The sequence below is a fragment of the Drosophila takahashii genome, chromosome 4 (genome assembly GCF_030179915.1).
Source record: "Drosophila takahashii strain IR98-3 E-12201 chromosome 4, DtakHiC1v2, whole genome shotgun sequence".
In the NCBI taxonomy this organism is placed as follows: domain Eukaryota; kingdom Metazoa; phylum Arthropoda; class Insecta; order Diptera; family Drosophilidae; genus Drosophila; species Drosophila takahashii.
The window spans coordinates 2475200-2619378 of record NC_091682.1 but is presented as its reverse complement, the minus strand read 5'-3'; the positions used below and the strand labels follow the sequence as shown (position 1 = coordinate 2619378).

Below are 144179 nucleotides of genomic sequence, written 5' to 3'. Positions count from 1 at the left end.
CTGTGACTTTGAAATTTTGAATGCGCCCACCTTATCTTGTGGTTCAGTTAGATTTAATTTTCCAAAACGACCGTATAAAAGAGACTTGTAACTATTTATTTCCGAAAATATTACCAAAATTGGTTGACCACTCTTGAAGATATATCCCAAAAGACGAAGAAAATTTGTGATTTTCTTAAATTAAAGATACCAAAAATACCAGAGCTGATGGAATATAGGCGTAGTGGCAACTTATGCTTAGAAAAACCGAATTTATCGAAATAAAATGGTTGCAGGCCTGGACATCGACCCATGTCACATTTTGTCGGCCTGTGTTATATGCATACTATGCAACGACTTTAATAAATTGTTGTTGCTTATCAATGAAAACAAAAGCAGGCTGCTTAGACTTTTGCTTTTGCTTCGACTGCGACTGCAACTTTTTCAGAAGCAGCAGCAAAAGCAAAAGCAGGCTAAATAAAAATTCAGACAGTTTTTTAAACACTGCTTAAAAGCAATCTTTTAAATAAATCTGTATTTGCAGTCGAATTATTAAATATCGATAGTTTTTGATAAGGCGGCTCCTTTAGAAAGCTTTCCAATCAAAAACACAAAAAAAAAAGCAACAAGAGAAACAGCAAAAATAAGCTACAACAACAACAAACACAGAAAAAAAGTGCTTCCTCCTAGATAGATCTGCTAAAATAAATGAGGTTAGGTTGCATTTTTTAATGGCACAAGTGCATCTGCACCTTTGGGCAGCTGGACAAAACATTTTTATAATCTTGAAATACTAATAAATAACAGGATATAAACATCATTGGGGGAAACGCGGGGAAAAACACTTAAAACTTTGCCTTAACATTGTAATGCACAACATTTACGAATAAATAAGACGCACGTTTTACCACTTCTTTACACAAACTATATACCGTTTGAACAATATCTATTATATTCGAATTGGGTTAAACCGTGCTTTATATTTTATTAGAATTTTTTTTAATTCACTGCATTGCACTGCACTGTTGACTAATAGCAAGTAAGTAAGCACGTCATCGCTCTTTTCATTCCATTATTGGAAAATCCCGTTAGAAATTCCAAAAAAAAACAAGAGAGAACGGTTTGTGTCCCGACTATCTAATACTCGTCACTCAGCTAAAGGGAGTGCGAGCTCGGGTTGGTATCCCGACTAATAATCGTAACTCAGCTAAAGGGAGTGCGAGGGAGATAGATATATATTAACAATTTTGAATGCGTATAACTTTTTAATGAATGGTCCGATTTGAAAAATGTCTTCTACATTTCGATAGGTATAAATATACACATTGCATTTATACTTCTCGGAAAGCTATAAAGACGTGGGCGCAGGACCCATTTTAAAATCGTTAGTGGGTGATTTTGGGCGTTAGATGGGGCGTGGCACTCGGCTGAAATAAACTTGCGCTGCGTAGGAAGCCAAAGAATATGTGTGGGAAATCTCAACCTTCTAGGTTTTGTAGTTTCTGAGATCTCAGCGTTCATACAGACAGACAGACGGACAGACGGCTAGTGACCCTGATCAAGAATATATATACTTTATGGGGTCGGAAACGCTTCCTTCTAGCTGTTACATACTTTTGCACGAATACAATATACCCTTGTACTCTACGAGTAACGGGTATAACTATTGTGTAGTAAAGTTTGGACCATCAGCTGATCGTAAAACTGGTTTTCGCTGGAATATCTCAAAATCAATTTTTTGATTTTTGGCTTATGGCATCGACTACTGTGCAATCGAAAGGTATCGCAAAAACTTAAAGGATTGCATACCAAGACTTTAAGAAAATCAATTGGCTTGGGAGAGAGAGCGGTCAAAGTAAAAAAGTGAAAATTTTGAGCTGTTGGGGCCGGTGGGGATTAATGCCCCCTCGCAATTTTTTAGTTGTGTTCCTATTGAAAATACCTGTCGAATGAGGGGTCATATGATAAAATCCGATGTTTCGTTCAAAACTTATAGGAAAAAAAAGATTCCCAAAATGAAAATTTATTTCTGTTTGTCAGTTAGTGCGCTTGTCAGTCTGTCCCAAAACGTTGGTTTAAACTTTAAAGTCCTGGAAATTTTATATGGTGTTAAACCGCTCGATATAAGTAACATTAGTTCTCCCACTTTTGGAAAGACTCGCTAGTTTAGCGGGAAAACAGCTATAAATGGCTAAATTTTCTTAAGCCCATAACTTGCGAAATACTTAAGCAGCTAAGCACGCTGCAATAGAAAATGCCTATAAAGGTAAAAAGGCTGGAATAGTATGCTAGAGAGGGCCGAATGAGAAAATTTTAGAAAGTGTTTTTAATGACAGGTGGAATAATTTTTCGTCACAAATGTTGATATCAGAAGTCCGATCTAAACACCGATCGAATGGTATTATTATTCTCTTCAGATTTTGATACTAATACTTTTAAGAAGTTAATTGGCTATGGAAAAATTGAGGTGTAAAGGTGTAAGTAAAAAAAAGAAAATTTTGAAAACTGAAATTTTATTGAAACGATCTGCAAGTGTATGTAAACTTCGGACTGAAGTGGCTTAAATAATCTCTATTTAACTATATCAAGAATATTAGAAAAACATTTTAAAATAACTGGACCAACTTTAAAACAAAATTTAACGCTTAAACCCAAAAAAAGCGCGTGTCCGTAAAATCAATATGTCCATGTAAATTTCAGGTTATTTATACACTTATAGTTTTTACATGAAATATTTATGAAATTGATATTAAATAATATCATTTTGCCGAATTCTCTAACTTCGAAAAAGAGAGCAAGATGCAATATGGCGAGCAAGATTATGTAAGTGAAAGCAAGCATGTTGTCTCTCTTGCACATAGTAGGTAGTAAAGCGTATTCATAAATAAACATACATACATATGCAAGTTCTTTTAAGTGCCGTACATCAATGAAAAGCACGTGCAACTGTGCATATGTACATACATATGTATATTTACATGCCCGCGAAACTATGTGTGAAATGCAACTATTACTATTACTATGTTTATACACAAAAAAAAAACTTGGTAAAATCAACAGTAAGAATTGTCAAACAGGCCCCAACCAGCAAAATTGTCAATTCTACTAAGTAAATAGTTATTCCACAACAACAAAATACACACAATTAGCAAAGACACACACCCAAAGCAAAAACAAAATACACGTAACTTTTTTAATAGTTACGTAACTATCTTTGTTGGTCAATTTTACCAAGCAAATTTTTTAGTGTGTACGATGGGAATCACGATTTCTTAAAAGCGCGATATATACTGTATACGATGCCAAATTCACGCTAGCATTTCACGCTTTCGGCCGATTCGTGTCTGTATAAACGCCATTTCGTGAATTCGGCAACATACGAAAGTTGACTATGATTTCAGCCTAGAAGAGTGATTTGGTGAGATTTCGGCCTTAAATCGTGATTTGGTGATAAGCAGATCTTTTAACTCTGTATAAATTATCGACGTTGCCAGATCGCTAGAAATTGAAGGCCCTTATAGGCTATTTCTCTACTCAGCGGTAATAAAAATTAGAAATGATCACCTATTTTTACCGGTCCGGCATCCCTATCAGCTGAGAGTGAATAAAAGCATGAATTCTCGGCTGTCGTATAAACAGGGGTTATTTCTATTTCGCGCTTTCAAGAAATCGTGATTGCTATCGTATAAACAGAGTATCATTTCTGACTTTTAATAGCGCTGAGTAAAGAAATAGACTATAAAGGACCTTCAATTTCGAGCAATCTGGCAACGTCGATAATTTATACAGAGCACACTGGGCCAGAAAGTTAATTTTTTGGCCAAAAATCTGTAATTTCTTTCCAGGACAGTTAGAAGGATGCAGTTTTTTGCGTTTTTTTCTTAAAAGATTGAACTTTCCAACGAACTAAAAGTAAAATTTCTTGGAATTTTATATGATATAGATAATCCAGACCAAAGTCGGAAAATTTTACGTACTTTTCGGTTTTTTATTTTTAAAAAAATAACTAGAAGACGCACTTCTTCCATTTTCGAAAACAATAAAGTATGAGATAAAACAAACTAAAAAAATTAACATCACTAAAAAATATTATGTCATTTAAGATTTATGAACCGTTAAAAAGTGCAACTTTCGGAGGCTCCCACATCAACGTTTATCAAACAATCGGTTTAAAAAAAATTTCTATTTTTTTGTTCTTGTTACCTTTTAAGTTTTATATAATCAAATTATGTAAAAAAAATTGTTTAAAAATATTGTTTATTGATTTGTTTAATGTTAATTTGACATATTCTGAAGTCATCACAAAAGAATGCTACATTTTTATTTGCATAGTCCTGATTAAATAGATAGATATAGGTTTGGAAAATACCATAATCGATTAGTGTACGTAAAAAGTAGATTTTAGATGTTAGTCACACTAAAATCAAATTTTTGAGCGCAAAATGTTCACCAAAACCTGAAGAAATAAAGTATGGCATACTCTTGGGCTCTCTTAGCTAAGCTCTTCAAAATAGCTCGACTTCGAGTTAAGCCTTCAATTAAAACTTAAATTACCGAAAACTAAGGCAAAACCGCATCGAGTCGGTGGGCTACGCTTTTAGTAAATTGATCAACGAATTTTTTTTTGAAGGAATGAACTAATTTGGGGATGGCACTCGAAGGCACTCGAAAAGCAAAGTACTCATTTGCTGAAAAAAAGCGTAAAAATTAACAATTACATTTATTTTAGCAAACAAGTAAGACATACGAGCTATATTATATTTTTTACTTGTTGAAAATAATCCCTTCTGCAAGTTTCGGAAAGAAGTCGAACAGCAACATCAGCATCTTTGACTTCTAAATTTTTTTTCATTTCCATCAATATTTTATGAATATTTCACTTTGAAAATATGGTAAAAGAAAACTACTTGCCCAAATTCTTTGAAACTTTGGCATAAATTAGTTTAATGTATTATAAAAAGGATCCCAAACTCAATTTGGTCATTTTCTTAAAAAAGAAAAACGTATTTTTGGCCAAAAATCTGATCGGCTGGCCCAGTGTGCAGAGTTAAAAGATCTGCTTATCACCAAATCACGATTTAAGCCCGAAATCATAGTCAACTTTCGTATGTTGCCGAATTCACGATAGAGGTGGAGAAACATCGATGTTTGCGAACATCGATGTTAAGTAACAAAATTTTTTTTTTGTTAACGACATTTTTAATTTATTTAAATGTTGGTTTTTGTTTAAAAACAACAGTTTGTCAACGAGGGAAGATGAAACATATCTCATTTTTTTGGTCGTTTTATCTACTATAAAAAAAAATAAAAAAATAAAGAATTTAAAATTTAATTTTTTTTTTTTAATTAAAACCGCGTGTAACTTTGTTTTTTGACAAGTATTTACCTCATTTTTTACGGTCTAAGTACTCATTTTTTCCAAATCTATTTTATTTATTAAGAGTAGTAATTTTAAAGAAAATTTATGAAATCACCAGCCATACTTAAGTGTTAAATTTCCTTTTAAGCTGCAAATCAGATTTTAACATGGATGATGACTTTGAAGCAGCGGTCGGCACACACATACAATAACATTTTGTTTAATATTTGTATTAGTAAATTTCACTTGGCAGATCATCAAAGTGTGTGTGCAGACCGCTGTTCTACAGTATACGTGAGCGAGCAGCGGCTGGGCAGAACAAAACCCCATGCTCACTTAGTAGGGCGCTACCGACCGCTGCTTTGAAGTAACCAAATCCATGATCTAACATGATCCTAACTTTAGATAAAATACTAACCGTAGCCCCATTCTAGATTTAATATTTAAAAAAAAAATTATAAGTAACACAAGTGTACTTATTATTTTGACCACACCAAAACCGACCTTTCGCACAAATGTATGGCTAACATGGAATAGACAGGTTTTACTGTATACATTGTTTATTAAAATATTGCAGAACAGAATAACCTTTTAAAATTAAAAGGTTTGGGAGGTCTGGCCTCAATAACTATAAATATATCTCTTAGCAAGTGAGGATGTAACGTGTGTACTTATTATTTTGACCAGTAGTGTATTTCAGTTAAAACAAAAGAGAACGTTATAGTCGGGTGACCCGACCATCAAATACCCATTAAATACCCGTTACTCAGCTAAAGAGAGTGCGAGGGAGATATAAAACTTTCACCGTGCGTAGCGAATGGTCCGATTTTAAAATTGGATAGGTTTTTGGGTACACACAAAAAAAAAAACTTGGTAAAATCAACTGTAATAATTGTCAAACAGGCCCCAACCAGCAAAATTGTCAATTCTACTAAGTAAATTGTCATTTCACAACAACAAACTACACACCATTAGCAAAGACACAAACCCAAAGCAAAAACAAAATACACGTAACTATTTTAATAGTTACGTAACTAACTTTGTTGGTCAGTTTTACCAAGCAAATTTTTTTGTGTGTAGGTATTTATAAACACCATAAATCTGCTTTTTTACTTTTCCGAATTCTTTAAAGTTGTGGGCGCCAGACACCTTTTAAAATCGTTTAAGGCGTTCATACAGACGGACTGACAGACGGACATGGGTAGATCGACTGGGCTAGTGACCGTGATCAAGAATATATATACTTTATAGGGTCGGAAATGCTTCCTTCTAGCTGTTACATACTTTTGAACGAATAAAATATACCATTTTACTCTTCGAGTAACGGGTATAATTATGTTATAGTCAGAAAAAATTCGTCGAAATGTACAATTTTTTGTATACTATTTGATTTTGTGAAATTGATTATTAGGTATACGAATTTAAATCTTTAAACACCAGCGTTGAATCGGACATACGCACAGAGGAGCCGTTTGCCTTTTTTTTTTTTTAAATGTATTTTTTTTTTAACCAATTGAATAATTGAAAAAAAAAATTGACTTAGATCAAAAACATTTTGAACAATTTGTTGACTCTTTTCTCTACTTTCAGACATCAAAATTACTTGGCTTCTACGTATTTGACACCAATCAGTGAAAACAATAAGAAGGACGATCTCACATTTTTGGCCAAAGGCGCCACTAGAATATTTTGACAACTCTTCAACGGAGTATCGGGTTTTTAAACTTAATCGGGTGTCAAAGAAATTTTGTTTAAGTTTTTAACTATAAAATTTTTTCGAATCTTAGCCGAAAAGTAAGATTAGTAAATTGTTAGCTTTTGTGCGAGATCTTTAAGATATAAGAAACTTTATGCCAATAAGTAAAATATTTCGATAAAAACATTCACATAAGTGAGGGCCATTCGATAAAAGTAAATAGTCCATTCTGGCAGTTCCATTACAAATCAGTTGTACCTTGTTGAAGGACTTTGCCTTGTTACAATCACACGTTCTGACATGTCGAGTAAAATTCAATTATCATAACTCAGTTAGGTTGGTAAAGTTAATTTAATTAAAAGCAACATTCAACAGTTCAAATATTTTAAATTGCACCACATACTCGTACCATCACAGGGTGAATTTGACAAACTTTTATCACCAAAAGAGCGCAAGCGCTGTCTTTCAGAAACGCCCCTTGGAACTTGGAAAGTTTAATCTTATTGGTTTATTTTCACTTCAATATATACATATATTCTGCTCTTTCTGTGGTGCTCCTTTGTTTTCGGTCTCTTATTGGCTGAAATACGCCCAAGCGTATTTTGTTTTCACGAATTCACAGGTCTGCATCGGTTTCTGTTCCTCACTCCTGCTTTCTCTTTAACCATGTCAATATCAACGAAAACGGTGTTTCATATTCAGTTTTCGTACCTTTTTCGTGATGCAATATTCTAGTGCAGAGAGAAGAATACGCATATTTTCTAAAAGTTTTAATGCAAATTGAGTGGATATTTCCCAATACCAGATCAATACGATGTAAATTGAATATTTGGAAGGATAGGTGGAATGGATAAGTGGTCTACAAAAAATTGAGACAAGCCTTACAGAAAGAAACAATTGTTTTACCTTTGCGTGCTGGTGAAGTTAATTGTATCGAATCGCATCGTAAATTTATACCTATAAATCTTCAGAAATTATAAAATTATACATATATATTATAATTATATATAATTATTATAAGAAAATAATTAAAATTGGTTCAAATCCGTTCAAAAAAAATAACAACTTTTTCAAAAAAAGTTTATTGTTTAACGTCTTAAGTTGACATATAAGTATAAAAAGGTTAAAAGTGGACCTCAAGAAAGCGAAAACTACTAAATATTAAAATGAAATTGGTAAGTAAGTATTGGAAATATTTTTTTTTCACAGCGGTGCTCATTGCATCTCTGAAAAACTTAGTTAATTCAAACTTTAATGAAATGAGCTTTTCTACATTTTGACCTTTTCTATTGAATAATGTTCATAAATCAATCGATAGCACTATCGATGGTTGTACAGAATAGCAAACATCAATGGTTTTGGCGCAATATAGATAGTATCATGGTTCAATCTAAATTATATTTAGTGCCCATTATTACTATTATAGAAATATAAAAAATTATACTTACGTATATTACATTGATCTTAGTTGATCTTTATTGCTGTGGATTTCTTAAATGTTGAACAAAATCAGTAGCGTCTTTGGCATCGAAAAATTAACTAAATTTTCGACTTTTTCTATAAACACTGATTAAATGGACTTATCGCAGCCAAAAATAGTCGGATTTTGCTTAAGAAATATAAAAACCCGCCAATGGAAAGCTCGATTTTTAATTTTCAATTTTGAAGTCAAAAATACGATTTTCAGCTAAAAATTTGACTTTTTGCTTAAATACAAAAGTTTTAAATTCAAAAATAAAATAAGTTTATCTTATAGCCTCTTCCCATAGAGTCCATCCGTTTGAAACGGTTGGGATTTTTGACGAATATGAAACTTGTGTTCCCACAGAACTCCATCCACCATCTACCATCCAATAACAGCTGACTGAAGAGCATTTGCTCAGCTCAACATTAACGAAGGGGGATTTAAATTCGGGAAAACTGTCGTAAAATTGCGTTCTCCTAGTTTTATTGTAGAATAATACAATAAATAGATTAACAAAATGGTTTAAAAACATATCTGAACGTTTATAACATATCCTACAACGAGTATGCATACATATTGCTGACTGGGGGTGAGCCTAACCTCCCGTATCCCACACTCCGCTCTTACTACGCCTCTGCCTAGCCAATATTAACATGAAAAATTTGTAAACAAAACCAAATTTATGCTGTTTTTGGTAAATTATAGCAACTTTGGAACTTTATAGGAGTACAAAGTAAACTTTTAATTAATATTAGTTATATTTACGAAGTGCAGAACATATTTTGACACTTTGCTGCAAACATTGATTTTTTCGTACGCACAACAGCTTACATTTTGGCCCACACATAGCAACCTGCTTGCAAACGCTTTTCTGCTCATAACAAACTACAAATAATTTAAAAAAAAACACAAAAAACAATGAGCTGAAGCAATATTTAATTTTTTCCCGCCATCGATTTGATTTGTTCTCGCAGTCATCGTTCCAATTTTCACAGTCAAGAGGAAGAATTCAGAGTTGCACCGAGAAACCATCGCCTAACTATCGCATAAAGGAGCCCGTCAAAGTCCGTCAAAATTGGATGGCGGAACGGCAAAATCTTACGAACCATCCGTTCAACGGATGGTAGATGGTGGAAGGAGCTTTGTGGGAAGAACCTATTAGCTTTTTCTAGCGTTTTTATCAAAATGTGGTAGAACAAAAGTTTTTCAGCGCAAGCTTCTTTATGCTACACAAAACTTCGACTAGTAGATACCCGTTACTCAGCTAAAGGGAGTGCGAGTGGATGGATATATACACTCGTCAAAGCTACTAGCGCACAGTGGGCGAATCGGCTGATTTGGAGGCGATTTATTAATATCTTCTGCAATAATGATGATACTTTCCTACGGATAATTGTTACACCCTTGCAGAGGGTATTATGATTTCAGTCAGAAGTTTGCAACGCAGTGAAGGAGACGTTTCCGACCCCATAAAGTATATATATTCTTGATCAGCATCACTAGACGAGTCGATCTTGCCATGTCCGTCTTTCTGTCCGTTTCTACGCAAACTAGTCTCTCAGTTTTGAAGATATCGGCTTGAAAATTTCCCAAAAGTCTTCTTTCTGTTGCAGGTAGTTTATAAGTCGACCGGATCGGACAACTATATCTTATAGTTTAAAAAATTCTAGCTTCGGTGTTTTTTAAAATATTACCTTCTACCCTTGGGAATATTATTTTTTTAAATATTTCTGAATTTCGAATTAAATATTAAAAAAATTGGACGACTATATCATATAGCTCCCATAGGAACGATCGGAATATCAATGGGAAAATAATAGAAAATAAATTTTAGCTTCTTTGGTTTTTATTATATTCTCTTCTACTCTAGGATATGACTCTTTTTAAATATTTTCGAATTTCAATTTTAATTTTATCAAAATCGGACGACTATATCATAAAGCTGTCATAGGGAAAGATAGAAAAAATAATGTCAAAATAATACGAAATTAAAAGTTATTGCGATTTGTAAGTTAATAGGAATGATCTGCAAGGGTATATAAGCTTCGGCTATAGCCGAAGCAAGCTTCCTTTCTTGTTAATTATACCCGTTACTCGTAGAATAAAAGGGTATATTAGATTCGTTCAAAAGTATGTAACAGCTAGAAGGAAGCGTTTCCGACCCCATAAAGTATATATATTCTTGATCAGGGGCACTAGCCGAGTCGATCTAGCCATGTCCGTCTGTTCGTCTGTCCGTCTCTCCGTCTGTGCGTCTGTCCGTCTGTATGAACGCTGAGATCTCAGAAACTACAAAAGCTAGAAGGTTGAGATTTCCCACACATATTCTTTGGCTTCCTACGCAGCGCAAGTTTATTTTAGCCGAGCGCCACGCCCCCTCTAACGCCCACAATCGCCCACTAATGATTTTAAAATGGGTCCTGCGCCCACATCTTTAAAGATTTCCGAGAAGTATAAATGCAATTTTGTTGTGTATATTTATACCTATCGAAATGTAGAAGACATTTTTCAAATCGGACCATTCATTAAAAAGTTATACGCAATCAAAATTTATATATCTATCTCCCTCGCACTCCCTTTAGCTGAGTGACGGGTATTAGATAGTCGGGACACCAAACCGACTATAGCGTTCTCTCTTGTTTTTTTATTATATCCGTTACCCGAGCCGCACAAGGAGAGTGTGCGATGGCGACTACTATTATATAGCCGAAGAATTGAAAATCCGCTGTGATGGTGGATTGCTACCAAGACTTAATAAATTGAAATTGAAAATTTCGAAATTTTGAGCTGTTGTGGCCGGTGCACAGTTTAAGATTTTGCCAATCTAGGGGGACTTAAATCAGTAGGAGTCGTATTTTTAAAGATATCGGCTTCAAATTTGGAGTGAATATTCTAGTAAGCCCAAAGATTATGTTGAACATAAAAAATGGCGGTGGCACTTTTAAGGGCGTTAAAAATTTAAAAAAAAACTGTTTTTTTAAAGATAAAAACCCCAACAAAAATTACAAAAACAATTTTTGAAACTTTTAACTATTTTCGTTTATTTTAGCCGAGCGCCACGCCCCCTCTAACGCCCACAATCGCCCACTAACGATTTTAAAATGGGTCTGCGCCCACACCTTTAAAGATTTCCGAGAAGTATAAATGCAATTTTGTTGTGTATATTTATACCTATCGAAATGTAGAAGACATTTTTCAAATCGGACCATTCATTAAAAAGTTATACGCTTTATAAATTGTCAACATATATCTATCTCCCTCGCACACCCTTTAGCTGAGTTACGATTATTAGTCGGGACACCAACCCGACACAGCGTTCGCACTCCCTTTAGCTGAGTGACGGGTATTAGATAGTCGGGACACCAACCCGACTATAGCGTTCTCTCTTGTTTGTTATAATTTTCGCCAACTTAAAAAATTTTGTTTTTAATTTTTGGAGGCCATTTTTTTTTTTTTTTTGAAAATGTTGAATTTTGGTTATATGCTCATGTTTTTAGCTGTAACTTCGAAGTTATAAGCTAAACAGCTGCAAATAAGGTTTTGTATTAAAGATAATTAATAAAAAAAAACAAAAAAAAACATCAAACTTTTAAAAACACAAGGCGGCAACACTACTACTATTTTGACCGCAGTTGTATGTTTTTAAGTTAAATTTTAAGTATGGGGTTTGAAAGATAAAGGGTGTATCTTTTAAAAAACTTTAACATTGAATCAAACCATGCATCCATTTGCCTCTGAGAGCTCCGCAAAGTTGGCCAATTTCAGCATTTTTCGAACTTTGAGGTCCTTTTGCTAAGAATCCTTGCGTCGGGGAACTTTTTGGAAAACGCAGTTTAACTTGGGAATTCGTAACGAATCCAAAAATATAGAATCAATCGAGGTAAATTTAAAAAACAATAAAAATGCTGCACAGTGTAATTTACTTTCTATCATAAGGGCAAGAGCTTGATCTGCTGGAAGGTGTTTTGCAGTGCTATTAGAAGATAATTTAGCTTTTTTAATTATAGTCCCCGTGCACGGGGGAGCATTTGGTAATTCATTATTTAATTTAGCTGAATCCCGTTTTCCTTCTGCCCGTCTGTTCTGCAGCTGATAGCAATTGATCCTCATCTATCGTAGGCAACAATTCTTGGCTTTTCTTTTTTTGTGTTTTAGGAGAACACTCAGAAAAGACTTTTTGTGACCTCCCTCTTGTACTTGAGGTGGAAGCAATGACATCAATGCGACAGTCTTCGCCATTTAATGTGACCTGAAGGCCACTTGCATTATGAGCAAAAAACCTGGCTTTATCTCTCCTAGATTTCTTAAATCGGTTTTTAAACTCAAAAGACAGTGTAATTTCAATTCGGAGTGATCAATGTCATTGCCAAACACCATCACTGCGTGCTTTACAAGAGCGTCCCGCGGAGTGGTTTTTATGTTTTTCGACCAAACCTCGAAAAATGCAGCTCGGCTTATTTCACTCATTTCTAAATAGAAGGTCTTTGGGCTAAATATGGGCAAGATTTTATTTTAGATTCTGAATCAGAATGAATGCATGCGAAGGATGTATGTTCTGGTTGGATAGAATACAATAGAATAATATAAGTTTTTTTCCACCAAAAAACAGAAACATGAAAAAATACTTACTTTTTAGCACTTTTTTCAAAAAATTGAAAAAAAAAATTTTTTGTCCCAAAAAAATGTTTTTGTTTTTGAAAGTGGAATAAAAATTGTCTAAAGTTTCTAGGAAAAATAACTTTTGGCTGCTCCCACTGATCACGCGATGCAATTGATAAGACTAAACTTTGTCAACTGTAGCTCGCTTCCCAGTGCAATTTTGCATGCATTTCTAAAGTCCAACTTTAAAAACCGTTATCTTCCAAAAAAAAAATTGTTTGTTTTGTTTTGTGCCTGTTTTCTTAATAGTTGAACATTTCTAAAACTGCTGCTTAAAGCTCATCGACCTCAAAAATAGTTCAACTTTTGCTAAAAGTCCCGCTAGATTGGCCAAATCTTACACTGTGCGGTGGCACACGCCACCGGCACGTTGCAGTTGAAATTGCCTGTGAAGAGTGAAGAAGAAAAAGTCTGGAATAGTTTGCTAGGGCGGGCCGAATGAAACATTTTGAAAAGTGTATTTAATGACGAGTGTAATAATTCTTTGTTACATATGTTGATATCAGAACTTTTGTATGTTGAAGGTGCGATGGTCCCTAAAAGACTTTACATCGTTAAGAGGTGTTTTTAGGGGGACACAAAAATGAATGTCAAAATAAAACGAAATAAAAAAAATGTTGTAATGTGTAATTGAATAGGAATGATCTGCAAGGGTATATAAGCTTCGGCTGGCCGAAGTTAGATTCCTTTCTTGGCTTTGGCTGAGTAGAGGGTATCTGGGCTAGATTATAGCATTCTCCCTTGCTCAAAGCCGTATGGTCACTTTTTTAATGGAAATAAGGGATTCAATTTTTAGGTTAACGCGATTGTGGGCGTTAGAGGGGGCGTGGCACTCGGCTGAAATAAACTTGCGCTGCGTAGGAAGTCCAAGAATATTTGTGGGAAATCTCAACCTTCTAGCTTTTGTAGTTTCCGACATCTCAGCGTTCATACAGACAGACAGACGGACATGGCTAGATCGACTCGACTGGTGATCCTGATCAAGAATATATATACTTTATGGGGTCGGAAACGCTGCCTTCTACCTGTTACATACTTTTTTGCACGAATCCAACATACCCTTTTACTCTACGAGTAACGGGTATAAAAATCGACGTCACCCTAATTAAAGACAACCTTGGTTTTCAGTTAAAGTATATCCTCATCATTAAGAAATGAGAACATAACATTTTTTTTTGGTGTGACTTTTTTAAAGTGTAAAAAACGTTTTTTATTTTCATTTTTTATTTTTACTTTAAGCAAACTAACTAGACCATCCACATAATTAACAATCAAAAGTCTGGTTTTATATCGATTTTTTAAGTTCGGAAAAACGGGAATTACAGCCCTGTTAAAGCCCTGCTGTCTCAGTTAACAGCGTCAATGGCCAAAAAATCACCTTCTAATGATCATTAGCTTGCTTTTTTTGTCAAAGTACCGCCTACCAGAATAAGTTATGAAACTAATTTCGGTTTTTAGGCGTGTATTTTTAACGAAGCCATTTATGCCAAAACTTTTGAATTGTCAAAAACGTTTTTTACACTTAACACCATACAACAAATTTTAAATGTCCATTTTTTAATCAGGGATATGTTCTTGACCAGAAAATTAAGGTTGTCTTTAATTAGGGTGACGTCGATTTTTATACCCGTTACTCGTAGAGTAATTTTCTCATTCGGCCCGCCCTAGCAAACTATTCCAGTCTTTTTCCCTTCACAGGCATTTTCTATTGCAGCGTGCCGAATGAGAAAATATTGGAAAGTCTATTTAATGACGAGTGTAATAATTTTTCGTCACAAATGTTGATATCAAAACTTTTGTATGTTGAAGGTGCGATCGTCACTAGTTTTTTACCTCGTTAAGAGGTGTTTTTATTTGATATCAGAAGTTTTTGTTTGTTTACATTTGCTCTCATAGGAGCTAATATATACATTTAAATTTAAATTGGTCAATCATAATTTGTAAGCCATTGTATTTAAACAAATTAAGTTAAAAAGGTGTTTAAGTATTTCAAAATACCTTTTAAACGAGGTATAGCACATGTCTGTACCTGTAGTAGTGTAGAACTTACAAACTAACGAAATTTAGCTATTTTTAGCTTTTTTCCCGCTAAAGTAGAGGGTTTTTCCAAAAGTCGTAGAACAAAAGATTCGTATATGGATCTGTTTAATGCAAATTAACTGATTTCATGACCCTAATATACAGTTTGGATACCCACGCACAAAATTCAACACTCAGGAAGCGTTAGTTGTTCTGAGCTGGCAAAAGTGGCTATTGTCGTTTCTTAATAACTTTTAAAAGTGATTTTTTACAGTAACATGATATATACCAAAATTTAAGGAATCTGAAGGGCTATACAGGTTAAAGTTGTAAGGAAAATCGTTAGAGCCGTTTTTGAGAAAATTTAAAAAAAGCTAAAAAAAAAGTTTAAACAAATTTTCTTTTGTTTATATCTTTTTAACTATTACATTTACACAAATTGCATATAGAAGGCGTTTATAGCATTTAAAAATACCTTTCAAACGAGATGCAACACAAGCTGTAGCTTCAGTAGTATAGAAGTTACGGCATTCCGAATTTTAGCTGTTTATAGCTGTTTTCCCGCTAAACTAGCTAGTTTTTCCAAAAGTGGTAGAACAAAAGTTTTTTATATCGATGTGATGAACGTCATATAAAATTTTCAGAACTTAAAAAACATATTTTGGACAAGTGGACAAACTGACAAACAGAATTAAATTTTCATTTTGGGAAGAAGAAGAAAATCTTATTTTGGCTATAACTTTTGAACGGAGCGTCGGATTTTATCATATAACCCCTCATTCGACGGGTACTTTCAATAGAAACACAACTAAAACGAGGGGGCATTTATCCCCACCGGCCCCAACAGCTCCAAATTTCGAAATTTGCACTTTTTCACTTTCACCGCTCTCTCTCTCAATCCAATTGGTTTTCTTAAAGTCTTGGTATGCAATCCTTAAGTTTTTGCAATACCTTTCGATTGGTGTATTACTCATTACGATCGGACTATCACAGCAGATTTTCAATTTTGCGGCTATATAATAGTAGTCGCCTTCGCACACTCTCCTGGTGCGCTTCGTCACTACATGGACTGCCGTCCATAGTGATTTTTCTAGATTTAGTAACTAGTTAAGAGTTAGTTAAGTAGCCAGTAAAGGACATGAAGTCTGTTGGCGAAATAAATAAATACTGTCTTACATACTAGGTCATGTCCAAATTTGCATTTTAGTTATAGGAGGAATCAAGTTAAAATTGAGATAACTTGTGATTCAGTAAGGATTCAGTACCGTTATTGTATCCATGGATTCGAGCTTTAAGCCTCAAAAGCTAAAATAATTAGACAAGGTAAACTCAATTATCCGCACATTTCATTTCCAAATGTTAATCGTCAAGCAATTTAACCCAATTAAATATGCATGATGTTATACGTGTAAACAAAAGGCCATCACTGGGACCGGCACCAGCAGCGACAAGCTATGTAATAAAGTTTACCCGCCCCCAAATAGAACACCTATTATTTGCCTGTTGACAGTAACCACTCAAGCGAATTATTGCCAACTCATCAGTGGGTATTTTAGTCCATTTTTTATCTACCCCAGTATCAGCATTTGTATCTGTATCCGCGCTCGTCAAAAGGCATATGCTTCTGAATTCAACCCCCGGGACATCCAAAACGTAATCGTTTTCGATTTTAATAGGCCTCCGCACATGTACAATTGGATGACTGTATGACGAGTGTACTCTTCCCATTTTCCCATTTGAAATATGAAACCTGGACAAGCAAAAGAAGTGAAAGTTTGAGGCACTCCCTGTGCAAACAAACCACTCAAATTAATTAGGGATAATTGAATTCACGTTTGCAAATGCGCTTTGCTACTTTAATTGTGAAGTCTTCCAGATTTAATTATCTTCCATTTCTACTTTCTACTTTATTTTAGTGTTTATTAAATAATGAAATTTCCTGGGAAAAAGTTTCTAGGTACAAATATTATTGGGTTTCCCCTTAATAAATTTCCTTTTGCCAAAATACATTTTGTATGCAAAAAGTTTGCAACAAAAAAATTGTTACAATCAAATTTTGGATTTGGCCAATCTACCTTTTTCATACCCATAGATTAGATTGATTTTCATACTCGTAGATTAAAAGGGTATATTGCATTTGTATATGTAACAGGTGGAGGGAAGCGTTTCTGACTCCATAGTGCATATATATTCTTGATCACTATCACTAGCCCTCAAAGTTTGAAAAATGCTTAAACATTCTTTTACAAACGTAGGGAACACTACTACTATTTTGATGTATGTTTTTACGTTTTATGGCTATGTTTTCTATTATTTTTTGCCCCTTAAAAATATATTTTAAGTATGGAGTTTGATCACTATGGACGGCAGTCCATGTAGTGACGAAGCGCACCAGGAGAGTGTGCGAAGGCGACTACTATATATACACGAAGAAATGAAAATCTACTGTGATGGTCCGATCATAATGAATGATACACCTATCGAAAGGTATTGCGAAAACTAACAGGATTGCATACCAAGACTCTAAGAAAATCAATTGGCTTGGGAGAGAGAGCGGTGAAAGTGAAAAAGTGAAAATTTCGAAATTTGGAGCTGTTGGGGCCGGTGGGGATAATTGCCCCCTCGCAATATTTTAGTTGTATTCCTTTTGAAAATACCCGTCGAATGAGGGGTCGTTTGTCAAAATCCGACGCTCCGTTCAAAAGTTATAGCCAAAATAAGATTTTCTTCGTCTTCCCAAAATAAAAATTTAATTCTGTTTGTCAGTTTGTCAGTTTGTCCAAAACATGTTTTTTAAGTTTTGAAAATTTTATATGACGTTCATCACATCGATATAAAAAACTTTTGTTCTACCACTTTTGGAAAAACTCGCTAGTTTAGCGGGAAAACAGCTATAAATAGCTAAAAATCGGAAAGCCGTAACTTCTATACTACTAAAGCTACAGACTTGTGCTGCATCTCGTTTAAAAGGTATTCTTAAATGCTATAAACGCCTTCTATATGCAATTTGCGTAAATGTAATAGTTAAAAAAATATGAACAAAAGACAAGTTTTTAAAACTTTTTTTTTAGCTTTTTTTTATTTTTCTCAAAAACGGCTCTAACGATTTTGTTTAAAACCTTAAACTGTATAGCCCTTGAGATTCCTTAAGTTTTGGTATATAACACATTACTGTAAAAAGTCACGTTTAAAAGTTATTTTTATTCGAAAATAGCCACTTTTGCCAGCTCGAACAATTAACGCTCCCTGAGTATTGAATTTTGTGTGAGGGTATACGAACTGTATTTTAGGGTCATGGAATCAGTAAATTTGCACTTAAGAGTTATTGCTAAAACTTAAAGGATTGCATACCAAGACCTCAAGAAAATCAATTGCTTTGGGAGAGAGAGCGGTAAAAGTGTAAAAGTGAAAATTTTTAAATTTGGATCTGTTGGGGCCGGTGGGGATAATTGGCCCCTCGCACTCCGTTAGTTGTATTCCTACTGAAGATGCGCTTAATATGAGAGGTCATATCAAATCAGACGCTCCGTTTAAAAGTTATAACGAAAACAAGTTTTCGGGGGCCTAGACAAAATGAAAATTTAATTCTGTTTGTCTGTGTATCCCAAAACATGGTTTTAAAGTCCTTTAAATTTGATATGATGTTTAACAGCTCGATATAAGAAACTTTAGTTCTACCACTTTCGGGAAAACCCGCTAGTTTGGCGGGAAAACAGCTATTTTTCTCAAAAACGGCTCTAACGATTTTCTTTAAAACTTCAACTTTAAAACTTCAAACAAACTCATTCGGCACGCTGCAATAAAAAAGCCTGTGAGGAGTGAAGAAGAAAAAGGCTGAAGTAGTTTGCGGGCCGAATCAGAGAATTTTAAAAAAGTGTATGTAATGACGAATGTAATAATTTTTCGTCACAAATGTTGATATCAGAACTTTTGTATGTTGAAGGTGCGATCGTCACTAGTTTTTTACCTCGTTAAGAGGTGTTTTTATAAAATTCGGAAATATTTTAAAAGAATCAAAAATGTATTTCCTATTACTTTTCCATTAATTTTCCGATTTTTTAAATATTTAATTCGAAATTCAGAAATATTTAAAAAATAACATCCCCAAGAGTAGAAGGTAATATTTCAAAAAACACCGAAGCTAGAATTTTTTTAACGATTTTTTCCGGTCTTTCCTATGGGAGCTATAAGATATAGTTGTCCGATCCGGTCAGCTCCGACATATATACTACCTGCAATAGAAAGAAGACTTTTGGGAAAGTTTCATCCCGATGGCTCAAAAACTGAGAGACTAGTTTGCGTAGAAACAGACAGACGGACGGACATGGCTAGATCGACTCGTCTAGTGATGCTGATCAAGAACATATATACTTTATGGGGTCGGAAACGTCTCCTTCACTGCGTTGCAAACTTCTGACTGAAATCATAATACCCTCTGCAAGGGTATAACAAACAAGAAAGGAAGCTAGCTTCGGCCAGCCGAAACTTATATACCCTTGCAGATAATTCCTATTAATTTACAAATCGCAAAAATGTTAATTTTCCAATTATTTCTCATTAATTTTGCGTTCGTTTCAATGGCAGCTATATGATATAGTAGTTCGATTTTGATAAAATTAAAATCGAAATTCGAAAATATTTGAATAGAGTTATATCCTAGAGTAGAAGAGAATACAATAAAAACCAACGAAGCAATAATTTATTTCCTATTATATTCCCATAATTTTCCGATCGTTCCTATGGCAGCTATATGATACAGTCGTCCGATTTTGAAAAAATTTTATTCGAAATTCAGAATTAGATAAAAAAAATTACATTTCCAAAAGTAGGATGTTATAGGTTCAAAAACACCCAAGATATAATTTTTTTACATTTTTTTTCCCGATTGTTCCTATGAGAGCTATATGATATAGCTGTCCGATCCGGCTCGTTCCGACTTATATACTACCTGCAATAGAAAGAAGACTTTTGGGAAAGTTTTAGCCCGATAGCTTAAAAACTGAGAGACTAGTTTGCGTAGAAACGGACGGACAGACGGACGGACAGACGGACATGGCTAGATCGACTCGTCTAGTGATGCTGATCAAGAATATATATACTTTATGGGGTCGGAAACGTCTCCTTCACTGCGTTGCAAACTTCTGACTGAAATCATAATACCCTCTGCAAGGGTATAACAAGAGAGAACGCTATAGTTCTATATGTTCGCTATATGTTCTTATATGTTATTATACCCTTGCAGAGGGTATTATGATTTCAGTCAGAAGTTTGCAACGCAGTGAAGGAGACGTTTCCGACCCCATAAAGTATATATATTCTTGATCAGCATCACAAGACGAGTCGATCTAGCCATGTCCGTCTGTCCGTCTGTCCGTCTGTCCGTCTGTCCGTCCGTCTGTCCGTCTGTCCGTCTGTCTGTTTCTACGCAAACTAGTCTCTCAGTTTTTGAGCTATCGGGACGAAACTTTCTCAAAAGTCTTCTTTCTATTGCAGGTAGTATATATGTCGGAGCCGACCGGATCGGACAACTATATCTTATAGCTCCCATAGGAAGGATCGGAAGAAAAAAACTTTAAAAAATTCTAGCTTCGGTGTTTTTTGAAATATTACCTTCTACTTTTGGGGATGTTATTTTTTAAATATTTCTGAATTTCGAATTAATTATTTAAAAAATCGGACTACTATATCATATAGCTGCCATAGGAACGATCGGAAAATTAATGGAAAAGTAATAGGAAATAAATTCTAGCTTCTTTGGTTTTTATTGTATTATCTTCTACTCTAGGATATAACTCTTTTTAAATATTTCCGAATTTCAATTTTAATTTGATCAAAATCGGACGACTATATCATATAGCTGCCATAGGAACGATCGGAAAATTAATGAGAAATATTAGAAAATTGAACATTTTTGCGATTTGTTAATTAATAGGAATGATCTGCAAGGGTATATAAGCTTCGGCTGGCCGAAGCTAGCTTCCTTTCTTGTTCTTATATGTTTTTCGCCGCTCGATTTTTACCCAGGGATCTCTTTCTAGAAGAGGCTTTCTAGAACTTTCAATTCTGCCTAGCACATCTTCCGTCTCTCTCTAGCGCAGGTGAATGCACTTGTAAACAAGAAAGGAAGCTACCTTCGGCCAGCCGAAGCTTATATACCCTTGCAGATAAAGTAATACTCACTCGGTGCAGTTCCAGGGATTCCAGATTCAGTGTTCCTATTTTTGAATTTTGTTTTTAAGTAGTCAAGAATTAAAGCGCCTACTTCCTACAAATTAACAAGAATTTTCTTATATATGTTTGAATATTCCTATAGGAGCCTTAAGATATAGTGGTCCGATCCGGCTCGCTCCGACATATGTACTACCTGCAATAGAAAGAAGACTTTCGGGAAAGTTTCATCGCGATAGCTTTAAAACTGAGAGACTAGTTCGCATAGAAACGGACAGACGGACAGACGGACATGGCTAGATAGACTCGGCTATTGGTGCTGATCAAGAATATATATACTTTATGTGGTCGGAAACGTCTCCTTCACTGCGTTGCAAACATCTGACTGAAATTATAATACCCTCTACAAGGGTATAAAAACGTATACGAGCAAAAAGAGACAAAATGCGCGCCACATTTCAAATAATTTAAAATTTCCATTAACATAATGTGAATTAGAGTGGCCACAGAAAAAAAGGCAGATTTTTTCCAATGCCATTTCCTAGATGGCGCTAGTGTATATTGTATTGCGCCACCTACCGCCAGATATTGGTACTACTGGTCATGAAAGGCGGAAATGTAGGCGCTGGTTTATTGGGTTTGTGGGCGTCATAGTGGGCGTGGCAATTTTTTACTTGGCCAATCGATAGGTATTGACGAAGCGAATACATATCAGTTACTATTTTCATAATAGCTTCAAAACTGTGGGCGTTAGAGGGGGCTTGTGGGCGTTAGAGAGGGCGTGGCACCTTTTTGAAACAAACTTGCGCTGCGTAGGAGCTCCTAGAATATTCATGCAAAATGCCAATCTTCTAGCTTTTATAGTTTCCGAGATCTCAGCGTTCATACGGACAGACAGACAGAATATATATACTTTATGGAATCGGAAACGCTTCCTTCTAGCTGTTACATACTTTTGCACGAATACAATATACCCTTTTACTCTACGAGTAACGGGTATAATTAATGGGAAATTGGAAACAAATTATAGCTCCGTTGATTATACCCGTTACTCGTACAGTAGAAGGGTATATTGTATTCGTGCAAAAGTATGTAACACCTAGAAGGAAGCGTTTCCGACCCCATAATGTAAAAAAAAAAAGTTGTGTTGTGGTGTTTTGTGCACAAAATAATATCAGGACCTAGCACCTTGGCCTCTGAGCCATGCCCACATTTTTTTTTTCGTGGCAGAATGCTTTTCTGAGAAAAATACCTTATTAATATGTTCGAAAATACCAATGTGGTATGTTCGAAAATATAATTTTGGCCTCATATAGGCCGAAATTGATATGAAAAAATACCCGAATGATGACCAGTTTTGGTATTTTTTTTTCTATGTGTAGGAATGATCTGCAAGGGTATATAAGCTTTGGCTGGCCGAAGCTAGCTTTTTTTCTTGTTTCAAATATTACCTTCTACTCTTGGGAATGTTATTTTTTATATATTTCTGAATTTCGAATTAAATATTTAAAAAATCGGATCACTCATCATATAGCTGCCATAGAAACGGTCGAAAAATAAAATGTAAATTAATAGGAACAAAATTATATCTTTGTTGATTTTTATTACATTCTCTTCTACTCTGGTATATGACTATTTTTAGATATTTCCGAATTTCGATTTTAATTTTAAAAAGATCGAACTACTATTTTATAGCTGCCATAGAAACGATTGAAATTAATAGAATGATCTGCAAGGGCTTGCCAAAGCTAGCTTTCTTTCTTGTCTTTGTGTGCACTTATCCGATCCTTATGGAATTCGTTTTCTCATGGTTTACCATGCCTTTAACCATTTTTAATGACAAAAAGTTAAGTTTTAAGTCTTTTAAAAATTTCTGAATTACAAAAGGTAAAAAGTAAAGTTTTAATCTATTAAAAAATTAAATAATAAAAAATTATTTAACCCTCCATTTAATAATAAATAAAATGTGAAAAAAATATCCAAATCGGTTCGGTTTGTAAAAGAACCGCCATACATGTAATGGTCTTTACATGGTACACGAATATACCTTCAAAACAGAGTTTCAAGCTTACATTCAAAAACAACCCTGCACATAATTCGTTAACCTTGGGCAGCCCAGCTTACTCGTTTCAACCGAATGTCGGAGTACATCTGCCAGATTGTTAACAATCTGGCGTTTTTCTAAATACTAACATAATTTTGTCATTATTTACCTCACTGGTTTGTAATTCGTTCAACCCTCAGCTCCCCCCTTAAGTTGAGGAATACCGTAATCATTTGTTTCGCTTTCTGTTTGCAATTTAAGCGTGGGCATGTAGTAACAAAGGCATTAAGCTTAACAATCTGTACTTTATAACTTTTTTGCTAACCTTATTATCTCTAACGAAATGGTCTCTAGGGGCAGGCTCCTTTTCAATTATGCTATTCACACGCATTCTATAATTGAATAAGGGAGTTTTCACGTTAGGAATGAGCGACGGTCTGATTCCAATTTATATGGAATAAATTTGTAGTTAATGTTAATACTAATACATTTGTGCAACACCACTTTTTATAGTTGCTACTTATAATGTCAGCGCGTGTTGGCAATGATGCGACTTGATAGAATTGTTTTAAAATCAATAATTTACATTAAATAACACGTAATAATAACACTATGCAACATCTAAAATTTACCTCGATGGATTATCTATTTTTGATTTTTGAATTATCGATAAAATCATTATCGTATCGATAATATCGATGTTTTCAAGGAAAGCAAAGACAAATTAAAAACAATTTTATAATTCTGTTAATACCACGTATTATTATTATATACATGCATAATACACTTGCATTATTATTAATATTATTATTAGAAAAAATCGCGGTTAATTTATTTAATTTTAATTTCCGGTTTTCATTATTAAAATGCAATTTCAGACTAAAGGATCCTCCTTTTTAGAACTCGTGGTTTATTTATTTCTGATCATTGAGTTGAGTTGCGTCACATGTCTAGAAAGGCACCAATTCTTAGTCAAAGACATTCACGGCTTCTTAAGAATTTTTTTTTTAAATATATTATGAGGAAATACTTATGTAAAAATACTGAAGAAGAACAAATTCCTCCTCTTCTGAAGAATTCCCGGTTGCCTTTTTTTTTTGATCCTTTGCCAAAATTGCTCAAACGGTCTTCGTTTTGTTTGTTGTTGGTATTAAAAGAACGAGAGTTCCTCCTTTCCCCAAGAAATCGCGGTTCTTTCATTTTCGATATTATGCCACAACCTATGGTTATTTTCCCGTACTTTAAATGATACTATACCATAAAGAAGTAAAAATTCCTCCTCTTCAAATCGCTCAAAGGCTATGAATTCGCGGTTTCTTGAGATTTTTTAATAGCGGACAGAAGGTCGGTAGCTGCAACCAAGACTTTGTTTTTGGTACTAAAAAACCCAAAGTTCCTCCTCTTCCCAAGAACTCGCGGTTCTTTTATTTTCCATTTTTTGCCATAACCTATGCCATTTTCGCCTACTTTTAAGTATTTCATAATATCTATGGGACCAAAGAAGAATAAAATACCAAAAACTCGCGGTTCTTGTATTAGATAAACATTGATGTTTGAAAATTATCAGAAGTATCGATAATATCGATACTGACATCGATAATTTTTAAGCTCTAGTCTCAGAGCAAACGGATTCATGGTTTGTTTTGATGTTAAAGTTTTTTAAAGTATACGCTCTTTATCTTTCAAATTTAAATTAATTGTAGTATTTTTTTTAAGGGAGAAATAAATTATATAAAACAGAGTCAAAAAACATAAAAGCATATAGCTGCGGTCGAAATAGTAGTAGCGTTGCCGTCCTGTGATTTAAAAAGTTTGTTGTTTTTTTGGAAAACGAAGTTTAACTTGGGAATTCGTAACGAATTCAAAAATATAGCATCCATCGAAGTAAATTTAAAAAGCGTTCATTTTGTTGCATAGTGTAATAATAAACAATTCAGAGGGTAAGTGGACACGAATTATTAATTAAATAAGACTAGCCGAGTCGATATAAACATGTCCGTCTGTCTGTCTCGGAAACTTCAAAAGGTAGAAAGTTCGGATTACCCACACATATTCTTAGGCTTCCTACGCAGCGCAAGTTTATTTCAGCCGGGCGCCACGCCCTCTCTAACGCCCACAATTACCTTAAACGATTTTAAAAGGTGTCTGGCACCACCTCCTTTAAAGACTTCCGAGAAGTAAAAATGCAATTTTATAGTGTTTATTAATACATCAAACTATTTATTAAAAAGTTATGCGCAATGAAAATTGTATATCTACATCTCTCTCGCACTGCTACACACAAAAAAAAACTTGGTAAAATCAACTGTAATAATTGTCAAACAGGCCCCAACCAGCAAAATTGTCAATTCTACTAAGTAAATAGTTATTCCACAACAACAAAATACACACAATTAGCAAAGACACAAACCCAAAGCAAAAACAAAATACACGTAACTATATTAATAGTTACGTAACTAACTTTTTTGGTAAATTTTACCAAGCAAATTTTTTTGTGTGTACCTGAGTGACGGGTTTCAGATAGTCGGAACACCCGACTATAGCGTTCTCTCTTGTTTAAATTGGTTTCAATTGTTATTTAGTCTAAGTTCATTAAAAATGGCAGGACCCAAGTTAAAACGAACTAAACTTGATTAAAATAACATAAATAAATAGTTTCTAAAAGTTTGGACCTTTTTTTTTGAATTATGCAAATCGAGCTTTCTGCTCGCAAGATAAAATAGATTTCGTGTTTTTTTTCTAACGCCAAAATACGGCAAAAAAATGATGATAGTGCCAAAATAGGTATGAGAATAAATATTGGAAGCAATGTGCTTTGCAATTAAGTTGGTACTGTGCACTTCAAAAACTTAAAAAAAACTGGGGTGCCCGGGTTGTAGAAAACGTCCCACAAAACTACTTGAAATCTAGTTTTTTGACACTGTTGCACCACCTATAAAATTATGATTTTTTTGTATTAATTCAATGGTTAAAAAACACAGGAACTGTAAAAAATTGGTAAGGTTGTTAAAACTTGAAAGTGGTCAAAATTTTTTTCGAAAATTTTAATCGCGGTTTTCTGCACTTTTAAAAAGTCTTAAAAATTCCAAGCTTTTTTAGCGAGGATCTATTTCTTAACCCTTTGATTTCTCATCACAAATTTTCAGCTAAGCGTTTCCGATGGTCAGATATAAGCTTAAATACGTTTTTGTATTGCAGACGATTACTCCTCAGCCAAATGTCCAATGGCTTTGAAAATTGGTTTCCATATTCTTCTTCTTATTATTTACCATCGCTGATTCAAAATTTTTAAAAATCGCTGGGGGCCTTTTTTAATAGGTAAGTCTGCTATGCCCTTTGTAAAGTCTGTCTTTGTCTGAGCAAAGACACTTAGGGTGTTCAATTGCGTTGCAAACTTTGTAAAGTGTAAAAGTGTATATCAATTCCAACAACAATTTCTATACAAAATAGTTTTAAAGGCCTACTTTTGAACATTTTTTTGTATAGAAATTGTTGTTGGAACTGCCTTACACTTTTACACTTTACAACGTTTGCAACGCAATTGAACACCCTAACTTTGTTTTGTTTTACTCGTGTCAGGTGTCCCCACCTAACTAGATGGGGAACATATGAAATTGTCTCAAAATAACATTTGGAGACAGTTGATACCAAAACGCATTTTCAGAAAAGGTCCTCTTCTTTTAAAGAATTGGCGGTTGATTTGTTTCTAAACATTCAGTCGAATTGGCTCGAATTAGTTTTTAGAAAACTAACAAATCTTAATCAAGTGCCGCCACGGCCTCGTGGAATTTTTTATCCGCGGGGGTGAGCGTAACTCTCTTTGGGCAAAAATCATATGGAACTTGTGTTGATGCTCACGCAGATTCCAACCGAATTCCGCCCGAAGAGATTTCTGTGTCATCCCTATGCTGGAAAATCACATTTAATATGGAAAGGCACTTTCGTTAGATTCTGAAAGGCAAAGTGTCTCAGGAAAACAGGTTCCGAAACAGAGCAAACCGAAATGCTCAGTGTCTGAGCTAGACACTTTGAAACAAAAAACACTTTGAGAGTGTCTCTCTATAACTTTTTCCATAGTGTCCTAAGGTAACAGATTGGGGACACTTTTGGGGAGTTCTGCTAAAAGCTTAAGTTATAAGGCAAATAAGGCCATCTAAAACGGAAGGGACAAAAGCTGGCATATAAAATTTAATGAAGAGATTGAATAAAGTTATTAGCAGCATGTCATTTGGTGGGTTCGAAGTTCGAACTTGGGTTTGCGCTCTTCTGAGCTATCATTTAAATTCAAAGTCGCAACGCCTCTACCCGCTAGGCTACGCTGTAGTCCGAAATTGATTTAAAATATAAGGACGACCAGTGCTGCGCCATTACCATTTAAGAAAAACATATCAGTTACCTACAAAAAATAAAAACAAAATTTTTTAAATATATTTTCAGCAGTTTTTTTAAATGGCTTTAGCTGAAAGTCTTCAAATGACTCCCGTGTCGGTGGCTCCCTTTAATGGAATGGAAAACAGTCCAACTTCTCAAAGGTCAAATCATGTACGTATTTCATTATTTTTAATTCACAAGAATAATTAGCCATGGTACAATTTCCCTTAAACACACACTTTTAAACGCCTTTGAATAATGATGATAATGGAAATTAGAGCCAGCTGTATGTATCGCTAAGATTTTCAAAAGAAAGTGGGTAACAGGCATGCCATTAAAGTGAACATAGAGCAAACTAATATTCAAACAAAATACAAAGGTAGCTTTGGCGAGCCAAAATTTATATACAATGCCCCTGCAAACTGTGGTCAAAAAAGTACAAATACAAAATAAGATCGGTTAGAATCGGCTGCCAGGGTACAAAATTAATGTTTAAAATTTTTCCTGCAAGAACTGTAGGACATATTTATACAATGTTCATATTTTTTTGCGTGCATACCTACTTCAAGACGTGTGTGAAGGTTTTAATTCGGTAACTTAATAGCCTTTATGTCAAATCTCTAAATTAAAACGCGAAAAACGGACATTTGCTAAGTTTTGAACAATTTACTCTACTTTTTTAATTAACAACCTTATAAAAACAATGATATCTGATAAGCATTTTCCCATACAAATACGTTTGGAAAGAAAGTGGCTGGCAGGTTTGACAAATTGTTAGCGTGCAAAAGAAATTGAAGCAAAACAAATCTATCCCTTGAGGAATCATTGGATACGTGCTTTGATTTTTGTTTGTTTATTTTACAAGAAATGGGTAACAGTTTAAAAGGATTTACGGTTAAAGGTTGAACAATGTCTATAATGTGTTCCGTTATAAAAAGTTGTTACATTTTGTAATGGAAAAAATGTTATATAAAGATTAGACATAATTGTTCAATAATTTAAAAACAAAATTACTTTTTGTGCAGATTTTACAACATTTTTTATTTCTTCGCGAACTAGTATCTCAGTTTTGAATCTACCTGGATACAACTTTCCCAAAAGTCTTTATTCTATAGCTCCCATAGGAATAATCTGAAAAATAATGGTTACACACAAAAAAATTTGATTGGTAAAATTGACCAACAAAGATAGTTACGTAACTATTAAAATTGTTACGTGCATTTTGTTTTTGCTTTGGGTTTGAGTCTTTGCTAATTGTGTGTATTTTGTTGTTGTGAAATGACTATTTACTTAGTAGAATTGACAATTTTGCTGGTTGGGGCCTGTTTGACAATTATTACAGTTGATTTTACCAAGTTTTTTTTTTGTGTGTACAAATTACATCTTCTACTTGTCTTGCTTTTACTTATCGTCTTCTACTTTTGGGAATATACCTCTCTAATATTCCTGAATTTCGAATTTATTATTAATCGGACCACTACATCCTAAAGCTGTCATAGTACTTGGAAAAAAATAGCTTAGACACGTTATCATATTTCTATTTTTATTGTTGAATGCGGTTAGCACCAAGTCGAGAATTAATTGTAGCTTTTGAACTATTAAAACACATTTAATATTATAGCTTAATTATCTTGAGCTTCTGTGCAAAAAAAATGCATTGGTTGTGTCAAGCCGTCTTGAAGGACTAAAACAAAAAAATTATATACTTTTACGACTTACGGATTCCTAAATATTGCAGTGGACATAATTGCCCCAGTGACGAAATTGCCCCACTCTCCCCTACTGCCTTTTTATACCCTTTACTCGTAGAGTAAAAGCTGCAAAAGTATGTAACAGGTAGAAGGAAGCGTGTCCGACCCCATATATATATTCTTGATCAGGGTCACTAGCCGAGCCGATCTAGCCATGTCCGTCTTCATGTTGGTCTTCCTACGCAGCGTAAGTTTGTTTTATCGAGGTGCCACGCGCCCCCATAACGCCCACAATCACCTTTATCGATTTTAAAATGTGTCTTGCGGTCACTTCTTTTAAGATTTAGAAACTGTATAAATGTGTGTTTATTAATACCTATCGAAATGTAGAAGACATTTTTTAAATCGAACCATTAATTAAAAAGTTATGCGCAATTTTATATCTCCATCTCCCCCGCACTGCTACCTGAGTGACGGGTTTCAGATAGTCGGGACACCCGACTATAGCGTTCTCCCTTTTTTTATTGTTTCGCAGAATACATTTAATGCTTATTGGAACGATCTGCAAAGGTATATCAACAAGAGCAGTACTTTTTCTTTAAATAAAATCTAAAATTTAGTAAAAAGTTCGTGGCAATCGCCTATAATGTTTTCTCTTGTCTTATTTTGGTTTGTTTAATTTTTCAGGTGAGCTCCGTGCTGCTTTACGGAGTGCCGATTGTGTCATTATACATCGAGGGCCAGGAGCGCCTCTGCTTGGCGCAGATCTCCAATACTTTGCTGAAGCAATTCAGTTACAACGAGATACACAACAGAAGAGTTGCGCTTGGCATTACCTGTGTACAATGTACACCCGTCCAATTGGAAATACTGAGGAGAGCTGGCGCCATGCCAGTGAGTTCCCGACGTTGTGGAATGATAACCCGAAGGGAGGCGGAGCGACTGTGCAAGAGTTTCCTGGGCGACAATACACCTCCGCGGCTACCCGACGACTTCGCCTTTAACGTCCAGCACAAATGTGCTTGGGGCTGCCGTGGATCCTTCCTACCCTCTCGCTACAACTCATCCAGGGCCAAGTGCATCAAGTGCTCGTATTGCGGAATGTTCTTTTCGCCCAATAAATTTATTTTCCACTCACATCGCATAACAAGCAATGACAGGTATGTCCAGCCCGATGCGGCGAACTTTAATTCCTGGCGTCGGCATATGACACTGAGTGGAAATGCGTACGATGAGAAGATAATACACGCGTGGGAAGATGTCAAAGCCATGTTCAATGGCGGCACACGAAAGCGGCTCGTGAGCAGCAGCATTAATAGTCGAAGCCTGGGCTCGCCAACGCCATCGGCGGCCGTCAGTTCCTGTAGCTCCCCAACGAATCCTGAGCGAGACGTCAAGGAAGGCGACGGCGAATCGGAGTCGCCGGAGTTTCCACAACGTCAGATGGACAGTCAGTACAACTATAGTACCGTGGCTGCAGCCGCCGCTGTAGTTGGAGTAACTGCAGTAGCAGCCGCAACTGTCGGCGTTCCGTTCAACTTGCACGGCTCCACAGTCCTGTCACCTTTGCACTCGCTTCGGAATGAACGGGACCTTTCCCTTATGCCAATTTCCAGAAACTTTGTAGTGGACTACATGTGGCAGCACAAGGATCAGCACTATCAACAGCAGTATTCAAAAAAACTTGGTAGCGGCGACCCCAGCGAACAAAGTCTGGACCTTGAATCCTGCCCCCGATCATGGGTTAGACCCGACACGAATGTTCCAGTAACGACTGGAAATTCCGTTCGACTTTCGGATAATACTTCTTTCAACATAAAAAACGAGTCGCACTCGTCTATTTGTGGTATTATTAAAAACCGCAAGCTATCTGGAGTTGCGAACAGCGGGCTAAACCTTTCCGATTATAACATCCCCTCGATTCTTAACTGCTCTGCGTTCAAGCCAGTCGTCGCTTCAACAGCGATTGTGTCAACTTCCTTATATACGAGATCTAGTGATTCAAAACGAATCGATTATATCCACCCAACACAGTCTACAAGAACTACAACGGTTCTAACCCATAACAGTATTTCAGGTTCCTCGCACCAGATAGTAGGCCATGAGACCTTTTCGCCAATTTTAGAGAAAATGGTACCTAATACGGAAAGTAAGTGGAATATTTAACCTTGAGTCCTGCGATACACACCATTTCCAATACACACCATTTCCAATCTAATTTTGTAATAATAATAATAAATCAAATATTTAATCAAATTTTCAGGAAAGTCAACAGCTTCTGTTTTAGCCAACGGTGTCACCAGGAATATAGAAGATAATGACGAGGATGACGAAGTAGTGGATATCGAGACAACGGAGGATGAGGGTAAATTCATAGTTCAACATATTGACGCCTCTCGCACGTCACCCGATATTGTAACTGAAAGCGAAAGTACCAGCCTTTCTCCGTCTACAAGTACAAATATAGATGTAGAAGCGGACGTCGAAGTAGATGTCATTACAACAGACGCTGAAGATCAACTAGAGTTAAATGCCAGCAGATGCTCAATTGAAAATACAAGTCATACATTATCCATATTTCAAACTGAGAAAATAAAGATGTCTGGTTCATCTCCAAATTCAAAAACCATGTTAGGCGGCAATGAAGTAACAATATCGGAGGTATGACTACTACTTGATTCTCGTTTTGTTTTAATACTATGTTATGAGTGAAAGATTTTGTTGTTGACTTGCGTTTATATTAACAAAAAAATGTGTAAAGAACTAATTGATTTCCTGCAAAAAAAAGAAAACGTCTTAGAATAAATGGAGTAGGTCTGATTTTTCTAATTGTGTTCCTCTGATGTTTCAATCACTGGAGACGGCAGTACACGCAATGACGAATCAAGCCGGAAGTGTGCGTAACGTGACGTAACTAAATTATATATATAGCCATAGCCGCGGCATTAAAAATCTGCAACGATCAATCTTTAATTTGGTCTCCTATTAATTTAAAATTGTCTAAAGAGAAATTGCGGATAAACTAATAACAAATTCGAATTTCTTCCTATATCCCGGCACATCTCAATTGGACCAGTTTTCGTTTAATTTTTAAGTCAATAGGTCAGAGCTTAACTTTGCCATACAGACCAATATGATCGGATAAGTAATAACAGCGCAGCAGCTCGAAAAAGATGAAAAATTTGTTTTTTGGTCCACTGTAAGTCGGCAGTATGCATCGTAAAAAACTCGAAATTAATCCTTTGAAAAATCATAATGGGTACAAACCTAATACAAACCTTCGCGCGGCGAAGGAAGACCAAGCCCAAATCCCAACCTTCTAGCTTTTGTAGTTTCCGAGATCTCAGCCTTCACACGGACAGACAGACAGACAGACACGGCTAGATCGACTCGACTAGTGATCCTGATCAAGAATATATGTACTTTATGGGGTCGGAAACGCTTCCTTCTACCTGTTACATACTTTTGAACGAATACAATATACCCTTTTCTCTACGAGTACCGGGTATAATGAGTGGTATTTTCGTGATCTAGGGCTTCAACACTAACAGACTTTGCAATCAATTGCTGTAGAGCATTTTGGCTGTGTGACGAACAATTCTTATACATTTTAAACAAAAGAACGCTATCGTGCCCCGACTGTCGAGGGAGATGGAGATATGAAACTTTGATCGGGCATAATTTTTTAACGAACGGTCCGATTTTAAATATACATTAGGTATAAACAAACCCAAAAAAATTGCATTTATACTTCTCCGAAATCTTTAAAAATGTGGGCGCCAGGTACATTTAAAAATCGTTTGTGGGCGTTAGAGGGGGCGTGGCGCTCGGCTGAAATAAACTTGCGCTGCGTAGGAAGCCCAAGAATATGTTTTGGTCCCAACTTTCTAGCTTTTGTAGTTTCCGAGATCTCAGCGTTAATACGGACGGACAGACAAACGGACAGAAAAACATGGCTATATCGACTTGGCTAGTGACCCTGATCAAGAGTTGATGTACTTTATGGGTTCGGAAACGCTTCCTTCTCCCTGTTACAAACTTTGGCACGAATGCAATATACCCGTTTACTCTACGAGTAACGGGTATAAACATATTTTCATTCGGCACACTACGAGAAAAAATATTTGTAAAACTTTGTTGGAATCAGTTTAAAGAAAATCTTTGAAAACGGTTTGGAAAATGTTTTTTTTATGACTCGTTTCGATCGGACTATCCTAGCAGATTAGTCCTTCGGCTATATATATTTCTTTCCTAGGGCACTCTCCTGGTGTGATTCGTAACTTCGTGGAATGATGTCCACAGTGATATAAATATAAGTCCTTTAAAAGTTTTAATTAGGACATTTACAGCTGTTTAACCTTAAAAAACTATGGAAACTCTGACCTTGAAGCGACCTTAGCATTTCAAACTCATAAAAAAAAGTTACCAAATATAATACAATAAAAAATACTTACTTTTAAAAATATCTTTCGTTTCAGGACTCGAAAGGATTTAATGCGCATTTAAAAATTATAACTCGTCGAAAAAACGATAAAATGCTTACAGATCGAAGTTTTTCCAAAAAATCAGTTTCAAAACTTGTTGATAAATCGATTTCCAAGAGTTTAGCTGCTAAAGAAGTATCATCTAGCTTGCAAATACAGCAGCGTGTTGCCTTTCCAGTATTTTTAAAATCACACTTGCACTCTTTTCGACCACAACAATCTCGGCAAGCGACCTTCAGCCCTAACTCTCTGGCGGAGTCCAATAAGTGGAGTTATCCAATCGGCAGTATTGGCCCTGTATGTTGTTATGAAACTTCCGCAAACGAAAATTGTGTAGATTTTAAGTAACTCTATATAAAATCACTAATAAGTATGACAATTTATAGCAACTTTCTAAATGCATTGTTTAAACTTTCACGTAAATGCTCATTAAAAGAATCGGAACAAGAATGTATAATATTCTAGAGTACTGCGAAGATAATATGATTTTTGAATTATTTTTATCGGTGCCTGAAAAAATAATTTAAATAATTTAAAAATATTAAAAAAATAATAATAAATGAATTGCTTCATATTGAACGGTATCATCTATTTAATTTTGTGGTCGGTAGCTTCCTATGATGTGGGCAGATATGTACATACATATGTATCTCTGCACATTCTGTGCCACCACAAGCACAGTATGCAACAGCATGCTGTGCACACAAAAAAAAAACTTGGTAAAATCAACTGTAATAATTGTCAAACAGGCCCCAACCAGCAAAACTGTCAATTCTACTAAGTAAATAGTCATTTCACAACAACAAAATTCACACAATTAGCGAAGACACAAACCCAAAGCAAAAACAAAATACACGTAACTATCACTATGGACGGCAGTCCATGTAGTGACGAAGCGCACCAGGAGAGTGTGCGAAGGCGACTACTATATATACACGAAGAAATGAAAATCTACTGTGATGGTCCGATCATAATGAATAATACACCTATCGAAAGGTATTGCGAAAACTAACAGGATTGCATACCAAGACTTTAAGAAAATCAATTGGCTTGGGAGAGAGAGCGGTGAAAGTGAAAAAGTGAAAATTTCGAAATTTGGAGCTGTTGGGGCCGGTGGGGATAAATGCCCCCTCGCAATGTTTTAGTTGTATTCCTTTTGAAAATACCCGTCGAATGAGGGGTCATTTGTCAAAATCCGACTCTCCGTTCAAAAGTTATAGCCAAAATAAGATTTTCTTCTTCTTCCCAAAATGAAAATTTAATTCTGTTTGTCCACTTGTCCACTTGTCCACTTGTCCACTTGTCCAAAATATGTTTTTTAAGTTCTGAAAATTTGATATGACGTTCATCACATCGATATAAAAAACTTTTGTTCTACCACTTTTGGAAAAACCCGCTAGTTTAGCGGGAAAACAGCTATAAGTAGCTAAAATTCGGAAAGCCGTAACTTCTATACTACTAAAGCTACAGGCTTGTGCTGCATCTCGTTTGAAAGGTATTTTTAAATGCTATAAACGCCTTCTATATGCAATTTGTGTAAATGTAATACTTAAAAAAATATGAACAAAAGACAATTTTTTAAAACTTTTTTTTTAGCTTTTTTTTATTTTTTTCAAAAACGGCTCTAACGATTTTCTTTAAAACCTTAAACTGTATAGCCCTTGAGATTCCTTAAATTTTGGTATATAACACATTACTGTAAAAAGTCACGTTTAAAAGTTATTTTTATTCGAAAATAGCCACTTTTGCCAGCTCGAACAATTAACGCTCCCTGAGTATTGAATTTTGTGGGAGGGTATCCGAACTGTACTTTAGGGTCATGGAATCAGTAAATTTGCACTTAAGAGTTCCATATAGGAATCTTTTGTTCTACGACTTTTGGAAAAAGCCGCTACTTTAGCGGGAAAAAGCTAAAAATAGCTAAATTTCGTTAGTTTGTAAGTTCTACACTACTAAAGGTACAGACATGTACTATACCTCGTTTAAAAGGTATTTTGAAATACTTCAACGCCTTTTTAACTTAATTTGTTAAAATACAATAGTTTAAAAATTATGATTGACCAATTTAAATTTAAATGTATATATTAGCTCCTATGAGAGCAAATGTAAACAAACAAAAACTTCTGATATCAAATAAAAACACCTCTTAACGAGGTAAAAAACTAGTGACGACCGCACCTTCAACATACAAAAGTTCTGATATCAACATTTGTGACGAAAAATTATTACACTCGTCATTAAATAGACTTTCTAATCTTTTCTCATTCGTCACGCTGCAATAGAAAATGCCTGTAAGGGGAAAAAGGCTGGAATAGTTTGCTAGGGCGGGCCGAATGAGAAAATATTAGAAAGTCTATTTAATGACGAGTGTAATAATTTTTCGTCACAAATGTTGATATCAGAACTTTTGTATGTTGAAGGTGCGGTCGTCACTAGTTTTTTACCTCGTTAAGAGGTGTTTTTATTTGATTTTAATAGTTACGTAACTATCTTTGTTGGTCAATTTTACCAAGCACATTTTTTTGTGTGTGGGTTAAATGACCACATTGTCTGACACTCAGACATTTTTTAACTGTATTTAAATTAGAAAACAAGTATTGTAGACTTATTAACAAAACACAAATACTGTTATGCCTTAAACTTAAAAAGTTAATAATTAACAGTGTTAGTTAAGATAACAGCTGCAAACTCACCTGTTGCACACGAAGGCAAGTACGCTGGATTTGCACATTTTTGGCCGTGATCCGTGCCGTGGTCGGCATAATTATTTTGACAGATTTTAAAGTTAAATCTTCTCATATTTTGAACTTATAATAGAAACATTTTGGCACCTATTGAAAGAGCACTTCAATTCCGTTTAAATTACACAACAATGTTCTGAACCCATTAAGCACCCTTTAAAAAGTTAGAAAATTAGAAAATGTATTGTGAAGGTCAAATTTTCAACTTTTTTCCTGGGGCTTAAAACAAAAATGTTTTGATGCATAGTTTTTCCCCAATCAAAATTAATAATAACTGCAAAAAAAAATGCAAAATATTTTTCATTGTGTTTTTTATGATTTTTTGAAAATAGCTAAAAACAAGAAAAGAAAAGATTATATACCCATGCAGATCATTCTATCAATATACAAATCGCAAAAATGTTAAATTCCCTATCGTTCCCGATGGTTTCTATGGCAGCTATATGATAAAGTAGTTCGATCTTTTTATACCCTTGTAGAGGGTATTATAATTTCAGTCAGATGTTTGCAACGCAGTGAAGGAGACGTTTCCGACCACATAAAGTATATATATTCTTGATCAGCACCAATAGCCGAGTCTATCTAGCCATGTCCGTCTGTCCGTCTGTCCGTTTCTATGCGAACTAGTCTCTCAGTTTTAAAGCTATCGCGATGAAACTTTCCCGAAAGTCTTCTTTCTATTGCAGGTAGTACATATGTCGGAGCGTGCCGGATCGGACCACTATATCTTAAGGCTCCCATAGGAATATTCAAACATATATAAGAAAATTCTTGTTAATTTGTAGGAAGTAAGCGTTTTAATTCTTGACTACTTAAAAAAAAATTCAAAAATAGGAACACTGAATCTGGAATCCCTGGAACTGCACCGAGTGAGTATTACTTTATCTGCAAGGGTATATAAGCTTCGGCTGGCCGAAGGTAGCTTCCTTTCTTGTTAAATTTAAAATCGAAATTTGGAAATATTTAGAAATAGTCATAACCCAGAGTGGAAGAGAATGTAATAAAAATCCACAAAGATATAATTTATTTCCTAATAATTTCCATGGTATGGTATAGTGATCAGATTTTTTAAATATTTAATTCGAAATTCAGAAATATATACAAGAGAGAACCCTATAGTCGGGTTGGTGTCCCGACTATCTAATACCCGTCACTCAGCTAAAGGGAGTGCGAACGCTGTACTCGGGTTGATGTCTCGTCTATAATCGTAACTCAGCTAAAGGGAGTGCGAGGGAGATAGATATATGTAGATATTTTGATTGCGTATAACTTTTTAATGAATGGTACAATTTGAAAAATGTCTTCTACATTTTGATAGGTATAAATATATACCACAAAATTGCATTTATACTTCTTGGAAATCTTTAAAGGTGTGGGCGCCAGACAGATTTTAAAATCGTTAGTGGGCGATTGTGGGCGTTAGAGTGGGCGTGGCGCCCGGCTGAAATAAACTTGCGCTGCGTAGGAAGCCCAAGAATATGTGTGGGAAATCTCAACATTCTAGCTTTTGTAGTTTCCCAGATCTCAGCGTTCATACAGCTTGACGAGTGTATATATCCATCCACTCGCACTCCCTTTAGCTGAGTAACGGGTATCTACTAGTCGAAGTTTTGTGTAGCATAAAGAAGCTTGCGCTGAAAAACTTTTGTTCTACCACATTTTGATAAAAACGCTAGAAAAAGCTAATAGGTTCTTCCCACAAAGCTCCTTCCACCATCTACCATCCGTTGAACGGATGGTTCGTAAGATTTTGCCGTTCCGCCATCCAATTTTGACGGACTTTGACGGGCTCCTTTATGCGATAGTTAGGCGATGGTTTCTCGGTGCAACTCTGAATTCTTCCTCTTGACTGTGAAAATTGGAACGATGACTGCGAGAACAAATCAAATCGATGGCGGGAAAAAATTAAATAATGCTTCAGCTCATTGTTTTTTGTGTTTTTTTTTAAATTATTTGTAGTTTGTTATGAGCAGAAAAGCGTTTGCAAGCAGGTTGCTATGTGTGGGCCAAAATGTAAGCTGTTGTGCGTACGAAAAAATCAATGTTTGCAGCAAAGTGTCAAAATATGTTCTGCACTTCGTAAATATAACTAATATTAATTAAAAGTTTACTTTGTACTCCTATAAAGTTCCAAAGTTGCTATAATTTACCAAAAACAGCATAAATTTGGTTTTGTTTACAAATTTTGCATGTTAATATTGGCTAGGCAGAGGCGTAGTAAGAGCGGAGTGTGGGATACGGGAGGTTAGGCTCACCCCCAGTCAGCAATATGTATGCATACTCGTTGTAGGATATGTTATAAACGTTCAGATATGTTTTTAAACCATTTTGTTAATCTATTTATTGTATTATTCCAGGGAACGAAAATAACTGTTATTTTTGTTTTTTTAAACAAAAAAATCAACGACAAGGAAGACTCATAAAAAAAAAAAAACTATACCACTGTCATTATAAAACATTGTATTTTACATATTCGCAATGATTTTTATTTTTGCAATTTTTATTTAAAACTCAAAAAATAATCGTTATTCTCTGAGTTTTATATAAAAATTGACAAATAACACTTATTCTCTGAGTTTTATTTTCCGCTTGGAAAATAACAGTTATTCCTTGAGTTTTATATAAAAATCAAAAAATAAAACTTATTCTCTGAGTTTTATTTTTTCGATCAAAAATAAAACTCAAAATCGTTTAGTGGCGGCTGTGTAGGCGATAAAAATGTTTTAAAAAATAAGGTATGGTATTTGATCTATTGGGTTTATTTAAAGATTTTTACCAACTGAAAATAACCACCATAAGTATGATTAATTAATTAATTTACGTCGCGCAAAGGAGAAATCCAAGTTTTAATTCATTATGCGCGGATCCACGGAATGTGATATGGGTAATACATTTGGTCAAGAAAATCCATTGTATATACTGGCTCAGTGGGTAAGTGTAAGCTCCACATATATATATATAATATATGTATAATAACAGTAGTTCAACTCCTTTTACAATTTTTTATAATTTATTCATAAAAGAAAATTCGTCTTGTATGTCTCCGCTTAGACGTCAAAATTTTTATAATGTGTTTGTTTATATTCATAGAGTCTAGTATAAGCATCTGCTCCCAAAAAAATAATTTTGAATATTAATATGGGACGTAAAGCCTATAACTTACCGCGAAACTATTTCGATTTTGATGCAATAAAAAATCAATCAATTTGTAAAATATGCAAAAAGAGTTTTGCAGGTTCCTACTTATCGAATTTAAAGCGTCATCTTTCGGACCACCACAAAAACGTTTTCGATAAAGACGTGCACGATAGAAAAACCATTATAGAAAAAGACTCGAAAATCAAGTTTTCTGTCAGCATGACTAAAAGTGAAGTCACGGAGGCTTGTATAGACTTGGTAACATCCGAAAAAATGCCGTTTTCGGTGTTGGATTCAGAAGCTTTTACCACTTTAACCGGGCAAATCTTCGATGGTCTCAATATGAGCCCTGTTTCATCAAGAAACATAATGACGTTAATTGCCAGGAAGTATAATGAGTTAAAAGACTCTATTAAGTTGTTATTTAAAAACCAAATTATATGTATTAAAATGGATACAGCAACAAGATGTAACCGTGGAATTTTAGGAATCAACGCCCAGATGTATCATAATAACCGGATTTGCGTAAAAACTCTCGGACTTGTCGAACTGCACCAAAGACATTCAGGTAGCAATCTATGCTCGGAAATCGAAGATATTTTAAATGAGTTTAATATTTCAAAGAATCAGATATACAGCATAACCACCGATAATGGCAGGAATATGATTAAAGCTGTGTCTCTTTTAAACGAGGACCCTGCATTAAACATGGATGGTAATGAATTTAATGACGATGACGACGATCTAATTAAAAACATAGAATTATTTTCTATCACATCTGTTAAATGCGCTGCCCATACCCTGCAGTTAAGTGTAAAGGATTTTCTAAACAACCCGGAGTGTATCAAAATCATAGAAAAAGCGCGTGCAGTAGTCAAAATGTTACGGACTCCGTCATGCAGGTTTGTATTAATAATATTATATTACTAGATGGCATATCCTTAAGTTTTATAAATGTTTAAGGTATAAGTCTTGCGCCCAGGGATTACCTCTACCCGTCATGGATGTCCCAACTCGTTGGGGCTCAACATACTTGATGTTTCAAAGACTGTTGGATTATGAAGCGTTTTGTAAAAATGAATATGATGATCTATCAAAGTTGACGGCTACTGATTGGAGTATGATCAGAACTATGTGCAATACATTAGAGCCATTATTCGTCGCTACCAAAAAATTTCAATCGGAGCAAATGTTTTTGGGAGACTTTTATAAGATATGGCTCGAATTAAAGCTAGCTGTAAAAGCGATGGGTACCAGTAATAAGGTATTGGTGGATTGCCTTCAAAAAAGAGAAGATACCCTTTTGGAAAATCATATCGTTATTTGTGCAGTCTATTTGGATCCTCGTATTCGTCGAGTTTTGAATAAAAACCCTCAAGACATAATCAGAGCAAGAAGTCAGCTGAAGCAATTGTATTTACAGATACATGCTGTTTATAACAAAGTAAGTAAAAAGCTTCGGCTTATACATTAATTAATAATTTGGTATGACTTAATATATGTTTTAATTTGATTTGTTTAGAGCGATTCTCGTCAAAATATACCTGAAGATGAACCAACATCATGTTCTAATCAATCGAATTCTCTCCTCAAAGAGTTTCTTAACTCTTTTGAAGATATTCAGAGTGTAGAGAACTCCGACGCTTATGATGAGGACATTAAAAAAGCCTACAGCGAAATCGACAATTTTTGCCCCAAGCCTATCGATGTAAATACGGATGTTATGAGTTATTGGGAGGAGAAAAAATTCGTATATCCATACCTCTACCAAATGGCAAAAGTGGTCCATGCCGTGCCAGCTACCCAAGTGAGCGTTGAGAGGTCCTTTTCTGCTCTCAAGTTAATTCTAACGGACCTTAGATCCAAGCTATCATCAGAATCCATAAAACAACTTTTATTTGTGAAGCTAAATAAAAAGTTTAAATAAATTCCAGCTTAAACCTTACACCACTGGCATTTTTAAACATTGTATATATATGCGTTTTTTAGGATAAAACTCATAATAGTTACGATTACTGTTTGCAGTCTTATGTTATAATTTTTCGTGACAAATGCTGCAAAATATAGACAAAGCTTTATAATCTGAAAAAAGGTTTTACCCTTAGCTGGAAGTTAACCTCTGTTGTTGTGGAGCTGATACTTATCACTGAGCCAGTATATACAATGGATTTTCTTACCAAATGTACTCACTTATGTACAGTGGTTCGGATATGTAGTGCAGTGGCGGATCTAGGATTTTGTTGTAGGGTGTGATACCAAAACAATTTTCCTTTTATTTTTCACTCGAGTGGGGGGTGTTCTATAACCCATATCACATTCCGTGGATCCGCGCATAATGAATTAAAACTTGGATTTCTCCTTTGCGCGACGTAAATTAATTAATTAATCATACTTATGGTGGTTATTTTCAGTTGGTAAAAATCTTTAAATAAACCCAATAGATCAAATACCATACCTTATTTTTTAAAACATTTTTATCGCCTACACAGCCGCCACTAAACGATTTTGAGTTTTATTTTTGATCGAAAAAATAAAACTCAGAGAATAAGTTTTATTTTTTGATTTTTATATAAAACTCAAGGAATAACTGTTATTTTCCAAGCGGAAAATAAAACTCAGAGAATAAGTTTTATTTGTCAAGTTTTATATAAAACTCACAGAGTAACAATTATTCTTTGAGTTTTACTTAAAACTCATGACATAATGATTAAAAAGCGATTTTTAAAATAAAACTCATAACAGTTACGATCCCTGTATTATTCTACAATAAAACTAGGAGAACGCAATTTTACGACAGTTTTGCCGAGTTAAAATCCCCCTTCGTTTATGTTGAGTTGAGCCACTGCTCTTCCAGTTAGCTGTTATTGGATGTGGATGTGGATGGAAACTCTATGGGAGTTAAAATCCGAGTTGAAATCCAGTCAGCTGTTTTTGGATGGGATGGTGGATGGAGCTCTGTGGGAACACGAATTTCAAGTTATTCAGGCTATAATAGCCTCTTCCCATAGAGTCTATCCGTGTGAACCGGTTGGGATTTTTGACAAATGTGAAATTCGTGTTCCCACAGAGCATATCCACCATTTAATTACAACTGACTTGAAAAGCAGTTGCTCACCTCAACATTAACGAAGGGGGATTTCAACTCGGCAAAACTGTCGTAAAATTGCGTCCTTCTAATCTTTTTGTAGAATAATACAATAAATAGCATAAGATAATATTTAAAAAACATATCTGAACTTTTAAAACATATCCGAATACGAGTATGCATACATTTTGCTGACTGGGGGAGAGCCTAACCTCCTAACCTAACCTCTGTCTAGTAGGGATGTCGAAAATATAACAATGTATCTATATATCGATGATTTTTCCTAAACTGTTGAATTGCTGAATTGTTGAAAATTCAACAGAAATTTTCAGCAATTAAGGGAACGACCCAATATGGTTCCTGTTGAATTTTCAAACAGCTGTTATTTGTTGAAAAGTTTCACGAAACTAAAAACATGTAAAATTTGATTTATTATTGCTAGTTACTGTCTGAAATTCGTACTAAGGTAAAAAGAACAACCAATATGCTTTCTATGTTGATTTTAAAATAAATAATGCGTACCGGTGATACTAAAATGTTGCAGAGTTGCCATGACTTTTAATAAAAAAGGTGACAACTCTGGTTTTCAACGATTCAACAAAATTTTCAACAGCCTCGAGGCTGTTGAATTGCTGGAGTTTCTGAAAGTTGACTTTGTATGGAACAGCTGGTTAACAGCTGACCAAAATATAACAATTCAGCAATTCAACAGTTTAGGGAATACACAGATTGGCGACCGTTTTCCTTTCAGTAAGCAAATTCCTTTCCGCTTACAATAAAAATTAACTAACAATAAACTTAAAAATTTTCAATTTTTTTCCGCCATCGGTTTGATTACGTTCTCATAAACATCAAACAACATCACCTTACGATCGCATAAAAATCGTCAAAGTACGTCAAATTTGGATGGCGGACAAAGTTGAACATTTTCTGAATGTCAAATCCTTATAGGAAAGAGCTACTATCCGTTTAAATAATTTTTTTCTGCCAGATATTTTTAAGAATTTACAAAAACTTAATAGGGTCGTCCCAGAGAGCTCCATCCACCATCTGCCATCCGTTGAACGGATGGTCCGTAAGGTTTTGCCGTTCCGAAAATTTCCCAGTTAGTCCGCCATCCAATTTGGACGGACTTTGACGGGCTCTTTTATGCGATAGTTAGGCGATGTTTTCTCGGTGCAACTCTGAATTCTTCCTCTTGACTGTGAAAATTGGAACGATGACTGCGTGAACAAATCAAATCGATGGCGGGAAAAAATTAAATAATGCTTCAGCCCATTGTTTTTTGGGTTTTTTTAAATTATTTGTAGTTTGTTATGAGCAGAAAAGCGTTCGCAAGCAGGTTGCTATGTGTGGGCCAAAATGTAAGCTGTTGTGCGTACGAAAACATCAATGTTTGCAGCAAAGTACCAAAATATGATCTGCACTTCGTAAATATAACTAATATTAATTAAAAGTGTACTTTGTACTCCTATAAAGTTCCAAAGTTGCTATAATTTACTAAAAACAGCATAAATTTAGTTTTGTATACAATTTTATACCCTTGCAGAGGGTATTATAATGTTGGTCAGAAGTTTGTAACGCAGTGAAGGAGACGTTTCCGACCCCATAAAGTATATATATTCTTGATCAGGATCAATAGGGGAGTCGATATAGCCATGTCCGTCTGTCCGTCTGTCCGTCTGTATGTCTGTTTCAATACCGTTTGCGAGCTCAGTTTAAAAGCTAGCGCCTTGAAACTTTCACAGTCGTCCTAAAACATGTGTACGCAGATCAAGTTTGAAAGCCGACCCGATCGGACGTCTATATCCTATAGCTCCCATAGGAACAATCGGATATAGCTTTTACAAAAATGAAGATATTTCGCTCAGTGTAAGAGCTATTGGCATGAATCTTTCCAAATCGTATTTTTTTGTGCGTACCTTGATCAGGGTAAAAGCGCGTGCCGATCGGACGTCTATATCTTATAGCTCCCATAGGAACAATAGGGTGAAATCGGTCAAAATTTGACGTTTTTCAGGATATTTCGCGCAAAATATTAGCTATTCCCATGAAACTTTCCAAATCGTATTTTTTTGTGCGTACCTTCATTAGGGTAAACGCGCGTGCCGATCGGGCGTCTATATCCTATAGCTCTCATAGGAACAATAGGGTGAAAAATTTTAAAATTTTATTTTTTCAATTATAAAATATTTTGTTGTTTATTAATGCATGTTGCTAGTCTAGTCAAGTTTTAATTCGTAAAATCTGCAAGGGTATTAAAACTTCGGCTTGCCGAAGTTAGCTTCCGTCCTCGTTTTATATTAATATTGGTTAGGCAGAGGCGTGTGGGGTACGGGAGGTTAGGCTCCCCCCCAGTCAGCAATATGTAAGCATACTCTTTGTAGGATATGTTATAAACGTTCAGATATGTTTTTAAACCATTTTCTTAATCTATTTATTGTATTATTCTACAATAAAATTAGGAGAACGCAATTTTACGACAGTTTTCCCGAATTTAAATCCCCCTTCGTTAATGTTGAGCTGAGCAACTGCTCTTCAGTCAGCTGTTATTGGATGGTAGATGGTGGATGGAGTTCTGTGGAAACACGAATTTCACATTCGTCAAAAATCCCAACCGTTTCAAACGGATGGACTCTTTGGGAAGAGGCTATTAAACACTTTAAACGGAATTCTCTCAAAACAGTGTTTTCCCAAAAATGATTTTCCACCGCAAGCCACTAGAATTCAACGGTGGTCCGGCAGTTTTTCTACAAACTCTGTATTTTGTTAATCTTCTAAAATTGTTTAAAATTTATATATAAATTTATATATTGTATTTTGAAGCACCGAAATAAGAATTTTAGTACAATGTTTCCTTCACATAAAAAATCCCAAATATCTAGCTATATTTCGTAGTATAAATGTGCTCGAAATGCCGAATTATTAAATAGAAACTTTTTGTTCCTCTTTCAGAGTTCCAGGTCCAATGTTATTACACTTCATGGTTTCGATGAGAACCGATTATTGTCACTGTCATTAATATCCCACTCCTAATTTGACGTGATTTTCACAAAATATAAAATTAACAGAATATTGCAACAGTACATTTGTTTACAAACAATTATTCGTTTAAATACAAATCAGTGATTCTTAAAATACTTAGGCTATTCATATTTATACATAAACATACGTATATGTTCGCTTGTACGTGTGTGTGTGTTTGCATAAGTGGTGCATAAAATTTGTATATTCATCACAAGCAAGTTTTCTCTCCTTCAGAGGAGCGAGTGGATTTTTTGTAATTGTTTTGGGGCATTTATCCTGATAGATTTTAACTTTGGAAAATTGTCCAAAAAGTTAGGTTGGCCGAAGCGAAGTTAACTAAAGTCTTTTGAAATGGATACAACAAAACCAAACACCAGGTATGTGTCTTTAGACGTACAATACGTTGGTACATAAATTTATTTTTTCTGGCAACATTTTATTGTTTTTAGGTAAAAGTTTTACAGTTAGTTAACAATAACAGTTTTCCAATAAGCCTCGCTATTTACTAAGTAATGCAATGTATGCATTTACACATTTCTAAAATCATTTTTTCGCCTTAGGTACACGAGAGCAGATCTTATAGCTCTACGATATGAAGGCAAAAGTCGACAGCGCCCGCAATGTACAAATCGAACTGAGTTACAGACGTTGGGTTTTTGGAAAGTAAACCTTAACGCCGTTTCTCTCAGTGTGGTAAACAACTATTCAAATCAAAGTAAGAACCGGCTATCTCCAGAGACGGATAACTCTAGTCTAAATTGTTCCAATAGCGGGTCAATAAGCTCGCGGCGCGCAATGCGGAATCGAGAGCGGGCGAATAACTATTACCAGCGTTTTGTACCTACAGATTCCCTCCAAATGTGCGGGGAGGATAAAGATAAAGATAAGGATGCGTCTGCGCATGGGCAGTCCTTCAAGCCGCCCATCATCGATCACCGCAGCATATCATCGTCGCACCTAATGCCGGCATTTGCAAAGAGGCGCTTTGCCGCAGCGAGCGGTGGCACCAGCTCTGAGAACAACGAGGCGCCATTAAACACCTGTGATGATGGAACAAGTGTATCCCAAAGGGAAGGCAAGGGTAAAGCACCTAGTTCTCCTAACCGAAAAGGCAGCGATCTAGATAGTGGAGAAACACGTTTAAACTACGTCCAACCGGATAACGACCAATGCTTGTCATCGTCGCCAACATTTTCGACAACCCGCCAGGAAAGGCGGATTGGCAGCGGTCGCCTGTTGCCCAGAAGTGATAATTGGGATTACAAAACCCAAAAGACTAAGGAGTCCAACATAGAGACTGAGAAGGATGCGTCTCCAAATGGAAGTGGAGGTGCAAGCGTTGCTAATCAACACAATCAAATCCAACATCGCCAGCGCACATTCAGTGGAAGGTTGGTCGATCGTGTTGCCGAACACACAGATCGTCGTTTCCAATATGACACTAAAAGGTCAGTGGACAGACAGGGCGTTAGCAATCGGCGCATATCGAATAAGGAGTCTTGCAGTGGTCGTGGCAAACGCGCAAACTCCTATCACATACATGAAGAACCAGAATGGTTCAGTGCAGGACCAACATCACAGCTTGAAACTATTGACCTACACGGCTTTGACGATGTAGAAAACAATGAGGAGCGTTCCGAAATGGAGGATCGTAATGATCAATTTCCACAACTTGATAAAAATGTAGCGGCGCAACCAACGATCGATGGAGCTTCGAGGAGAAGTAGCAATGTCAGTTTACATTTAAGCGAAGCAAATCCAAGTGACGATGTAAAAGACAAGGGCGAAAATGTATCGACTTTTATTCAAAATTCATCAGAACTTAGCAAACAGAACAAAAACCAACCAAGTCAGTTTCAGTGCAGCCAAAGTTCTGAAAGTGAATTCAATTTTGATGCCTTTCTTAACATGCATCCTTTGGATAATTCCCTTATGGTAAGTGTGCCAGACTAAATGACTACTTTCGAAGTATTAATCTTACCAAAAAGTCAATATCTTGTCCTCTCCATTTGTGTTATGTTTGAATAATTTTTCTTAATTAGGGCCGATATCTTATTGGAATGTTCAATTTAAATTCGGCTTTAATAGAGCTTAAAAAAGGGTTCAAAGAATGATTTCCCATACGATTTCAAGGTTTTAACCCTACACCCAGAAAAAAATATGGACTTAAAACCCAAAAAATTTACTTAAACTGAGGTAGTATGGACAAATTTTAGACCTAAGGAATCTTAGACTTGTTTTAAGTCCATTGTTGGACACACTGACTTGTTTTAAGGCCATGATGGTCTTAAAAAAATGTCCATATTACCCAAAAATTTTAGCATTTAGATATCCCAACTAAACTTACAAAAGCAGTTAGCCACTCAAAAATGTAATAAGGGCGTAGCCCAGAGGAAGCTATGCCAGCTCTCGGTTTTTTTGAACCGGGCTCGAGTCCAGTACATGTTTTATTATTTTTTTACATTTATTTTTTAATTTAATTATTGTTTCAATTTTTTTATTATTATTAGTAAATTATATTATTATTATAAATTATTATTATTATTATAAATTATTATTATTATTAGTGAAAACAAGAAAAGAAGCTAGCTTCGGCTGCCCGAAATTATATACACACAAAAAAAAAACTTGGTAAAATCAACTGTAATAATTGTCAAACAGGCCCCAACCAGCAAAATTGTCAATTCTACTAAGTAAATTGTTATTTCACAACAACAAAATACACACAATTAGCAAAGACACACACCCAAAGCAAAAACAAAATACACGTAACTATTTTAATAGTTACGTAACTATCTTTGTTGGTCAATTTTACTAAGCAATTTATTTTGTGTATACCCTTGCAGATAATTCCAATTAATCACTAATTTTCCGATCGTTCCTATGGCAGCTATATGATATAGTAGTTCGATATTGATAAAATTCAAATCTAAATTCGAAAACATTTAAAAAAAAGTCATATTCCAGAATAGAAAAGAAGAAGAAAAGAAGAGTAGAACCAACGAAGCAATAATTTATTTCCTATTATATTCCCAATAATTTTTCGATCTTTTTTCATAGTCGTCCGATTTTGAAAAAAATGTATTCGAAATTCAAAATTAGATAAAAAATGGCATTGCCAAAAGTAGGAGGTTATAGGTTCAAAACAGCCAAGATATAATTTTTTTAAAATTTTGTTCCCCGATTATTCCAATGGGAGCTATATGATATAGTTGTCCGATCCGGCTCGTTCCGACTTATATACTACCTGCAATAGATATAAGACTTTTGGGAAAGTTTTAGCCCGATAGCTTTAAAAGTGAGAGACTAGTTTGCGTAGAAACAGACGGACAGACGGACATGGCTAAATCGACTCGTCTAGTCATGCTGATCAAGAATATATATACCCTGCAGGAAACGGAATCAGTTTTGGACTATTAAAATACTAGTTGGGTCAAGAAGGTTAACTAGTTCAAGTTATGTCCATTTCCTTGTAACGAAGTGGTCCATTTTTCATATGCTTGTCGTCGGAAACAACTAGTCCATTTGCTACTAGTTTTGCACTAGTTACTGTTAACCAATTTACGGTTACAGCTGTTAAACTACACTGAAAAAAATATTTTCACGAAAAAACTAAAAATTAATCTCGAAACCAACAAGTGATTGAATTTCACTAGTACTTGACGATGCCAAACTTGATGCTCTCCTAATTTATTATCCAATCAATAGTCGCGGTCCTTAGAGAATTTCTGATAATTATTATGTAATCAAATACAGTAAATGATAGTTAAATGGAATTAAAACAAACTTACTTTTTTTGAGGCAAGTCGCCCTCTCTAGGACTTGAACCCGGGACCTTTGGATTTGTAGACACACTAACTGATTGAGCCATACACGCATCACATTTTGTATTGCCCTAACAAGGTCAAAAACAGCGATTTTATAGGGGAGTGTAGGGTAAGGTGACGAACGATTCGTTTTTTGAATGTAACTTTTGTAAAAATCAATATTTTTCAAAAGTGTAAACGCAGAAAGTTGCTTACATCTACTGAGCATATCCCTGTAAAATTCGAAATTCGAAGTTCCAATGCAGCTAAATCCCACAGCGTTTCGCGTGAACACTTCTTTTTTTGCACTTTCAAAAGTTGTAGGGTAATGTGACGAACGATTTGTTCTTTAATGTAACTTCTCCAAAAATCAATATTTTTTAAAAGTGTAAAAGCAGAAAGTTGCTTACATTTACTGAGCATATTTCTAAAAAAATTTGGATTCGAAATTTCAACGTAGCCAAATCCCACAGCGTTTGGTGTAAACCATCCTTTTTACAAACAAAAAAATACATTTTTTTATATATTATTTACGGAAAGGTTATTTTCGATACGGAAAAGAAAAAAGTAATAAGATAATACCCAAACTTGCAAAAAAAAATGGTCAAAGTGCAAATTTTTTTTTAAATTAAATTAAACTGACGTCACTATTAAAAACAACAATAAAACTACAGCAGTAAATGTTATCTGGTATTATTATATTTTTTTTACAAATAATCAACGATAACAGTTAAAGTTCTTGAATAAAAAAAGTTCGTCACAATACCCTACAAAAAGTTCGTCACGATACCCTACAAGGTAGACTTGGAGCAAAAACGGTGTCACTCTCAAACGGCGCAAAAGAAAAAAACGCGAGGTACCAAAAACTGTTGATAAAGATCTCATGTATACGTGCATATATTTGCCTGATTTTATTTTCCACTCATCTTTGCTCTGGCACTGCTGAAACACAAGTAAATTGAATGGGTTTGCTAGTTTGCGCACCACATTTTTAGCGAAAATTACCTCACGAACAAATTACGGGACTTCTTATAAATATTACTGTAAATACATTGTCGACACGATAAGGGGAGACGACTACATTTATTTGGAATTTTTATCGTGACGTCATATATGAGATTCGACGAGTTCGTCACATTACCCTACTCGTCAAATTACCCTACACTCCCCTACATATATATTGCCTCGGACAGATTAAACAAAGTTTTAAATAAAACTAAAGCATCACCTAGCAAACAAAAAACAAAAAAAAATGTACAGAGACTGGGGATTGAACCGAGGACCTCGAGTGTTTGATTTGTTTAGTGTTAAATTTCCCAAGACATTTACACTCTAGGCTATATTTTTTGATCATGTGTGTTTCATTTGCAACTAGTTAAATTCCAGTTGCCTTTTAACTAGACCCTAACATGTATTTGTTCTACCAGTTAAATATTTTTAAGGTTTTTTTTGTCAGAAAGGTACTAGTCCGAGACAAGTTTATTTTTTACTAGTTTTGTATTAATCATTTTTTCGACTAGCACAAATTTTCTAGACCCTGTGTAGTCCAAATGCATTCAGACAAATTCCGGTTGCTTTATTTTAGTTGTATTACTAGTTGTTTTTCAGACTAGTTCGCATTTTTCCTGCAGGGTACTTTATAGGGTCGGAAACGGCTCCTTCACTGCGTTGCAAACTTCTGACTGAAATCATTATACCCTCTGCAAGGGTATAAAAACTTCAAACTCATTTGCATCAGTGTGACTCGAACCGGGGACCTCTCGCTTCAAAGAAATGTCAAAAAATATTTCAACATAGTTCGATTTATATTAACCAAATTTTTAGTGATATGGTTCTTTGTTTGTGAATGTGTTTTTTGTAAAATGGTGCAATTTAGATTGCAGCTTATTTTCCTTTTGGGGACATTTTTTCTAAAAATACATTGAAGCCTTCAAAGACAACGCTTTTAGTTCATCAAATTTGGGGCTGTCCATATATTATGGGGGGGTTGGGTCTTTGGCATCAAAAAATCAAGTAACTTTGCGATTTTTTCTATAAAAACTGGTTAGATGGATTTAATTCAAACCAATTGTATATTATAAAGCGTCATTTAAATATCATCCACTAATTTTTATAGCCGGCATACTATCGGCTAATATATCGGTGGCAAAACGATTGCTGGAACACTATAAAAAAAAATCCGTCTTTGGGCTTAAAAAAAATACCTAAAGTTAAGAAAAAAAAGCGCTTCCCAGGGGGCGGGTTTTTTTTAATGCAGAAAAATATGCGACAAATTTGAAAACGATCGGTTGAGCAGTTTAGAAATGCCGATGACCACGGACTTTCAAAGACTTCCGAGAAAAACGCACTTAAAGATGCACTTAAGTACGTGGAGTCTAAGAGGTTAGGGTACTAGTTTTAGCATAACTTCTAAAGTTTTTTCCGATTGACTAAAACTTTTTTTGTATAATTTTAAGATGTTAATCTACAAGAAAAAAATTTTTAAAAAAATCGAAATTTTTTTTTGCAAGATGTATAATTTATATGTTTTATTAATCAGAACGTGTGTATATATTTTTTAACTTATACAGAGTAATGATGGCATTGAAAAAGGGGAAGCGAAGGGTACATCACGCTTTAGCCGTTGGTTTTTACATAAAGAAACTGGAATTAATAATGAGCTTCCCGGTTTGCGAGAATCGCATGCTCAAGAAAAACTTGGTAAGTCAACTTCGTGTTTACACCTTTAACAAAACTATTTATCAACACAACCAAATTTTTAAAGGTATTCCGAGTGTAAAGGATTTGGAAGCACAAATGACTAAAGTGGACATGCGGAACGATTTTGTGAATCCAATAGGAGGACCATTCTCTCAAATAGTGCAAGCGGAAAAACCTATTGCCAGAGACACTGAGGCATTCAAAAAACTTCTGCAACAGTTGGGCTCTCAATCCAGACAGCCTCATCCTAGCAATGAAGTTTTCCATGTAATAAACCATTCAAATATAACAAATCATGAGCAACTTGAGTCAAATCCACAGCATAAGTTAAATGACAGCCATCCGCAGCAGTCAGCACAAAGTGTCCACGTGCCAAATATTCCGACTAATAGTCACGTATTTACGCAAAAACGTATGGAAATCCATCATCTAATACAAAGTAAGATTTTTTATAATAATTATTAAAATAACTTAAAATGACATTGAGATGGGGTTTTCAACAGAGCGTATGAAAAAACTTATTTTCGTTTATCTCGCGTACCCTAAAGAGTTTGCCTTGGAATCATCATAATCAATTTGTTGGTGTCTATTTAACGGCGCTTTGCATTTATTTAGTTAGGAACTTTAAAAAATCTGTAAAAAGTTAAATTAGTATAACTCGGGTACGGCTTAGCGGAACGTACAACATACCATGCTTATAACAGTTACTCGTAGATTAAGGGCGGGCTTCTCGAGTCCCTGTTAAAGTCCCTGATAGCTATCTGTCCGAAAAACATAAAGTCCTGATAAACTGTTCGTAAAAGCAAATCGGAATTCTCGACTCTTTAATTTATCTGAACGAGAAACAATTACAGAGTGCTGTTAGCGCACAGAATTTTCTGTAAAGCGCAAAAAATGGCGTGCTTTGATTACTCTATCAGCTGTTTGGGTATAATTCAAAGGCAGGTCAGCTGTGATTTAATTTCTTCTTCTTAGTTGGCTTTGTGAAATCAGCTGTCGTTTTATAGAGTCGAAAACGCTTAACAGGGACTCGGAGTCCCTGTCAAAGTTAGCTTTAACATTAATGCTCAAGAAAGCCAAAATGCCTTAGCATTTTTATACCCGTTACTCGTAGAGTAAAAGGGTATACTAGATTCGTGCTAAAGTATGTAACAGGTAGAAGGAAGCGTTTCCGACCCTATAAACTATATATATTCTTGATCAGGATCACTAGCCGAGTCTATCTAGCCATGTCCGTCTGTCCGTCTGTCTGTCTGAACGCTGAGATCTCGGAAACTATAAAAGCTAGAAGATTAACATTTTGCATGCAGATTCTAGGAGTTCCTACGCAGCGCAAGTTTGTTTCAAAAGGCTGTCACGCCCCCTCTAACGCCCACAATCGCTTATATATGATTTTAAAAATTTCAATATTTCGGAAAAGTAAAAATGCAGTTTTATGGTGTTTATCAATATCTATCGAAATGTAGAAAAATCGGACCATTCGTTAAAAAGTTACGGCGGATCAAAGTTTTTATCTCCATTTCCTTCGCACTTCCTTTAGCTGAGTAACGGGTATCTGATATTCGGGGCACCCGACTATAGCGTTCTCTCTTGTTTTATCTTTTTCTTTTCGAGAAATATTAGCCGGCACTCGAGAAACCGGCCTTAAATGGGTATTTTGTATTCGTGAGAAAGTATTGAACAGCTAGTAGGAAGCTTTTCAGTCCCTTTAAAGTATATATGATATATATGAAACATATAGATATGTTTCATAAAGATCGGTCAATGCATAATATACATAAATACAAATTGCCCGTCCATACAAGTTTGTATGAAATTCGTTTTTAACGATAGAGCAGTTTTGTTATCGTGCACTTCGTCAATAGCCATTTAATAAGTTGTTAACCAATCTTTATGAAACATATCTCATTTTTTAGTCGTTTTATCTACTATCAAATAAAAAATATAAAAATTAAGAATTTAAATTTTAACTATTTTTTTTTTAATTAAAACCGCATGTAACTTTGGTTTCTGACAAGAATTTACCTCATTTTTTACGGTGTAAGTACTAATTTTTTCCAAACCGATTTTATTTATTAGGAGTAGTATTTTTAAAGAAAATTTTGGAAATCACAAGCCATACTTAAGTGTTAAAGTTCCTTTTAAGCTGCAAATCAGAAATCATTATCATGGATAATGACTTTGAAGTAACCAAATCCAGGCTTGGAAACTTTTTGAATCGTCCAATTGGCCCAGACTTCTTATAAACATGATCCTAACTTAAGATAAAATACTAACCGTAGCCCCATTCTAGATTTAATATTTTAAAAAATTATAAGTAACACAAGTGTACTTATTTTTTTTGACCACACCAAAACCGACCTTTCGCACAAATGTATGGCTAACATGGAATAGACAGGTTTTACTGTATCCATTGTTTATTAAAATATTTGCAGGACAGAATAACCTTTCAAAATAAAAAGGTTTGGGATTTCTGGCCTCAATAACTATAGAGATATCTCTTAGCAAGTGAGGATGTAACGTGTGTACTTATTATTTTGTCCAGTAGTGTATATATTCGTGGTCAGAATCTTTAGCCGAGTCGATTAGCCATGTCTCTGTGTGAACGCTCAGATCTCCGAAACTACATAAGCTAGAATGTTGGGATTAACCCACATTAACACATTCTAAAATGGTAATTAAAAACAAATAAGATTTTAAGGCATACATCAAGGTAAATGATTTGTTTTACTTAGTACATTGTTTATGAGCCTATTTATTTATTATAAAACTAAAAGTATTGGAAAAGACAAAATACATGTTTTCTTTCTTAAAATAAATAGGCCTCATTTGCGGAGACGTTTCACTGGACTTTTTGGAAAAGGAGTTAGGTAATCCTACCACTCCGCCTTCCACAAAGGAGGTTATTGCTACAGTCCTCCGTGAATATTCGCATAATAAACGGAATCCTGTGGCCACGGTGGATCCCAACATTTTTAATCATTCATCGTTTCTTCAAGCTCAACCAGTCCATCAGCATTATTCTGAAGGTTTGTATTATTGTATATAGGGCACCTCCTCAAAAAAGTCCACCAAGCCAAAAACCTTTAAACTTGAATTATAATAAAATACTCGTAGAGTAAAAGGGTATATTGTATTCGTGCAAAAGTATGTAACAGCTAGAAGGAAGCGTTTCCGACCCCATAAAGTATATACATTCTTGATCAGGGTCACTAGCCGAGTCGATATAGCCATGTCTGTCTGTCTGTCTGTATGAACGCTGTGATCTTGGAAACTACAAAAGCTAATCTTATGTTAAAACTACTGATCCAACGTGTTTTTTTATTTTGTTTTAGAATTGCTTTCGCAAAATACTGCCAACCATGCGATTAATCAGCTAATTGCCCACGGTAACTCGCCAACTCCTTTGGCCTTTACTCCTACATCAGTACTAAGGAAAATGACAGCCGATAAGGATACAACTCAAGCACCAAGCACGTCTCATAGCCAGCAGCCACAGTATCAAATGCACCCACAGCATGCCAAGCAACTTAGTACGCACACGAACGTACATGAGCCGCAGCCAACTATGGCCGTACAGCCTCGAATGATATTAGGCGGTGGAAACTTTGCCATTGGTCCCAATAACCAACAAATGTCTCCCAATATGCAGCAATGTCGTAGTCAGCAAGGGTTAAAATGGACTCCTGGAAATATGCAAATGGTGCAAGGAAAATCATTTGGTAAGTAGAACAGATGCTTATATTATACTTCAAATTTTAAAAATAGTTCTTGTTCCCAACAATAAAAAAAAGATGATGTTCTACATTTTAAACTTTAAAAAATCTTTTATGATTATACCATTAAAAAAAAAAGGTAATGACGTTTTCTGATCCAGGATTCCGACAGAATTTGCATTCAATCGCTTAGAAGCGTTTTGGCTGTGAACTAGTGTTATCGAAAACATCGATTCGCGCATATTTATGTGCGTAGAGAAATCCGTCCAATGTTACTTACTTATGAGTTCCATTAAAAACTAAAAATGACGTTTACATTTCTTATTTATTATAGGTCGCCCTATACTGAAAGGAGGCCTTAATTCCATGCCGCAACCAAATCCCGCAGTTACTTTTCCTACACATAAAATCGAAATGCAGACAGTTCATCCACATCAGCAGCTGCAACAACAACAACACAGGTTTAAATCAGTGCAATCTGTGGAATCCATGTTGAATACTGAGAATGTTCATCAAAACATTCCATCTCCTGTTGGATGGCATCAACTTTTCTTGCAACATCAGCAGCAGCAGCAGTCTCGGCAGCAACCTAGGCCCAGGGTGATCTATGGAGAAATGCACCGTCAATCGAATCTACAAATGTCATCACCAGTACCAGGTGAGAAATTGTTTATATGCATTTTCTTAGATCATTAAATATTATATTTAAATTTTAGGGTTTCCTGACAGCTCCGATTCTGGGAATGTGATCAAAAATAATAACATCGCATCTCCCGGCTACCACAGGGATGATCGTATGCCATCACCAACCAATAATCAATTGGCACAATGGTTTTCTCCGGAGCTCCTTGCAAAAGCTTCAGCTGGAAAACTGCCTCTTTTAAATATGAACCAAGCGCTAAGTTTAGAAGAATTTGAACGTAGCATTCAACATTCCTCAGCCGTTGTGCACAATTAATTCTTTAAGAAAGATTGAAGTTCAAAACAGTATAATTAGAATTTAAATGGATTCAAATATTTTAATGTTTGAAATTAATTTTTTGTTTATGCCTAGAAATATGTGTATATTGGCACGATCCCTATTTTAAATGGCTTGGACATTTAAATTTGGAGCATGTAACAGTAGTTTTCTAAAAAATAATATAAATTAACTCAAACTATTTAAAGTATGTATTTGCAGATTGTAGTTGATCATATTGTAAAAAAAATATTTTACTGTAAATAATACACAACCAATTATATAAGCTTAAAATCTTCTGGAGTTTATCTCAATCTCAGTGGATCAACGAAATGTATATGAGGAACAAGCATTTACTGCGTGGATCGCCAGGGCTCCAATTAGACTATAGATGTCTTTGCCAAAATGGGTAGGTGTGTTTCTGCTAACCGTTTTTTTTAATAAATCTTACATGTAATAATGGCGAGCTATGCATTTTTGAAAGTTCCCAGTCACCCAAATAAGAGATTTATCTAGACGATTATATTCGTATAAACGTCTGCGGTCAGCCACATAAATATGTTTATACAGGGGGTTTTATTAGTTATTTTGCATCATTGAACGCATGGCTTGATCCGGATAGACATTAATCAATCACTTTGAGGAAAGATAACAAAAATTCTACATAAATTACACTATTTTATTGTTTATAATTATTTTTTGATAACTTTTCTTTAGTTTTATGTTGTTCATCTTCATTAGTTAATAAAATTGATTTGTACTTAGATACTGTTTAGGATTACACATTAAAGTATATTTTATTACGAATCACCAAGCCAAATATTTGTAAAATATTTTGTGCGAAAGTTTATTTATATTTCTTACGCCTAATAGCAGTGGAGTTCCTAAACCGATCGTGAATATATTGGATTTAGGTTATAGGATTGGCTTTTTATAAAAGGGTGCACTGTGTATGAAGTGCTTGTGAAAAATTATCGCACTTTCTTTTGCAATGTTAGCTTTGTAAATAAAAAAAAATATATACGATATTTATTACAAAATTATCCTAGGCAAATTCAAATCGGTTAGAGGAATCCCACCACTTATTATGTTTTGTTCAACTGTTCATAGTCAAGTTATTTGGGTGTATTCAATATACGAACCAAATACTGCAAAGGTGGGCTTATCTACGACTAGCATGTAAAAAAGTAAGTGTGTATATACAAACACGATATTATAAAGGCTTAAAATTAGGTTTAACTCTTAATAACAAATAACATTTTTGTTTGATTGACCGATTTAAATATTTTATTGGTTTAACGTATGAAAAATTTTTCTAAACGTACATTTTAAAGCTATCAGCCCTATTCAAGTGTAGAGCGAGTATTAATTTTCTTGACCGGTTCTGATCCTTGTTTATGATGACTTAAAACTTTAAAGAGCAAATTGATTCTTTTGTATACACGCAGGAAATTGTATTGCTTTTTTGAAGCTTAATACTTTGAAAAGTTTGGTAAAACAAAATACAAAATCATATTTTTTCTTTAAACATTTTTAAAATATGTTTCAATTGAGCGCTAAAAATTGTTAAATCCGTTGTATTAATGTGTATATACATATGTATAACGTGATATACCAGTTTATCGTAAATTTAAATGGTATGTATGCTGTAATCATTAAGAGTATTAAGAATTGAGAACAAATGTTTTCCGACGCAACAGAACTTGCCACTAAAATAAGGTAAACTACAAAAAATGATTCATTTAAGAAAACATTTTTACACAGTAAAGGAGAATTTCCCGATGCTTAAAGTATATAGACTCTTGATTTGCAAATATAGACATGTCGATAAAGCTCTACGCGTCTGCTTTTATATCGCTTACTTAATTTAAAAGCTGTATATATTTAATAATCTCATTGTAGTATGCCTCTTTTTTTTTATTAAAATAATTACCAGCCAGACTCAAGTTTAAAGTTGTGGGAGTACCAATTTTGTATCATACAAGTTTTTTCACATGTTTCAAAATTTCTTTAAAAATCAATAGGGGGATTCCCTAAACTGTTGAATTGCTGAATTGTTGAAAATTCAACAAAAAATTTCAGCAATTAAGGGAACGACCCAAAATGGTTCCTGTTGAATTTTCAAACAGCTGTTATTTGTTGAAAAATTTCACGGAACTTAAAGCATGTAAAATTTGATTTATTATTGCTAGTTACTGTCTAAAAGTGTTACCAAGGTAAAACGAACCACAAATATGCTTTCTAAGTTGATTTCAAAATAAATAATGCGTACTGGTGATAGTAAAATGTTACAGAGTTGCCACGACTTTCAAAAAAAGGTGACAACTCTGGCTTTTCAGCAATTCAACAAAATTTTCAACAGCCCCGAGGCTGTTGAATTGCTGAAATTTCTGAAAGTTGACTTTGTATGGAACAGCTGATTAACAGCTGACCAAAATTCAACAATTCAGCAATTCAACAGTTTAGGGAATCCCCCTAATAATTGGCTCAAAATATATTGAAAAAAGATTTCAAACATTTCCTAACAATATCGAAATTTACCAAATAATTTTTTCCCTGGTCTTGGTTAGAAAAAAAGATAATTTTATTATACCCGTTACTCGAAGAGTAAAAGGGTATTTGTATTCGTGCAGGGAATATGCATGTAACAGGGAGCAGGAAGCGTTTCCGACCCTATATTGTATATATATTCTTGATCAGAGTCACTAGCCGACTCGATATAGCCATGTCTGTCTGTCTATCTGTCCGTATAAAGGCTGAGAATTCGGAAACTGCAAAAGCTAGAAAGTTGGATTACCTACACATATTCTTGGGCTTGCTCCGCAAGTTTATTTCAGCCGAGCGCCCCGCCCCTTCTAACGCCCACAAACGATTTTAAAATGTGTCTGGCGCCCACACCATTAAAGATTTCGGAGAAGTATAAATGCAATGTGTGTATATATGTGAATATTTATCCTTATCGAAATGTAGAAGAAATTTTTCAAATCGGACCATTCGTTAAAAAGTTATGCCCGATCAAAGTTTTATATCTCAATCTCCCTCGCACTCCCTATAGCATTCTGTCTTGTTTTTTCATTAATCCAATCTCTAACTGAGTAATATATATATGTTAAAATATATGTTTAAAAGGATTATCCAAAAAAATATCGTTAGGAACTTTAAAATGTGTTTTTCTCAGTACTGTACCGTTGTCCATTTGTATGGACAAATTAAATTAATAATAATAACATTTATTATAAACAGTAAAAACATATTTACTTCATTTTTTTCTAATTTTATTTCTCATGGATTTAAAAATGATTCGTTTAAGTCTAAGGCACCTAAAATGGTCGTGTAGACAGCCATCATGCCTCTACGAATATTTTTCTGGACATTTACTGTTTCTTGCGTCAGATAATAATCTCATGTAAAGGATTTGATTCCACCAGAGATTTTTATGCTGTCTGGCTGGGTCAGATCTGAAGGCTATGGTCAAGAAGGTAAAAACAACGTATTCCAAATCTTGAGGTCATAGCAATGGAGTGTCTAATGCATATTGAGAACATAAAACTTACACGTAGTGACGAAAATAGTTCTGGAAAGCCACTACTTCTGTGACAGTCCTAAACAAATGGAAAAGTAACGTACATATATGGGCGGTTCTTTGACAAACCGAACACCTTTTCTTGGGTCACAATTTTGATTTGGCTGAAACTTTTTTTCGTATATTATTCGGAATTTTTAGAATTTAGAATTTAGAATTTTTTAGAATTTTTTTAGTTTTTGAAAACACGTGAATTTTGAAAAGGTACCCTCTTATTCGTGTCTTTTGCATTACTTTCTTTAAAACCTCTTACTTAAAAATTTTTTTTTTTTTAATTAATTTTTAATTTCTTAAAAATAAAAACAAATTAAGATTAAAATTTTTTTTATCATTTTCCGCCACTAAAAAAAATGTTTCTATTTAACTTAGCATTTGCGCCATGTGTCGGCTTTTTTCTTTGATTATGTCGCAGCAAGTAGGGCTACTCTCTCACTCTTAAGTAAGTAAAGGGTCATTTTTAAATCTGTTCAAAAATTACAATTATTTATTTAATCCTCCATTAAATAATCAATAATTTTACAATTTTTTTTGTTTATTATTTTTTTTGTATTATGTAATTTATTATACATTTTTAAGAATTATTTTTAAATTTAATACAATTTTTTTTTTGTATTTTATTTAACATATTTATATAATTATTTTTAAATACTTCATTATTTAATGGAGGGTTTTAATTTTTTAATTTTTAAATATATTTAAAAATGACTTTTTAATTTTTGTCATTCAGAAATTGTCAAAGCACTTAAAACTTAACTTTGAATTATTAAAAATTGTTTAAGAACTAGTAAACGATGAGAAAACATTAATTCTATAAGGATCCGATAAGGGGGAGTGAGTACCCCTACTTTCTGCGACTTTTTTCTTAAAAAAAAACCGAGGCCTTGTTAAAAAAAATCGATATTTTAAAAACTACAAATGGCTCCACTTGTTTAACAAAAACCGATTGTAACTAACAACATAGCGCAAGTGATAAGTTAAAATTTTTTTTTTTTATGTGGGGAAAATGTTAAAAAAAGGTTTTAAATCTTTATTGGTTTTTATTTTTTAAAATTAAAAACTAGTTTTATAAAAAAAAATTGTTGTAAATAAAAGGCTTTAGAGGAATTAAAGACACGAAGTCAATCGGGTTACTACAACCGGAGATACAGATTTTCAGAGAGAGGGTACTTTTTTAAAATTCACGTTTTTTGGCAAACTAAAAAAAATAGTTTTTTTCGGTCAAATCCTGATACACGTGTTTAATTATTTTCCGAATAGTACACGTAAAAAAAGTTTCAAACAAATCAAAAATGTGAAAAATATTTTTGGCCAAATCCGTTCGGTTTGTAAAAGAACCGCCCATATATTTTATATTACCTATATAATTCTGTTTCTAAAAAAAAGCTAGTTCAGCAGTAAAAAGTTAAAAATTGCAGAGATATGCACAAAACTTCTAAGCAAATAAATCAGCAGATAAGGGCGTGTCGAAACTTAGAAAATAACAGGCGTAGCTTTCATAGTTCCCGAGATCTTGAAGTTGATTTGGACAAACACACAGAAAAAAAAAACTTGGTAAAATCAACTGTAATAATTGTCAATGAGGCCCGAACCAGCAAAATTGTCAATTCTACTAAGTAAATAGTCATTTCACAACAACAAAATACACACAATTAGCAAAGACACAAACCCAAAGCAAAAACAAAATACTCGTAACTATTTTAATAGTTACGTAACTATCTTTGTTGGTTAATTTTACCAAGCAAATTTTTTTGTCTGCAGACATAAATTGGTTGTGTATACTGGGGTATCGTAGAAGTCTTTTCCAACAGAAATCTGTTATGTCAACCGTAAACCAACCACCGATAGAACACGATTTACAGGGTCTAACGCGATTCTTTCTACTTGTATGGGTTTGCTAGCCTTCAATATACCCCTTTACTTAATGAGTAAAGGGAAAGCAAAATGGTGTAGTGGTTTTAATTAAAATTTGTTTATATTTTTCATCCCAGATGAAAGTACTGCCTATTTTGACAAATGGGAGCACTGCTCAATTTATACATCTCTAGAGATTTTTCTTACACTAAACTATGCTAGTATATGGGCATTGCCCTACTTTAAACGTGATATTATTAGGTTACTTTTCGTATTTAAGTGGCGAAGTATAATCTAAAATTAAGATGTATATTTCCATAAGATAACTAGTCTTTTCTAAAAAGCATCGGTTGTTAATAAATATTTAAGTGTGATATTTCTCGGACTGAATCTCAATTTTTTACTCGGTTGCTGATTGGCTCAGCACATTCGCCTTCTTCAGACAAGAATTCGCCATTACCATATTCACTTTTTTTGTGAACAACAGCCGTTTGACCCGATAGTTCATCAAGATTGGGGCTGTCTTGTGTTGGAAGGGCACTTGACGCTGTAGTACCTACCGCCCCTGTAGGTACAGTGGTACCTGGCTGTGTGCGACTATATCCGGAGCTGGTAGGCGCACCCTGTGCTCCAGCTGCTGCTGATCGCCTATAGACTGTGCTGTTCATGGTCAACTTGCGAACATTTTTGTCCGGGTGAAAGACGAGGATGTATACCTTGGGTGAATACAGACAAACAAGAGCCACAGACGCACTTAGACTTATTGAAATACACAACGTAGTAGTTTGCACCTGAAAAATAAAATCGATTATTTCAATGTGGTTATTTATTGGTTTATATAAGGATTACTTAAGGAAGATATCTGAATATGAATATGAGCATGAACATGTATATATGTTTACAGACCAGGGGTGCTTAGTCCTATGGCACGCGGGCACACTTGTTTTTGGTTCGGCGTTTAGCATACGGATCGGCACATACCATACTTTCCTAAGGCACACGCAAGTTCCTCTTTGTGTCGCTGTCCGTAACGAGCCAAGCCAACAACAATTCCATTGAACTTATTTTTTTTCCTCAACTCACAATGCAAAGTGTTGTTGTCTTTTTCATGACTGTGCGTAAGTCGTTACTCGCGTGCGTGTGATTTTATTTTAATTGTGTTTGTAAATGCACTGCCATAAGGCAGTTTTGAACACCCCTGATTAGACATATGTTTTATAACTTTTGGGGCCGGTTTCTCGAGTGCGGGTAACATTTCTCCTACGATAAGGTTCCTGCTAAGGCATTTTGGCTTTCTTGAGCATTAATGTGAGAGCTAACTTTGCCAGGGACTTGGACTCCCTGCTAAGCGTTTTCGATTCGATAAAACGATTCGAAAATGCCAACTAAGAAGAAGAAACTAAATCACAGCTGACTTTGCCTTTGAAATGTACCCAAGCAGCTGATAGAATAATCAATGCACACCATTTTTGGCGCTTTACAGCACAATTCTGTGCGTTAACAGCACTTTGTAATTGTTTCTTGTTTACATAATTTAAAGGAGTCAAGAAAACCGATTTGCTTATACGAACAGTTTATCTGGTCTTTAAGTTTTTCGGACAGATAGCTATCAGGGACTTTAACAGGGACTCGAGAAACCGGCCCTTAATCAGCCAGTCGAGGCAGCGCGTTCGTGGGCTTGCCAAAATTCCTATGCCGCTGCTGTTGAAGTTATACATATTTGTGTACATAATACACAATAATTACACTATGCAGCATCAAAAATTAACCTCGACGAATGCTATATTTTTGGATTCGTTACGAATTCCCAAGTTAAACTGCGTTTTCCTAAAAGTTCCCCGACGCAAGGATTCTTAGCAAAAGGAGCTCAAAGTTCGAAAAATGCTGAAATTGACCAACTTTGCGGAGCTCTCAGAGGCAAATGGATGCATGGCTTGGTTCGAAGTTAAAGTTTTTTAAAAGATACACCCTTTATCTTTCAAACCCCATACATAAAATAATTTTAGGATTTTTTTTTAAGGCAGAAATAAATTCCTAAAAACATAGTCAAAAAACTGAAAAACATACAGCTGCGGTCAAAGTAGTAGCAGTGTTGCCGCCTTGTGTTTTTAAAAGTTTGATGTTGTAATTTTTTCTTATCCAATTAGTCTAATAGTAAAATTATAATCAATACAATATTACCAGGAAAAGATCAATTACAACAACAAACTTTTAAATACACAGGGCGGCAACACTACTACCATTTTGACCGCAGCTGTATACTTTTATGTTTTTTGACTATGTTTTATAGAATTTGTTTCTGCCTTAAAAAAAATCTTAAAAAATTTTTAAGTATAGGGTTTTAAAGATAAAGGGTGTATCTTTTAAAAAACTTTAACATAGAATCAAACCATGCATCCATTTGCCTCTGAGAGCTCTGCAAAGTTGGCCAATTTCAGAATTTTTCGAACTTTGAGGTCCTTTTGCTAAGAATCCTTGCGTCGGGGAACTTTTAGGAAAACGCAGTTTAACTTGGGAATTCGTAACGAATCCAAAAATATAGCATCCATCGAGGTAAATTTAAAAAGCACTAAAAATGCTGCACAGTGTTATTATGTTGCAGTGTGTAATCCACAATGTGGATTCCACATTACAAGTCAGGAAAATTTAGCACCTTATTGGTTAAAAATTCGTAAAAAAAACTTAAAGTGTGCTGTATATATGATATATACTTAATTCGTTATTCGTTAAGGGTTTACTTAAAAAAACGTAAGGGCGATGAAATTAGACCGAAGTCTTTTAGTGACTAAAATATTTTCTTTCAAGAACGTACCTCATAAGAATTTCCAGTACCGAAGTATATGGGTACGAAAGCTAGCCAGATTATGCAAGTGGTATACATCGTAAATCCAATAAACTTTGACTCATTAAAGTTTTCTGGTATTTTTCTCGTTTTAATTGCATAAACAGTGCAAATTGTTATGAGAATCATATTATACAGCTGGGAAAAGAGGAAGGACATGTCTTGAATTTTGCACTTAAGAATCACTTCCGTTCGGTCTGGGTAATAGAAACGAGTTCCAGGTGGTTCAACTACCATCCAAATCATTGTGATTAGTACCTGTATTGCTAAAAGGTGATTATGTAAGATTATGGCTTCAGGTGGCTTCAGTCAAATTTCATATCTTACCGATCAGAGATGCTGTTATTACCACCTGTGATTGTGGACTAATATACTTAAGACGCTGAGCTGATTTAGATGCAGAGTGAAAAATTCGTGAGATTCGATTGGTTTTTGTAAGCAAAGCACTGTATATGATGGAAAAGCCAACACCAATACCAAACCTCTGCAGAACACATGAGGCAATTGTTGGTTTGGCTATCAGCGCAAAGGTATTGCAGTAACAGACCAAAATACCAAAGAGAAGAGTATAGCTTAGCTCTCGTCCTGATGCCCTTACCAATGGAGTATCGTGATTTTTTGCAAATAGGACCATTACAATAATTGTCACAGCAATCCCTAAAATTGCTATGGCCATGGGAATTAGGGCAAATAACGAGTTCCATCGCATATACTGAATGTCTAAGGCATAGCAGGAAAGCTTGTCTGCATAAGGCCAAAGGCCTGGACCGCAGTCTTTACAGGTAAACGCATCATATACGTATTCAAATGACTCGCAGCTATCGCATATCCAGCAACAGGTATCTCCCTGTAAGAATCAAAGGGTGTAAATGTGAAAATACATTCGTCATTATAGCTTAAATAATAAATACCTGTTGTTTTTTTATCATTCCGACCTCACATGGCAGTGAACAGGCGGAAGTTGGTTGCTCAGCTTCCTTATTCCATACAACTGTCTCAGAATTTAGCTGCAATCCATTAAACCATTTACCAATAACCTGAAATATTATTTAACTAACGTTAGACACATTTCATGTTACAATTTATAATATTACTATGAATGTTGTTATTAAACCACCGTGGAGCCAAGGTTCGGCTTGCCGAAGTTTTTATAAGAATTTGGGTTGAAAACATTTCAGATTTCTGATAAAATCTCCTTCTAAATTTAAATACACATTTAATAAAAAGAATGTTGCTTTTCAGAGTTTATTTTTTATATGCAATTACGTGCGTTTTTTCAAAACATTCATATTGTAAAATTGTATTGAATTCCAGACTTTATTGTTTGTATTTTTAAATCAACGGTCTAAATCAACGGCCCAATTCTGATAGTTTCTCAGACCCCTATATTATTTAGTTTACAATCAAAGTAAGTCCACACAATTTTAAAACCGTTGTGTAAATCTCAATTGGTTACAAAAATTCATGTTTATTAGCTTCATTATTTTATAATAAGGTTTTCTTTTCTGTCGTGGGTGAGATTCGAACTCCGAAAATATGTATGTATGCTGAGCTTACTGTACAAGTCAGCTATGCCCATTTTAACCATAATTGAATGGTTTTGTAAGTTTAAACACATTTTTTGTAGTCGCAAATCATGAAAATAAATCCTATACTGTATTGTCTCTGGATAGGGGTCGGTTTAAAACGTTATTGATTTGATAAGAGATTATGGTCTTACCTTATACTGATATCCTGAAGAGTTTTCCAGACGTTGATAGTTTAAAATATCATACCTGGCCAATCCATCACCCTGACGATCAAATTTGACTTCGCTGCCAGCAAGATCTTTTCAGGATAAGTCCAATGCACAATTTAAAAGTATAGAATAATAAAAGAAAAAACGCTATAGTCGAGTACTTCGACTATCAGATATTCGTTACTCAGCTAGAGAGAGTGCTCATAAATTTTTGATGGATTATCCGATTTTAAAATTTTTTTCTACATTTCGATAGGGGAGAGGTCTGTAGGTTGGTACACCTTTTGTTTTTAATCTGCCATTTCGACATTCACTTATAAAACTTTACGCATTTGGTACTGATCGAAAGGTTAGTCTATTAGCTTAATAAAAAACAAAAAAAAAATATTTTTTTTCCTTAGGGAAAACTGAAAAATTATTTTTTTTGAAAAGTCCCAAAAAACGACATTTTGAAAAAGAGGTCTGTAAGTTGAGACACTTTTAAAAGTCAATAATACTCACACAAAAAGTACTCCAAACTATAAGGAACTATTTATTTATGTTAGTTTAATCAATTTTAGTTCGTCCTAAATTATTTCCCATCCATTTTTTAAGAACTTAGACCAAATAACAATTAAAATCAAAAGGCTCTTTGAACATTCACTTTTCCCCTAATATCAAAGAAATGTACTAGGCAGAAAGCGACCTCTGTTGGCCCAAGGCATTTTTGTATGAAAAACGGGTGTCTTAACTTACACGCTCAAAGTGTCTCAACTTACACAAAATGGGATGTTTCGGGAAAAAATTAATAACTTTTGTTCTGACTGTCACATTAAGCTGATTCTTTTTCTAATTAGTTAACAGTTAATATACTAATGTTTTAAATCTCTTACCAAGTTAATTTAAGAACGTTATTAATTTTAAATGGAATTTTGAAAAAAGTAGACAAAAATTTTTTTGGTGAAAAATGGTAAACGACTCTCACAGCTTTAATCTGGCTAGAGCCTGGCTTATAATGTTTTCCCCAAAAGTTTTGTTACTAAAAAAGACTACAAAAAAAAAATAAAAACAATTTTTTTAGTGGATAAGTTTTGAGAAAATTGAGTGTCTCAATTTACAGACCGTCTCAACCTACAGACCTCTCCCCTATCTATTAATAAACACAATAAAATGTCATTTAATCTGTAAAGATGTGGGTTTTTTAAAAGTCCTTTAAAGCGACTGTGGGCGTACGAGTGAGCGTGGAACTCGGATGAAACTTGCTTTGCATAGGGAGCCCAAGAATATGTGTGATTAGTCCCAACCTTTTAGCTTTTGTAGTTTCCGAGATCATAGCGTTCATACAGACAGACGGACATGGCTGATCAAGAATATATATACTAGAGCCCTGCATGAGTTCAGTCATAGGGCCCTTTGACTCACATTTTCAAAAAAGGTTCGAGTAGCTCATGTCGGAAATTTTTTTGGATCTAAATGGCTCAGCTCATGGCCTGGATCTGATCTAAAACCTCATGTCTCTTATAGGTAATGAATCCTATAGCTCATGACACCCTATGACTCCCTATGAGTCATGACTCAGGTCAAAAATATCTCTAATCTGTTAATTCCAGAAATAACTATATTTTTATTTTTGTAAAGGCAGGATAAATATTTTTGTATGGTATAAGATCCTTTAAGTCAAAATAATTTGCGGATTATTTGACTTGAAGAATTTGCGAATTATTTGACCTAAAGAATACCCGAACCATTCGACCTAAACCTCAACCATACCTCAACAATACACGTATCACTCGACGTGAAGAATTCGCGGTTTATTTGACATAAAGAATCCGCGGATTATTCAACCTTTAGAATACCTGAATCATTCGAAGTGATGAGTTCGCGGATTATTTGACATGAAGAATTCGCGGACTATTTGACCTTAAGAATACCTGAATCATTCAAAGTGAAGAATTCGCGGATTATTTGACATGAAGAATTCACGAACTATTTGACCTTAAGAATACCTGAATCATTCGAAGTGAAGAATTCGCGGATTATTTGACATGAAGAATTCGAGGACTATTTGACCATAAAAATATCCGTATCACTCGATTTCGCGAATTAAACGACGTGAAGAATTCGCGTATTATTTGACACAAGGCTGAAAATTTATCTTAATTATCACCATGATAAATAAAAATCAGAAATAAATATTTTTCACAAAATCAACTTATTTATGTTGACAATGAACCCTATAAGCGACTAGGTCACTTCATTTCTTATGAGTTAAGTAGGTCATGGCTCATAGTATGAGCCATGTCTTATAGGAGACATGAGCTATAGGAGTCATGACTTGAAAAACATAGATAGATCGAATGGCTCATGAAATCAAAGGGAGCTTTGACTCTACTCATGCAGGGCTCTAATATATACTTTATAGGGTCGGAAAGACTTCCTTCTCCCTGTTACATACTTTTACACGAATGCAATATACCCTCTTACTCTACGAGTATTGAAACAAAGACGAAGTACCCTACCTATGAATGACACGTTTAACAGGTAATTGTTGTAAAAATCCTTTCCATCGTAATTAGCCATGTCGGGACACGCCTGGGACTTGGTGTCAGTTGTTAATTTTCTATACCACACAGACTCACTATGTTGGTGTTTTCGCTGTTCGGACGTTTGGTCGCTTTGGATGTTACAACGATCATTATGCAAATTATGCAGTGCATAGGCAAATGCGTATACAGCATCTACAACGAATTGAGTCTTGGACTCCTGCTCGTATCTGTAAATAAATAAGGTTGTGTGGTTAGCTTATTACTATAAACAACAAACGTAGTACGTAGACGTGAATACTGTAAATAAGTATATACAAGAGAAAAAACCGGTCGAAAAGTATTGAACTTTGTTTTATAGTCCTAAAATAGTTAAATATATTTAGAACCCTTTGAATAAATATCTCTTTTAGCCAAAAATTAACAAAAATTTTTTGTAAAATTTGGCGTCTTTAGAAAAAGAGAGCTAATTGAAGTGACTTCTCTGACTTCCTGCGTAACTTTCGATTGTGACGAAACGTGAAGGAATATTTTAATGCAGTTAATTTCATAGTGTTCCTTGTTCATTCTTCTTTAAAATGTATTTGGTTTGTTACGTACGCCCTCTCCTTCAATTTATTTGATGGAGAAAGATGCACATAGAAAACAACAACGAATCTTGAGGCAAAGGGAGAGGGGCAATCGACCCGTTGACTCACCGAAACAAGCAAAGGCATGTGCAATTAGATGATCTTTTCGGTCAGATCAACGACCGCGATCGACCTACTGGTAACCCTACACCAGTAGCTGGCAAAGTGCATCAGTCGGGCATTGACACTAGGGGAAATCACCTAAATAACCCAAGCTATCACGGGAGCCAAGTACCCGTTGATTAATGTCCGTCCGTCTGTCTGTCCGCGTGCAAACAGACATACAGACTGACATGGCGAGATTGACTGGTCTAGTGATGCTGATCAAGAATATATACACTTTATGGGGTCGGAAACGTCTCCTTCACTGCGTTGCAAACTTCTTACTGAAATCATTATACTCTTTGCAAGGGTATAACAAGAAAGAACGCTATAGTCGGGTTGGTGTCCCGACTATCTAATACCCGTCACTCGGCTAAGGGGAGTGCGAGGAAGATGGATATAGAAAATTTTTTTAATGCGTTTAACATTTAAATGAATGGTCCGATTTGAAAAATGTCGTCTACATTTCGATAGGTATAAATATACACAACAAAATCATATTATACTTATAACTTATTATACTTCTCGGAAATCTTTAAAGGGGTAGGCCCCAGACACATTTTAAAATCGTTAGTGGGCGATTGTGGGCTTTAGAGGGGGCGTGACGCTCGGCTAAAATAAACTTGCGCTGATTAGGAAGCCCAAGAATATGTGTGGGAAATCCCAACTTTCTAGCTTTTGTAGTTTCCGAGATCTCAGCGTTCATACAGGCGGACAGACAGGCAGACAGATAGACAGACGGACGTGGCTAGATCAACTCGGCCTGTGACCCTGTGACTAACATGATAGCAAAAAGTATACATATTTAGAGGGGTCATCTCATATAATCTTGAAATCCAGTCACCGACTATCTCTCTTCGAGTGCGGACGTCTGTGCCTATCCAATTGTCAGTGCCTTGCTTATCGCGAAATTTCATCACCCGGCTTATCGCCAAAAACGTTTTTGCCTGAACGCGCACGTGTGAATAAAATACCCAATTCTTGTAACAAATTTACTTTCTAACCATGGCTTCCGGGCCACCTAATTTAGGGGATAACCGCTTTTCCAGACCTAGCGCTAGAACCAAAGCCAAAAAAAAAGACAATTTCAAAACCTTCCAATCCAATTTCCCAAACTCTCTGAACCACAGCTTAAAAACCCAAGGTTTTTAGGTGTATCATCCAATAACTCAGAAAAAAACATATCAGATTTTTCCTGTTTTGCAGTCCACAGAGCTTTTAAAAACATCAGTAAAGACATCATATCGATCTCAACTCTCCGTGATGGAAATCTTCTAATGCGATATCGAGTGCAAACTCCACAACTCTCTTAACTTTGTTAAAGGCACCATTTAGGCACCCTGCTTAGATAACATCCCAGAAAGCGAAATTGTTGACGAGCTAAAGTCTCAGAATGTTCACAGCGTTTATAAATTCACAAAATTGATCGACGGCACTCCCAAACCATTTGGCAAAATTTTGACCTCTTACACCCTTCCAAGAAAATTAGACATCTCCTGGCACACAGTTAGATTCCAAACCCTATGAGGTGTAATTCATGTCAGTTATTAGGACGCACATTAAAGAAATGTGGTAACCCAACCGCCTGTGTATCATGCAATCTCGCTTCGCACTTTCCCGTCCCTTACACTTGCATTCCGCTTGCACAAAAAAAACTTCTACAGATAAAAACGACAAGAAAATGCAGCTTCCGAGAAGCTCGCATTATCTTAAAACAACAACAAAGCACGACAACCAACTCCACGCTGACCTACTCGGTCGTCACCAACCCGAAGGCAACAGCGCTGGCGACAAAATTGCCGAGCTCCACGGGACCATGGTGAAACTATACAAGGTGGTCTCGTCGCGTGAGCTGCCCTCTTTTGAGGACGTTATTTGTGCCAGTCTCTATCTAGCTATCTCATTCTATCGCTTAAGGGAGACAGAGAGGTAAACATATTTAACGTCCTCAGCAGAGCTGACGAGACCACCTTGTATAGTTCCACCATGCACGGGACCACCAATACCGAATCACCCACCTGTTCAACAAAAGCTCAAAAATCTCTCTTATCATTTACGCACGCAAACTCTTTGATTGCCAAAGAGAAATTACCAACCACTCTTCCAAAACTGAATTCTCTAACTCAAACAACGAAAGTATTCTACAAAAAAACTTAGCAAGATCTCACGCTCTCAGATCTGAAGTACAAAAATTCATAGAACAAGACGACCATAGCTCCAAACAGACCTCAAGATCAAAACCAAACGAATCTATCTCTTCTAACTCCCCAAACAGCCCTACATATTCTGACGTAACAAAGGACTATCCCGACTTTTAGTCCCGATCCTCTCCTTTTTTACATTCCTACATTTAAATACATAACATTACAATCAAGCAAGAATAAAATCTATAAGTATAACCTTATCATGCCAATTGCTATAATACAAAGGAATATCCATGGTATCACTATGGACGGCAATCCATGTAGTGACGAAGCGCACCAGGAGAGTGTGCGAAGGCGACTACTATATATACACGAAGAAATGAAAATCTGCTGTGATAGTCAGATCGTAATGAGTAATACACCAATCGAAAGGTATTGCAAAAACTTAAAGGATTGCATACCAAGACCTCAAGAAAATCAATTGGTTTGGGAGAGAGAGAGGTGAAAGTGAAAAAGTGAAAATTTCGAATTTTGGAGCTGTTGGGGCCGGTGGGGATAAAATCCCCCTCGCAATGTTTTAGTTGTATTCCTATTGAAAATACCCGTCGAATGAGGGGTCATCCGACGCTCCGTTCAAAAGTTATAGCCAAAATAAGATTTTCTTCTTCTTCCCAAAATGAAAATTTAATTCTGTTTGTCAGTTTGTCCAAAATATGTTTTTTAAGTTCTGAAAATTTAATATGACGTTCATCACATCGATATAAAAAACTTTTGTTCTACCACTTTTGGAAAAACCCGCTAGTTTAGCGGGAAAACAGCTATAAATAGCTAAAATTCGGAAAGCCGTAACTTCTATACTACTAAAGAGACTACAGACTTGTGCTGCATCTCGTTTGAAAGGTATTTTTAAATGCTATAAACGCCTCTATATGAAATTTGTGTAAAGTTAATAGTTAAAAAGATATGAACAAAAGAAAATTTGTTTAAACTTTTTTTTTAACTTTTTTTTTTAATTTTCTCAAAAACGGCTCTAACGATTTTCCTTAGAACTTTAAACTGTATAGCCCTTGAGATTCCTTAAATTTTGGTATATATCATGTTTATGTAAAAAATCGCGTTTAAAAGTTATTCAGAAACGAAAATAGCCACTTTTGCCAGCTCAGAACAACTAACGCTTCCTGAGTGTTTAATTTTGTGCGTGGGTATCCAAACTGTATTTTAGGCTCATAGAACCATTTCAATTGTTTTCAGGAGTTCCAAATAGGAAACTTTTGTTTTACGACTTTTGGAAAAACCCGCTGCTTTAGCGGAAAAAAAGCTAGAAATAGCTAAATTTCGTTAGTTTGTAAGTTCTACACTACTGAAGCTACAGACATGTGCTATACCTCGTTTAAAAGGTATTTTGAAATACTTAAACGCCTTTTTAACTTAATTTGTTTAAATACAATGGTTTACAAATTATGATTGACCAATTTAAATTTAAATGTATATATTAGCTCCTATGAGAGCAAATGTAAACAAACAAAAACTTCTGATATCAAATAAAAACACCTCTTAACGAGGTAAAAAACTAGTGACGATCGCACCTTCAACATACAAAAGTTCTGATATCAACATTTGTGACGAAAAATTATTACACTCGTCATTAAATACACTTTCTAAGATTTTCTCATTCGGCACGCTGCAATAGAAAATGCCTATGAAGGTAAAAAGGCTAAAATAGTATGCTAGGGCGGGCCAAATGAGAAAATTTTAGAAAGTGTATTTAATGACGAGTGTAATAATTTTTCGTCACAAATGTTGATATCAGAACTTTTGTATGTTGAAGGTGCGATCGTCACTAGTTTTTTACCTCGTTAAGAGGTGTTTTTATTTGATTTTAAATAACTAGAACTAACTTAAACACCTTATAAAAGACCATTCACCCGATATAATATTTTTGGAGGAAACCTATCTGCCATACAATTTTACTAATTTCTTTTCCCCTAAAGGATATACTAGTTATTTCCACAATTTCCTGCAAAACACCGTAGCCAAGCAAGGGATCCTCACACGTACCAAAATATAAACTCCAACATTCTATGCTCAGTACTGCAGCTTAGTATTGACCAAACCATAAACATTATAAGCTCCTATATCCCCCCCAATCAAAGCTTTACATTTTCTGACGTATCAAATACCCTGGATAACCTTAATGGGACATCTATACTTCTCGGTGACCTTAACTCGTGGAGTCCTTTGTGGGGCTCCCCGCACACAAACACAAGAGGAAAAAAAATCGAACGAGCTATTCAAGAAAGCAACTTAAAAGTCCTTAACGACGGCTCTACCACGCACCTTTCAACCCATATCACCTTCACTCACATAGATGTCTCCTTGATATCTCCAAAGATACCTCATAGATGTAGCTGGTCTGTATCAGATAACCTTCACGGCAGTGATCACTTCCCGATAACCATTCACATTTCTGCACCAACCCACCCCGATAATACTCTCCCGCTACCCAAATTCAAGACTGACCTAAAAACTGCGAAAAATCAGCTCTTAACTGGACAGCCGGTTGCCTAAATCAGCAAGTCGCTCAAATGACGAAAGCCATTCGAGCAGCTGCAAACTGCAGCATTCCCCAAACAAAACGAGTGATCCATAAAGAAAAAGTGCCATGGTGGAACTCTGAGCTCAAACAGCTCAGGGACCGGAAGAAACTTTTATTCTCCTATCATAAAAGAAATATGTCCGACACAAACCATATAAGTTACAAAAAAGCTAACGCTCTTGAAAAATTCACTTCCTGGATTTCCCCGTTATCCACCCCAAAAAAAGTTTGGTCCGATGGTAAACGTTTAGCTGGCATTGCACCCCCACCTTTCAAATACATCAAATCGGACTCAGGTACTCTATCTGGATCCTTTAACATCGCCGAAGAGTTTGGCCCCGCCTGGTTTAAATACTCTTCCGACAGAAACTTTTCAGCAGAATACCTACTAGAAAAAAGTCTGTATCTATCAGAACCTTATCTCCCAGATTCACTATTAACATTCGCTACTTGCTTAGATTCCAATTTCACCCTTTTGGAATTAGAAACCTCAATAGCAAGCGTAAAAGGAAAAAGTCCTGGGGCCGATAGGGTGTCATACCCTATGCTAAAAAACTTACCACACCTTCTGAAGGCCAAACCTTTGGAAATCTTTAATGTAACGCTACAATCCGGAAAATACCCACATACATGGAGCTTAGCCACCATTATCCCTATTCCAAAGCCTAACAAACCCCCTTCTGATATTAACAGCTACCGTCCTATTTCCCCTTTGTTCTGTCTAGGTAAAACACTTGAAAAATAATTGCCCAGAGACTTCTCTGATTTATTAACCACCACAATCTCATCTCACATAATCAGGTTGATTTTAAAAGAAAACATAGCACTGTGGACGCTTTGCTGCGTCTTCAACACTTCGCGTCGAACGATCTTTCTACCAAAAGTCACGTATCTATCCTGGCGACTGATTTTGAAAGAGCCTTCGATCGCGTGGGGATTCATTCACTTTGTAGATTCGAGCGCGGGGGCATTGATCTAAGGCTTTACAACCTTGTCAAGGCCTTCATGACCAATCGCTCTTTCAGGGTTCGAATAAACAATGTCACCTCGAACTCCCACATCTTGCACAACGGAATTCCTCAGGGTTCTCCACTTTCCGTAGTCTTATTCATGATAGCTTTTGAAGAAATTAACAGCATTTTGTCGTGAAATAAAGATATCCATATATCAGTATATGCAGACGACGCTATCATTTTCACAAATATAAAAAATGTCAACACTGTTAAAAAAAAAATTGTTGCCAATTAAATCGCACCTAAAAAGAATTCAAGCGCCCTACCACTGGGCAGTGCGCCGCGCCATTCATGCATTCTCCACCTCTCCAATACCATGCACATTGGCAGAGTCCGGTCTTCCGAGTTTTCATTCCCGCATAGAACAAACTACGATGATACTCGTCCCAAAGCTATACACCTCATCAAACCGCCTACTCACTAAGGACTTCGCAACCATTTTCAAGCAAAACCCGAATTACAAATGTATATCCACACTTAGACGTTGCGCCAGCTACATCAAAAAGCTCGACCTACCTCTACCCAACCCCATGAAGTCTTTTAAATCGCCAGCATTTTGGGGATCCAAAAAGCCCAACATAAACACTCAAATCTACAAAGGTGCTAAACAAGATACATGTCCTCAAGAATTCCAAAAACGGTTTTTGAGCGTACAATCAGATCTGGGCACAAAACCTGGATTTTCACCGGTGGTTCTTGAGCCAGCGACTCGACCACCTTTGCTGTGGTTGACTGCAACCGAAACATTATTGCAGGAGGAAGGCTTCCGCCCGCCATATTAAAAGCATACCATTTCGCCTCTAAGAACCCTGGACAATTTGTTATTTGCACAGACAGCCTCTCATCTATACCCGCCCTACGCAACGTAAAACACAACGATCCCACAATACAGGAAGTAAGCCACATTCCAAGTTCACATCCAACAAAAATCACCACACTTTGGGTTCCCAGTCACCAAGAAATCAGTGGAAACGAACTAGCCAACAAGGCCGCCCAAGAAATAAGAAACGCACCTTCCTTTCTCTTCACCCCGTTTAATGCCAAGGACATACAAAACCAAATTAGGCTACACCTTGAAGAAAATAAAATCTCCGAATGGGCACTCATTGTGCACAGATATCAAACATTAAACCCAGCTTGTAACAAGTTCAACCCTTCGCCCAATACCGGAAGAAGGTCTTGCGGGACACTCAATCCACTCACCAACATACTGATGGGAACGTCGTGGACAACATGCCAACTCTGCGGTAATGATCTTACCGTGGATCACCTCCTGGACACCTGCAGCAGATTACAGAGCATTAGATTTGCCCTATTTGGCACACAGCGAGTATCAGCCCTATTAAAAACCCCCTCCCAAGAGAATATAATAAACATTAACAAATTTGTCAAACAAGCTAAATTAATCTTATAACACACGTTTCGAGTCGAAGGCCCCGTTAGCTATGAAACTGTTTAGATTTAGTATTGTATACTTGATTTAATTTTGTTAAAATAAAATAATCTTGAAATCCTGTTCCTTTTTGCAGGCAGTGGGGGTAAATAGTTTCTGAGCGTTGAATGGGGTGGGCTTCTGAATAGCGTCAATATCAGGCCTCTTATGCGCTGTGTGATTTCTGTGGCACCCCGATTATAATATTTTTGAACAAAAAAACAAGAGAGAACGCTATAGTCGGGTTGGTGTCCCGGCTATCTAATACCCGTCACTCGCCTAAAGGAAGTGCGAGGGAGATGGATATATAAAGCTTTTTTGATTGCGTATAACTTTTTAATGAATGGTCCGATTTAAAAAATGTCTTCTACATTTTGATAGGTATAAGTATATACAACAAAATTGCATTTTAACTTCTGGGAAATCTTTAAAGGTGTGGGCGCCAGACACAAAAATCTTTAGTGGGCGATTGTGGGCGTTAGAGGGGGCGTGGCACCTTTTTAAAATAAAAATGCGCTGCGTAGGAAGCCCAAGAATATGTGTGGGAAATCTCAACCTTCTAGCTTTTGTAGTTTCCGAGATCTCAGCGTTCATACAGACGGACAGACGGACAGACGGACGGACGGACAGACGGACATGGCTAGATCGACTCGGCTAGTGATCCTGATCAATAATATATATACAATTATACATTACAATTATCTTAATGACTATAATCATAATATTTATTGATGGTTTTTATTTATTTTTCTCAAAAGCAAAAGTAAGATGTGCCACACGGCTTTTGAATAAGATTCTGTGCCAATTTGATTTTAAAGCTACAACCAGGATATTCATAAATATTGAACAAATAATACACATTATATTAAGAATGAAAGTGGGATTCAAACAAATTATAGAGTATAGCCACGGTAAGACGATAAAAATATTTGATCAAATTTATCAAGGGTTGCCATTAACTTACATAGAAAACAATTTTTTTTTTTACATTTTAAAACATAAAATAATTTGATCGTCAGATCATGGCCTAAGACATTTTTAAGTGTTGTTCATAACTAAAAATTCGTGTTGGTAGTATTTATAATACTTTACATTTATTTATTTATTTACATTTCAGTCCCTAAAAAATATTATTATTTTTTTTTGTTTGCTTTGATTTTAACAACGAATGTTGAAAGTGATGGTTGGTCGCACGACTATGACCAGATACTATGTTTTGTTTGTCTGTGTTTTAAAAACTTAACCTAAAAGTGAATCCACACCACGAGGTCCCTTACTTACCCGGCGTGAACTATGCGTGTTTCTTTAAAAACACTGTAGACAATAAAAAACATATTATTTAAACGAAATATTTATTCGCGGACAAAGTATGATCTTAAGTTACAACGAAATGACCAATTATTACACCAGCTTACAAAAAAAATCGATGAAATATACCATAAAGGAAATTTTTGTTTTCCGGTAAGGTACGCCTTTCTGATTAAGAAAAGGGTACTTAAATTTTTTCTTATGAAGCCAATTTTTTTTAAGTGTAAAAAACGTTTTTGACACTTTTTTAATTTGGCTCCATAAAAAAATGTAAGTACCCTTTCCTTAATCAAAAAGACGTTCCTTCAAAAAAAAGGTTTCCTTCATGGTATATTTCATCGATTTTTTGTTGTAAACTGCTGTTATCTTTCTTTGGAATGCTGGTATTTTCAAAAATATGATGCACGGTCACATCAGTATAGTATTTCGTGCAAAAAGTTGAAAATGAAAATAGGCAATGGTGTGCGGTGTTCATTAAATGTATAAATAATACTTCAATACTAACTTATATAATATTCTATTGATTATAATTATACCCGTTACTCGTAGAGTAAAAGGGTATACTAGATTCGTGCAAAAGTATGTAACAGCTAAAAGGAAGCGTTTCCGACCCCATAAAGTATATATATTCTTGATCAGGATCGCTAGCCGAGTCGATCTAGCCATGTCCGTCTGTCCGTCTGTCTGTCCGTCTGTCTGTCTGTCTGTCTGTCTGTCCGTATGAACGCTGAGATCTCGGAAACTATAAAAGCTAGAAGATTGGCATTTTGCACGCAGATTCTAGGAGCTCCTACGCAGCGCAAGTTTGTTTCAAAAAGGTGCCACGCCCCCTCTAACGCCCACAAGCCCCCTCTAACGCCCACAGTTTTGAAGCTATTATGAAAATAGTAACTGATATGTATTCGCTTCGTCAATACCTATCGATTGGCCAAGTAAAAAATTGCCACGCCCACTCTAACGCCCACAAACCCAATAAACGCCTTAACCTGGCCAGCGCCTACATTTCCGCCTTTCATGCCCAATAGTACCAATATCTGGCGGTAGATGAAGCAACACAATATACACTAGCGCCATCTAGGAAATGGCATTGGAAAAAATCTGCCTTTTTTTCTGTGGTCACTCTAATTCACATTATGTTAATGCAAATTTTAAATTATTTGAAATGCGGCGCGCATTTTGTCTCTTTTTCTCGTATACGTTTTTCACAAGTGCATTCACCTGCGCTAGAAAGAGACGGAAGATGTGCTAGGCAGAATTGAAAGTTCTAGAAAGCGTCTTCTAGAAAGAGATCCCTGGGTAAAAATCGAGCGGCGAAAAACATATAAGAAGGCATATTTCTATTAAGTTGTTTAGCTGAGTAATGGGTATCTAATAGTCGAGGCACTCGACTATAGCGTTCTCTCTTGTTTTACTATTAGACTAATTGGATAACAAGTTCGATTAAACTCTGACTTTCGGAACAGGGGTAGCCCACTTGGGTGATTTTGACTCTATTGTTAATGCAAATTTTAATGATTAAGTTACTCGAAAACTTACCCAACTTTCTCAGATAAACGAAAATTTTCTTCGCATGTTGTTTTAGACTTGGTTCCAATTTTTATGTCAGTAGAATCAACCATGGTTGGTGCGTTAAACTGCTCTGAAACGGGTTCGAGAACACAATTAAACGTGTCCTCCCAGTATTCAGCAAACCAGGGATTCCTTTGATTTGTCTCTGGCGTCAGCTGCATCATATAGCGATCAAAATCTTCGATTATCTCTGACTGCAGTTCTACAGTTATCGCGCCCTCGGCAATATCCTCCAGACCCTCGAGTAGTTTTTGCTGCTTGCCCCAACCGTCACTTGCTATCCAATGAAACGGTTGTGACAAATTGGCTCGCTTAGCTGCCTGAAGAATTCGCCGCGCATCCTCGGCTCTTGTAAAAAGTACAACTCCGCGAGCGTTGGGTTTCTTTTGAAGTTTGTTAATTATTGAGTCAAAAACTTTGTCGTCTGCGGCACTTGGCACTTTCTCGGCTACCGCTATGCATACATGTCGTTCGGTGGCTTCCTTGTGAAAGGCTTCAATCCCATATTCACCTGGGAATTTATTAAAATAGGGATAACGGTTATTTGATATGGTATGGTATAATTTTATACATAAACAAGAAAGAACGCTATAGTCGGGTTGGTGTCCCGACTATCTAATACCCGTCACTCGGCTAAAGGGAGTGCGAGGGAGATGGATATATAACATTTTTTTGATTGCGCATAACTTTTTAATGAATGATCCATTTGAAAAATGTCTTCTACATTTTAATAAGTGTGGGCGCCAGACACATTTTAAAATCGTTAGTGGCGATTGTGGGCGTTAGAGGGGGCGTGGCGCTCGGATGAAATAAACTTGCGTTGCGTATGCAGCCCAAGAGTATGTGTGGGAAATGTCAACCTTGTAGCTTTTGTAGTTTCCAAGATCTCAGCGTTCCTACAGACAGACAGACGGACATGGCTATATCGACTCGGCTATCAAGAATATATATACTTTATAGGGTCGGAAACGCACGAATACAATTTACCCTTTTACTCTACGAGTAACGGGTATAAAAATCAAAAAAGAACAAAACGGTTTTCTGAAGCAAAATAATAGTTAAACAACATTAATACCTACTCCCATTTCACACCCCAAAAAACTCACCGTATGATCCTTCCGAATGTATGGTCGACACATAGGACCAGTTAAAATTCTTCAGTATATCTACAAGGGCCACGGATTGAAAAGTGTCCGGTGGTACTGTTCTAGCAAACAAGTCAAAGCGTGATTTGTCTGATAGCGTTTTGGCAGTTGACGCCGGTGATATTTGGGGAATATGAAAGAGACGCAGCAAATTGGCCACTTGCAGAGACACTGAACTATAGGATCCACCGATGACTCCAAAAACCGGTCCCGAAGAAGCGTTTTTTCTAATTTGGGGGCTTGACGCATCTGAACATTCGAACACTGAAGTGTCCAAGTTGTTAAGGGATGCTCTTACGAACTGAAGTGACTGGTTCAGGGCATATGTGTCTCTTGAACAGGTGTCAAGTATATGGACACCTATCGTTATACCAGGAAGAATATTGGAGTCGTTGTTTACCCGATCTATAGCGTAAAGCATTGCTTCTAGGCGTTGTACTCCTCTGTTATATACTTTTGGTCCGCATGGAGCACCCTCACCCTTTTCATGGACGGGAAATAACCCACCAAGTATTATGTCGCCGGGCAGAGACACAGACACTGTATCCTGAGTATGTGCATAACTGGGGCTTTTTAAGTTGGTTCCAGGACTCCAGGTCAGCACCATTAAGACGACTAGAATTGTTGTTGTATCTCTTTTAAGTTCCATCTTTACACAGACACTTCCAGTTTTTTATTTAAATTTTTTAAAACCATAAAACCTAATGCCAGCACATTTTTTAAAGTGAGGCCTAAAATTAGAACATATAGAAACCGATTAGAATTTGTATAATAATATATATATTCTTACAAAGTATTACACTAAACCAAAAATATTAAATATTCATACTTTAACATCCAATCTAACATTAATTCTAAGTTTTATACTTTTTTAGTGTATTGGAACATACCTACAACATTTTTATACCCTTGCAGAGGCAGTGAAGGAGACGTTTCCGACCCCATAAAGTATATATATTCTTGGTCAGCACCACTAGACGAGTCGATCTAGCCATGTCCGTCCGTCTGTTTCTACGCAAACTAGTCTCTCAGTTTTTGAGCTATCGGGATGAAACTTTCCCAAAAGTCTTATTTCTATTGCAGGTAGTATATAAGTCGGAACCGACCGGATAGGACAACTATATCTTATAGCTCCCATAGGAAGGAAACGTTAAAAAAATTCTATCTTCGGTGTTTTTTAAAATATAAAAAATCTATATCAATATTTGTCTTGATTAAAAAACGGTCAGTAGCAAATTCCACCCAGAACGGATTGACCTAAAAATCTAGAAAAATCACAGTAATTACTAAAATAATTAGGAGCCGCGTAAGGGGTACTTTTTATAACAAAAAACTACCCCAAAGTGCCCCAAAATTCGATTTGTTTTTTTTTTAATTCTTTCTTTTGCCATTTCTCTGTTATAAATGTTGTTAAAATGGTTTAAAAATGTGATGTTCATAATCTTATGGCATACCCGCAAATAACTGCATTTAAATTTCTTGGAGATTCAGCATCCTTAACCAAGTCCCCAATATTTTTAAATTTGGCTAACCTGACGTGACGTCACACGTCCCCATATGTTTGTATGTATGTTCTGCTGGCGCATGTATGTATGTACATATGTATGTCCTGCTGTCGCAATTTAAGTGTGACCGCGCAAGGGGAAAATGAAAATACCACAGCCAAAACAAATCGATTATATCGCAAATCTTTTCTTTTGCGCCTTTTTCTTAAGTTAACGTTCAATTTCAAAATATCGGTAGACCTTACAGAAATCCCATTAAGCTGAATTTTACAGTCGAAATTTTCCTTAAAATTGCTTCGGTTTTTTTAAATGCAAAAGACCGATCAGCAAACTATTTATTAGTTTTCAAATGTTGAGTTATCGACAATCTTTGGATTTGTAAAAAACAAAAACAAACAATGATTTGCTCTGCTATGTACACACACACGCACAAAATAAATATATAAAAAAATGCGTATTTTACACTCACAGCCATTAGATACATATGTATATGCGTGTGTACGTTTGTGTGTGTGCATTGCAGCTGACTAAGGAATTGAGATTCGCTCAAATTCAAATTCAAGATAATACTGATATCCTTTTGCTAAAAGAATATTTCATTTACATTTCCACAACATACTTACATAAGACATTTTGTAACCGATTTTTGTGAACAAAAATTCAAATCGCATTGATAATATTAAAAGAACATTAAATATTCAAACCAATTGATTCTCTTGCTCTTTATTACACGTGCTCATATTGTTTAAACAAATTCAAATGTTTAAACAATTTGATTCACGGCTTCCCCGCCCACCTGCCTTCCCTATTATTAATATAATTCTAATCAAGGTGAAAAATTAATGTGAAAACAAAAATACTGAAACAAAATATCAATGATAAAATGCAGTAATTTGGAATTGCCTTTCTTGATGTCTTTTCTTAAATTAGTCAAATACATAAAGCAAAACATTGCTCCGCATATTTGTTTCCCTTATAATAGTTGTCTACTGTGGATACCTTCCAAAAACCCCCCGGTAGCAAATTCGCCAAGAGTATTTGGTTTGTAATAGTTTAAATAAATAGTTTAAAAATTGCATCTTTAAAAAACAAAAAATAGAAAATAGAAAATGTAGAACGAGGTAGCAAGGCCAATATCAACAGGATTTGTTTTTAGGGACCGATGAAATAAAAATAAGCCTAAAATTATCCTATCTCTGGCATTCATTTTTTTAAAATAAGAATTGGAGACATTAATTTTTTTTTTAACTGTCGAACGATAAACATCTTATCACATTTTAAAGCGGTTGTAACATTTCAAGGCGAACTTAAATTAAAAATATTCCCTCAAATTTTTTAAATCTTAATCAAAATTATTATATTGGTTGTTGGCAATTTTAGCAATTTTTTTTAAGAATACAAGTTTTTTTCCAGAGTTAAACGCTAATCGATTTGGAATTGAATTACAAACTTAACGCGGCGTGATAATCCATATTTTGGCAGTTTTTTGCTTTGTTTTCGATAAAGTACTGCTTTGAAATTCATATTTTTGCACTCTTAATTCATACAAAAAAATGCATAAATTTATCTGGGTAAGAGCGGTACAGCAATAGTCAAAACTCTCCGAAATTGAAAAAGAGTTTAATATTTTTAACATGTAAATTTAATCAAATTCGTATCCTATCTATTTTTTTCTTAAAGAAATTGGTTTTCAAATAATGTTTCTAGGCTTTAATGGCAATGGATTGGGAATTTAATTACATGCTAATTATCCAATATGTTTTGGACAAAATACTAATGTTTTGAATGAAATTAGTGTATGGATTTGTATCGAAAAAGGAATCTGTTTGTTTCTGTTTTGTCCATCTGTTAACTTATGCAAACAATCCATAATAATTTTAAAACAGTGTATACTTAGTGTATGGATTTGTATCGAAAAAGGAATCTGTTTGCTTCTGTTTTGTCCATCTGTTAACTTATGCAAACAATCCATAATAATTTTAAAACAGGGACCGAAAATAACTACACTGTGCAGCATTTTTAGTGCTTTTTAAATTTACCTCGATTGATGCTATATTTTTGGATTCGTTACGAATTCCCAAGTTACACTGCGTTTTCCAAAAAGTTCCCCGACGCAAGGATTCTTAGCAAAAGGACCTCAAAGTTCGAAAAATGCTGAAATTGGCCAACTTTGCGGAGCTCTCAGAGGCAAATGGATGCATGGTTTGATTCGATGTTAAAGTTTTTTAAAATTCTTTATCTTTTAAACCCCATACTTAAAATTTTAAAGATTTTTTTTAAGGCAGAAACAAATTCTAGAATACATAGTCAAAAAACATAAAAGTATACAGCTGCGGTCAAAATGGTAGTAGTGTTGCCGACCTGTGTATTTAAAAGTTTGTTGTTGTAATTGATCTTTTCCTGGTAATATTGTATTGATTATAATTTTACTATTAGACTAATTGGATAAGAAAAAATTACAACATCAAACTTTTAAAAACACAAGGCGGCAACACTGCTACTATTTTTACCGCAGCTGTATGTTTTTCAGTTTTTTGACTATGTTTTTTGGAATTTATTTCTGCCTTAAAAAAAATCCTAAAACTATTTTAAGTATGGGGTTTGAAAGATAAAGGGTGTATCTTTTAAAAAACTTTAACTTCGAACCAAGCCATGCATCCATTTGCCTCTGAGAGCTCCGCAAAGTTGGTCAATTTCAGCATTTTTTGAACTTTGAGGTCCTTTTGCTAAGAATCCTTGCGTCGGGGAACTCTTTGGAAAACGCAGTTTAACTTGGGAATTCGTAACGAATCCAAAAATATAGCATTCATCGAGGTTAATTTTTGATGCTGCATAGTGCTATTATTGTAAATTTTTCTTACAAAAAAATCACGCACTTAGAAGGGTCATAAAATTTTTTTAAATACACCACTATTTTTATTAGCCATTGTAGTTTACAAATCCGTAATGATTTTAATTTTTTGATTTTTATAATTAAACTTAAAAAATAACTGTTATTTGTTGATTTTTATGAATAACAGTTATTCCCTTGACATTTTTGAAAAAATGAAATAATTAAAAAAAACATGCTAACCATGTTTTATATAACTTACTAAAAATTTATTAAAAAAGGCAACCGCGCATATTTTATAACTATATTTTTTTTAAATTTATTTTACCCACAAAATCGCTAAAAATCAAGTTTGAGTTTTATTTTTGATCACGACGAATAACTGTTATTTGTCAACTTTTATTATAAAACTCAAAAATAACAGTTATTCTTTGTTTTTACTTTACAAATCAGAAAATAACTGTTAAAGTGTGATTTTTAAAATAAAACTTATAACAGTTACGATCCCTGTTTTAAAAAGATTTAAAAAAGACACATGTTTTTTAAGTATTTTTCAAAGGACAAAATATTTTTGTTTTTACGGATATCAAGGGAAAAAGTTCTGATAAAATCTTTTCTCGGTTTATAGAATAAAAATGAGGAATTTTTTAAATTTTAAATAAGTACCAAAGATAAAGCAATGCTTAATTTTCAGTTTTAATTTCCGCAGGCGAAGCTGCGGGCTACAGACCCTGCTAGAATAATATAATATTCTACTCTTGGGAATATTATTTTTTATAAATTTTTGAATTTCGAATTAAATATTTAAAAAATCTGATCGCTATATCATATAGCTGCCATAGGAACGGTCGAAAAATTGAATGGAAATTAAAGCAAGGAAATCTAATTATTATTATTTTGACATTATTTGTTCTGTCCTTCCTATGGCAGCTATATAATTAAGTCGTCCGATTTTTGTTAGAATTAATTCAAAATTCGAACATATTAGAAAACAATACAATAAAAGACAAAGGAACTATAATTTATTTGCTATTTTTCTCCCATAAATTTTCCGATCGTTCCTGTGGCAGCTACATGATATATATTTGTCCGATTTTTTTTAATTTATTTCAAAATTCACAAATATATAAAAAACAAGAGAGAACGCTATAGTCGGGTGCCCCGACTATCAGATACCCGTTACTCAGCTAAAGGGAGTGCGAAGGAGATGGAGAAAAACTTTGATCCGCCGTAACTTTTTAACGAACGGTCCGATTTAAAAAATTTCTTCTACATTTCGATAGGTATTGATAAACACAATAAAACTGCATTTTTACTTTTCCAAAATATTGAAATTTTTAAAATCGTATATAAGCGATTGTGGGCGTTAGAGGGGGCGTGGCACCCTTTTGAAACAAACTTGCGCTGCGTAGGAACTCCTAGAATCTGCATGCAAAATGTCAATCTTCTAGCTTTTATAGTTTCCAAGATCTCAGCGTTCATACAGACAGACAGACGGACAGACAGACGGACAGACGGACAGACGGACAGACGGACATGGCTAGATCGACTCGGCTAGTGATCCTGATCAAGAATATATATAGTTTTTAGGGTCGGAAACGCTTCCTTCTACCTGTTACATACTTTTGCACGAATCTAATATACCCTTTTACTCTACGAGTAACGGGTATAACAAAATGCCCAAAAGTAGAAGGTAATATTTAAAAACAAGAGAGAACGCTATAGTCGGGTTGGTGTCCAGACTATCTAATACCCGTCACTCAGCTAAAGGGAGTGCAAACGCTGTACTCGGGTTGGTGTCCCGACTAATAATCGTAACTCAGCTAAAGGGAGTGCGAGGGAGATAGATATATATTGGCAGTTTTTAATGCGTATAACTTTTTATTGGATGGTCCGATTTGAAAAATGTCTTCTACATTTCGATAGATATAAATATACACAACAAAATTGCATTTATACTTCTCGGAAATCTTTAAAGATGTGGGTGCAGGACCCATTTTAAAATCGTTAGTGGGCTATTGTGGGCGTTAGAGGGAGCGTGGCGCTCGGCTCAAATAAACTTGCGCTGCGTAGGAAGCCAAAGAATATGTGTGGAAAATCTCAACCTTCTAGCTTTTGTAGTTTCTGAGATCTCAGCGTTCATACAGACAGACAGACGGACATGGCTAGATCGACTCGGCTAGTGACCCTGATCAAGAATATATATACTTTATGGGGTCGGAAACGCTTCCTTCTAGCTGTTACATACTTTTGCACGAATACAATATACCCTTTTACTCTACGAGTAACGGGTATAAACACCAACCGATCCGGATGGTTCAGGCTTTTATAGTACCTACAATAGAAAGGAGACTTTTGGGAAAGTTTTAACGCGATAGCTTCAAAACTGAGAGACTAGTTTGCGTAGACACGGACAGACAGACGGACATGGCTAGATCGACTCGCCTAGTGACAACCGAAAAAAGTGGAAAAATTCGAACTTTAAAAATCCACCATAAATCCAGTTTTCCATGGATTTGGGTCATATCCAGCTTGTTTTATTCGGTAGGATGTAAACTTTAAGTTTGTACCCATTATGATTTTTTAACGGATTTATTTCGAGTTTTTACGATATATACAGCCGACTTACAGTTGACTAAAAAACACATTTTTCATCTTTGTCAAGCTTCTGCGCTCCCATTACTTAACCAATCATATTGATCTGTATGGCAACGTTAAGCTCTGATCTATTGACTTTAAAATAAAACTAATACTAGCCCAATCGAGTGGATATCTGCCGAGATATAAGAAGAAATTCGAAAAAAGTCCAAAATCTAACATTTCAAACTTTAAAAAATCTTTAAGAACAAGAAATGAAGCTAGCTTCGGCCAGCCGAAGCTTATATACCCTTGCAGATAATTCCTATTAATTTACAAATCGCAAAAATGTTAATTTTCCTATTATTTCTCATTAATTTTGCGTTCGTTTCAATGGCAGCTATCACTATGGACGGCAGTCCATGTAGTGACGAAGCGCACCAGGAGAGTGTGCGAAGGCGACTACTATTATATAGCCGCAAAATTGAAAATCTGCTGTGATAGTCCGATCGTAATGAGTAATACACCAATCGAAAGGTATTGCAAAAACTTAAGGATTGCATACCAAGACTTTAAGAAAACCAATTGGATTGAGAGAGAGAGCGGTGAAAGTGAAAAAGTGAAAATTTCGAAATTTGAAGCTGTTGGGGCCGGTGGGGATAAATGCCCCCTCGCAATGTTTTAGTTGCATTCCTTTTGAAAATACCCGTCGAATGAGGGGTCGTTTGTCAAAATCCGACGCTCCGTTCAAAAGTTATAGCCAAAATAAGATTTTCTTCGTCTTCCCAAAATAAAAATTTAATTCTGTTTGTCAGTTTGTCAGTTTGTCCAAAACATGTTTCTTAAGTTTTGAAAATTTAATATGACGTTCATCACATCGATATAAAAAACTTTTGTTCTACCACTTTTGGAAAAACTCGCTAGTTTAGCGGGAAAACAGCTATAAATAGCTAAAATTCGGAAAACCGTAACTTCTATACTAAAAAAATATGAACAAAAGACAATTTTTGAAAACTTTTTTTTTAGCTTTTTTTTATTTTTTTCAAAAACGGCTCTAACGATTTTCTTGAAAACTTTAAACTGTATAGCCCTTGAGATTCCTTAAATTTTGGTATATAACACATTACTGTAAAAAGTCACGTTTAAAAGTTATTTTTATACGAAAATAGCCACTTTTGCCAGCTCAAACAACTAAAAAGCTTCCTGAGTATTGAATTTTGTGTGAGGGTATCCGAACTGTATTTTAGGGTCATGGAATCAGTAAATTTGCACTTAAGAGTTGCATATAGGAATCTTTTGTTCTGAGACTTTTGGAAAAAGCCGCTACTTTAGCGGGAAAAAGCTAAAAATGGCTAAATTTCGTTAGTTTGTAAGTTCTACACTACTAAAGGTACAGACATGTGCCATACCTCGTTTAAAAGGTATTTTGAAATAACTCAACGCCTTTTTAACTTAATTTGTTTACATACAATGGCTTACAAATTATGATTGACCAATTTAAATTTAAATGTATATATTAGCTCCTATGAGAGCAAATGTAAACAAACAAAAACTTCTGATATCAAATAAAAACACCTCTTAACGAGGTAAAAAACTAGTGACGATCGCGCCTTCAACATACAAAAGTTCTGATATCAACATTTGTGACGAAAAATTATTACACTCGTCATTAAATAGACTTTCTAATATTTTTTCAGAACTTTTGTATGTTGAAGGTGCGATCGTCACTAGTTTTTTACCTCGTTAAGAAGTGTTTTTGTTTGATATGTTATAGTAGTTCAATTTTGATAAAATTAAAACCGAAATTCGAAAATATTTGAAAAGAGTTATATCCTAGAGTAGAAGAGAATACAATAAAAACCAACGAAGCAATAATTTATTTCCTATTATATTCCCATTAATTTTCCGATCGTTCCTATGGCAGCTATATGATATAGTCGTCCGATTTTGAAAAAATTTTATTCGAAATTCAGAATTAGATAAAAAATGACATTTTCAAAAGTAGGATGTTATAGGTTCAAAAGCACCCAAGATATAATTTTTTTACATTTTTTTCCCGATTGATCCTATGAGAGCTATATGATATAGTTGTCCGATCCGGCTCGTTCCGCCTTATATACTACCTGCAATAGAAAGAAGACTTTTGGGAAAGTTTTATCCCGATAGCTTGAAAACTGAGAGACTAGTTTGCGTAGAAACGGACAGACGGACCGACGGACAGACGGACATGGCTAGATCGACTCGTCTAGTGATGCTGATCAAGAATATATATACTTTATCCTTCACTGCGTTGCAAACTTTTGACTGAAATCATAATACCCTCTGCAAGGGTATAAAAAACTGTGCCATCGAAAAAAAAGTAAGTGCTATTTTTGTGATCTGGGGGTCCAACACTAACAAAATTTGCCATCAATTGCTGGGAAGCACACCAAGAATATTATTTTGTAAACTAGTGTATTTATTTTCTTCTTTATTATTCTTTATTATTTAAAATATTTTCGCAAATTGCGTGTTACGATTGGAATGATGTATATTTATTTGATATGCTGCTTATACAACAGTTATTGGTCTAAAAAAACATTTGTTGAATATATACACACATATATACATTTAATAGTCTTATCTCACCAAAATTGTGCTTACTTTTTCAAGATAACTCGATGCTCTGAATTAATATATTTGATGAAAATCAAGCATCTGTTTAAAATTTTTGTATATGTATATGCCTTTAACGCTTGTCTTTGCCTTCTCTACCTAATTTCAACTTAAACAAGAGAGAACGGTATAGTCGGGTGCCCCGACTATCAGACACCCGTTACTCAGCTAAAGAGAGTGCGAGGGAGATGTAGATATAAAACTTTGATCGCGCATAACTTTTAAACGAATTGCCCGATTTGAAAAATTCTGCATCTCGGCGCCAGACATTTTTTTTAAATCGGCTGAAACAAACTTGCGCTGCGTATGAAACCTACACTCAAAAAATTTTTTTTCCTAAATTTTAGAAAATCGCCATAAAATGAAATTTTTTCTTAATTTTAGGAAATTTTCTGAATTTTAGAAATTGTTTTCTTCTATCTAGGAAAAAAGACCATAAAAACAGAATTTTATGAAAACCCTTTCTAAAATTTAGAAAAATGAATTTTTTTTCTTAAATCAATGGTGTTTTTTCCTAGTTTGCTCTCCAAAAGTTTTCTTAAATTAATGGCGATTTCGCCATTTAATTAAGAAAAAATGTACTTCAGCCCTTCCTATAATCTAGAAAGTCGCCATACAAAATACGGTAAATTTTTCTAAATTTTATATTTTTCTGAATTAAAAAAAAATGTTTTCTTGAAAACAAAAAAGTAGAACTAGAAAATCACCATAGATTTAAGAAAAACTTTTTGTATTTCTTTTATGCTTCTCACTCTTTCTTCGAAACGAAAAAGAAGAAGACAAGGGGTTAGTCCGCGGCGCGTTGCGACGACAGTTTTTGGCGTATGTATGTATATGTTTATGTGTGTTTGTGCGTATGATCGAGAATTTTCTTGTGCGTAGCTGTAACTTTTATTGCGTTGTTGTTTTGGAAATGCAGTCTCTCGCGAGGGAGTTGCTTGCGTTGCGCTGCATCTTGAACCCTTGTGCTCAGTTTTAGATGAGCATTCAAAGTAATAAGTTTGTGTTGAGCCTATTTAAGAAAGTTAAAGTGCGATCCCTCTAAGAGGCAATTAATGGGTAAGCAATTTAAATAAATTTAAATATAAATTTGGTAAGTGTGTGAAAATTTATGGTAACCAAAGGCCATACTATTGCAGGCCGCAAATACTATCCTTCTCTAATATTAATTTTTATTTTCGATTGCAGGAATAATTTCAATTTCAGGTATTGTTGATAATTTGGCAGTAAGTAAATTTTAATAATAGGTAATATATTAAATACCTACTTAATATTAATATTAATAATTTTTATCTTTTTTGTTTTCTTTTCTTTTTTCTTTTTTGTTTAGGAAATATTTATAATGTAATTTTTATCTTTTTTTGTTTTCTTTTCTCTTCTTTCTTTAGGAAATATTTATTATCTTATTTTTATCTTTTTTATTTTGTTTTCCTTTTTTGTTTAGGAAATATTAATAATTTTCTTTTCATCCTTTTTATTTTCTTTTCTCTTTCTTGTCTAGGAAATAAAATAGTAAAATAAATATGTATACATTTTATTAAAATAAATAAAATTTTCTGAAAATAAAAAAAGTCCTTTCTTATTTTAAGAAAAAAAATTATATTTTCAAGAAAAGTACTTTCTGGATTTAAGGAAATTTTTCGCAATTTTATGGCACTTTTTCTTGATTTTAGAAAAGTATTTCTGCTTTTCAGAAATTTTTTTCTAAATTTTGGAAAATTCCTTTCTAAAAAATACGGTAAATCGCCATCGACTGAAATTCATGGCGAATTTCTTGATTTAATGGCGATTTCGGGCTGTTTTTTTTTGAGTGTAAGGACACTCTGCTTAGGGCCGGTTTCTCGAGTGCCGGCTAACATTTCTCGAACAGATAAAGTCCCTGCTAAGGCATTTTGGCTTTCTCGAGCATAAATGTGAGAGCTAACTTTGACAGGGACTCGGAGTCCCTGTTAAGCGTTTTCGGCTCGATAGAATGACAGCTGAAATTGTATTACCAAAATGTTTGGAAAAATCACTAAAATATCAATAAATACAAATACAGATTTTTCCAGTTTTCAACACTTTTGCGCTTGCAATCAAAGCGTAACGAAACAACGTGAAGTGCAATCAAAACGTGAAGTGCAATCAAAACGTAATCAGAATGACAGCTGATTTCCCAAAGCAACTATGAAGAAGAAACGAAATCACAGCTGACTTTTCCCTTGAAATATACCCAAACAGCTGATGAAATAATCGAAGCACGCCATTTTTTGCGCTTCACAGCACAATTCTGTGCGTTAACAGCACTCTGTAATTGTTTCTCGTTCAGATAAATTAAAGCAGTCGAGGAAGCCGATTTGCTTTTACGAACAGTTTATCTGGTCTTTAAGTTTTTCGAACAGATAGCTATCAGGGACTTTGACAGGGAATCGAGAAACCAGCCCTGTCAAAGTTAGCTCTCACATTTATGCTCGAGAAAGCCAAAATCCCTTAGCAGGGACTGTATCTGTTCGAGAAATGTTAGCCGGCACTCGAGAAACCGGCCCTTAGAGTACCAAAAATAAAACCGATAACCAAACTAAAATAAAACATTAGTTTTGTGATAATTAATTAATTAATGGCCCTTTCGCCTCATAGCGACTTTTAATTCTTGGGTAGTGTTACCAGGAATTGTCGTTCGCGCTTTTCAGTAAGGACCATTTTTTACACCGGCTGTGAGTAACAGGTAAGCCGTATTCAGCTTAGTAAAACTGTAGGGTTCATTTCGTTTTCTTTAATCTATACACCGATGCTAACTTTTTTGAGCTTCATCGTGCTTCTGGTTCGTGACTGCGTTAAAAGCATTACTTTAATAAAATCGAAAAGCGAGTCAGAAAAAGCTTTCGTTGTAAGGACTTAACCAAGAAGTACCAACAAGAATGGTACTGATGATGGCGTTACTTTGAAGCTGTGGGAGCAATGTGTGTTAGCAAAAGCACCAAAGAAAAAATTTACTCATATACATCTGCAGATATATTCTATATGCGCAAAGTTATTGCAAAATGTTGAACCTTCTTGAATACATTTTATTGTAGGTATTTTATATATTCAAATAAACTACCTATTGTGTTACTGGCTATTTTATCAAGATGATTTGGTGAAAATTAAACAATGCAATCACCACGAAATTTGCTTTTATAATTATTGTCGTACTTTATCACTTCCAAAAAAGAAAAAATATAAAAATTATATTTTTCAGCCATGATTAATTACCTTTGCTTCTGCTCTCGGTGGCAACTAAAAAGGACTTATACAACTTTAACCGCAAACTTTTTATATGTTATGACTAACTTTTTTGTGACACGATACGTCTTGTCTTAGCCTTACCCGTAGGTTGACTGATTTATCCATGATAAGCCAACGCGAAATCAGTTCTTGTAGGAGCAGCAGCAGCACAACAACAACCTAGAAATCAGCACCAGCAGCGGTGGCCAAGGAAAAGAACAACAAAGGCCCTACAAATACAACAATCCTTCTAACTGTCCATCTCTCACGGAATTCGAGAGAAAAAGCACCACAACGGCAGCATACCAAAGAGAACCAACATTTTTGGTCTCTTCAACTAATTTCTAGAACGGTGGCCCGGTTTTCCTTAAGAGAGCAGTTTGCTCATATATTTTCTCTTACGCTTACTTGCTGTCCCGTTACGATTTTTCACCACACAAGCTTTTTCATTTTGCAGTGCAGGCACACTAATGTGCGATTCCTATCGATTTCGAAATAAATAAGTTTTTACATTAGCTGAATTTGTCTTGTAATATATCAAATAAAAACACCTCTTAACGAGTTCAAAAACTAGTGACGATCGCACCTTCAACATACAAAAGTTCTGATATCAACATTTGTAACGAAAAGTTCTCACAGTCGTCATTAAATAAACTTTCTAAAATTGTATCAATCGGCCCGCCCTAGCTAACTATTCCCGCCCTTTTTATACCCTTGCAGAGGGTATTATGATTTCAGTCAGAAGTTTGCAACGCAGTGAAGGAGACGTTTCCGACCCCATAAAGTATATATATTCTTGATCAGCATCACAAGACGAGTCGATCTAGCCATGTCCGTCTGTCCGTCCGTCTGTCCGTCTGTCCGTCTGTCTGGTTCTGCGCAAACTAGTCTCTCAGTTTTTGAGCTATCGGGATGAAACTTTCCCAAAAGTCTTCTTTCTATTGCAGGTAGTATATATGTCGGAGCCGACCGAATCGGACAACTATATCTTATAGCTCCCATAGGAACAATCGGAAAAAAAAAACTTTAAAAAATTCTAGCTTCGGTGTTTTTTGAAATATTACCTTCTACTTTTGGGGATGTTATTTATTAAATATATCTGAATTTCGAATTAATTATTTAAAAAATCGGACTACTATATCATATAGCTGCCATAGGAACGATCGGAAAATTAATGGAAAAGTAATAGGAAATAAATTCTAGCTTCTTTGGTTTTTATTGTATTATCTTCTACTCTAGGATATGACTCTTTTTAAATATTTTCGAATTTCAATTTTAATTTGATCAAAATCGGACGACTATATCATATAGCTGCCATAGGAACGATCGGAAAATTAATGAGAAATATTAGAAAATTTAACATTTTTGCGATTTGTTAATTAATAGGAATGATCTGCAAGGGTATATAAGCTTCGGCTGGCCGAAGCTAGCTTCCTTTCTTGTTTTTCTTCACTCTTCACAGGCTTTTTTATTGCAGCACCAATATATACATTTAAATTTAAATTGGTCAATCATAATTTTAAATCTATTGTATTTTAACGAATTAATTTAAAAAGGCGTTGAATCATTTCAAAACACCCTTTAAAAGAGGTATAGTACATGTCTGTAGCTTTAGTAGGGTAGAACTTACAAACTAACGATATTTAGCTATTTTTAGCTTTTTTCCCGCTAAAGTAGCGGGTTTTTCCAAAAGTCGTAGAACAAAAGATTCCTATATGGAACTGTTAAATTCAAATTAACTGATTCCATGACCCTAAAATACAGTTTGGACACCCACGCACAAAATTAAATGCTCAGGAAGCGTTAGTTGTTCTGAGCTGACAAAAGTGGCTATTTTCGTTTCTTAATAACTTTTAAACGTGATTTTTTACAGTAACATGATAAAGAAAATCGTTATAGCCGCTTTTGAGAAAAATAAAAACAAGCTAAAAAAAGGTTAAAAAAATTTTGTTTTGTCCATATCTTTTTAAAAATTACATTCACACAAATTACCTATAAAACGAGAAACAGCACAAGTCTGTAGCTTCAATAGTTTTGAAGGCCTTCCGTTTTTAGTTTTCCCGCTAAACTAGCGGGTTTTTCCAAAAATGGTAGAACAAAAGTTTCTTATATCAAGCTGTTGAACATCATATCAAATTTTCAGGACTTTGTTTGTTTCTAAATTTTCACTTTTACACTTTTACCGCTTGGTATGCAATCCTTTAAGTTTTAGCAATACCTTTAATTGGGTATATTACTCATTACGATCGAACTATCACAGCAGATTTTCAATTTTGCGGCTATATAATAGTAGTCGCTTCGCACACTCTCCTTGCTTGCGCTTCGTCACTACATGGACTACCGTCCATAGTGATGTAGTCTTGAGTTTTAGTCCTGAATAGCAACAAGATTATTAGCAATAACAATCCCAATTAGTTTTGATATATAGGCTTTTCCGCCAGAAAGTCAAGCAAACTTAAATAAAACATATTTCTATTTGACACGATTTCCTCTAATGAATTCTATATGAATTCTAAAATTGGTGTTGGTAACGTTGATAGATTAGGAGAATGGAGGTGAAGAAGACCAAAAAGTTATTTATTTTAATACAACTATCCAAATATAAAATTTGAAGAACAATAAAATTGCAGGTCTATAATGACTGTGATTGCAATTTACATTTTTTTTTGGAGCCTGAAAGGAATTTATTTTTGATAAAAATAATTTTTATTTTAATCGACTTATTTTGAAATATTTTTGTTAAAAATCGATTTATTAAAGCATTAAATGCTTTATTAAATATCTTGACAGCCAATAACCCGATTACTGCAAAAAAGTTTTTACGCTGTAGAGTCATGTAAAATCACCATTGTTGCAAATTATAAAAATTTTGGAAGAACACTGTAGATTTGGACCCATTGAGGCATTGCTGCATAATATAATCTCTGAAAACTGTAACGAAATGTTTTCGACTGTTTGATCGCTACGTAAACACCGCGACTAACGTGACTGCCCGTGACCCAAGAAAACTCAAGATATCCGACTGGGAAAACTTTATTAAGTTTTACTTTTTGCTGGAATTAATTTCTTCGTCAGGGTCGGATTGGATCCAGGCTTTTGGCTAAGCGAAGCGATGCTACAAATTGCACTGCGGCTGTAATCTTCTCTGTCTCCTGCCATCGTTGATCTCCTTCTAACTTATATGCTTTCCTATCTTCTATCTTAGTCACCTACTAAACTCCTTTCTCCTTCGTATACTAAAAATGACTAATAGTCTAGTCACACTGTGTGGGGTAACCTATCGAGTGAGCCAATAACCCGATTACTCCAAAAAAGTGTTTGCATCTAGTGTTTGTTGTTTGTGTTGTTCATTTGACTAGGGATGGACCTTCAACGATAGGAAATAAATAAAAAATATACCGAAATATACAAAAAAATACTCCGAAATACCAAAGACCCTAAAAGTACCCCACTTTTGCCCACATCTAGTTCCCTATACACATCCTATGTAAAAAAAACAGGGTTATGTCAATAACCCCATAACTCCATAACTCCACCCCAGTGTAAATAGACTATTAATTTGCTGATGGCATGGCGATATGTATTGCCGCAACTCCTACAGGCAGTTTTCCATTGGTTTTTGGGATTTTCCTTTTATTTTTCTTTTACTACAGGAACACCGCTTCTGCAGAAACACAGGCAAAGATCAAATGTTCTATTATTTGCGCCGCGTCTTAAGGCGTTCATCGGTATTTTTTTGTATTTCCTTACAGTTTCCTTAGCTCATCTGAGTACCGCGGTGAAAAAAGTCCCCGGCTAAAGGTTATAGCCACTGAAAAAAACGCCTTCTGGAGTTGCAGCAATACATATCGCCATTCCAAAAGCAAATTTAAAGCATGTGACCTGGGTGCTTAACTTTTTTTGACTTTTTTAAATTGCTCCAATTGATGTTTGTGTATATTTTTGTCAACAAAGCCATAAATTCATTGCGGGTGAAAACGCTTACGCCTTTAGCCGGGGCCCTTTTTCACCGCGGTACTCAAATAAACTAAGAAAATACCAAAAACATACTCAGGGTATTCCCCAAACTGTTGAATTGTTGAAAATTCAACAGAAAATTTCAGCAATTAAGGGAACGACCCAAAATGGTTCCTGTTGAATTTTCAAACAGCTGTTATTTGTTGAAAAGTTTCACGGAACTTAAATCATGTAAAATTTCATTTATTATTGCTATATGCAATATGCTTTTTAATATGATTTTAAAATAAATAGTGCGTACTGGTGAAACTAAAATGTTACAGAGTTGCCATAACTTTTAAAAATAAATACTGAAATACTGCGTATAAGGTGTCACATCGCGGTTGGGGAAGTTTTAGCCACTTTTCCAGTCTCCTTCTAGCACGCGTACTATATATGAAAGAAAAAGTCGCTGAGATGAATTTTGGTCGTTGGAGCAAAAGCCCCATCTGTCTGAACAGGGTATAAGTGTGTTAAGTCGGACACATAATTGTGGAAACTGAGCTTTATAGGGTGGTCCCACAGAGATCATTCCACCATCCGTTTAACAAATGGTCCGTAAGGTTTTGCCGTTCCGAAAATTTCCCAGTTATAGTGTCTTCCCACAGAGCTCCATCCACCATCTACCATCCGTTGAACGGATATGGTTTTTAACTTTTTTCTTAATCTACTTATTGTATTATTCTACAATAAAATTAAATTAAATTAAAATTCAAACGGATGGACTCTATGGGAAGGGGCTATTAGTCCGCCATCCAATTTTGACGGGCTCTCTTTTGCGATAGTAGAGCTGGAAAATCATCGATGTTTACCAACATCGATGTTTCGATGTTTTTCAGGAATAAACATCGATGTATCGATACATCGAATCTTTTGGTCTAATTTGAAAAAAATGTTTTTAAGGCATTTTTCCACTATGCGGTTTTTTCGGTATTTTTGTGTATTTTCGATTGGCAACGCGATAGGCGGACGTGAGGTGTTTCCATTGGCAAACGCGTCTGAAAACAGCTGTTGTGCTATTGTCATTTGCGAGCTGAAGTAAACAATGGATTTAAATAATTTGTTATTGATAATTGTAATCGCAGAACAGCATTTGAACGTGGAAACATTGCTGCAATGATGAAAGCAACAACATCCCACGTTACGCTGCTTGAGCATTTATTACGGCAGAAAGCAAAAGGATCTGCTGCAGAAGGCGTTCATATATATAGATCTAAACAGTCATTTAATTAATTCTTTGACACGACCCGCGACAGCAGTAGCTTCTGCGGCGGCACGTCACTGAACAGAATCTGATACGGGGCAGAAATCCTACAAGAACATTGTGCGCAAGAAAGAGGGAGATGTGCCCTTTTCCAGCAGTCGCCTGTCAACGTGTGTCATTTGAATATGGAATGGCCATCTACGGTCTAACCAGGAGGTCGCCTTAATGGACGAATGGCGCACGCGAAGCAAACGTCAAGATCATGGAGACGGGAAAGCGGGCTGCGCTGCAACGACCAATATTTCGCTTCCGATCCTTTCTAGCCGAGCCATTCCATTGGATAAACGAACTGCTACTGCTCTTTATGCGCTTGGATCATCCTCGGAATTCTGAACTATTGCCAGATCATTTGGCATATATCATATATCAAATACCAATCTATACGAAATAAAGTTCATGTAAATATCAACAATAAATGGTTTTAATATTTCCCGCTTCTTATCACCCTCTTATCAGTTTCGGGTCCAGAAAAATGTTCATGCCTGGTTAATACTGCTTAAATATACCACAAATTTCACTTTCCAGCCCTGTAACGCGACAAATTTCCACCCTCCCCTCCTCACCCACGCCTACAAGTTTTGTATGGAATTTGGCCGCGTTAAACGGTAAATGGATGCAAACGCGACGCGTCCATAATGAGCAGAGGGCATTAGTCCAATATAAAAAGTTACGCTATATTTGAAATAAATTCTTTTTATTTTCTGAATATTTAAACTTAACTTAAATTCAAGCAAACGTAAAAAACAATCGAGTTTTGCACGAAAAAAAAAAAAACAATTTTGCGAAGTAGTGATGGATAAAGAGGAAACATCGAACATCGATGTTTGGAAACCTCGATGTTTCGATGTTTTGGAAAACATCGATGTATTGATAAATCGCCAATGTTAGGGGGATTCCCTAAACTGTTGAATTGCTGAATTGTTGAATTTTGGTCAGCTGTTAATCAGCTGTTCCATACAAAGTCAACTTTCAGAAATTTCAGCAATTCAACAGCCTCGGGGCTGATGAAAATTTTGTTGAATTGCTGAAAAGCCAGAGTTGTCACCTTTTTTTAAAAGTCGTGGCAACTCTGTAACATTTTAGTATCACCAGTACGCATTATTTATTTTAAAATCAACTTAGAAAGCATATTTGTGGTTCTTTTTACCTCGGTAACACTTTTAGACAGTAACTAGCAATAATAAATCAAATTTTACGTGCTTTAAGTTTCGTGAAACTTTTCAACAAATAACAGCTGTTTGAAAATTCAACAGGAGCCATTTTGGGTCGTTCCCTTAATTGCTGAAATTTTTTGTTGAATTTTCAACAATTCAGCAATTCAACAGTTTAGGGAATCCCCCTGTTATTTCCAGCTCTATGCGGTAGTAAGGCGACGTTTTTTCGGTGCAACTCTGAATTCTTCCTCTTAACTGTGAAAAATGTAACAAATCAAAACGATGGCGGGAAAAAATTAAATAACGCTTAATTTCATTGTTTTTTGGCTAATGTTGAGTTATTTGTGGTGTGTTATGAGCGGAAAAGCATTCGCCAAAAAGTTGCTATGTGTGGGCCAAAATTTAAGTTCTTCTGTGAACGAAAACATCAATGTTTGCAGCGAAGTCTCAGAATATGTTCTGCACTTCATAAATAATAATTAATATTAATTAAAGTTGAGCAACTGCTCTTCAGTGGCTTGTGGATGGAGCTCTGTGAGACCACGAGTTTCAGTTTTGTCAAAAATTCCAACCGTTTCACACGGATGGACTCAATGGGAAGAAGCTATTAAACGTCTTTACTTTAACGTTTAATAGGGTCTTCCCACAGAGCTCCATCCACCAATGTATGCTGTTTATGGTAAATTATAGCAACTTTGGAACTTTATAGGAGTACAAAGTACACTTTTAATTAACATTAGTTATATTTACGAAGTGCAGAACATATTTTGACGCTTTGCTGCAAACATTTATGTTTTCGTACGCACGACAGCTTACATTTTGGCCCACACATAACAACCTGCTTGCGAACGCTTTTCCGCTCATAACAAACTACAAAAAATTAAAAAAAAACCAAAAAACAATGAGCTGAAGCATTATTTAATTTTTTCCCGCCATCGATTTGATTTGTTCTCGCAGTCATCGTTCCAATTTTCACAGTCAAGAGGAAGAATTCAGAGTTGCACCGAGAAAACATCGCCTAACTATCGCATAAAAGAGCCCGTCAAAGTCCGTTAAAATTGGATGGCGGACTAACTGGGAAATTTTCGGAACGGCAAAACCTTACGGACCATCCGTTCAACGGATGGTAGATGGTGGATGGAGCTCTGTGGGAAGACCCTATAAGTGACTGAACAGTGACTATTGGGAAAGTGGAATCGATATATCGAATAGTGAATGCAACTCTGCGCCGATGAACAGAACACATTGCATGTGGAAATTAACAAAAAAAATAGTTTTTGATTGTAATGATATAAAGCTCGAATTACGGCTTGATTTATTGCTGTTTAAAATACACTTAAAGTGAAATCAATAACAGTCGTATTTTTTTTGTAAATAATCGCATCGTTGAGGCACATATGCTCAGGTAAATTGAAGAATAATAATGAGGACTGGGCAACAAATATTACATGATGACTTTTGGTGCAAGTTGCCTTCGCCGAGTAAAAAAAAAGAATTGAACTCCGACACGTTGTTATTATTCGTATAAACTTTTAGAAATTACACAGATGGTGATCTCAGTGGCACGTTTTCACCGTCTGTACCTTTGTGACTGATAATTTTACTGTTCCAGTCTTGCACATTTTACGTCCATAGCACAACAGCAACGTCGGCAAATATGTAAAGTTAACAGGCTTGATTGATTTTAAGACTGCCAGATGAGAAATGGAAGTCATTTCGGGAAGTCGCTTAGTAGATTAAAAATGTTGCCTCTCCTACTTTTATTATTTATTGTCATTATTGACCGCAAACATACATATGTACATATACTTGATTTTTTAGACATTGCCAGATTTTTTTATACGTGTCATACCTTTAAATTTCAGATACGTTTCTGGAAGTGATATACCATATTATTTTCAGGTAAAATACGCCAAGTGCCAGTAAATCTATAATACATTTAATTTATTTAATAATATATGTTGCAGAATCAAATGGTTGTGTGACGACTTATTTTAGCGGGTCCAAAATCGCCCCAGAAATCGTCAATGAAACGGATAGGTTGACCGTTTGGCGATTTCCCTTACAACTAACTCACTAGGATTACATATACGTAATGCAACAAGCGATACCAACTATATCAACACAATCAGATATAGCTAAAGTCATGCAGCCCCATTCAGCACAAAACATGGTAAGTCATCTGACAATATACTCTCCAAAATTATAGCCAATTCTAGAAATCATTTGGTGTTAGCACGATTGTAGTACTATTATGCCTCATATTTTTTACAGAATATTTTGCTCTGATTCTAATTTTCATTAAAAAATGTCCGAATAGAGCTCGATAGCTGTACATTATTTTATTGGAAATCAAATGCACAGAAAGACTCTTTAATTGAATTTATTTGTTAAGATGGTATCACACTTCTAGTACAGTCGAAAGCGACATTGGAGAAAAGAGGAGAATCCAGGATTTTCAAACAAAAGTGTTATTGTATATTTTTTAAACATCAGTTTTCCTTGTACTTTTCACACGAGTAGGGGGATTTTTCCCAGAATCACCATAGCTTCAAAGTTCCTCTTGGAAATGTGGAAATATAAAATATGACCAAGCAACAATAGGCGTTTTGAGAACATGTTTCGCCTTTTTTCGCTGCTCTTTTTGGCTGCCGGCTCGGAAAACTGCGACCAGGATGCGTGTTTTAATTTATTTAATTAATTTCCAACCAAAAATGTATTGAAAAATTAAGCACAGCCAATAGGTTTAGGTTTGATAAGCTATTCGAACTTAAGTTAGTAACGTGCTTATTAAAAAAGTGATTTATTTTACAATAAACTTATACGCCGGACAAACAAACAGACTGCTTACCGCACTTTCGGATGAATTCTACAACTAGGAAATTCATATTACCCAGATATTTGGCTATAGATAATTAAATAAGTGTATACATGTCTAAAATTTTTATTGATTTACTGAAGAGCACTTGCAAAGTATTTCAAACTGGACAAACATTTTCTTTCTCTATTACCTTTATTAAATGAGTATATGCTCGTTTAATTCTGCGTACATCGCAAAACAAATTGAAATTCTTGTGACCTTTGAGATCCATTATGAGTTTCCAAAAGAAACGAGTTTATGGAAAACGTTTACGGTTTCGTAGGTTTTTCGTAGGGATACGATTTTTACCACACATTGAAGTAAATAAAGTTTAAATTTTGTAACACAGTGTTATATTTCTTAAGGGAGTTGCGTAAAGAACTTAACCTTAATGTTTGAAGGACGACAACTAACAGGTTACAATTTCTTACGGCTCGCGGTCCATCGAAGATATGTAAAGAGTTTTGGCCAAAACCCCATTTAAAAAAAAAACGTATGGGGTTATCGATCGAGCGAAACAGCTCAGCGCAAAAAAGTTTCAGCATAGCTGTTTTAAACGAACATATGAGCTTATTAACTACATCTGTTTTTCTGAAAGTGTAGTCAAGTTATCTTTGAGCATTCATTCTAAGTAAATCAAAATTTCTAAAAAACGCTGTCGGATCACGAAGTCTTTGATTTCGTTTTTAGAAGGTATTTGCTTATCACTATTCGCTGTTCCTTGCCTTATATTTTTGGGGTATCTCTTGAGCTTAATCAAAATTGGATAACTAGACGTTAACGCTGGCCAAGTTTAAAAGTATGATATATAGAATTAAAACATGTTCTAAAAGCAAAAAATATATTTTTTCAAAATAGCATTAAAAACCATTTACACACAATTGCCGCTGCTATTAAGTAAATTGTTATCAAAGTTGTTTTTAAATATCTCTCAGTTTTTTTTTTGCCTAAAGCAGGTTATCCACATCTGTTGGTGGTAATAAATAAAAAGGATTATATTTTGCCTATGCTCTCGAGAATGTTTATCAGACAAATTCGACTGCTTAAGGCAACGAATTTTATAAAAAAGGCAAACGCGGATTAGTTGGAGCGGGAATAGAAGCTTCGACACTCAGATTGCTTGTGGACAAACTTCTCCGACCATATATTGTTTTATGTTCTTGGTAAAATTAAGTAGCCGAGTCGATTTATCTACATATGGGCACTTCCAAAAAAAAGTCCACCAAGCCAAAAACCTTGAAACTTGAATAAAACATATTTCCACATGATTTTGCCCCGATATTAGTTTCTAAATAGTTGGATACTGAGCTTAACTACAAATTTGGAGTATAGTTTGATTATTTTTATGACAAACCCCACCAATATACGCAAAAATCAGTTTTTGGCTATTTTTTTTTGTTATTTTTTGGACCTGTCTTGTATTGTTAATTTATCCTATAGGAATGCTAATATGTGACATTTTTCTGTACTGAATGCTTCATTCACATACTAAACTATTAGGTTAAAAGCAAAACATCCAGCAATTGAGAGATAGAGGTAAAGAAATCCGCTTTACAAAACAGTCGGAAAAAATGTCCCGAGCGACATGTCCCGAGCGAATGTGGTTGAAACTGCACAAAAATAAACCGCAAAGAATTTTTGAGTGAAACCAAAAGCATTTCACGGCGACATGTTTGAACAACATTCTAAAAAAAATCGCATTCAAATATTCCATCAGAATTCGCTAATTTCTGGTGTTGTATGAACTTCCCCGAAATCCACTTCTATTTTTGTCCCGAGCGAATACGGCAGTTTTTTTTACCGATATCTTAAAAACTAAAAGTGGTACAAAATCGGGAAGAGTGAAAAGAAAAGCCCATAATTAAAATTAAAATCCATTGTTTTACAATTTTTTTTCAACTTTAAAGGTGTGCAAATGTCCCGAGCGACATTTTGGAAGTGCCCATATGTTCGTCCGTCTGTCTATTCCTCCCTATAAGCGGACAGACATCGGAAGTTAGAAAAGCAGAAAATTTGGTCCTATGCATCCTAAGAATTCCAATCTAGCGCCCGCAAATCGCAAAATTTTGTTGCGCCCACAATCTTGAGCTTCAAAACAAAATTTAATTGCATGTTTGAAATTTATTTTGTCAATGCCTATCGGCTTATTTGATAAGTTTTTGCAAACTGGGGCCAGGAGTCATTGCTAGTCGATATCTGAGTCGCACGTTTGAGTTGGAGATAGATTTGTGGGCGCTAGAGCTAGCGTGGAGCTCGGATGTAACAAAGTTGCGCTGCGCGGGAATCCCTAGAACCTTCGTGCTTAATCCCAACTTAAACCACTTTAGTAATCCAAATATAAAAAAAACAATTTAAAAAGCAATACCATAAGGTCATCGGAAATTCTTTATTATCGTTTCATAATCTGGGCTTCAGCAGCCGTTTTAAATGAATATTTCAATGTGCAGAAGTGTAATACTATTATAAGTTAACAACATAAGTACCTTTTTGGGATTTTTGTGAAGTTTTTCATTTTTTTAAATGGGTCTTAAAGAACGAAGTGAAGTCGGAATAGTCGACTATCTATTTTTTTAATATATTTTTTTTTATACTCTGGATACATTTTTTGTTGCAAATTATTGCTCTTTAAATGGTACAGTCCGGAAATATCCCCACTCTTGTGATCTGTTGTAGAAGTACCTATTTGGGACTTTTTTTTGTTTTTATACCGGTTACTCGTAGAGTAAAAGGGTATATTGTAAAAAAGTATGTAACAGCTAGAAGGAAGTTTTTTCGACCCTATAAAGTATATACCTTATTGATTAGGATCACTAGCCGAGTTGATCTAGCCATGTCAGTCTGCCTGTTTTTCTGTATGAACGCTGAGACATACACATATTCTTGGGCTTCCTATGCAGCGCAAGTTTGTTTCAGCAGAGAGCCACGCCCCCTCTAACGCTCACAATCGCCTTAACCGATTTTAAAAGGTGTCTAGCGCCCACAGCCTTAAAGATTTCGGAAAAGTAAACATTTTTTTGTTGTGTTTATCAATACCTATCAAAATTCGTTAAAAAGTTATGCCCGATCAAAGTGGTATATCTCCATCACCCTCGCACTCCCTTTAGCTGAGTAACGGGTATCTGATAGCCGGGGCACCCGACTATAGCGTTCTCTCTTGCTTTTATTTTGAATTTTATTTGAGGTAAGTTAAGTCGGAATAGTCGACTATACATATTTTTTTAATATTTTTTTGCAAACTCCCTGGATAAATTTTGAGTTAAAAATTTTTGCTAATTAAAATCTATAGTTCGGAAATATCCCCACTCTTGTGATCTGTTGTAGATTTTGCCAGCCAATAAAAAGACCAAAAAGTATGCTCAACAGGTGCTCTCTTCGAAGCCACAATGCCTTCAGCCACTGCAACAGCAGCATAGTCATCAAACACCGCAGCCACAGTTTCAGATAAATAAGGCATACAATGTGGTCTCCATTATTAAGGCAACAGCACAGAATGCTCAACAGGCTCCCCACTTGACGCATCAGCAACAACCCTCCCATCACCTTCAGCAAACACAGCATCAACAAAGCTATGCGAACGTTGTAAACAGATCCATATCGGGGTCTGGACCAGTTGGAGCCCAGCAGTCAACGGTTATATGTAATGGATCAAACATAATGGCCGTGAATGGTTGTCAACTGAATTCGTCTGATATGAATTCGACTGCAATTTACAACCTATCCAGTCACCGGGGTCTACCTGGAAGCCTAGATGCAAACGTTCGTTTTCTGAATGTATCGGACATTACAAAAAATGGCAATAACATCGGCGCATCAGTAGTATCGAATAACTCCATCGCCGGAGTAGGAAATGGAACAACTTCCTGTACTGGAGTCAGTAATAACAGCCAAATAACATTGACCAATTCGCACATAGGAACAACTATGGGAGTCGCTCTGGGCACGACTACAGCAGGGACAACCTACGTGCACGAGAAGAATATTGTTGGCGTTAGCGTCAATTGTGTTGATACTAGTAGAAAGTATGATTTCAAAAACAGTAGTTTGCTAACAAATAGCTTCCAAGCATCCACGGCTGAGGTAAAACATTAGAAATTTTAGGAACAGATGCATATTACATCAAGTTTTTGTTTATTTTAGTTACTTTATAATTTAATATTTTTAACATCTACAACCTGCGGTAAACTTAAATTTAGGAAAATTCCCAGAAATTTGGTATATATACCCGTTACTCGTAGAGTAGAAGTATATAGTATTCGGGAAAGTATGTAACAGTTGCAAGAAAGCGGTTGCGACCCTAACAAGTATATGATAAGAATCACTAGTCAAGTCGATCAAGCCATGATTTTGCTTCTTCTATGAATGAATCAATGCATAAATCACTCGCTTTAGCTGAGTAACGGGTATCTGATGGTCAAGACTCTCGACTATAGTGTTATCTCTTGTTCTGATTGGAGTTATGTAGTCATGTATGGATGCACAACAAGAGAGTAAGTTACTTCGGCGAGCCGCAGTTAATATATACTTGCAGTTAAAATAAATTGATTTTGTTCCAGGCATATCTTATATAGGAATATATACTATTGCCTTCTTAACATTTTTTTTTTAAATTGTTAAAAATCAAAACTTTAAAACAAACAAAGTTATAATGTTTTTATATTATTTATTCGATTATTCCAATGGGAGCCATAAGATATAGTGGTCCGATCCGGCTCGTGCCGACATATGTATTACCTGCCATAAAAATAAGACTTTTTGAAAAGTTTTTTCGCGATAGCTTTAAAAGTGAGAGACTAGTTCGCATAAAATGGACTGGCGGGACTGACTGGTTAGATGCTGATCAAGAATATTTACACTTTATGAGGTCCGATAAGTCTCCTCTGCGTTGCAATTTTCTAACTGAAATCATAATACACGGGTATAAAATAAAATTATTAAATTAAAATAAGTTAATTTATTTAGTGGGTTAATCTTTATGTTAAACAGTTATTTGTAATTTTGTTAGTGATTGACCTTTTTATAAACTTATATATCTTAAAAAAAGGTTAATACATAATGATCACAAGGGTTTATCGGGTTTTATTTGGGTTTGTTTACGTTAATATTCCAGTCGGAAAATAAAAATGATTCGCTCCGGGAAATGTATAATGTAACTAATAATCAGAGCTCCGTTTCCGTTCGTTTTTGACTTATTTTCCATAAACCATAAACCATAGTTTAAACCTTAAATCCCATTTTCGTTTTAGCTTACCTTTGCTTTCATGCTTCTGATAATTAATTTTCCTTTTGCATTTTTGCAGTTTGTTTCAACGGGAAACAATAATTCTGGTAATACCCGTTCAAATCCTCAAAGTAGCGGAATATTTCGTGGACCACCACCGACGGCGAATACCCCACGAGGTGCCAGCGGCGGTGCAGCGCGCCATGTCCATGTACAACCCATGTACCCACAGCCCCTTCACCAGAACATGGTGATACAACAATACACACAATATAACCCGCGACAACAAACATTTCCAACCTCTCATTTGCAATATGCACCCGCCCCAATGCCCTACTACCAGTACCAATACGTGCCAACTCTTCAACAACAGCCGCCGCCACATACTCGTAGTGCCGTAACGGTGAATACGAATGTCAATGTGGGAAATACTTTGCAGCCAGTCCAGTCCGGACCCAACGGACCACTGACTGGTCCTGGGGCTACCTCGTCGCAGCTTCAATTAATCACAAGCACAGTCCAGCCAGGAGCAAACACTGTAATGGGTGTAGGAGGTCCAGGCAGTGGAATGGGACAGGTTGGTGTGCCTCCAATGGTTGGAGTTGGTGTTATGCCAGCAAATGTGCAACCGCAACCCGTGCAGGTGCAACCAACGAGCCGGCGCCGACATCAGCATCGCTTACAGATAATCGATCCGGCAACTAAGAAAAATATATTAGACGATTTTGATAAGGCAAGTAAATAAATAACTTAACATTTCAAATAATCATTTACAATTTTGTTTATACATTTTAAAGACAAACTCAAACGCAGATAATGACTTCCCGGAGCAGGTTAACCTTACAAACACATCGGCAGCAGGCCTTACAGAAGGTCAAATACGTATTCCACAGCAAGATAGTTCTGGAATCAATAACTTAAGCAATATAACATCACAAGCATCCGAAGCACGGACAAACGCACCTTACACCCCCGTTGGTAAGTACCTCTTATATTTTACTATTGACCCTGTCAAAATGTTGTACTTATGATATTCCTAAAGATTTGTAAGTCTGATGTCAACAATCAAGGGCCTTGATTCAAGGCTAACATTTTTTCAATTTTAGTTATATGAATAATCTAAACATGTTGCGAAAGATTAAGATTTCCACCACCTTTTGCCTAAGAACAATTAAAAACAAGAGAGAACGCTATAGTCGGGTTGTTGTCCCGACTATCTAATACCCGTCACTCAGCTAAAGGGAGTGTGAACGCTGTACTCGGGTTGGTGTCCCGACTAATAATCGTAACTCAGCTAAAGGGAGTGCGAGGGAGATATATATAGAAATTTTGATTGCGTATAACTTTTTAATGAATGGTCCGATTTGAAAAATGTCTTCTACATTTCGATAGGTATAAATATACACAACAAAATTGCATTTTTACTTTTCGGAAATCTTTAAAGATGTGGGCGTAGGACCTATTTTAAAATCGTTAGTGGGCGATTGTGGGCTTTAGATGGGGCGTGGCGCTCGGCTAAAATAAACTTGCGCTGCGTAGGAAGCCAAAGAATATGTGTGGGAAATCTCAACCTTCTAGCTTGTGTAGTTTCTGAGATCTCAGCGTTCATACAGACAGACAGACGGACAGACGGACATGGCTAGATCGCATAGCTCGCAAATAACTGTTGACCGATTCGTGCGGTCCCCAAATAACTGTTTTTCTCTGAGACTTTGAGCAAACAATCAGATAGCAACCGATTGAATTGTTCGTACAGAAATTTTGCTCGCACTCAGCTGACGAGCAGTTTTTTCGGCTTTCTTTTTCTCGGCTCGCTTACAGACCGATTGCTCCTGAACGACGTTTCAAAAAGTCTTTTGCGCATGTGTTAACGTTAACGTGCTTGGGCGATATTGCTCTCCCTTTCACTCGCACGTACTTTCAAAGGGAATACATTGTATAGTTGTATTAGTGAAAAGACTTTTTGCGATGACTTTTTCAGTCAATCGGTCTTTTAATAAGTCTCCCTGTGCGAGCGACATTCGTATCTGTCGTTGAACGAGGTTCGTAACAGAGCGTCTCACGAACAGCTCAACGTAAAAGGCTCAACCGAAAACCAAAACGAAAGGAAACGAAGTGTGCTGCGCAGAGAGAGAACGAGGGGCATGCTATTTTCGGTTGTTCTCGGGAGTAGAGCGTAAGGAAAAAAACGGTTAACAGTTATTTGCATGCTTTGCTAGATCGACTCGGCTGGTGATCCTGATCAAGAATATATATAGTTTATAGGGTCGGAAACGCTTCCTTCTACCTGTTACATACTTTTGCACGAATCTAATATACCCTTTTACTCTACGAGTAACGGGTATAACAAAAGAGATCGCTATAGTCGAGTTCCTCGGATATTATATACCCAATATACCCGCTACTCAGCCAGCCAGTTATTACTTATTACCTAATGTAGGCGCCGCCAACTTTTGCGGTGTGTGTGCGTTAGAGTTGATGTGCTACATTCGATGACGAACTTGCGCTAAATTGTAAGCTAAGGAATATGAATGGCCTTATTCAGGGATATATATCTTACTGGAAAAGCAAGGTCCCCTTCATGACGTATTTTATCGATTTTTTTTGTAATCTGGTGTTTTTGCGTTCAAAAGTTACCAAGCTACAAAAGTGGCACCTAGTTATACCCGTTACTCGTAGAGTAAAAGGGTATACTAGATTCGTGCAAAAGTATGTAACAGGTAGAAGGAAGCGTTTCCGACCCTATAAACTATATATATTCTTGATCAGGATCACTAGCCGAGTCGATCTAGCCATGTCCGTCTGTCCGTCTGTCCGTCTGTCTGTCCGTCTGTCCGTCTGTCTGTCTGTATGAACGCTGAGATCTCGGAAACTATAAAAGCTAGAAGATTGACATTTTGCATGCAGATTCTAGGAGTTCCTACGCAGCGCAAGTTTGTTTCAAAAGGGTGCCACGCCCCCTCTAACGCCCACAATCGCTTATATACGATTTTAAAAATTTCAATATTTCGGAAAAGTAAAAATGCAGTTTTATGTTGTTTATCAATACCTATCGAAATGTAGAAGAAATTTTTTAAATCGGACTATTCGTTAAAAAGTTACGGCGGATCAAAGTTGTTATCTCCTTCGCACTTCCTTTAGCTGAGTAACGGGTATCTGATAGTCGGGGCACCCGACTATAGCGTTCTCTCTTGTTTTTGCTAAGATCTGCCATATTCTCAGCTAATTTGAATGCTCTGAAAACTACCAACAAGCCAACATAGATTTCTTTTAATCCGAAATCTCTATAGTTTTCAAGATCACGGCACTCACACGGACATGGCTACATCGACTGTGCTATTAATCCTGATCAATAATACATCAAGCAAAAACCACTTTTAATGTGGTAAAAAACTAGTGTCGATCGCAACTTCAACATACAAATGTTTGGATATCATATTTAGTGACAGATACATATTAGACGATCCGCGCTTCCTTAAAATTGTACAGCTTTGTATTGCAGCGTGCCGAATGAGAAACATTTTGAAAGTGTCGCATTCAGATTAACTGAGAATATGGCTGATCTTAGCAACAGCTTGGTGACATTTTTGTAGCCTAGTAACTTTTGAACGCGAAGAACACCAGTTTACAAGAAAACGAGGACACGGAAGCTAGCTTCGGCAAGCCAAAGTTTTAATACCCTTGCAGGTTTTACGAATGAAAATTTGACTAGAAAAGCAACATGAATTAATAAACAGCTAAATATTTTATAATTGAAAAAAAGCTTTGTAAATTTTTCACTCTATTGTTCCTATGGGAGCTATAGGATAAAGACGTCCGATCGGAACGCGCTTTTACCATGATCAAGATATGTATTACAAAAAAAACGATTTGGAAAGACTCACGTCAATAGCTTATACAATGCCCGAAATATCCTGAAAAACATGAAACTTTGAACGATTTCACCCTATTGTTCCTATAGGACCTATAAGATATAGACTTCCGATTGGCACGTGCTTTTTAAGGTATGCTTAAAAGAATAAGATTTGGAAAGATTCATGTTACACACACACATGTTTACACTCCGCGAAATATATTAATTTTTTGAAAGCTATATCCGAATGTTTCTATGGGAGCTATAGGATATAGACGTCCGATCGAGTCGATTTTCGAACTTAATCTGCGTAGACATGTTTTAAGATGACTGAAAGTTTTAAGTCGCTAGCTTTTATGCTGATCAAGAATATATATACTTTATGGGGTCGGCAACGTCTTCTTCACTGCGTTACAAACTTCTGACCAAAATTATAATACTCTCTGCAAGGGTATAAAAATAGATGAAATACGCCATGACGCCGACCTCGCTTTTCCGGTAAGATACATCTCCCTGATAAAGGCCACTTACAATTGTTTGTATGGTAACAATTATTTTTCAAGTGTAAAAAAACGTTTTTGATTAAATTTTACTTTCTAACTTGAGTTCTGATAAACCGATAATAGTCTCATTTTACAGGTAATAGAATGTTCTTTAACTATCTTATACAGTCATTGAGTTTCAATCATTCGTTTAAAAGCTACACTTAGTCAAAGTTTAAAAAGTTGAAAAAAATACAATAACCGAAATTAGTTTTATAACTAATACTGGTAGATTGTGCTTGAAAAAAAGCTATTGATCATTCTACACATCGGATTATATGCAAAATCATATTTTAAACGGCTCGACGTAAAATAAAAATAATACGATTTAGACCATGTTGTTTTTACATATCCTGCATATCAAGAACATATCCAAAATATTATCAAAGCAGGCCTTTGCCAGAACCCTTATAAACAGGGACCGTAATTATTATAAATGAAACAAGAAAGGAAGCTACCTTCGGCCAGCCGAAGCTTATATACCCTTGTAGATAAAGTAATGCTCACTCCGTGCAGTTCCAGGGATTCCAGATTCAGCGTTTCTATTTTAATTTTGTTTATACATAAGTAGTCAAGAATCAAAACGCTTTGACATATGTACTACCTGCAATAGAAAGAAGACTTTCGGGAAAGTTTCATCGCGATGGCTTTAAAACTGAGAGACTAGTTCGCATATAAACGGACAGACGGACATGGCTAGATAGACTCGGCTATTGGTGCTGAATCAGCATAAATCAGTATAAATCAGTATAAAGTATATTTATATATACGTCGCCTTCACTGCGTTGCAAACATCTGACTGAAATTATAATACCCTCTACAAGGGTATAAAAATAAAAACCTCCATTTAATGATTAATTAATTTGTAAGCGAAAAAAATATCACTTAGAAAGAATGATTATTATTTAAGCGATATTATTTCGCTTAAAAATATCACTCAAAGTGCAATTGCAGCCGTTCTGTACGGAATTTTACAATGTTTTAAATTTGTGCTTGTAGGTAGAACCACGGAGCACACATCGAGTTAATAAAAGAGTGTGATTTCTTTGTATAAATATTTAAAAACGCGGTTTTTAGTTTACAAAAGGTATGCATAAATACAAAAAGTATTAACCTTAGGACTTTATGTCATTTATATATTAGTAAAACGACTTTACAAATGTTATGAACTATTCCACTTAGATCCAACCCGACATGTGGGCTGGGTGTTAGTGTGTGTGTTGGTCCACCGATCTGTAAGCACGAGTTCGATTCCCACAGAAAGTGTTCTTTTATACAAAATTTTTTGTTTGTTTTAAGCGGCTTATACAAAGGAAATTTATTTCTTTCTTAACTGCTGGAGCACATAGCTCCGTGGTTCTACCTACAAGAGCACATTTAAATCTTTGTAAAATTCCGCGTAGGACGGCTGCAATCTAACTTTAAGTGATATTTCTAAGCAAAATAATATCGCTCACAAAATAATCAGACAGGCAGACAGACAGACATGGCTAGATCGACTCAATTTTAACAAAAAAAATTTTCGAATCATAATTTGAAGAGAATGATATACCTTTTGAACTATCGTAGCAGATTTTCAATTCTGCGCCTAAACTTAATAGTCTCCACGCGCACACTCCCGGTGCCATTCGTCACTACGTCGACTGCCGTCCACAGTAATATACTTCATAGGGCCGGAAACGCCCTTTAACCTATTACTCTGCGAGTAACGGCTAAAACTAATCATTTGATAAACATAAGCCTATCATAACTTTTAGCGATACATATTAAGTTTAAGTCCATCCCTATACCAGCTAACCATAATACTTATAAGAATACATTATTTATTTTAAAGAACCAATATCTGTAAGCCGCCAAGATGTTGGACAGACTCCAATCGTATCCGCGATGTCTGATGCACCTTCGGTTGAAATATTACCTACACCTCAAAGAGGTAGAAGCAAAAAGTAAGTATGTGTTATTACTTTACATAGGGTTTCCAAGAAACGCCCTCAAAATTTAAATCCGATCCAATCGATAAGCTTCACAAAAGCTAAAAACTTTGCCAAAAATTCAATTTTTAATTTGGTTTTTAATTCCTTCTCACAATCAATCAATTTTGAGTTACACTAACATACAAAGTTTACATATTAAATTTCTGATGACCCTGTGACCAGTTATGAGATCCACTCGAAGGGTCCCTTTTTATTATAGTCTCACAGAAAATGTTCTCAGTGGAGTCTTTTTGATATATTGGAAAGAAAATATCCGTGTTGGGCGGCAGTCTTACATATTCTCTAAAAAAGTTTTTTTTGATGGTACATAAAGCATACTCTTGTTTAATTTACTACTATCAACTTGATTTTATTAATTGTTGCAGAATTCCCATAGTGTCTCCCAAAAATGTATCTGAATCTACTGCTGCTTTAACCACTGGTAAGTATACGTAATGTAATATAACTTTCGAATGACTCTTTCTCTCCAAGAAAATGCTTATAAGGGGCTGTCCATATATTACGTAATCACCTAGGGGGGGGGGGGAAGGGGGTCATTGAAATGATTATGTTTGATTACATGGGGAGGGGGGGGGGTGTCTTGCACAATGATTACGTAATCATTTTATATACATTTTTTTATTTAAAGAATTTATTTTAAAACTTTTTTCCTTTAATTATATCTACAAACTTAGATAGGAAAGCAGAGAAAAATTTTTTTTAGTGGCTGGGCGGCGAAAAAGAAAATGTTTAGTGGTTCAATCACACGAAGGACGCGAAGACCTGGAATGGCTTGACGAAGAGTATGTTGGAGATAATTTCAGCGTAGACGAACCGAATGTGTCATACCAAACTCCATTTATAAACAATATATAAGATTGGGTTGCATCTCCGTTTGAATCCACAGATTAAAACAAAAAAAATTTTTCACCTATAAAATGTGTCTTTCGGCTTAAAAAAATATATTTAAAGTTAAAAAAATTAAAAAAAAAAAACGCTTCCCAGGGGGCGGGTTTTTTTATGCAGAATAATATGCGAAAAATTTGAAAACGATCGGTTAAGGGCCGCTTTCTAAAGTCCCTGTCAAAGTCCCTGTTAGCTATCTGTTCGAAAAACTTAAAGACTATATAAACTGTTCGTAAAAGCAAATCCGCTTTCTCGACTGCTTCAATTTATCTGAACGAGAAACAATTACAGAGTGCTGTTAACGCACGAATTGTGCTGTAAAGCGCAAAAAATGGCGTGCTTCGATTATTTAATTATTTGTCCGATTGACTTAACTTTTTATACCCTTGCAGAGGGTATTATGATTTCAGTCCGAAGTTTGCAACGCAGTGAAGGAGACGTTTCCGACACCATAAAGTATATATATTCTTGATCAGGGTCACTAGCCGAGTCGATCTAGCCATGTCCGTCTGTCCGTCTCTCCGTCTGTCTGTCTGTATGAACGCTGAGATCTCGGAAACTACAAAAGCTAGAAAGTTGAGATTTCCCACACATATTCTTTGGCTTCCTACGCAGCGCAAGTTTATTTTAGCCGAGCGCCACGCCCCCTCTAACGCCCACAATCGCCCACTAACGATTTTAAAATGGGTCCTGCGCCCACATCTTTAAAGATTTCCGAGAAGTATAAATGCAATTTTGTTGTGTATATTTATACCTATCGAAATGCAGAAGACATTTTTCAAATCGGACCATTCATTAAAAAGTTATACGCATTCAAAATTGTCAATATATATCTATCTCCCTCGCGCTCCCTTTAGCTGAGTTACGATTATTAGTCGGGACACCAACCCGAGTACAGCGTTCGCACTCCCTTTAGCTGAGTGAAGTATTAGATAGTCGGGACACCAACCTGACTATAGCGATCTCTCTTGTTTTTTAAATCGGACCATTCGTTAAAGTTATGCCCGATCAAAGTTTTATATCTCCATCTTCCTCGCACTCCCTTTAGCTGAGTAACGGATATCTGATAGTCAGGGCGCCCGAATATAGCGTTCTCTCTTGTAGTTTTACTATCAAATAAAAACATTAAAAAGTCTATTTAATGACGAGTGTAATAATTTTTCGTCACAAATGTTGATATCAGAACTTTTGTATGTTGAAGGTGCGATCGTCACTAGTTTTTTACCTCGTTAAGAGGTGTTTTTATTTGATATCAGAAGTTTTTGTTTGTTTACATTTGCTCTCATAGGAGCTAATATATACATTTAAATTTAAATTGGTCAATCATAATTTGTAAGCCATTGTATTTAAACAAATTAAGTTAAAAAGGCGTTTAAGTATTTCAAAATACCTTTTAAACGAGGTATAGCACATGTCTGTACCTTTAGTAGTGTAGAACTCAAAACTAACGAAATTTAGCTATTTTTAGCTTTTTTCCCGCTAAAGTAGAGGGTTTTTCCAAAAGTCGTAGAACAAAAGATTCCTATATGAAACTGTTAAATGCAAATTAACTGATTTCATGACCCTAATATACAGTTTGGATACCCACGCACAAAATTCAACACTCAGGAAGCGTTAGTTGTTCTGAGCTGGCAAAAGTGGCTATTGTCGTTTCTTAATAACTTTTAAATGTGATTTTTTACAGTAACATGATATATACCAAAATTTAAGGAATCTCAAGGGCTATACAGTTTAAAGTTGTAAGGAAAATCGTTAGAGCCGTTTTTGAGAAAATTTAAAAAAGGCTAAAAAGAAAGTTTAAAAAAAAATTCTTTTGTTCATATCTTTTTAACTATTACATTTACACAAATTGCAGATAGAGGGCGTTTATAGCATTTATAAATACCTTTCAAACGAAATGCAGCACAAGTCTGTAGCTTTAGTAGTATAGAAGTTACGGCTTTCCGAATTTTAGCTAGTTATAGCTGTTTTCCCGCTAAACTAGCGAGTTTTTCCAAAAGTGGTAGAACAAAAGTTTTTTATATCGATGTGATGAACGTCATATCAAATTTTCAGAACTTAAAAAACATATTTTGGACAAACTGACAAGCGGACAAACTGACAAACAGAAATTTTCATTTTGGGAAGAAGAAAAAAATCTTATTTTGGCTATAACTTTTGAACGGAGCGTCGGATTTTGACAAACGACCCCTCATTCGACGGGTATTTTCAAAAGGAATACAACTAAAACATTGCGGAGGGCATTTATCCCCACCGGCCCCAACAGCTCAAAATTTCGAAATTTTCACTTTTTCACCGCTCTCTCTTCCAAGCCAATTGATTTTCTTAAAGTCTTGGTATGCAATCCTGTTAGTTTTCGCAATACCTTTCGATAGGTGTATCATTCATTATAATCGGACCATCACAGTAGATTTTCATTTCTTCGTGTATATATAGTAGTCGCCTTCGCACACTCTCCTGGTGCGCTTCGTCACTACATGGACTGCCGTCCATAGTGATATGCACTTTCGAAAATTTTCGCTTTAAAATTACCCAAAACCTGCTCTATAATTTGTATGTTCAGGCCTTATAATAATGAGAGCAACTAGTGGGGACCATACCACTTTAGGATATGCGCCGTATGCTTAGTATCATTATCCACATATGGCCAATTCTCTAGGAATGTTAACCAAGCCAAAAAGCGTGAAACTTGAAAAATACATATTTCTATATGATTTTGCAATGATATTTGATTCTAGTTAGATGGATTCTCAACTAAGCTAAGTAATTTGAGTATCCTTGGATACTTTTCCAGGACAATACCTGTTATATGGGCAAAAAATAATTTTCTGATATTTTTTTAAAATGGCTCTCAAATAGTTTTTTGACGTTAAAAACCATCTAATAAAATGACGGAAAAAACTGTCGCGTGCGACATGTAAAGTGTGACAATGCCAATAAAAAAAACCAACCAATTAAATATTTGTAACCAAAATAAATACATTTTAAAAAAGAAATAAAAACACTATATATTCCTTCAGGTTTTGTTACAATCGAAAGTAAAGCAGGATGTCAAACAAAAGAGAACGCTATAGTCGGGTTCGTGTCCCGACTATCTAATACCCGTTACTCGGCTAAAAAGAATGCGAGGGAGATGGATATATAACCTTTTTTTGATTTTTTTAATTAATGATCCGACTTGAAAAATGTCTTCTACACTTTGATAGGTATAAATATACACAACAAAATTGCATTTATACTTCTCGGAAATCTTTAAAGGTATGGGCGCTAGACACATTTTAAAATCAATAGTGGGAAATTGTGGGCGTGGCGCTTGGCTGAAATAAACTTGCGCTGCGTAAGAAGCCCAAGAATATGTGTGGGAAATCTTAACCTTCTATCTTTTGTAGTTTCCGAGATCTTAGCGTTCGTATGGACAGACGGACGGACATGGCTAGATCGACTCGGCTAGTGACCCTGATCACGAATATATATACTTTATGGGGTCGGAAGCGCTTCCTTCTCCCTGTTACATACTTTTGCACGAATACCCTTTTACTCTAACTTCTATTGGTGTCGCGTGCGAAAGTCTTCGTATCTTTATATATCTTAAAAACGAAAAATGTCACACAGTCAGCCCTAGCACATATTTTAGTGCTAATCAAGACCTTTAATTTGAGCATAGTGCCAAAAGAAAAAAAGTACTGGAAGATGGTATTTTCTCACCTGAAAAGCGTACGAACATCGCGAGCGACAGCAGAGAATTACCCATATGCTTTTAAAATATGTTCTAATATGGTCTTATAATGATAACGAAGCATAATACCCTCGACGAAGACCCCACAATGATACTCCCACTTACTTGCTTTACGGTTTAAATAAGCTTTGTGGTGGGAGTATAGTGGAATAGTCCTGGTGTGGGGATCAGTTGAAGCGAAAAATTAATATCTTGTTTTTCATATAAAGTTTTTGTTAGGTTGAATACCAGCCCTTAAATGGGAAACGCATAAGGAAATACTAAGTCTTTATACCCTTGAAGAGGGTATTATAATTAAAGTCAGAAGTTTGCAACGCAGTGAAAGAGACTTTTCCGACCCTATAAAGTAGAAGAGAGTGGGGCAATTTCGTCACCTGCAATATATCGGAATCCATAAGTCGTGAAAATATATAATTTTTTTGTTTTAGTCCTTCAAGACGGCGTGGCACAACCAATGCATTTTTTTTTGCACAGAAGGCCAAGATAATTAAGCAATAATATTAAATGTGTTTTTTAATAGTTCAAAGGCTACATTTAGTTCTCGAAGAAATTTTTTCTGTATGCCACAATTGAAAAGGATAAGGATATATAGTACACAGTGCTATAATGTGCATTTCTGCGTTAGTGTTTTTTAACTTCGAGCCTAATTTCGGAAGAAAAATAATAATTTCTAAAAAAGTACTTTGTGGGGAAATTTCGCCACCCTATGCTTAGGGTAAATTCGCACCTATTTTAAATACATATTTTTTATTTGACGAGCTGGCTAACGAACAGACTACCGGCAGCAGCAACAAATATAGGACGTCAACAAAAACGGTACGCTTGATCAGTGTAGCATATTTACAGGCGTTAAATTCCCTACATTTTTCAGGTGACGAAATTGCCCCAGTGGTGTGGCGATTTTACCCCCCTATGTGGCGGAATTGCCCCAGTATATTGGTTTTACTTTTCAATTTTTTATGAATCAGCAAGGTAATTAAAAAAAAAGGGGAATGTCACATTTTTAAGCTCGGTGCTAACCGCATTCAACAAAAAAAAATACAAAAATGATAACGTGTCTCAAGATGGACAAAAAATAGGTTTGAAAAAATTCTGCCGAAATCGCCCCACTCTCCCCTATATATATTCTTGATAAGCACCACTAGACGAGTCGAATAAAATTTTTGAATAAAATTTTTAAAAAATCGAATATAGCTGCCATAGGAACGGTCGGAAAATAAAATGGAAATTAATAGGAAAAAAATTATATCTTTGTTGTTATACCCTTGCAGACTGTATTATAATTTCAGTCAGATGTTTGCAACGCAGTAAAAAAGACGGTTCCGACCACATAAAGTATATATATTCTTGATCAGCATCAATAGCCGAGTCCATCTAGCCATGTCCGTCTGTCAGTCTGTCCGTTTCCATGCGAACTAGTCCCTCAGTTTTAAAGCTATCACGACTTTCTATTGCAGGTAGTACATATGTCGGAACGAGCCGGATCGGACCACTATATCTTATGGCTCCCATAGGAATAATCAAAAAAATAATAGAAAAACTATTGTAACTTTGTAGAAAGTTACAAAGTTAACTTCCTTTCTTGTTTTTTTTTATTAATCTTCTTCTCTGAGGGATATAGCTTTTCTTTAACATTTCAAAATTTCGTAGAAACGGACGGACAGACGGACATGGCTAGATCGACTCGTCTAGTGATGCTGATCAAGAATATATATACTTTATGGGGTCGGAAACGTCTCCTTCACTGCGTTGCAAACTTCTGACTGAAATCATAATACCCTCTGCAAGGGTATAACAACGTCAAAAAATTTTGTTTCATGTGAAGTTTTTGTTTTGGACGACTTTTTGTTGGGTTGAGTACTAGCCCTAAAATTGTAAATTGTTTTGAAGAAATCGGAAAGATAAAACCAGTTCCAAAATGCTCCCCAGCAAGTAATGGCAAATTCTGTTAGTGCTGGAGCCCCAGATCACGAAAATACCACTTACCTTTTTTCGATGGTTTTTATACCCGTTACTCGTAGAGTAAAAGGGTATATTGTATTCGTTCAAAAGTATGTAGAAGCGTTTCCGACCCTATAAAGTATATATTTTCTTTATCAGGGTCACTAGAGTCTATATAGCCATTTCCGTCTGTCCGTCCGTATGAACGCTGAGATTTCGGAAACTACAAAAGCAAGAAGGTTGAGATTTCCCACACATATTCTTCCACACATAGACTTCTTACGCAGCGCAAGTTTATTTCAGCCGAGTGCCACGCCCCCTCTAACGCTCACTAACGATTTTAAAATGTGTCTGGCGCTTACACCTTTAAAGATTTCTGAGAAGTAAAAATGCAATTTTGTTGTGTTATACCTTTCTGAATGTGGAGGACATTTTTCAAACCGGAAAATTCATTAGGAAGTTATACGCAATCAAAAAAATTGTATATATCCATCTCCCTCGCACTCCCTTTAGCCGAGTGACGGGTATTAGATAGTCGGTAGTCTGAATTTCTTCTTTCAGCTCTGCACATATCCGACACATCAGTTTTCGATTAGTTTTAAAGTCAATAGATCAGAGCTTAACTTTCCCATACAAATCAATATGATTGGATAGTTAATGGCAGCGCAGCAGCTCGATAAAGATGAAATATGTGTTTTTTGGTCGAGTTTGGTAAGTGGTAAGTCAGGAAGTCGGGAACTACAGGTCGTTGTGATCAGTTTAGCAAAAATAGCCAAAAAACTCCTATAAACATATTTTTTAACTATAATCTCGAAACTATTGTATGCAGAGCAATTATGTTTGGAAATGATTAGCATTTTTAAATACCTTCCAAATGAGGTGTTGCACATGTCTTTATCTTTAGCCTTTTAGAAACTGCATGCATGGAAAAGTTCGTTTTTTTTGTCAAAAGTGAGTTTTTTTTCCAAAAAAAACAACGACTTTTTCTGAAGACTTGAAATTTTTGAATGATTTAAACAAACTAATATAAGAGGAATTAAGAGAAATACGTACATTTTAAATACTTTTCCAGTTAAAAGAAAGTTAAATTACTACTTCAGTGCTAACAAGCAATCAATATATAAGATCGCTTAAAAAGCATCGTAATTATTTTTTTATGTTGCAAACCTCTTATTTGTTAAAATGTTTTTTTATCGGGTTGCAAGACCTCTGTTTCATTCAATTCACCATGTTTGCTCCCTCATATGTATATATTTGAGGCCCGCATAAGTGATCTTCGTGAGTATCGGCATTATTATTGGGTGCGAGTGTGTTGTGTGAATATGTTTTCACGTCTGCTCTTTAGATTATTTGCAGACTGCTAGTGTGGCTATCGGCTGACGGGCGGTTTTCTGTTCGTCGTTAAGTTCGTGGCGCATCGGATCGATTTGATCGCCTGTGTGTTAGTGCTAGTGGGATTCGATATCATCTGTGTCTATCTATAGCGGCTAGGCAACAACGCGACCGTTTGGTATGGCATCATGCGTTAATGTGAAATAAATACACATATGTACAAGCAAACAAGCGAGCGTCAAACATATAAAATACAAAAAACGTGATTGCATACTTATATTTAATTTTTTTAAATCTGTTCTTATGAAATTATGAAATACGTTTAAGACAGAAGTTTAGATTATTTAATTCTTACAGTGAAATCTAATTTACGTGAATATATTTTTTACTTACTTAATACGAACGAATAATCTATTTTTTTTTTTTGTTATACCCGTTACGCGTAGAGTAAAAGGGTATATTGAAGTCGTGCAAAACTATGCAACAGGTAGAAGGAAGCGTTTCCGACCCTATAAAGTACATATATATTATTTATCAGGGTCACCAGCCGAGTTGATATAGCCATGTTCGTCTGTCCGTCCGTATGAACGCTGAGATCTCGGAAACTACAAAAGCTAGAAGGTTGTGATTTTTCACACATATTCTTGGACTTCCTATGCAGCGCAAGTTTATTTCAGCCGAGCGCCACGCCCCCTCTATCGCCCACAATCGCCCACTAACGATTTTAAAATGTGTCTGGCGCCCACACCTTTAAAAATTTCCGAGAAGTATAAATGCAATTTTGGTGTGTATATTTATACCTAACGAAATGTAGAGGACATTTTTCAAACCGGAAAATTCATTAAGAAGTTATACGCAATCAACATTTTTCAAACCGGAAAATTCATTAAGAAGTTATACGCAATCAAAAAAATGTTATATATCCATCTCCTTCTCATTCCCTTTTAGCCGAGTGCCGGGTATTAGATAGTCGCGACATGAACCCGACTATAGCTTTCTCTCTTGTTTTTAAATTTAAAATTCCTTATTTTTAGCCTATAAGCCGCGAAAAGATTTTATCATAACTAAATTTTTTTTAGTTTTCGCAAAAACAGCAATATATTGGTCCTATGTAAACTACTTAAGACATATAAAAAACTTGCGAAAAAATTCCTATAATTCTTATTGCTTGCGTAAGTTATCAGCTGGACAGAACAAACACAAATCCTTACACTAATTTTCTTCACAACATAAGTACTTTGTCCAAAACATATTGTTTAAATATAAAATATCATACTGGGTTGAGCGTGTAAATCTAAAAAATAAACTTGTTTTCTTCTAAAAAAATTCAACAAAACATTGCAAAAACATACCTCTTTCTCTAAAAGATAGCTCTCCAACAACCAATATATATATATAATTTTGGTTACGATTTATGAAGTTAGAGGAAATATTTTTTTTGGTAACGAAAAGATAAATAACAAGAAAGGAAGCTAGCTTTGGCAAGCCGAAGCTTTTATACCCTTACAGATCATTCTATTAATTTACAAATCGCAAAAATGTTACATTTTATATTATTTCACATTAATTTTTCGATCGTTTCTATGGCAGCTATATGATATAGTAGCTCGATCTTTTTAAAATTAAAATCAAAATTTGGAAATATTTAAAAATAGTCACATCCCAGAGTAAAAGAGAATGTAATAAAAATCAACAAAGATATAATTTTTTTCCTAATAATTTCCATTTAATTTTTCGACCGCTCCTATGGCAGCTATAAGATAAAGTGATCCGATTTTTTAAATATTTAATTCGAAATTCAGAAACATATAAAAAACTAGCAGGGTCTGTAGCCCGCAGCTACGCCTGCGGAAATTAAAATTGAAAATTAAGCATTGCTATATCTTTGCTACTTATTTTAAATTTAAAAAATTCCTAATTTTTATTCTATAAACCGAGAAAAGATTTTATTAGAACTTTTTCCCTTGATATCCGTAAAAACAAAAATATTTTGTACTTTGAAAACTACTTAAAAAAACTTGTGTTTTTTTAAATCTTTTTAAAATTATTATGGATTGTTTGATAAGTTAACAGATGGACAAAACAGAAACAAACAGATTCCTTTTTCGGCACAAATCCTTACACTAATTTCATTCAAAACATTAGTATTTTGTCCAAAACATATTATCATTAAATATAGAATGTAATACTGCGTTGAGCATGTAATTAAATTTCCAATCCATTGCCATTAAAGCCTAGAAACATTATTTGAAAAAAATTTTCTCAAAGAAAAAAATAGATAGGATACGAATTTGATTAAATTTACATGTTAAAAATATCAAATAAAAACACCTCTTAACGAGGTAAAAAACTAGTGACGATCGCGCATTCAACATACAAAAGTTACAAAAGTGATATCAACATTTGTGACGAAAAATTATTACACTCGTCATTAAATAGACTTTCTAATATTTTCTCATTCGGCCCGCCTCAGCAAACTATTCCAGCCTTTTTCCCTTCACAGGCATTTTCTATTGCAGCGTGCCGAAAAAGAAAAACTTAGAAAGTGTATTTAATGACGAGTGTAACAATTTTTCGTCACAAATGTTGATATCAGAACTTTTGTATGTTGAAGGTGCGATCGTCACTAGTTTTTTACCTCGTTAAGAGGTGTTTTTATTTGATATCAGAAGTTTTTGTTTGTTTACATTTGCTCTCATAGGAGCTAATATATACATTTAAATTTAAATTGGTCAATAATTTGGAAGCCATTGTATTTAAACGAATTAAGTTAAAAAGGCGTTGAAGTATATCAAAATACCTTTTAAACGAGTTATAGCACATGTCTGTACCTTTAGTAGTGTAGAACTTACAAACTAACGAAATTTAGCTATTTCTAGCTTTTTCCCGCTAAAGTAGCGACTTTTTCCAAAAGTCGTAGAACAAAAGATTCCTATATGGAACTCTTAAGTGCACATTTACTGATTCCATGACCCGAAAATACAGTTCGGATACCCTCACACAAAATTCAATACTCAGGGAGCGTTAGTTGTTCGAGCTGGCAAAAGTGGATATTTTCGTATAAAAATAACTTTTAAACGTGACTTTTTACAGTAATGTGTTATATACCAAAATTTAAGGAATCTCAAGGGCTATACAGTTTAAACTTGTAAGGAAAATCGTTAGAGCCGTTTTTGAGAAAATTACAAAAAAGCTAAAGAGAAAGTTTAAAACAAATTTCTTTTGTTTATATCTTTTTAACTTTTACATTTACACAAATTGCATATAGAGGGCGTTTATAGCATTTAAAAATACCTTTCAAACAAGATGGAGCACAAGTCTGTAGCTTTAGTAGTATAGAAGTTACGGCTTTCCGAATTTTAGCTATTTATAGCTGTTTTCCCGCTAAACTAGCGAGTTTTTCCAAAAGTGGTAGAACACAAGATTTTTATATTGATGTGATGAACGTCATATCAAATTTTTAAAACTTAAAAAACATGTTTTGGACAAACTGACAAACAGAATTAAATTTTTATTTTGGGAAGACGAAGAAAATCTTATTTTGGCTATAACTTTTGAACGGACATATTTGGACATATGACCCCTCATATTTTCAAAAGGAATACAACTAAAACATTGCGAGGGGGCATTTATCCCCACCGGCCCCAACAGCTCCAAATTTCGAAATTTTCACTTTTTCCCTTTCACCGCTCTCTCTCCCAAGCCAATTGATTTTCTTAAAGTCTTGGTATGCAATCCTGTTAGTTTTCGCAATACCTTTTGATAGGTGTATCATTCATTATGATCGGACCATCACAGTAGTTTTTCATTTCTTCGTGTATATATAGTAGTCGCCTTCGCACACTCTCCTGGTGCGCTTCGTCACTACATGGACTGCCGTCCATAGTGATAAAACTCTTTTTCAATTTCGGAGAGTTTTGACTATTGCTGTCTCGCTCTTACCCAGATAAATTTATGCATTTTTTTGTAGGAATTAAGAGTGCAAAAATATGAATTTCAAAGCAGTACTTTATCGAAAACAAAGCAAAAAACTGCCAAAATATGGATTATCCCGCCGCGTTAAGTTTGTAATTCAATTCAAAATCGATTAGCGTTGAACTCTGGAAAAAAACTTGTATTCTTACAAAAAATTGCTAAAAGTTTTACATAGCTCTCCAACAACCAATATAATAATTTTGATTAAGATTTAAAAAATTTGAGGGAATATTTTTAATCTAAGTTCGCCTTGAAATGTTACAACCGCTTCAAAATGTGATGAGATGTTTATCCTTCGACAGTTAAAAAAAAATTAATGTCTCCAATTCTTATTTTAAAAAAATGAATGCCAGAGATAGGATAATTTTAGGCTTTTTTTTATTTCATCGGTTCCTTAAAACAAATCCTGTTGATATTGGCCTTGCTACCTCGTTCTACCTTTTCTATTTGTATTTTCTATTTCTATTTTTCTAAACTATTTATTTAAACTATTACAAACCAAATACTCTTGGCGAATTTGCTACCGGGGGGTTTTTGGAAGGTATCCACAGAAGACAACTATTATAAGGGAAACAAATATGCGGAGCAATGTTTTGCTTTATGTATTTGACTAATTTAAGAAAAGATATCAAGAAAGGCAATTCCAAATTATTTTATCATTGATATTTTGTTTCAGTATTTTTGTTTTCACATTAATTTTTCACCTTGATTAGAATTATATTAATAATAGGGAAGGCAGGTGGGCGGGAAAGCCGTGAATCAAATTGTTTAAACATTTGAATTTGTTTAAACAATATGAGCACGTGTAATAAAGAGCAAGAGAATCAATTGGTTTGAATATTTAATGTTCTTTTAATATTATCAATGCGATTTGAATTTTTGTTCACAAAAATCGGTTACAAAATGTCTTATGTAAGTATGTTGTGGAAATGTAAATGAAATATTCTTTTAGCAAAAGGATATCAGTATTATCTTGAATTTGAATTTGAGCGAATCTCAATTCCTTAGTCAGCTGCAATGCACACACACAAACGTACACACGCATATACATATGTATCTAATGGCTGTGAGTGTAAAATACGCATTTTTTTATATATTTATTTTGTGCGTGTGTGTGTACATAGCAGAGCAAATCACTGTTTGTTTTTGTTTTTTACAAATCCAAAGTTTGTCGATAACTCAACATTTGAAAACTAATAAATAGTTTGCTGATCGGTCTTTTGCATTTAAAAAAACAGAATCCATTTTAAGGAAAATTTCGACTGTAAAATTCAGCTTAATGGGATTTCTGTAAGGTCTACCGATATTTTGAAATTGAACGTTTACTTAAGAAAAAGGCGCAAAAGAAAAGATTTGCGATATAATCGATTTTTTTTGGCTGTGGTATTTTCATTTTCCCCTTTTTATCTCACCCTTTTAAACACAAGATATTTGCGCAAAAGAACAAACTAAAATCCAAAAAATTTTAAATTAAGTCTAAGGGCTTGCGCAATGGTCTTAAAGTTTCCAAAAAGATTACTCATACGTCACGTAAGCCAGTATGAGTTTTGGGAAGGCAAATCTTTTCCCATATCTACACTTGTCAAATATTTGATTTCGTTCATAATCGTTAACAAAATTGAGAGCACCTTTTTTTTGGCTGAATTTCAATTTTGATTAAGAAGAAACTTTGCCGTCAAAGAGGACCGTACTGTCCTTTTTGCTCTGCAGGACAGTTCTTCTGAAGCAAACCTTATCTAAAAGTGCTCAGCTTGTTGCAAAAATGCTGGTTAGCGTATGGGAGAGCAAGGAAATTCGAGTACGTCCTTTGACGGATAACACGGCTTAACAAGAAAAGACAGACGGGCATGGCTTGATCGACTCTCCTGGTGATGCTGATCAAGAATATATATACTTTATATGGTCGAAAATCATTCCTTTATTGCGTTGCAAACTTTTGACTGAAATTACAATACCCTATACCCTATAATGCAGGGACAAAATAAATAAATTTATGAATTTTCGGTATAACTTATTGTTTTGTTTGTCTTTTTTTATTTAGGTATGAAGGATTCAATAAATGTAGATGTAGACGATTTTTTTGAATAATAGTCCACGTAATTCACCTGAATTTGCATTAGACTACGAAAACAAACTAAAGTAAAAATTTAGGTTTCGACTTGGGTTCTAAACTTGTTATAAAACCCTAGCAAGTGTTTTTTGGCCACGATATACTCTTACTCTTACTCACCTCATGTTACTTCTTTTAAAATTATCTTAATAGCTTTTTATCCACATATTCTGCATATAGTTTGGGGGCAATAAATAAAAAAAAAATTTGTTTGATTCTGTGGTGCTACTCCCTTAAATATTGGAACTTCTATAGCCATAACGATTTTATTTTTCTTTAGCCGTTTGTAAAGGTGACAAAGTCACCTTTATGTTTAGACTCATTAAGTAATGACAAGTCTACGCCATCTATATGAAATTAAAATATTTGATCAAGGGCAACAGTACGTATGAGTGATAAACTTAAAGGTCAATGCGCAAGCACTAAATCGCATTTTTTTAAACTTTTTCTTTTTGGTATGTCTTAAATGCACCAATGCGCAAAGTATAAGGCGGTGAGAGTAAGACCTTAGAATTTTTCATACAAAAAAAAACCACCCTAATGTACATACATACATGCGCCAGCAGAACATACATACAAACATATGGGGACGCGTGACGTCACATCAGGTTAGCCAAATTTGAAAATATTGGGGACTCGGTTAAGGATGCTGAACCTCCAAGAAATTTAAATGCAGTTATTTGCGGGTATGCCATAAGACTATGAACATCACATTTTTGAACCATTTTAACAACATTTATAACAGAGAAATGGCAAAAGAAAGAATTTAAAAAAAAAACAAATCGAATTTTGGGGCACTTTGGTGTCGTTTTTTGTTTTAAAAAGTACCCCTTACGAGGCCCCTAATTATTTTAGTAATTACTGTGATTTTTCTAGATTTTTAGGTCAATCCGTTCTGAGTGGAATTTGCTACTGACCGTTTTTTAATCAAGACAAATATTGATATAGATAATATTCCCAAGAGTAGGAGGTAATATTTGAGAAAACACCGAAGCTAGAATTTTTTCAATTTTTTTTTCCGATCCTTCCTATGGGAGCTATAAGATATAGTGGTCCGATCCGGTCGGTTCCGACATATATACTACCTGCAATAGAAAGAAGACTTTTGGGAAAGTTTCATTCCGATAGCTCAAAAACTGAGAGACTAGTTTGCGTAGAAACAGACGGGCAGACGGACGGACAGACAGACATGGCTAGATCGACTCGTCTAGTGATGCTGATCAAGAATATATATACTTTATGGGGTCGGAAACGTTTCCTTCACTGCGTTGCAAACTTCTGACTGAAATCATAATACCATCTGCAAGGGGGCTGTCCATATATTACGTAATCACCTAGGGGGGGGGAGGGGGTCATTGAAATGATTATGTTTGATTACATGGGGAGGGGGGGGTCTTGCACAATGATTACGTAATCATTTTATATGTTTTTTTTTATTTAAAGAATTTTTTTTAAAACTTTTTTTCTTTAAATATATCTGCAAACTTAGATAGGAAAGCAGAGAAAAAATTTTTTTAGTGGCTGGGCGGCGAGAAAGAGAATGTTTAGTGGTTCAATCACACGAAGAATGCGAAGACCTGGAATGGCTTGACGAAGAGTATGTTGGAGATAATTTCAGCGTATACGAACCGAATGTGTCATACCAAACTCCATTTATAAACAATATTAAAGATTGGGTTGCATCTGTGTTTGAATCCACATATTAAAACAAAAAAAAATTGTATTCTTGGGATTACGTAATCATTGGGGGGGGGGGGGGGGGGGGTATTTATTGAAAGATTACGTTTGATCACCAAGGGGGGGAGGGGGTCAAAAATCAGCAAAAACGTGATTACGTAATATATGGACAGCCCCAAGGGTATAAAAAGTAAAAAATTTTATTTCATATGAATTTTTTTGTTTTGGACGACTTTTTGAACACATCCCCCATATTGTTTAAATTGGTCAAAATTTTATGTTTTTTCAGGATATTTCCCGCAGTATATAAGCTATTGACATAAAACTTTACAAATCGTATTTTTTAAAGCAAATTTTGATCAGGGTAAAAGCGCGTTCCGATCGGACGTCTATATCCTATAGCTCCCATGGGAACAACTGGGCGAACAATTTCAAATTATAAAATATTTAGCTGTTTATTAATTTATGTTGCTATTCTAGTCCAGTTTTCATACGTGAAATCTACAAGGGTATTAAAACATCGGCTTGACGAAGTTAGCTTCCGTCCTCGTTGTTAAATAAGTTTCACAATTTCTTTGTCAGTATTCTAAAAATAAACAAATATTATTATAACGATGTGTCCATGTTGAATATCCTTATTGTTGTTGAGTATCCTTATTGAGATATCGGGGAAAACATCGATGTATTCTTAAGCCTCTTTCTGATAGTCGAGGCACACAAATAAAGTGCTTTCTCGTAATTTTTTTAATTTATTAAAGCGTCATTTTTTTGCTTAAAGATAATAAATTAACAAGAGAGAACGCTATAGTCGAGTGCCTCGACTATTAGATACCCGTTACTCAGCTAAACAACTTAATAGAAATAAGCCTTCTTATATGTTTTTCGCCGCTCGATTTTTACCCAGGCTTTCTTTTTTACCCAGAAGAGGCTTTCTAGAACTTTCAATTCTGCCTACAACATCTTCCGTCTCTCTCTAGCGCAGGTGAATGCATTTGTGAAAAAGGTATACGAGCAAAAAGAGACAAAATGCGCTCCCCATTTCAAATAATTTAAAATTTGTATTAACATAATGTGAATTAGACTGACTACAGAAAAAAGGGCAGATTTTTTCCAATGCCATTTCCTAGATGGCGCTAGTGTATATTGTATTGCGCCATCTACCGCCAGATATTGGTACTACTAGTCATGAAAGGCGGAAATGTAGGCGCTGGCAAGGTTTAAGCGTTTATTGGGTTTGTGGGCGTTAGAGTGGGCGTGGAAATTTTTTACTTGGCCAATCGATAGGTATTGACGAAGCGAATACATATCAGTTACTATTTTCATAAAAGCTTTAAAACTGTGGGCGTAAGAGTGGGCTTGTGGGCGTTAGAGGGGGCGTGGCACCTTTTTGAAACAAACTTGCGCTGCGTAGGAGCTCCTAGGATATTCAAGCAAAATGCCAATCTTCTAGCTTTTATAGTTTCCGAGATCTCAGCGTTCATACGGACAGACAGACAGACAGACACACGGACAGACAGTCGGACAGACAGACGGACATGGCTAGATCGACTCGGCTAGTGATCCTGATCAAGAATATATATACTTTATGGGGTCGCTTGCTTCTAGCTGTTACATACTTTTGCACGAATACAATATACCCTTTTACTCTACGAGTAACGGGTATAAAAAGGACAAAAGATGATGACATAAAAGATTTTAGTTTTTATTTAATAACATTTTCTTTATTAAAATAATATGCACTAAAAGTGTATTCACATAGAACACTTTTGAACTATCCCACATCCAAATGATTTTATTCTTTGGTCTTGGACTTCAGAATAAAGCTTCAAACGTTAACCTATTCAGTAAATGAACCAATATTTTAATGTATTATAACAACAGAGTTTATCATGTCTTTTTAATTATAGACGAAACGGATGATGCAGTGTCCAAACCGATTGTCGCAACCACTAAGGATCCTTTACAACAAATTTTGCCGCATCAAACATCCGAATCACCTCAACAGAAGCAAACGGTATCCAGTACTGAGATTACACAGGAGGGTCCTACTAAAACGGAGGAAACAAATATTGCTGAATTAGATTCTGTTGTGTCCTCCGAAAACCTTCCAACAGAGATACTGGTTGTCAATGTAAGGGACAGCCAGTCAACACCGAATAATTCTGCCGAGCCTGAAATCGCTAGTACTGGCGAAATACCACCTCTTGATTTCATCGCAGATTCGCCTAATATGCACACAGCTTTGGATAATTCTGAGTCTACATTGGTGACCGGAATATTAGAGAAATCAACAGTGGAAAGTTTAAAAGACAACCAAAGCGAAGAGCAACCAACACAACCAGAACTAAGTTTAAGAAGTGTCCCTGATGAGACTGAAACATCACCGATGGCATTAAAAGAAGTGACTAGTGTGGACAGTCGTCAAACAGAAGGAAAGGATACTACAAAAGCTAAGAATAATGCCGATATTTCAATAGACGTCACTACACAGGAGCCAACAACAGAGTCCCTTTCAACGAATAATACAGGGCAGGATGTAGATCTCCAATCCGATTCAAGTTCGGACTCTAAGCCAGATGGGAACCTGGGGGACCAACCTAAGCCTACCAATCCTACAGTTGAACGACCAGGGATAACCGCATCATCTTGTATCAGCTATAATGAAGGTCAATGGTCGCCAAGCAATCCAAGCGGCAAGAAACAGTACGATCGAGAGCAATTATTGCAGTTACGGGAGGTAAAGGCTTCTCGTATTCAACCAGAGGTGAAAAATGTGTCCATTCTTCCTCAACCAAACTTGATGCCATCGTTTATCCGAAATAACAATAATAATAAAAGAGTACAATCGATGGTTGGAATAATTGGCAATCGCAGCAGTGAATCCGGAGGCAATTATATTGGCAAACAAATGTCGATGTCAGGTGTACAGGGTGGTGGCGGCAGAAGCAGTATGAAAGGCATGATCCACGTTAATCTATCTTTAAATCAAGATGTAAAACTCAGTGAGAACGAAAACGCCTGGCGCCCACGAGGCTTAAATAAATCGGATGCTGACGGCGACACAAGATCGACGCAGGAAAAAGATGAATTGGTACGTCGGGTTCGTGGTATTTTAAACAAGCTTACCCCAGAAAGGTTCGATACGCTCGTGGAGGAGATTATAAAACTGAAAATTGATACTCCCGATAAAATGGACGAAGTTATTGTGTTGGTATTTGAAAAAGCAATTGATGAGCCGAACTTTTCCGTATCTTATGCGAGACTATGTCATCGGCTAATTTCGGAAGTAAAGGCGCGGGACGAGCGAATGGAAAGCGGTACTAAATCTAATTTGGCGCACTTCCGAAATGCTTTATTAGATAAAACGGAACGGGAATTTACACAAAACGTTTCACAAAGCACTGCAAAAGAAAAAAAATTACAGCCAATTGTGGATAAAATAAAGAAATGTGCAGATGCAAACGAAAAAGCAGAACTTGAGGCATTCTTGGAAGAGGAGGAACGAAAAATACGACGGCGTTCCGGAGGCACAGTACGATTTATCGGCGAACTTTTTAAAATATCCATGTTGACTGGAAAAATAATATATTCTTGCATTGATACACTTCTTAATCCTCATTCTGAGGATATGCTTGAATGCCTATGCAAGCTACTAACAACTGTGGGTGCCAAGTTTGAGCAGACCCCAGTAAATTCAAAGGACCCAAGTCGCTGTTATTCATTGGAAAAATCAATAACAAGGATGCAGGCGATCGCCTCAAAATCTGACAAAGATGGAGCCAAAGTAAGCTCTCGAGTGCGTTTTATGCTTCAAGATGTAATTGACTTACGTAAGAACAAATGGCAAACTTCGCGCAATGAGGCACCCAAAACTATGGGACAAATTGAGAAGGAGGCAAAAAACGAGCAGCTTTCAGCGCAATATTTTGGTACACTTTCCAATACTACGCCCGTAGCATCGCAGGGTGGCTCTGGTAAAAGAGATGATCGTGGCAACGCTCGGTACGGAGATTCTCGCTCTGGTAGCGGGTATGGTGGCAGCCATAGTCAACGTGGTGATAACGGTAATCTGCGACACCAGCAACAAAACAATACTGGCGGAGGCAGTGGCTCTGGCGGAGCTGGTCACTCCAATGGAAACAATGATGACAATACTTGGCACGTGCAAACCAGCAAAGGTAGCCGATCCCAAGCAGTTGACAGTAATAAATTGGAGGGTCTGGTAAGTGCTTATGTCTTAGCTACATTTTACTTAGAATAATTTTTTTAGTGTAAAACGTAGGGGGTTTTTGGTAACAAAAAAATAATCAAACTTTTCGAATTTAAAAAAAAAACGGTGTGTATATTTTTTTCAAACCTTTTGATTATTATAAACTGTGACTTGAATAACATCCACCAATTTGTTTAACTGATCCTATTGGCTAAAATGTCGGTTTAGAGCATTAACAATGCAGGGTATACAAATATTGGTTAGGCCGTTTAGAAATGCCAGTAAAAACAGACTTTCAAAAAGTTTCTGCGGCACTCCAGTGTAATGAACCCGAAAAACGAATCTTATATTTTTTCTTTTATATATTATGAAGCAGGGATCGAATATAACTGTTATTGTAAATTTTTCTTACAAAAAAAATCACACACTTAGAAGGGTCATAAAATTTTTTTAAATACACCACTATTTTTATTAGCCATTGTAGTTTACAAATCCGTAATGATTTTTATTTTTTGATTTTTATAATAAAACTCAAAAATATAAATGTTATTTGTTGATTTTTATGAATAACAGCTATTCCCTTGACATTTTTGGAAAAATGAAATAATTAAAAAAAACATGCTAACTATGTTTTATATAACTTACTAAAAATTTATTAAAAAAGGCAACCGCGCATATTTTATAACTATATTTTTTTTTAAATTTATTTTACCCACAAAATCTCCAAAAATCAAGTTTGAGTTTTATATTTGATCACGACGAATAACTGTTATTTGTCAACTTTTATTATAAAACTAAAAAAAATAACAGTTATTTTTTGAGTTTTACTTTACAAATCAGAAAATAATTGTTAAAGTGTGATTTTTAAAATAAAACTTATAACAGTTACGGTTCCTGTTATGAAGTATTAGTCCGATCATTTTTAATTTTTGATTCTTAGAGAGATATATAATTTTATAGCGTGCGTTCTATTCAGACTGCCTCCTCCTTTTTAACTTAAACAAGAAAGGAAGCTAGCTTCGGTCAGCCGAAGCTTATATCAGATCATTCCCACTAAAACATTACATTTAGATTTACTTGCTTATACGTTAAAACAATGAAAGTTTTATCTGCTTTCGTATTTTTTTGGCAATATTTTTTTGATCCTTCTTATGGCAGCTATGTAAAATAGACGTCCGAATTTTGTTAAATATAATTCGAAATTAAAGAAAAGCAGTATTCCAGAGAAGAAGAGAATGTAATAAAAATCAACCGTTACTCGTAGAGTAAAAGGGTATATTGTATTCGTGCAAAAGTCTGTAACAGCTAGAAGGAAACGTTTCCGACCCTATAAAGTATATATATTCTTGATCAGGGTCACTAGCCGAGTCGATATAGCCATGTCCGTCCGTCTGTCCGTCTGTCTGTCCGTCCGTCCGTCTGTCTGTCCGTCTGTCCGTCCGTCTGTCTGTCCGTATGACCGCTGAGAAGCTAGAAGGTTGAGATATTCCACACATATTTTTGGCCTTCTTACGCAGCGCAAGTTTATTTTAGCCTAGTGCCACGCCCCCTATAACGCCTACAATCGCCCACTAACGATTTTAAAATCTGTCTGGCGCCCATTCCTTTAATGATTTCCGAGAAGTATAAATGCAATTTTGTTGTGTATATTTATACCTATCAAAGTGCAGAAGACATTTTTCAAATCGGATTATATATCCATCTTCCTCGCACTCTCTTTAGCCGAGTGACGGGTATTAGATTGTCGGGACACGAACCCGACTATAGCGTTCTCTCTTGTTGAACCTATAACCTTCTACTTTTGGAAATGCCATTTTTTATCTAATTCTGAATTTCGAATTAATTTGTTAAATGTTTTCGAATTTCGATTTTCATTTTATCAATATCGAAGTACTATATCATATAGCTGCCATAGGAACGATCGGAAAATTAGTGATTTATAGGAATTATCTGCAAGGGTATATAAGCTTCGGCTGGCCGAAGCTAGCTTCCTTTCTTGATTAACGTTTCCTTCCAATAGATATAGTTGTCCTATCCGGTCGGTTCCGACATATATACTACCTGCAATAGAAAGAAGACTTTTGGGAAAGTTTCATCTCGATAGCTCAAAAACTGAGAGACTAGTTTGCGTAGATACAGACAGACGGACATGGCTAGATGGACTCGGCTATTGATGCTGATCAAGAATATATATACTTTATGTGGTCGGAAACGTCTCCTTCAACGCGTTGCAAACATCTGACTGAAATTATAATACCCTCTGCAGGGGTATAAAAAGCAACCAGAATTTGTCTGGATGCATTTGGACTACACAGGGTCTAGAAAATTTGTGCTAGTCGAAAAAATGAATAATACAAAACTAGTGAAAAAGAAACTTGTCTCGAACTGGTACTTTTCTGACAAAAAAAAACCTTACAAATATTTAATTGGTAGAACAAATAATGTTCAAGTCCAGTTACTAACTTGTTGCAATTGAATAACATATGATCCAAAAATATAGCCTAGGGTGTAAATGTATTGGGAAATTTAACACAAAACCTATTAAACTGAATAGGTTCTCGGTTATAGGCAATGTTTGAGACTAATAAATAAATAAATATCTATGTGAAAAATCACTGTTTTTGAATTATGTCACACCTTGTTAGGGCAATCAGTTAGTGTGTCTACAAATCCAAAGGTCCTGGGTTCCAGTCCTAGAGAAGGCGACTTACCTCAAAAAAATTAAGGTTGTTTTAATTCCATTTAATTATCATTTACCGTATAATTACCATAATAATTATCAGAATTCCTTTAATTGGCTACTAATTAGGAGAGCGTCAAGTTAAGCATCGTTCAGTACTAATAATAACTTAATGGTTTAGAGTTACATTTTTAGCTTTTTCGTAAAAAAAAATTTTTTTAGTGGGGTTTTACAGCTGTAACAATAAATTGGTTAACAGCAAGTAGTTGTTTCCGATAACAAGCATATGAAAAATGGACCAGTTCGTTACAAGGAAATGGACATAACTTGAACTAGTTAGCTTTCCTGTCCCATCTAGCATTTTACTGGTCCAAAACTAATTCCGTTTCCTGCAGGGATGTTACATAGATTGACAAAGCAATATGACCAGTTCAACAATTTAAAAGTCAATGTACACCTAAAAAATATGTTGGGTGGATGGCCAAGTTAATATGAAACGCCAATGTTCGTTTCTTTCTTTTTGCAAGAGCGGGCACCTATCATCTGAGCATTGCCGACAAAATTATAGCTGTTTCAATTTGAAATTTTAGTCTCATTGAATTAATGAAAAATAATAAAAGAATACGTTTAAAAAATATTTCAGTCTAAACTTTCTGACCAAAACTTAGAGACAAAAAAGATGGGCGGATTAGGGCAATTTCTTTGGAACAACAACACGACAAGACAATCATCTGCGACTACGTCAACACCATCCAATCCTTTCGCTGTGCTATCTTCCCTAATTGATAAAAACAGCACTGATAGGGATCGCGATCGAGATCGCAGTGGACCCAGAAACAAGGGATCCTATAACAAAGGATCTATGGAGCGAGATCGTTATGAAAGAGGTAATTTTGGCTTTAACTTATCAATAATTTAAGATAATAATCCGATAATTATTTAAAAAGGTATACATTCAAGAACTGGATCATCTCAAGGGTCACGAGAAAACTCATCCTCCCGCGGTGGCCAGCAGGGTCAGGGTCGCAGTTTATTGGGATCGACAGTTCAAAAGTCTGCTAGTCATTCAAAATACACGCCACAGGCACCACCTGCACGACATACTGGCAAAGTGAGTAATATAATATAGACAACATTTTTGAATTCAAATCGAGATATATCTGATTTTTGTGTTATAATGAATTTTATATACTCAAAAAAAAAAAAAAAAAAACAGCCCAAAATCGTCATTAAATTAAGAAATTCGCCATGGATTTCAGTCGATGTCGATTGACCCTAATTTTAAGAAAGGAATTTTCTTAAATATAGAACAAACTTTCTGAAGAGGAGAAATATTTTTTTTAAAATCAAGAAAAATGCCTATAAATTTTAAGAAATTTTGCTTAAATGTAGGAAGCTTTTTTCTTAATTTTATAAATGGTTTTCTTAAAATAAGAAAGGATTTTTTTATTTTCAGAAAAGTATCTTTATTTAAATAAAATTCACACATATTTATTTCACTGTTTTATTTCCAAAACAAAAAAGAGAAAAGAAAATGAGAAAGATAGAAGAAAAATTAATAATACTTCCTAAACAAAAAAGAAAAAGAAAACAAGAAAGAAGAAAATAGCATTTTAAATATTTCCTAAACAAAATGGAGATAGAAAAAAAATTGAATTTTAAATATTTTCCAAACAAAAAAGAGAAGATAAAAGTAAAATTATTAATATTTACACTACTGGTCAAAATAATAATAACACACGTTACATCCTCAATTGCTAAGAGATATCTTTATAGTTATTGAGGCCAGACCTCCCAAACCTTTTTACTTTAAAAGGTTATTCTGTTCTGCAATATTTGAATAAACAATGGGTACAGTAAAACCTGTCTATTCCATGTTAGCCATACATTTGTGCGAAGGGTCGGTTTTGGTGTAGTCAAAATATAAAGTACACTTGTATTACTTATAATTTTAAAATATTAAATCTAGAATGGGGCTACGGTAAGTATTTTGTCTTTGTTGTCCCCAGAATAATTTTAGGATTTTTATTAAAGGAGAAACAAATTTTAGAAAACATAGTCAAAAAACATAAAAGCATACAGCTGCGGTCAAAATAGTAGTAGTATTACCGCCCTCTGTTTTTAAAGGTTTTTTGTAATTTTTCTTCTGGTAATATTGTATTGATTTTAATTGTACTATTAGACAAATTGGATAAGAAAAGTGACAACAGATTTTTTCCAATGCCATTTCCTAGATGGCGCTAGTGTATATTGTATTGCGCCATCTACCGCCAGATATTGGTACTTCTAGTCATGAAAGGCGGAAATGTAGGCGCTGGCCAGGTTTAAGCGTTTATTGGGTTTGTGGGCGTTAGAGTGGGCGTGGAAATTTTTTACTTGGCCAATCGATAGGTATTGACGAAGCGAATACATATCAGTTACTATTTTCATAAAAGCTTTAAAACTGTGGGCGTAAGAGGGGGCTTGTGGGCGTTAGAGGGGGCGTGGCACCTTTTTGAAACAAACTTGCGCTGCGTAGGAGCTCCTAGGATATTCATGAAAAATGCCAATCTTCTAGCTTTTATAGTTTCCGAGATCTAAGCGTTCATACGGACAGACAGACAGACAGACAGACAGAATTTCATTTTTTGGCAATTTCCTAAAATTTATTAAAAAATATTTTTTGTCTGATGATTTTAATAATAAATAAAAATATCGGAAAAGACATTCTTGCCAAATCGGCGTATAATAGACTCCACCTTATAAAATAGAAACTAAAATTCGTTTACTATAATATTATCCCTTTCCATAAATTATTTTACAGACACAGTCATCGCTGGGCAGTTCTAACGTCAACGCAGGTGGTCTTTACCGAGGAAGTGAACAACCGTTACCTGCAACGTTCTCACAGGGAAGTCGTTCTGTTGCTCCCGTGGCAGTGTTTAATGAGGCTGGTGAAACGGAACTTAAGCTCATCAAATCGGTTGTGTCAGAAATGATCGAACTTGCAGCTGCCTCTAAAGCAGTAACGCCCGGTGTAGTTTCGTGCATGAAACGAGTGCCAGAAGAACTGCGCTGTAGTTTCTTATATTATATATTGACAGATTATTTGCATTTAGCGAATGTCGGTAAACAGCAGAGGCGGTATCTGGCCATAGCTGTTTCCCAACTTATTCAACAGAATTACATCTCTGTGGATCACTTTAGACTGGCGTACAATGAATTTAGCGAGTACGCAAACGATTTAATTGTTGATATTCCAGAGCTTTGGCTATACATTCTTCAATTTGCCGGTAATGTTCTCATTGGTCGCGTTTACCAGCATAAAGTATTAGTACTACCTATTACTCTGCTCAAGTTAGAGCTTGCATGTAGAGCAGCGGTCGGCACACACATACGTTGACATTTTGTTTTATATTTGTGTGAGTGATTTGCACTGGGGAGCTCATCGATGTGTGTGTGCAGACCGCTGTTCTACGTTATACATGTGCGAGCAGCGCGGCGGCAGAACAAAAACCTATGCTCACTTAATAGGGCGCTGCCGACCGCTGATGTAGAGTCATTATCGATAGTCACTGATATTCCTTGCTGGTAACCGACTATTATCTTTTACCTCGCATTAATACATTTTAACAAAAATATTGTTTATTGTGCTTTTTACAGGGCCATTAATTGTGAAGAAGATCTTGACTGTATCAGATTTGTGGAACAAAAATTTAAAAGACAACAGCCCATCAAACGTGGCTAAAAAGTTCCTTAAAACTTACTTGATATATTGTACACAAGAAGTTGGACCGAATTTTGCTCGGAGTATGTGGATCAAGTTTAACCTAAAATGGTCCGATTTTATGCCTGAAAGTGATGTCCCTGACTTTATTAAATCCAACGTAAGTTTGTTTGTAATGCGCGAGCTCAATTAAATATTTCAGCTTCATGTGTCAGCTTCATGTTTTAAGGGGATATTACATTATGAGATTACATTAAGGGGTTATATACTTTTTTTTTTTTTTTAAAAAAACGAATTTTTTTTTTGCTGAATCCTAGAGTATATTTCCTAGAGAACATTTTCCCAAATTTTCATAGAGATCCGAATAATAGTTCGATAGAAAAACAGCGTTTTGACGCGCTCGACTTCAATAGTTGCATATACTCAACGTAAAACTTTGAATGCGATTATCTCAAAGTCGTGTTTTTCCAAAAGTGCCTTCGCTGTGACCACGATTGCAGATTTCGCAGATCAACTTTTTGGAAAAATTGTTACTGTATGCAGAAAAACCCAAATATTCTTGAAAATAATCGTTCACGAACTGGAAATTATACTATACTAATCAAATTTTTTTGGTTTTTTGATATCAGTTGACCTGCTGGACTTCCATAGTGGTCACCACAAGCCGCTATAAAAAAAGGGTTTCGAAAGAATTGCCATAACTTCGTAAATTATTCATATTTTTTCAAGAACAAACCCTTGTTGTTTCGATAAAAACATGTACTATCAATAAAATAATTGCTACACACCTGAAAAAAATCCAAGGTTCCCTCAATTTTTTCGCTCAAAAAAGGTATATAACTCATTTTTTACAAGAATCTAAGAGGATTGTATTTATTATTCAGAAGTATTAGACTTTGTCCCACATGTGAGCTGCTCGATCGGTTGTTGTTGACGAAATAAAATAAATGGGTGCATTTGATTCGTCAATGCCGATTTATTTACATTCATAACAACAACAACTTTGGGTACCGTATCGTTAATCCAGCCAAATTTTTAACTTAGTCTTAACATTATTCTTATTTTACCTAACATTTTTTTCAGAGACTGGAGTATGTGGAAAACGAGTCAAAGTCACCAGTGATTGAGCAACGAGAGTCGCCAGAGAAGCACGTAAAAAATGTGATAGAGCATATTGACCACTTGCTGAAGGAAGGAACGACGGCAGATTGCATTATTGATTATAGTAACGTAAGGAAATCAATCTTAATTTGGATAGCTGCCTAATAATATGAATTTCACATTTTATTTTAAGGGAAATATAATGCTGGTTGATAAGTTGTTTATTAGGGGATTGACCGAAACATTAAGTAATTTCTCGATTCTCTACAAGGAAAATAGTTATAAACTTGAGTCCGAAACCTTCCAAAAGTTTTGCATACCAGTTTTGCAACGATACATTGATTCTAACGAAGACCATCAACTTGAATGTTTATATGCTATGCAACTATTAGTCCACGGCTTGGAGCATCCAAGAGGTAAGACCACATATACATATATAAATATTTAACCTTGAAGAGGTTTCAATAAGTTGAATTTTACGTGTATAACAGCGGTCGGCACACACATACGATGACTTTTTGTTTTATATATGTGTGAGTAATTTGCACTGGGCAACTCATTGATGTGTGTGTGCAGACTGCTGTTCTACAGTGTCCGTGAGAGGCAGCGGATGAGCAGAGAAATTCCCTATGCTCACTTAATAGGAAGCTGCCGACCGCCTAACTTTTCAATTTCTTCTGAAGTAACTGGTATTATTGTCAATGCATAAAAATTGCCTTCTTCAATTTTCATATTTTTTTAAATATCGTTCAAAACTTAAAAATTTTCAGATTTTAAAAATTTACATTAAATAATTTTTGTTCGGCATTCAAAGTAAAGATACATTTTTACTAATAACTGCAATATATATACGTTTATATACGTTTTGGCTCTCCTACTAATTACACTAATGATAATAACATTTCAGGATTACTAAGTGAACTAATTGGCGAGCTTTATGATGCCTATGTAATACAAAAGGAATCGCTCTGTAAATGGCGCGATTCAAAGGATCAGTCAGCTGGCAAGGGTAAATATCTTAAACCAATTTTAATCTTTCCTAAATAATGTATTCTCTTTAATTAAAGGCGTTGCTGTAAAAAGTCTTAATCCTTTCTTTAACTCGTTATTAAACGATGAAGCAAACTGAAACCGCAAAGTAGCTGGCCTAGACAGCATACATTTAAAATTTGTAATAAAATTAATTAAAACGAGAGTTGGTGGGTGAAGAATGTTCATTAACAGTATATATAGATTTCGAAATGGACTTATTCATTAGAGATTCTGGTTTATGCATTAAGAGTATATGCAACAATATAAAAGTGTATAACATATGTAAAATAAAGCGAACCTAAAGGAAATTTAGAATTGTAAATGGTTACTTCTCATCCTAAACACAAAGAGGTCCATCCATTTCGACTCAGTCCGCCATCAAAATTTGACGGACATTTTTTCTTACTGCGACACTCAGATGAGCTACAAATAAGTGAATTCCAATGAACACCAGCAGACGCGGTGCAAATAATAAGAAATTTAATTGAGAATTTTTTAGCAAACAACCTTAATCTTTCAGCCA

At 35.3% G+C, this 144179-nt stretch overlaps 4 protein-coding genes across 10 annotated transcripts; 3 read left to right on the top strand and 1 right to left on the bottom strand.

Moving 5' to 3' along the window:
• Positions 1–27826: 27826 nt before the first annotated feature.
• Positions 27827–34435, top strand: fuss (SKI family transcriptional corepressor fussel). The gene is made up of 4 exons (XM_017140788.3): positions 27827–27931; positions 30139–31600; positions 31715–32112; positions 33930–34435. The coding sequence occupies exons 1-4, from the start codon at positions 27839–27841 to the stop codon at positions 34281–34283; spliced, it is 2307 nt and encodes a 768-aa protein (XP_016996277.1). The 5' UTR covers positions 27827–27838; the 3' UTR covers positions 34284–34435.
• An 11469-nt stretch (positions 34436–45904) lies between these two features.
• On the top strand, positions 45905–57400 carry 4E-T (eIF4E-Transporter). 3 transcript variants are annotated; one of them, XM_017145038.3, is made up of 9 exons: positions 45905–46303; positions 46487–46641; positions 46774–47861; positions 52303–52432; positions 52497–52871; positions 55255–55461; positions 55768–56154; positions 56483–56806; positions 56865–57400. In XM_017145038.3, exons 1-9 carry the CDS (start codon positions 46278–46280, stop codon positions 57104–57106), a joined length of 2934 nt encoding a protein of 977 aa, XP_017000527.2. In that variant the 5' UTR covers positions 45905–46277; the 3' UTR covers positions 57107–57400. The 3 variants fall into 3 exon arrangements, with proteins under 3 accessions (XP_017000527.2, XP_017000517.2, XP_017000509.2); XM_017145028.3 differs by having other exon boundaries at positions 46487–47861; positions 52497–52699; positions 52754–52871; XM_017145020.3 differs by having other exon boundaries at positions 46487–47861.
• A 3971-nt stretch (positions 57401–61371) lies between these two features.
• mGluR (metabotropic Glutamate Receptor) lies at positions 61372–94580 on the bottom strand. 2 transcript variants are annotated; one of them, XM_070218105.1, is made up of 9 exons: positions 94493–94580; positions 81542–82311; positions 80403–80946; positions 69619–69872; positions 67103–67209; positions 66294–66419; positions 65710–66229; positions 65353–65648; positions 61372–63331 (listed from the first exon to the last, which is right to left on the bottom strand). In XM_070218105.1, exons 2-9 carry the CDS (start codon positions 82227–82229, stop codon positions 62933–62935), a joined length of 2934 nt encoding a protein of 977 aa, XP_070074206.1. In that variant the 5' UTR covers positions 82230–82311; positions 94493–94580; the 3' UTR covers positions 61372–62932. The 2 variants fall into 2 exon arrangements, with proteins under 2 accessions (XP_070074206.1, XP_044251282.1); XM_044395347.2 differs by lacking the exon at positions 94493–94580 and adding an exon at positions 94379–94486.
• A 7448-nt stretch (positions 94581–102028) lies between these two features.
• On the top strand, positions 102029–143964 carry eIF4G1 (eukaryotic translation initiation factor 4G1). Of its 4 annotated transcripts, XM_044395312.2 has the most exons (17): positions 102029–102209; positions 102670–102706; positions 102772–102977; positions 106986–107741; positions 108962–109615; positions 109680–109860; positions 115112–115223; positions 115637–115692; positions 132835–135149; positions 138461–138704; positions 138765–138928; positions 140621–141089; positions 141460–141683; positions 142607–142753; positions 142818–143040; positions 143532–143633; positions 143692–143964. In XM_044395312.2, the coding sequence occupies exons 3-17, from the start codon at positions 102900–102902 to the stop codon at positions 143751–143753; spliced, it is 5787 nt and encodes a 1928-aa protein (XP_044251247.1). In that variant the 5' UTR covers positions 102029–102209; positions 102670–102706; positions 102772–102899; the 3' UTR covers positions 143754–143964. The 4 variants fall into 4 exon arrangements, with proteins under 4 accessions (XP_044251247.1, XP_070074207.1, XP_044251248.1 ...); XM_044395313.2 differs by lacking the exon at positions 106986–107741 and having other exon boundaries at positions 102031–102209; XM_070218106.1 differs by lacking the exons at positions 115112–115223; positions 115637–115692.
• Positions 143965–144179: the final 215 nt, after the last annotated feature.

Coding starts and splice junctions, on each gene's coding strand:
- fuss (XM_017140788.3), top strand. CDS start 27,839: ATGGCTTTAGCTGAAAGTCTTCAAATGACTCCCGTGTCGGTGGCTCCC. Junction 31,601..31,714: donor AATGGTACCTAATACGGAAA/GTAAGTGGAATA, acceptor TCAAATTTTCAG/GAAAGTCAACAGCTTCTGTT. Junction 32,113..33,929: donor ATGAAGTAACAATATCGGAG/GTATGACTACTA, acceptor CTTTCGTTTCAG/GACTCGAAAGGATTTAATGC.
- 4E-T (XM_017145020.3), top strand. CDS start 46,278: ATGGATACAACAAAACCAAACACCAG. Junction 46,304..46,486: donor ACAACAAAACCAAACACCAG/GTATGTGTCTTT, acceptor TTTTCGCCTTAG/GTACACGAGAGCAGATCTTA. Junction 52,433..52,496: donor GCATGCTCAAGAAAAACTTG/GTAAGTCAACTT, acceptor AAATTTTTAAAG/GTATTCCGAGTGTAAAGGAT.
- mGluR (XM_070218105.1), bottom strand. CDS start 82,229: ATGGAACTTAAAAGAGATACAACAACAATTCTAGTCGTCTTAATGGTG. Junction 66,420..67,102: donor CTTCAGGATATCAGTATAAG/GTAAGACCATAA, acceptor ATAATATTTCAG/GTTATTGGTAAATGGTTTAA. Junction 66,230..66,293: donor GAATGATAAAAAAACAACAG/GTATTTATTATT, acceptor TGATTCTTACAG/GGAGATACCTGTTGCTGGAT.
- eIF4G1 (XM_044395312.2), top strand. CDS start 102,900: ATGCAACAAGCGATACCAACTATATCAACACAATCAGATATAGCTAAA. Junction 115,224..115,636: donor CAAAGAGGTAGAAGCAAAAA/GTAAGTATGTGT, acceptor TAATTGTTGCAG/AATTCCCATAGTGTCTCCCA. Junction 141,090..141,459: donor ATACATTCTTCAATTTGCCG/GTAATGTTCTCA, acceptor TGCTTTTTACAG/GGCCATTAATTGTGAAGAAG.